The following is a 121,896-nucleotide window of genomic DNA, read 5'->3' on the forward strand; positions in this document are numbered from 1 at the left end:
GTGATTTGTCATTTGCAGGATCTTTGCTGTACTGTCACAGCACACATTTCTTTAAATCTGAATTTCTGGTGCTAGACTAACAATCCCACTATATAAGTTGCACTGCAGGATGTGTACAGTTTAATACATACATTCTGATGACTCTGGCCAATGCTGATAAGTTGATTAGTTAAAATATTCACTAATACAGCTGCCACACCAGTAATGAGGCCAGCATCCTGAAGCCATGCAGAATCATTCTGATTATGATGGTACTCCAGCTACAGCATTGTGGTAATTAGGAGATCTGCATGCATCAACAAACCTTCACTGGAGTTCATCGTCTAAGTAAATCTTAATAATAAATTACTGTGAGCTAATAACTACTCCATGCCACTAAATTATTCAAGGTGTTTTATACCTACCATTGTTGGTAATTCTGTTTCCCACAATACTAACCCTAAAATAATAAAACAATCATCTCATTTAAGGTTTTTAATGAGGTTGAAAAGAATGCAAGGGCAATCTGTAGCCTTGTGTGGAGGTACAGTACAAATGTAGCAAAACTGATCCTTTTTAGATCTTGAAACAACTACTGAATGTGTCTTAGTCTAGTCTAGTCTTTCTCTCTTTTATTTGTCAACTTCTTTGCTGTTATTTAGTCAGATATTTAGTAAACAAGTCCTTTTTTATAATTAGTAAATTGGTTATCATTATGGAGAGAATCAAGTATGCTTATAGTCTCTTCACAACTAAATGACATGTGCTAAGGGTAATTTTGTATTTTTTTTTTGTAAAGGTAAATGTTTAAACATATTCTGATCGTCAAAATCTTTACAAAACAGAAAATGTTCATCTTAAAACGAGGAGACCTGCAAGGAAATGCCAGACTACATTGATTGGTGTGAAAGCACTGGTGGTATTTCTGCAGATTCCCCTTTTCTTGTTATGGGAAACTGACACAGTGTAATTAGTGCTACAAAAGACATATATTTTTATTGAAATCTGTAAGGTGGAACAAGGGAGCATGATTTTCCCCTGGCTGAATGCCTAATGTTGTTTTAATTCTCCTCACTGTTACTACCAAATTTCACCCGCATCTGCTGCTTCCTCAGTTGATTGGCTGAGCACTGTAATAAAGACTTCCGGTATATCGAACGTGAGAGCCTGTAGATAAGCACAGGACTGTTGAGGATTAAATCCCCCCAGTATTTTCTGTCCCATTTGTTACATGCACCATTCTTTACATGCGCTGCATTTTTAGTGGCCGCTAAAGTCCCACTTTATGGCCGCCAAACATGGTTTGCGATGTCCTTGCATCAGCCCCTTTAGTGAGTGATATTATTCCACTCATCTTCAATTGAAACAGTGCTGGTAGTGAAGCTAATTATTTTCACATGGAAACTGGGAAAGCTGGGGGAATGACTCGGCACAGGCATCACAAAACTACCACCTCTGTTGACGCCAATCAAACCCTTTTTGGCAAGCCTTCAATACATCCAGTGACTTTAATTGAAACAGATTTGAGCTTGTGATGGAGGCTTGTTTCCAAGTACTCTTGGGTCCTCCAGTTATACAAGTGCTTTGGTCTTTCCTTTTTTTCAAGGTCCTGATTTTTGTGGCTTGGTGACAGGTTACTTTGCTATGCTCTGGAAACCTTTGTGACCTCTGTATATCGACATTTGTCCTGTAATATATATTTCTGGATATAGGGAATTTTAATCCTTTTGAAAGTCAATGCAAAAGAATTCCACTTGTACCGTTGGATAAAGGATAGCTAGGCAACTATATTTGAAAATACACAAGGATTAACCCTGACTGCATATAGAATTGTATATCCACTATCCAGATAAGTGAAAATAAGTTAAGTGAAGGTGAAAAAAATGTAAATCAATCCACCCCACACACACCCCTTTCAGGATAATTTAGCCATGTGGGAGAAGTTATGCAACCATGTCATGAAAGCTGGAGAAACCTGATCAATGCAAGCCAGAAGACACTTTTTATTTATTATTTATTTATTTATTTATTTATTCCCCACTTGGTGCTTAAAGACTGTGGTCAATAACATTTTCAGAACACTAGTTTCAGAACAATTCCACACATTTGGCTCAAGTGCATTTGTTCCCAAAATATCACATTAGATTGTATTACACTTCTCTGAAATGGAAGACAGGTGAAATGTAAAGTGTTTTGAAAATCTACATGGTAGTTGCCTATTAGTTACCAGTATGAGAAATGCTGAGTTGTAAACTTTCTTGAGTAATGTCATGTTTGGACTGATGTTAAAAAGTATATTAAGTTATGCTGGTCAAATATTTTTTTCTTGTCTTATTGATTTATTATTTGCAATAGTCAAAAAGGTTGTGACAAATTGTAATAAACCAAAAGGAGGCGCACATCTGTATGATGCCAACACAAGAGTCACCGGGTTTTTATTCTTTCTGTGTTTTTATATTAAAACATATATATACTTGCAACCCTGAAAATATGAATCTTTTAGTTTAAACAATTTAATTTCTGGATTAAATGCAGGGTGACTGAAAGGACACATGTTTTGAATCCTGATTGGCAGGCATTCCATAAGAAAGGCTGAATAGACTGTCCAGAAACTAATTTGCAGCAGCTTTTTATTTTAAACTTTCAAAAGGCCCTGAAGACGATAGTTTGTGTCCCTTTAACTGCCTATACATATTTAAGTTTTCCCTATATAATTGTATTGACAATGTGTGGTGGTGGTTGTTATTGGTTTAATACATGCTTTTATTTTTATTAATTTTCATCAACAGGGAAGTTGATCGGGATTCTGATGGTCATGTCAGCTTCAAGGATTTGGGGTTTGTCATCAGTTATGAACAAGATGATGTATAGCCCCTGGATGCTGCTGTTTAAAAAAACGACTGCATTCAATTGGGTTTACTTCCACAACAAATCTGATTTGTGGATTCACCCTTTCCTTTGTGGAATTGACCATGGTAAAACAACTATGTTTTGATAGAGGATGCCTAAATTCCATGTGTGCTACACTCTATTCAAGTGAGCTTTTTGTACAGAGGCTGTGTAATAGTAATCTAATCTGCTGAGGGTAAGTGATTCTACAGTATTTTAAAACCTCTGGTCATACTAAATATTCATTCAGGACTTATGTTCTTCTGTACTGAATATAGATGATTTCATTATTCGTAATACACACAATTAAGCAATATTCAATAATTTACAAGGTAAAGTTCTTTTTTGTTCTTGGTCAGATTGAAACATTACTGGTCTTTTTTGCTTTCACAAAAGTATTAGTTATATATAAAATAAATTAGATGGCCTATACATACTTTGTGATCTTCCGTGGCTAGTAATCAGAATATAGCTGAAACAATCCATTTGAAAGATGGATGGACTGCATGTCAGGTTTTTTAAATGAAACCTGGTGTCACATTTTATCCAACAACATTCAAAAAGATTGTGTAAGCATTTAGCCAATTTCATATGTGAGTGCTTCAGAACCAGAGTAGCCTAGATTATATCATTTTGAGAAAATGCAAACAAAAGTTTCAAGGCTTTCATTATTGTTTAAAAAAAAAAAAAATCAACCGTCAAAGTTTAGTAGATGGTAGGTGAAGGATGAAATAAAATTGTCTGAACATGGTATTGCAGACAGCCCTTGGCAGCTTGCCTAGATTCGCTATTCTAAATGTAAATGTTCTGAACCACTTATTTTAGGTGCACTGTGGTGTCCTTTTAACTGTAAATGACTACTGACACTGTAAAATCAGAGTGCATTGTCATACTGATATGGTAGAACAGAGTATTCAGGATTTTTTTTTTTTTTTTTTTTTTAAAAGCTGCAGACTTATTTTGTATTTTGTGTAAGCAACATGAATGCCAAAAAGTGCAGTATTAATTTGATGTTTGATTTATCAAACATGTGTGCAGTGACAAATGTATTGTATGTAAGCAGAGATCGGCATAATAAGACGAACAATTATATAAGAACCATTTATGTTTTCTGAAGATTTTTCAATTATACTGTCTGCCATAGGTGTAATTTAGATGGGGGGCATGTCCCCCTCACTCTTTCAATGAAAAATACTAAAACTTTTATTTCACGATAATTTATTGGTATAATCACTAGTCAGTGTAAAACTCAATGGAAAGAAAAATGGGATCGGATCCAGGATCACTGGAGCTGGATATTGAGATGATGTTTTACTACGAGGACCTGGATCAGGCTCCACTGATCTGTAATGTTACACTTTAAATAGGGAAACTGACCAATGAGAAGTGAACATACCTGGCATGTAGTTTAAAGACCACAGCTGACAAATTTGTGTAGAGCCTGAGATCACAGTAATGTTGGGGGAAAATGACAAAAATTGATGAGCAACCATAGAGGAGGATGCACTACAACGATGTATCCAAAGCACAGGGAAATGGTTTAAGTTTGTAATTCACCATAGCTTGTGTTATAATTTACTAATGTTATCACACTGAAGTCTACTTAGTTTAACTTTTTTCATTTTAAATTGAAACAGTAAACTTAAAACAGAAAAATGGGGCTCCCAAGTGGTGCATCCAGTAAAAGCGCTCCACGTGGAGTGCAGGATGTGCCCTATAGTCTGGGGATTGCAGGTTTGAGTCCAGGCTATGTCACAGCCAGCCGTGACCAGGAGTTCCTAGGGGAGTGGCGCACAATTGGCCGAGCGCTGCCCGGGTAGGGAGGTCTTAGGTCGGCGGGGGAATCCACGGCTCACCGCGCATTAGCGACCCCTATGGCCGATAGGGCGTCTGTGGTTCTGCAGTGGAACCGCCAGATCTGTGCTGTCCTCCGGCACTATAGGTCTGGTGGCCTCGCTGTGGATCCGCAGTGCGAAAAATGATGGATTGGCAGGAGCAGGTTTCTGAGGACAGATGTTCCAGCCTCCGTTTCCTGAGTCGGCGTGGGGGTTGCAAGCAGTGAGCCAAGGATACAGATAATAATTGGGCGCACTAAACTGGGGAGAAAACTGTGGTAAAAAATTGGAGACGACTAATTTAAAAAAAAAAAAAAAAAAAACAGAATAATGACCTTTGTGCCTTGTGCAAAGAGATATAGACGTCAATAGAAACAAAGTATTTAAAAATAATTTTTCACACAATTAATATACCGAATTAATCATGATATATTACTGATTCTAAATTATTTTATGTTTTTTAAATACATTGCACAGACTTTATTTAGTTCCAAAAATTCACTCTTGGTCACATTTTACTAAACATGTTTAAACTAATAAACAATTACCATAATGGACATTATCGTATTCATCATAGTAAAGGTTGAGTTCTTACCTGTAAACGGGAACACGTTTAAAGTTTGAAACTTTTTCTCTGGAGCTTGGTGTTATTTACATTATCGTCAATACACTGCAGTTTGAGTTTTAAGCTACATCTCCATATTTTAAGTGGATGGAAGCTGAAAATACTTTTTAAAAACACCCTTTTTTTATACCAATACAGTACAATCATAATTAATAACACAACTGTATATATCCTAAGTAAATCAATTGTGTGGAAACCTCACCGTTTCTAAAAATATATTTCAAAGGCAATTCTCATCTCATTAAATCTGTATTATGCCACACTCGCTCTAGTGCTTGCAGCGCTGAGAAGGGGCCGGGTGTTGCACTAAAGGGATCTGATCTTGGATCCAGGCTCCGATCTGGGTGGAGCTTCAGTGCTCTTTGAAGACTTAAGCCATGGCTTCATAATTCCATGACTCAGAAGCGACAGAATAATATAGCTATTTGCCACACTCATCACTCATGATAACATTGTGCCAATAATTTATTGTTTTGAATGATTGCCGCGGGAATGTCTTTGGATTTTTTAATTAGACATACAAGGGAGGCGATGTTTTGATACTCGTTTGTAACATATTTTATTATTTCAGATAGAATAATCTTCATGCATGCACCAGCTCCAGAAACTGTCCTGTCCCGTCCCGTCCCGTCCTGTCCCGTCCCCCACTTGTGAAACCAAAGTTACGCCACTGCTGTCTGCACCACACTCAAGTTAAGTGACGTTTGCAGTACTCAGCTGTGCCGACTGAAACTCCCTGACCCTTTATGGAAATTAGCAAGAAAACTTCTAAGCATGAAATATCATTAATCAAGGATGACAGATACAAATGAGGAGCCTTGCTCTCTGCTCTACCTACTTGCAGATACAAAGTACAGAGTTACACAGGAAAGAAGGGAAACCTAGTGTTCTGTGGGTGCAGAAAGCCTTCTGCAAATACACTAGATTCAATTTATGTCTCCCTATAAAATAAAGTACAAAGTGCTCCAATAGAATATCAATTCTAATGTGTGGCACTTAAATTAACCTTATACTGACGCTGTAGATACAGTGACTGAATCCTGGTGTGATTAATATAACACCATCAGATTTGCATTTTTCAACTCATTTTGACCAGTCAATTTAGTATACCAAAACTGCACAGGTGTCATAATCTCAGAAAAGTACAGTAGTGTCATTTTTTGCATTGTTTTGAATATCAGTACTGCCCTGAGATAAGATGGAGATGTAGTGAGATTCAAGACACTTAACAGCTGGAGGAGAGCAGAAAGAGCTAATGAGAAGGCATGGGGCATAGAACACCGTAAGGTCATTCAAGCCCTTGCTTCCAATATGTTTTGTGGAACATGGTGATTAACCTAAACAAAATATGTAAACAGCACTATGTGTTATTTACACTAGTCAAAAGGTTCCATTATTATTAATATACAGCACAGGTTGTATTAAACTAATTCTCCGGGAAGGTGAAGTAACTTTAATATCTATAACTTTATGCTTAATCTAATACTAATTTTGTATAAACTAATTTGTTACTTTAAAGCCTTACTCCTATCATCCATTTTACTCTTCAATCGCACTTCACAGATTTCAATCTTTTTTTTAATTGTATTCCATGACCAATATATTTTCTGGCACTGAACATAAGTAAAGAGGTAGTGGGGCTTAGTTAAACGCACATTAATGAGGCAGAGAGGTGATGTACAAAATGTTGGCTAGTATTGTTTATATTGGGGGGGAAAAAAGAAAGAAAGAAAGAAACTAAGGACAGGAGGCCTACTTGGGAAAATGTAGCAAATAAATAAATAGATTATTGGGGCTTTGATTAAATTTCATGCATAGAGTAGCTTATGGGAAAGAATAAATACCGATATGCACTTCAGGGTCCTATGGCATGCATTTTTTTTTGTATTGTATACCTATGGTGGGGGTCTGGAGTGGCGTCTACTATGGAATAAATAATACATTGCAATTTTCCCATCACCTACTATAAAAGCCTCACATTAGATTCGACTAAGTCCTGGAAACTCAGGATACTCTTTATGTTACCTGACATCACTGACCAGTACTGAACTGAGGAATTATGAAAGGCAATTGTACATTGAAGAATTTGTAAGAAATCTTGCTGTGCAATTCATGCCTGTTATTCCCTGTAGTAAGTTTGTGTAGTTTGTAGGTTTTGAAAATACACCAGTTGACACGTGCCTTATTCACAAGCCTGCTGTCATTGAAGAATTCAGACGGTTATAAAATGTAAGGCAGTGTAAGAAATATACCGATTTTGGGAGGCTGAGCCTATTACACATGATTTATAGATATTTTTCTCATCCGCTTTCTCTTAAGCCAAGTTTAGCCACACAAGATCCCTAACGTTATTGAAAAGAACGCGGCTGCACAGTTTCTGATTTACTAAGATATGAGCCCTGGCACAAAGCAAGTAGAATTCAGAGCTCCAGCTATTTTCCGTGCTTTGACATCCTAGGTGTGGATCTGACAGTTATCTTTCCAATAATGTTTTGTTCTAAAATGTGAAAAACAAAACACATGTATTTCAAATTGATACCTATTAAAATACTGAAAGTAAAGCATTTGGTTTTACTCTCAGCTTTCTGGTTCCTGTTGGTTAATCAGGCCTACAGAGTTGTTTTATTTCCCCAAAAACCACCAGAATCCTTCAGTTAACCATGGCACATCTGGTCTGGTCCTCTTATTAAATTGAAACTAAACCTGCTCTGAAAGTATATAAACATATAATTATACGTATTAAATTAATTTAAAAAATGTTCCCCGAATTTAAAGGTCATCACCTGGGACTACAGTTATGATTAAAATTCTGTCAGTTAAACATAAAAGTGAGAATATGTTCTGATTTTGGGTGCTAGAAGATCCATTTCAAGGTTGTTAGACCACAACATATGTGCAATTAAAAATAATTGAATCTTCAGATTTTCTTTTGTACTCTGATTAACATTAAAAGTGTTCAAGTTTTGAAAACTGTTTATATGTAAGGTCTATTCTCTGGAATACATGTTTGTGCTTTCTGCTAAATTGTGTCCTTAAAATGATATCTGATCCATTATACTGTAGTTACTACTGCTTTTAATATCTGTGGAGGTACATTACAGTACATTAATGCTTTCACAACATGGAATATCTCGCAGCAGTAAATTAGTTCAACCAAATTCCCATAAGATAGGATTTGCTAATAGATTAAGCTGCCCCTTCTCCTGTTGCTCTGGGTTGCTTTGTAATATTTTTTTTTTATAGCCAAAGGCTCACTCAACAAACATTAATTAAAAGCACATACAGATTAAAAAGTGAGGAAATCCATAGTGCTTAGCTCAATTAGCCACGGTAAATAGTACTATCAACAATTAAAGGTATAGTTATACGCGCTTTCCGTTTGGATCGGTTGCTACAGTATTAAAAGGTCATTTGGCAGAGGGTCTATGTCCTTGAAGTGTCACTCATTAATAGTGAAACAATTTCCCTATTTCTAGCCCAAAGTGAATTTTACCATCCATTAATACTGATTAATGGACAGTTTTTACTTAATTTAACAAAATAGAAATACTAGTGAATACTCCCCTATCCAAACTACCTAAATAGTGCATGCGCCACATGCATTGAAACCATGTGATTGTCATTCACTTCCTGAGTTTCCTTAACACTTTTACAGACATGCATATAAAGAGACCTAGTAGACAGTACATGCCCTGATGAATGTTTGATTTTCACAGCCTTGAGCCCCGTAGTTAGATCTGTTACCGTTAAGATCAATTGTTAAGACTGTATGGTATTTAAAAATGTCTAACACTGCTCAGTAAACTCAAATGTATTAATTCAATATGCTGGTTTGTGGAGCTTGGGAAGGGGAAATGTGTTGCACTTCATTATATTGGAGCCATTACACACTGGTCTTCCTAATAGGATGGTCAATGCTGATGATTGAGCTGAAGCTGGAAAGTACATGAGTGCACATTGAAGCAACCCTCCTTCATTAACTTTGAGGGAATAATGCTGTGTGACAATTGAAGAATAATAGCTAAGCAATAAACTAATTGTAAAATGGTTAAACATACATGTATTATATATTCAAATTAATGCCAACTGGGTTACCATTCCAATAAATATCCACTGGTAATTTTTACTTGTTAGCTGCTTGTAAATCCCAACACCTTCTAAAATCCAGTGTTAGGTATAATCAGAGAAGTTTAAATGGTTTTTAAATTTAAAATTCCTGTGTAGATGTATACTGTCTTATGTGTAGTGTTAGGGTTAAGGTTTGATATTTTCAACCAAAGTCACTGGAACCAAAAATAAATTTAAAAAATCCAGTTTAATAGTCAGCATAATGCAGTGCTTCTACTAGTTACCAAATATTACCTTGTTATTGAAATATGTTTTTGAAATATATATTTCTTGTTTCCAGCATGTAAACTACATCTGTCTCCTCACCACACTGACTATTTTCATTATCATGTTCTCCATGACATACCAAAAACCTTTCTTTCTACCTTCTGGGTCATTTTTTTTTTTTTTCAGTGATAACCTCTTTCTTTTGTTCTTGTTTTACTGACATTGATGTGATGATTCATGTTGTCATATGGAAAGGTGACTGGAACATTATTGCAAAGTGAAGCATTTTATAAATCCTTTGTGAATAACACCAGTCGTGGGTTCTTAATGCTTCAAGTCAAGTCATTGTCAAGTACTTCAGTGCTGTCCTGGAGGAACACTGTGAAATATGTTTAACCCTTGGTTGACTACACTGAGTAGCAAATATCCAGTTTGTCTGATAGAGTTGTAAAGATTATTCTGTTTTCTCCACAGTATCTTTAGGCCTACTGAATTTGATTGCCGGCAACTGAGATTTCTTATGGCCACCAGATGGCATTGTATTCTATGCAGAAATAATAGCAACGTGGCACTTATATAGTCCTGCAGGGGGAAAAAAATACTCAAATCATAATTTAAAAAATCGTAATATTGAAAGCAGCAATGAAGATATGAATAACTGCCAGTGTGCAATGCCTCTGCCTACTGGTTTAAACCGGCAGCAAGTCTGAATAAAGTCAAGAAGGACTTTCAGAAGCTAGGGGAAGATGCCTATTCACCCATCGTACACATTTTCATTTAGAGATGTAGCCAAGGACATTCAAAACTTTATAAATAAAAAGCAAAACCTTACTTACAACTCTAAAACACTGTGAGAGTTTCAAATCATGTGTAATATTCAGATCTTAAAACCTGAATTATACATATCTAAAACATTTTACCCATGGGACTCAGTTAAGACAACAAGGAAGCTTAGTGTACTCGATACCTTCCCCAGAAATGATAGGCAGCTTTGGAATACAACTGTAATATTTTAGAATGCTTCTTGTTGCTTTATAGTTGGTCTCAAAGGAAACAATGAGTCATCCTCCTTGCCTGCAAATGTGTGCAGGCTGTAATGCTGCACCTCCTTGCACTAGCAAATGGAAGTTATCAACATCACAGTATGATGGACCTCTAATTTGTTTAAAGGAATACATCAATGTAATGTCACAAAACAACTCAAAAATAACCATTGTTGGTTAAAAAGCACTTGCTTCAAATTGTCTGCATTGGTAAATCAAGCAGCAGAAAACATCAGTGTAACTGGAAGCCACTGAACTATGGACATTCAGAGCCTCCAAGAATGTCACACATACGTGAGTCCTGCATCCTCTCAACAACACTGTCCGCAACCCATAGTGCCACCATTACTCAAAGCAAATTCTGAAGTTCTGCTGTGGGTGAGCTGATTATACTCCAGGGTGGATAGGATGGATTCCGAAGTAGCAAGCGAGAGGGGAAGATCATTACTGGACAGCCTGCTTGGCCTTTACCTTGAAAGTGGTAGTTGAGAGAGCATTTTGTTTTTATGTATTGCTCCCACAAATATCACATTTGCTGTTTTTTTTTTTTTTTTTTTTTGATGTTTTTGGAAAAATACAGAACGACCACACACAGACATATACTGTTGCTTCTAAAAATGGAAAAGGCTTTAAAAATAAAATCTGTGCAGCTCTAGCAGTTAATACAGGGACTGTTCCTTGAGGTTAGTGACTCCCAACATACTTGCACCATAATTTAGTCTGATACATGACTGAGCAGCTAATTCCCCATTTTATATATTAGAATATAAGATAAAAACACAAATTGTGAAAACAAAAATGCATTGAGTTTTTAATAATTGTACAGGCGTATGACACTGACATGGTGTTCAAGAACACTGAGTACCGATAGTGGTAAAGCTACCATAACTTTGTGTAGGCATGCAGGTAAGCCGCCAAAATGACGACAATGTCAGAGTCGCTCAAGCTCCTCTGTGATTGGACGCTAACTAAAACGTCACAGGGTGCCGTTCGTCTCTTTTGCTGATCATCCCCCCCCACCCTGCAAGATTTTAAAAATACAATGGTTACAGATTACAGAACAGTACTCACAAACGTTATTATTCTTGAACAAGGCTGTCTGAAATCATCACAACTTCTGTGTCAGCAATATAATCCCAAGCGTGCAGTATATTATTTTATGTTTGAATAAATGTTTTCTCTCCTGAAGTGGGACAGAGAGGGTGGGAGGAGTAGAGTGGAGCGAGTATGGTTGCTATAGAGACAGATCCGGTGGCGTTGTTGAACCATTTTTACACAGATCCCAGGGGGTTGAAGCTCCCTGTAAGTTTTCAACATTTTCAGTCTAATTATACCACACTGCCCCACGCGTTATCGCTGTCATGACATGGGCTAAAAGAAGGTGAGTATTTTAAAAGACTGCGATATTTATATAGTTGATTTGTTTATTTTATTTTGTCATTAACCATGCCCTTGAGAAAAAGTATTAATTAGTTTACTTCTGAAACCTCTCTGTATGTAGCAGATATCTGTTGTTAGAACAAGCAAAGGAAGCATGCAAATGTATATATGGTACATTTGGACTGTCGTATATTATCTATACGGTACAGTACTAACACGTTTTATTTTACGATACAACGCCACTTTTATATCATAAAAAATATAAAGAATACTGTTTAGTTGAGCGGCTGTTTTTTTCTCCACATACATTTTACTTTACTTCGTAAAATACAGACATGCTCAGCCCTGTGGCTTTCACCACAAATACAGTTATGTTGCTTTTGTTGTCAATATGTATTGCAAGTTGTATTGGGACAAGTAGTTCTGTCTGTAATGTTTTCGCAAATATTCTTGAGATACAACCCATAAAGTATAATGGGTTTTTATTAGGTTACTATTGCTATTGAACAGCAAAGCACTGCTGTAACTAAGTAAGATTTGATCTTTGCCTAATGCGCTACCTAATAAGTAACATATATCTTGGTAGTGGGGATGCTTTAAATGCTGCAAATTCATTGAAAAAATGTGATATAGCCTAATGTACGATCATATTAATTTAGTTTTTTTTATATTGTTCAACAGCTGAAGTCCATCTTTTCAATGAGAAATATAATCACTGCCACGTCTGCCATGACATAAGGTAACTGGGGGTAAGTATAAAAAAAATATTCTGATGTAAACATTTTCTGCTGCTTTCAACTCTAATCCATGTGCAGCAATGTGCCAAGAACTGGCTTTTGCCAGACTTTCTATTTTGAGTACAAATTTATGAGAGTGAGTGAGAGAGTTTTTTTTTTTTTTTGGTATAAATACATTTAAGATGTCACAGAAAAACTAAAAAATATAATTTTCACTGGGGTATTCTCCTGTGACTTCCATCCTTCAGGGTGTCCACTAATGGATTGGGAGTCTACTCTCAATGGAGAAACCAGATGCATCAAATTTGTTACCTTAATCCCAACAATCTGTGCATTTAAAGAAAAATGATGTGGAAGTGCTACTTTTGATATGCTAGGGTTAGTTAGTAACAACCAAAACCTTTTTCTCCCTAAGGCTTGTAACCAGTCATTTAAAAATTGTTAGGCCAAACACACACACAAAAAAAAATGTAACAGTTGGTCTGTTTGACCTTTATACACACAGTTTTTGTTTCAAAGATAAATAAAAAAAGCATATTAATGATTCTATTTACAATTCCTTGGATTTAATGTCAACAAAAGCATGTGTGAAATAACTTTTGGGTGTAGAAAGTAAATATTTTATGGTAAAGAAAAAGATGACCAGAAAATGTGTATTTATCAGTTTGCTGCAAAGAACCCAGGAGGTACAGCTAGTTCCTAAGAACGAAAATGATATGATATCATATTTACCAAGTGGCGGAATACTAAGGGACCTGTCTTCCTTTGCTACTAGATAGATACTGTGATCTTACAATACAATAATGCAAGGTTACACTTGCTAGACAAACCATTCATCTTAATTTTGTTGCAGAGAGACATGCTGTTGCCAGGTTTGTTAAATATTTACTATTGCAACTGTGTCTTTGACAACAAATTATTTAGTGAATAACTTTTATCGACTAGGCTAGGACTGAACGCCTCCAATAACTGCCCCTATTGGAACACATTCCCTAGCTGTTCGCAGTGCAGTTCGGTCATGTGGGTGTCTACCTGTGTGAGTCTAGTACGCTCCCTGTGGTGAATTCCTCTATAACACTTGTGTTGTCAGGGTTGTCCTGCATGTAGGAAATCACCAGGGTCTCATTGAATAGTGATATCAGATTTGAATGACCTTTACAAACCACCTGTTTTCTCAGAGCTTCAAATGACATAGCCAAGGGCCTCAGTGACGGAAAATAGACAAGGTACTCACAGGTTGGTCACAAAGGGACTTTAGCTTAAGTAGGATCTACCTGTTAAAAAATGTAGTATTTCTTAGATGCTGTTATTTCTTTGATTTATATATTAACTGACAGCTATTTAAATGTAGGTTTTACACCTTGGTATCTCTTTTGTGATTCTGTTTGTAATAATACACTATCTGTTATGGTCCAATACACAGTTTTTTTAAAATTCAATATGAATATGACAAAGTGTGATATTTTAGTGGCCTGAATTGCAAATGGTGTTGAGGTACACAGTTTCAACAATATTTGACAATAATGCTTCTATAATATTTACAGTTGCTACACCATTTGGAATGATTATGCATATCCAAAAAGTTAGAAACTTGTACTGTAATATACTTACGTATACTAAAGTTTACTCAAGATTTGAGAAACCATAAAGTAGCAACAGAAATATAGACAGATCAAAATGATTATTATTTAAAGCTCATTAAAATTGCACAGATTCTTCTTTTTGATACAATGATATCTTTGTAGAAAACATTTGCCTTCACAGTTCCTGCTTCTCAAGTGCAAATCTGTCTCACTAAGATAATACTGCTACATTGAAACACCCACAACATATCCACAGACAAATAATTGTTAAATGGTCTGAGTCAGTTAAACTAGAAAGAGTGGCTCATCTATTAAACAACAATACAAATTAGTTTTTTTTTTAAATGGAACCCAATGATTGACTTGCAGAACGATTGAGAAATGCTGTTCTGTGAGATAATTACTCCTTACCTCCTGTGGGATCGGATTCCTTTTTCTGCTTTTAAGGGCAGATTGTGAAGGTCATGTTTTTAATTCTTTTTTTCAAAGCTACTTATTTCTTAAAGGTTTGCCTGTTGTGTTGGATTTAATTTCATGACTGCTATATGTTGTTTAATTTTAACCATAAACTAAAAAGGGGGTGGAAGGCTTTTTCACAGCCACCCTGTTGACATGGCATCATCAGATCAGTTTCATTTTTCAGAGCCTTGTGGCTTCCCTTTTCCCATTGACCTCAATAATACTTTTATTGTCTGCTGCAGCCAAAAGCAGTAACCATGGTCAGACATTCAATAGGCTAATTATTCTGTGCATACATGAATAGAATGCTGTCATTGCTCATATTTTGTGAACCTGATCACCAGGCTATGGTAATCCATTATAATTGTAATATATACATTTTATTTGTGTATGTGGGTCCACAAATGCCTACAACATGTAGCATTTGGTAAAGGTGAATGTTTTGTCACACCTCTAATGTGGTTGTATTATATAAAAATAAATAAAGTAAACATAAATACAAACAGACAGTTTAATGCTGTATTTAAACATGTATGCTTTTTCTATAGCTTATGTTGTACATTAATTCTAAATCAGAATTAGGGTCCAGAGGAGGTTTTAAGTAAAATGTAAGTACATCTAAGGTAAAAAAATAAAAAAATAAATTAAAGGTAGATGTAGCTGTCCACACATAACACAACTTCAATTTGAAATGCAGTAATGCCTGTTGATATTCTCAGAGGGAAAGAACGGAAGAACTGGAGACATTATTTCAAGTAACATTAGAGAAACTAGGACCCAGCAGAAACTGTCTTTCTGTGTGCCTCCCTCAATTCCAGAGCACAGCAAAAGCTCAGTCAGAGTGGAGACAGAGCTAAATATATGTTGTATCTACTGTGGCCACAGACAAAAATATTGAATAAAACCAGAATGGAAGGATTAACCAGTGGGATTTAAAATTGGAGCTAAAGCTGAAACTCATGCAGAGGAGTCTATCTGAAGATCAGGATTAAAAGGTTACTACTGTATATGATTGTTGATTCCTGGTTTCTAATTTGGCTCTACTAGTCATCACTGCACACGGGGTGGTTATGAATGCTCTTCCAAATAAATTACATGCAGGACATGTATGGCTTTGTATTTTATTTTTAAACAGATTTTACGGAGGGGTGGCTTCTTGATTAGAAAATTGTGAGCAACATTTTCAATTTTTTATAGGTTTATTGTGTTTATATGGATTGTCGTTTTATTTTTTGTAAATCACAAAAAAATAATTTTGGTTTTGCACTTAACTTTTTCCTCAAAAGAAATCCAAAGTGATTTATAATCCAATGTAGATGCTGATCTGTGGCCTTGGTTTTTGCATTGGTAAAAGTTTAAAATGCATTAGTACAGAAGTACATGTGAAAATGCTGTGTGTTGTAAGCAGATCAGAATGTGTTAATGTAGTAGTAGTTCTATTCTTAATTAGCCCTTTGGCCCTTGCTCTAGAGGAACTGGAGCTGTGAAATAAAAATGTTAATGTTTATATTGAAGATAGCCATGTGCTTTTCTACTGGATTACGTGGAGAATGCAGTAAATAGGGTCGTTAGTTTTACCACAAGAAGAAAATAGTACTGTGAACCACTGTTAAAGAAATTGAATAGTTTTTTGTTTGGATAATTCAAGTGGGAATGTAGTAGGCGGTGTGGAATCCTGTGTTGTTAATTAGGAGCTATTATCAGATAATGTACGTTTTAGATCTTTCACAGTAACTGCAGGGTTTGGTATCAGTTGTGTGGAACAATTTAGCTATACATCTAATCCTACAGAAATTAACCCCTGTAGAGACTGTCAGACATGAACTCTCTCTATTGTATTACAAAGCTGTTTTCATTCTAGAATTATTTGAAATGGACTCATAAAAAGCCTGATGAATCTGTTACAAGCTATAAATGATGTTAATGTGATTCTGTTTTCAAAATAAAAATGAAGTGGTAGCACATTTTAAATAATACTTTTCTTTCGATATACAACTGATAGAAAGTTTTATGCCCGTCAAGCAAATAGATATGATATTTTATCAAAAGGTGTTACGGTACAATATTTGGGTAACCTTCCATTCCCCATGTTAATGCCTTTGATTCAATCAGCTCGCATAGCCAGCTGCATGGTTGCAGTTCAAGGCAATTGTTTTGCCATCTCTTTGCATCTTGATTTTATTTCATTAATGGTGACTTGCTTTTTGATCTCAGTTTCTTACATTATTATGTTGAAGGGTTATCTAATACTGTAGTTGTGTGTGTTTGATTCCTCATGCTTTAGGAAGATTATTTCTTGTGTAGTTCATACTTTTTTGTCTGTACAAATGTTTTGACTGCTCTTAAAACAAAATACAGTGCCATAACAAATGCCTTATTTATGGTTGTTACAGTTCCAATGTCTGATGTTGTACTCAAGCAACATTCAAGTGGGATTTTGTATATCCCTCTTTTGTTTTAGTCAGTGTTTCGTTTTCTTTTTCACAGTAAGTTACTTGTGGGCCTCAGTTTTCAAGTGCCCCCTCATGTGGATGAGAAGTGCAGCATGAGTTTTATACGCCTATAAAAATAGGTGCCCTGATTGGTTGCTGTGTAGAAACACAGGAAGTTCAGGGTTTCTAATAACCACACAGAGACACAGTTACCATAGAGACAAAGATAAGCCCCCCTTTCTGAAAAAAACCGTCTGCATGTCATCACAGATGCCTGTAGAAAACGTTAGCTCCTGCCAGTTCTCCCATTAGCATCTGCTGAAACATTAGAATGCAGCTGTCTCATGAAGGTCAGTTTTTTTTTTTTTTTTTTTTTTTTTTTAAATGTATTCCCTACTAGCAGTTAGTTTTGTAATAATTAAAAAAAAATTGAATAAATCATATTCAGAGTTTTTTTTTTTTTTTTTTCAGGGACTGTGCTTAGGGCATAACTTTATGCGCTCTCTGCAAACCTGCAATGCTCCACTAACATAGGATTTTTTATTTTTTTTTTAAACAAGTAGAGTTTGGTTTGTCAGATTACTATTTTTACCTCCCTAGTATATAGTGTTCTATCTTGCACCATTGCTAAGGGTGATCAGAATTTTTCATGAGTGAGGGATTTTACTGTATATCTATCTGTATGCTGATGTCAAGACTGACGAAAGGTTTGGAAATCCAGCCGTGCATGAGTGAAAACTAACCAATAAGGGATTTTTAATTTTTTTTTTTTTAATTGGTTTTAGGAGTATTACAAAGCTTTAAATGCACTGTATACCCAATAACATTTGAAGGTCTTACTCAGTTGTGTTTATCAAAGCAGCTGAAGTATGAATTCAGAACTGCAAGTTCATTAAGTAATCGGTGCAAATAGTTTTCATCGATTACAGTGAGTGATACTGTATTCTTATAGTATTTAATCTGGTTTGTTTGTCCAGTGTATACCAAGTAAAACTGAAGTTTGAGACTGTATTGAGTATAGCAGTGTTATGAGTAAAGGATATCCTGTTGATGGGAGTGTTCTGTTATCTGAGGAAAGGTCCGTTAGCAGGAAATGTGTCAGCCAGCATGTTTTCTGTAAACTAAAAGGAAGTGTAGTGGATTAGTTGGTTTGACTACAGTACGTGAATATCTATGGACAGCAGATTTTGTAACTTTTGCAGACTCTTGAAAAAGTGTTTTCCCCAGTTTATTGTTGTGTGTGTGTGTGTGTGTGTGTGTGTGTGTGTGTGTGTGTGTGTGTGTATGTATATATATATATATATATATATATATATATATATATATATATATATATATTATTTGTTTTTGTATATATCTATTTGTGTTTTCTGTGGTCTTACTCAAAATGATTACTGTAGTCAGTTTAATTCAAACATTGTAAATTACACATTTATGTAGTTTTAACATCATTAAGTAATGAAAAAAGATTTCTTTACCCTGAAGTTACAAAACCAAGAACCTTAAGTACATTTATACATTTTTGTTGACTGTTCTTATTTATAGTTCCATACTGTTTATTTTAGTCAATATTACTGTTAGATATTTGTTTTAACATTGGTATTATACATAGCCCCTTACCTGGCACCCTACTCTTAATCTCTATGCCTGAGAGAACTGCTAACAGTAGCCAGGCTGAGTAATTGCACTCCTCTATATTCTGACTGTTAAATCCATGTAAAATCCTAGCAACCTGTTTTACAATGCAAAGTATTACCATCCTCCCCATAACAGAGGAAACTGAACAAAAGCTACAGAATTTAAGTTATATCTGGAAAGTTTCTGCTCAGCAACATTGTTTCATGACCCAGTGCAACTTGCAGTTTTATTCTTTACTGATAGATTAACCACACTCTTTTATGAACTTGAAGTCATCTTACTTTTTGGAACAAAAAAGTACAGTAAATGCTGCTCTGGTTACTAATGGATATGTGGATTAAAAGGTCATGGGTTGATTCGCCACCAGAGGTCTAATGGGACCTGAGCGGCCCGGAGCGTTGTACTTTTTTTTGGCATTAATGCAGATGAGCCCAGGTTTTTTGTATAGTGCTAAATTATGGCAGTGCCAAGCTGGACATTTGAAAAACGCCTAGCAAGAGCTAGGTTTTGCAAATGCTGTCTAACAGCATAGCAGCTGCATGAGTCCTCTGATGTAGCAAAAATGACTTCTAGGAAGTGAAATATGCTGTAGCTTTTCTTTTATTTTATGCAAGGCTGCACTCTGGCTTCTACAAGTGAATGTAATACTTGAGAAAGTATATATCATGGCAGATGTTGTTATTCTTGTTTTTTCACAAGACGAGGGCATTTAGTTCCCATCAAGCAGACTTGTGAACATTCACAAGCTAAAGGCTTGTGTTGATTTCTCACAGCAATGCTACAATCCTTCTGGCTATTCATGAGTGAGTATAAGGTTTGTAAAACATATATAGTCTGCTTAAGAAACCCCCCTAACAGACATCATCTTTGCTAAAATTAGATTGATTTATAAAGCTGCAATTTTTACCTGAAGTTATTGTTTTAAGGTTGTACTTGTACTTTATTTTCACTGATGGCTGGCTATGTATCATTTCACCTGGTTAAGTCTAAGGGCCCAATTCAGTTAACTTTTCAGCAGCCTGTGAGGAAAAACCCAAAGCAAACAGCAGAGTGAATTTGGAGAAATTTGCTCAAAATGTTGCTCTACATGTAGTTCTTTTTTTTTCTTTCCACAAACCTTTCTCTCAGCTACCCTGGGGTTTTTAAATTACGGTGCAACAATACTTAAAGCTAACAATAAAACAAACCCAAACTGTGAGAAACTAGCATAGGATTTTTTTGGCATTGTATGCAGTGATAGCATAAAATATTTACATGCAGTTATGGTACTTCTGTTATTTTGTAGTTTTCTAAAGCTGCTACTTTATAAAATGGGACTATTTTTGGGGATATTGTAATGTTGAGGTCAAAATAAAAAGTTCTCCACATATATATTTTACCAAAAATGGTAATTTGATTGAGCCTTGGAATAGTGAAAATTGCATCACTCGAACTCCTTCAGAACATACATCTTTTTACATAAGCGCCAGACACCATTTCGTCACCGACCTCTCTAATGTGGTTTTACAAACTGTTGTTTCATTCTCTCCTCCCCTTTCAGTGCCACACATAATAGTTTTTCTTCAGTGTTCATTTTGCCAAGTGCCCTTGGTCCACTTGACCTGTATTCAGTCAATAACTATTCATTTACCCCTGCAGAGAGACCATTTTCAAAAGTGACAGCACCAAATTTTGTTCCATGAATGAACTAATCAGAACTGGAGACAGCAGTTACTGGTGGAGCGCTCAGTGTTCAGCCAAAATTATGATAAGCTCCAGAAGGAAAAGGATTGCTTTCATAAGTGTAGCATAACAAAATGCTCATTTGTTATGATTTAAGTGCAAAAATATATTTATTCAAAACAACTTAATGAAGAGTATTATAACATAATATGAGAGGTTGTTGGTTTGGGCTGTCAGTGCCAGTTTTCCATTTTTATTGTGACAAATTAATAATTGTCAAATTTTCATTCCAGATATACATGTGGATCTGTCATTAAAAAAAAAAGCTATATAATTTAATTAAAATGTTTCAGTCAGAATTTCAGGACTTTGGAATGTTGTGAATATCTGTGAAAATTTTGAAATTTAGGTTTTACAGAGATGCAATTCAGTTTTTGCTTCTCTTTTGAAGTTCTTTCCACCAACATGTTTTCTTAAAGAAACTACCGGTAAACTTCACTGTAAACCAAAACCATGTTTCACGGTGATTCATGGTGGCTATGATGGTTTGTCGGTATAGAAGCAGATTTTGCTGTTTTGCATAGCTGTCAGCCAGGAGTTTACTCATACGAAAATGAGATTATGAGAGCATCATTAATTGACCTAGCTGTTACTTTTTTTGTGCAAACTATGTTATACAGAATGACAGTTTAGCCCAAACTTCTGGAGAATATATGAGCACACAGACAATGCTTGTTCACAGCTTTCAGCTCCCTAGCTTCTTTTTTGAGGAATATCTCTGTATCAGCACCAAAATCAAATCATGCCAGTATCATTTCTCACTTGTTTTTTCTTTTTTTGGCAGATTATGTCAAACAAAATTTATCATAAGGCAACGTGACTTTCAAATGCCGCTGAGGACCCAAACCATTCCCTCTCTTTGAAAATGAATGCATTTGCATGGCTTCAGAGTTTAGGTCCAATCAGTAAATCCAGTAATACTATTGCTTATCTGCTCTGTAGACTGGATACTACGCCTAAGAAACACATAACTGGCACCACAAACGCAAATATTTTATTTGTGCTACATTTGCAACGAGAATTTGTTTACACAATGCTTATTCAGTTGTGCATTCTGAATTACAGGGTTATATTTCAGATTGATGAAGTACTGTTCAGTACAATTCAGATGTGTTTTACATTAATTTACAATCTGTTTAAATAAAGCAAATGTATTCTGAATAGTTTTCAGCCTCTAATGTTAACAATGTAGGACACAGAAAATAAATAGAAACTTGGTAAGACAAAGGAGTGAAATGATAAATGTGGCACAGAACTTCTCAACAAGCTGCTGTCAGCTAGTCCAGTAACAAACCACAGTAATGAGTAGATTCATAACTTATAACAAGTATATTAGTGTAATGTGGTCTATTAGTGATTTTGATTAGGGCATATTACATTTATTACGGTTTCATGAAAATGACTTAATGAACATATTGAAAAAACAAATGTGCAGTGAAGTTTCTCTTTAATATAGGATATTGATATTTTCATAGCATGACTGCAACCCCAGACTTTTATCAAAGGTAATTTGAGAACCCTGGCTCATATGTGATCGCCTGTAATTATTTTTTTTCTGTAAACTGAGCCATTGTAAGGGGACATCGCAAAGGATACACAAATATAAAGACCAGTAAAGTTTTAACAAAATGCAGCAGATTCTATTACAGTTCTGCATTTTACCATGATTGTTGCAAAGCAAGTGACATTCAACTCTTGAACTGTGTTGCCTGAATTACAGTAAGTACTAAACAGGGCTTGTGCTGGTCACCATGCTTGTAAAAAATAAGACTCTTCTGTTAACCCTGTTGCTATGGTGTTATCAACAAGAGCAAACTTTGGGTTTGTGAAAATCAGCCACAATGCTGTTTGCAGAAGATAAGTTATAAGGAATGAGGCTTTAGGGACTCCAGAGTGAAGCCCCCTACAGCATGCGCTGAATTGTTTTCACATTAGCTAAGTGAGAGGTGGAAAACCTGCTTTGAAATGCTTGAGTAGATTTTTAGTAATGCTTTTTATTTTTATTTGTATTTTACTTAAAGGGACTAGATACTATTTAAGATGGTTCTAATTTCTATTGCACCTAGCCATATGTTGGAAAGTGTATTGACAGTTCTAATGTTTAATGATTGAACAAAGCCAGATTAAGTGTTTGAGAAACCTAGCAGGAGGGGCCCACATCCTGCCCTCCTATGACTAAAACATTGCAGTGTTAATACTGGAAATAAACACATAAATAAATATTGTTAAATATAACACATTGACTTTGCAATGCTCTTGGTAGCCTTCAGCCAGATTGGCAGCATATTTACTTTCAGCCAGTGTGGTAGGCATATGGGTTTTGTCTTGTTCTGTAGTTACTATACTTTAACTTAATTGTACAGTACGTAGCATCTGTAGTGCAAGTGGGGTGAAGGAATGTGCCCTTTTTTTAGTTGATACTGTTGACTGCAGTATTAACCTCAACCTTAGCTGCCACTGTCAGCTATGGGAAAGTTCAAGCCGTGATAACTCAATGCAGAGGTCTTGCTAACACAGGCAACGCCTGCAGGTTTTTGTCTCTTAAAAAAAAAAAAAAAAAAAAAAGTAATATTTTATGGTATTCTTTGTTATTGAGAATTCATTTATCATCTTCTATTTAAAAGCAAAGAGAGGGACTATCGCAAGGATGTATTTTATTTCATTTTAAACTGTTAATATGTTGAGAATAAATGGCTCTTCCCCAAAACAATAGAAAATTGTATTTCAGAAGTCATATCACTAAGAGCTCATAGTTCATAGTGTGTAATGCTTATCAGATCAAATCAAACTTTCCATAAGCTTGCCATTCCCAAAATACCCTAATTGCTTTGCATGTTTTATTAATGGCTATTTGATTCTTACTTACTAATTTGTGAAATAAGATCTTATAAAGAGGCTTTACAGAAACTGCCAAATTTGGGGAATAAACAAATACCCACCATGCTATCTTTTGAGCGTGCATTTTTCTTGTGGTGTTTTGAATGTTATTCTACAACAGCTGTGTTTTGATTAGTTACAGAACCTAGAGCATGTATCATTGCACTGTTTGCAGACAGTATTGCCATTGCGTTCTCCCCCCCTAACCTCACATACAATTGCAGATTAGAGAGCACAGTTAGACAGAGAATTAAGCAAGGACTTGTCTTTTCATCTCAGTGAGCTATTTAATCCCATAGGTAGGTTGTATCCCAACCAACATTGTGATTAAAAAATACATTAAAAAAAAAAAAAAAAAAAAAAAAAAAAAAACATTATTGACCGAGCCAAATATTGGTGTAAATTACAGTTTGAATTAAGAAGCCTTTGGACCTCTGATGTATATTAAGACTTTGAATCTCCAACCAAGTCTTGTTTTATAGGGGGTTGGAACAAAAACTGGATATTTACATGGCATGTTAATCTATCTAGATCAAGTAAAAGTTGTAAGTAATGATAAATCCTGCTTTTGCACTTTGAAGGCATCAGCTGCAGACCAGAAGCTTGAGCGTTGCTGAGCAACTCTGTCAGAGGAGGATTGTCTGATTTTTCTGCCACTGGTTATTCCTAAAGCTGCAGTAGAAGGTATAAGCACTGCTAACACATAAACAACCCAAGAGGTGTCATCTTTGATTTTAAGATTATATGTCTTTGAACTAAGTATATTTCAACAGTACAACTGACACTGTACCTTCTGAGTGTTATAATCATATGTACATCTTTTTCTTTAAAGCTTCAGATTAGGACCAGCTGCACATTTCTCTGTTCACAAGTCATTCTTGCATGATGTTATTTGTTGAAGTCAGTTAAGGAAAAGAAAGCACCTGTACCCATACATATTTAAAAATGGCTCTTACTGAACATACCAGTACTTAATATTTCAAATTCAGGCTTTGCAGTAGGACTCTATAATATTTTATCTTCTAACAAAAATGTTCCCTGTTTAAATTGCTGTTTTGCTTCAGAAACTAACAGAGATTGAGGAAGACTTGTATGACCACCTACTGCTGCAAGTAGCATCCGGAGCATGTCTGTTGGGTTAGGAGTGACATAGTAACTGTTCAGTCTCTGGAAGATCCTGTTTCCAGATGATCTGGAAAATAGTATGCATAGCATTCTAAAATACTGTATGCAGTATGAATTACAAATAAAAGACTATTGACAGACATTTTTCTGTGTTGTATTAACCATTCATGAATGAGAACACAATGATGGTGATTTGCTTGTGTTTTGAATGCATTTTCAAATTGCAGGTTTTTAAACTAGGCTAGTAAACCTCTTAACTTCAGCAAACATTTTTAATAATGCATGGTGCTTTAGTCAGCCCGGTATGACACTTGAAATGGGTATTCTCATTAAAAATAATGTGAACAAACAACAGATTATAAGTCTGTTGTTCACTGTTCTTCCTGGCTTTGAAGTTTTACTCAATACATGTTTTAGATTTTTAAGGTTGTATGATTAATAAAGGGGATTATTCTAGTATAGTATTTCTAACTCCTGTGAAAGGATGGTCTTTATGTAAAAAAGGGAGCTAATATTGGTTTAACACTATGTGTATATAGTGTTCACTTTTCAAGAATGTATTTAATGTAGCTATCACTAACTCAAAGATTCAATCCTGGCTTCAAATGAAGCAGTAAAAAAAGTTGAGTTACCCTTACTTCTAGTAAACCCTAATTAAAAACACTGCCACCTAACAAGCTTTGGTACACTCTGCACTACTAAAGGGTTCTCCCCAGAAATCTGTATAGCTGGGTGGCAGAGCATTATAACCAGGAGCACTTTAATGGACAAATACAATTGCCTTACTTTAAATATATAATAAGACAAATAATTTGAATAATAAAAAAAAATTGAGTAATGGATAATAATCTAATTCATACACAGGCTACACTACTCCATTTACCCCCTGATCCTTTATGATCTTATGTGTGTTTCTGGCACCTTACACATCATACCACTTAATCCCTTGTGTAAAAAAGCCATTTCTGTTTTATTCCCACTTAACATCACACTGACTATCACAATGTTTCTTTTTGTTTTTGTGGTTTTTTTTTTTGTTTGTTTGTTTTTTACGCACTGGCCCCTCTTGCAGTTCTTCCAATTTGCTTTCTGCAAGTTGCTGTTCATTGTCTAAATCAGGTTGCTCTTTTTCATTTTCTACATGTTGTTTTTTCTTTTTCATCATCCATTTCGGTTTGCTCACTTCCACATACATCGTCACTATTTTTGCTTCCAAAATAATTGGTTATTTTTTTTAGCAGTCATTTTAACATTTCAGCCTCACAAAGTGCTTTACCTACCCCATCTAGTCTGATTGAGTCAAATGTAGTGTCAAGACATAACACAGCTGTCATTTGGTTGCAAGGTATTTTATGTTCACCCAGAGCGCGCAAGTGATGTAGTCTGCTAGCAGACAATTCGTCCTTATCGTTAAAGGCACAGTAGCATCAGCAAGATGAGCGGATCTGGGTCTTTCAGCTGGGTAGCGACAGCCACTTAGCCAAGCAGCCCGCCTGGCTGAAAAGGTCTGGGGAGAACCCTGTTATACCATTGCTACTCCAATGGGAATACACTACACTCCTGGGTAGTGCATGATCTCACAAGATGTGGAAACAGAAAGCCATTTCTTGCAATGTTCCATGTAGCACTCAATTAAGACTGTTAGTCAATTTCAAGACCATTTGCAGATCACTATTATCAGCTCCTTATTTAGACAATTTTACTCTGTACTTGAGAGATTGTAATAGAAAGATTTCACTGTATGGTATGCCGATACTGACATGTATCTTATTGCAATGGGATCATGCAATACACCTCTGGCATAGCAATATGAATAGACTATCAATACCTAAGAAGAACATTTATACATTATCAGTGGTGAAACTGTGGTATAATAAAACAGAAAATAGATTTAAAACTACAAAACTCACCAGAGGGTGGACATGTATTTACCAAGCGTGTTTTTTTTTTTTTTTTTTGCTGCTGCTTTTTACTATACAATGGAATGTCAGTGACAGTGTCAATAGCTAGTTGTGTGAACTGTGTTAAGTAGTATAATCCAACTATTAGGTTGTGCACTTCTGTCATGTAAGTACAATACATTAAACCGTGCTTGATTAAACATTGATTGTTAAATTATTGTTATGTTTTTTATATTAGAACATTGGGTTTGTGCATCAGTAATTGGTGCTCAACCTTCAGTTCCTGTCTCTTTTATATACTGATATTCATAACATAAAAGATACTGTCCATCCAGGTGTGAAATTGAACATCACTTATAATTTAGAGTAATTATAGTAACTGTAACAGTAAAAATTAAGTGTGTTCAATTTTTTTTGATTGTATACAGTTATTTATGTATGTGTTTGGAAGGTAGAAGTTAGATTAAATACCAGTAAATAGAACAATTGTCTATTATTAATCCTCTTGTGGTATGTGCTGGTTAACCACTGGCAACAGGGAAATTCCCTACAGTCCCTGTGTATATATTGTGGACCCAGGGACCAAAGGGGTTATGCTGAAGGCATGTCTGCACATAAGTATATGTTAGGTGTGCATTTTTAAGATCTTGGTAATCACCAATTGTGGTGATAAGACTCTGACATTCCCTACTATCATTCTTGAGAGCTATCCTCAAACAGCACTTGGTGAAACTTATTGCAAGACTTTTCCGCAAACGGTACTGTACACAAGTGTATCTGCATTGATGCAATTTTATTATAAATTATTATTCATATTGTTGACTGAATATGCAGCAAACCAATGCAGTTTACATAAAATGTGTAATTTTGTAATAGTGAAATGTTGCAGATTTGTAATAAGTTTAGCACTTGTAAAAGACACCAGATATACAGAAACGGGACCCTGAAATAATCTGTTTATCCACATAACACGTATGTGCGAGCATTCAGTCATTGACCTTTCTGAGTGACTGCCAAATAAGGTGCCAATTGGTGCTAATTATAATATCCATTTTTAATATCCATGTTTTGAGCTTAACTTGGTTAAAAGACATCTGGAAGAAGCCAACCAAATCCCTAAATAATGATTTTACTTCATAGTGGGATTTGTACAAGTGTAAGAGCCAAGACTTCAATTAAAAAAAAAAATAATAATTGTTATCAAAAAGCCTTTATACCAGTAGCAAAATATGTAATTGATGTTTAATAAATAGTCACAACACAATGCCGACATAACTGTGTTAGCACTGCCTCAGCCCTGTATCGCCTCATTCCTGACTGAGTTAATGGGTAAAGTAACACAGTGATGGACTCCCTTCGGAATCTTACCAACCATGCATTCCAGTGGTACAGGATTTTATTATCATTGGTGCGTGAAGGAGCATTTCTGATCCAGCTGAACTGATTAAAGCTTAGGACTTTACTTGACAGCATCAATTTTGCCCTCTCAACAGAATTGGGAATTGAGCTACATATAGTGTGGTGGTACAGTAACTCTTTCTGTGCACTGAAGATGCTTCTGCCATACCCTATTTTAGCATTATGCATCACAATGTTAAACAGCAAGACTTGCTTACCATTCTATATTGTATTTTGAAGGGTTAATTTAGCAAAATAATTTGTATTTGTTTAACGTGTGTCGTACTCTTCAAATGAGTTTCCTTTCCTATTGCTGTTTTTGTATAACAGTTGTTTTTCAGGAGTGAGAAGGTGACTGCTTATGTATTTGTGATCATCATGAAACTCATGATTTCAGACACAGCTGTTGTCATTGTAATACAGCATTGATTCAAGCACTGGCTCAAGTAATGAGCTAACCTACTCAAGAGTCCTAGTGGCAATCAAGCTGTAATAATTATAACCCTTTTAAATGTTCTTGAGATACCTGTAGTGCTATGATGTAACATCTTTAATTGCATTGTTGGACATTATTGTACAGATTTTGTAATCTATGAATGAAAGGTAACTCATAAAAACTGTTTAAGAGTTTTATGTAGTATATGTATTTCAGGTGACTTGGGGCCTGTTTCTCAAAGCTTTCACTTTTGATCAGTCAAATACATTTTATACTGTATTTGTCATGGGGATGATAGAGTAACCGTCAACAGAATAGAACTTTAAAAACACTTCTAAGCTGTGGGAAGGGGGTGTCCTTGATTATGATTACAATTCTATAAGTGAAGTTAACAGGAGCATTGGGAAATGTCTCAACACATATTTTTATAAATCATGTTAGTTATGTTTTTTTTTTTTTTTAAGAATCTGTAAAGTATGAAATGAAAATGTAGTTTAAAGCTTGATTCAGACAGATGCAAGACATTGCGATACTGTATGTACAGTACTAAAGATAGTACTTCCATGCATTTCAGTTTTTTTAAATGCGATTTTATATGCTTTAAAATAGATTTGTTTTTAAGGGTGATTTCTACACTATCTGTTAGGCTACCATGGAGACTTGTTTTCATGTTTTTTTCATTAATTTGATATAATTATATCTATATAAATATATATAGATATATATATCTAATATATATATATTAATTAATATAAATAATATTAATATATAAATTTACTCGATATTAATTAAAAACGTATATATATATATATATAGATTATAAAAATATAAAATTAATTAATTTTTTCAATTACTTTTAAAAGTTTGTGAGTTTGGCTACAAACTTGTTCTTGCATGCTCCGTATCCATAGTATCCATAACTTTAAAGCTACGAAGCCTTTACTTTAGACCAGTGACTGAACAATATTTATTGTTCCATAGATTATGTTTTACATTTATCTCCCCAGATACTCAAATATGAGTATTTCATTGACAGTCCTTTACTCACAGGAGATGGTTTCTTTAATCAGGACTTGCACTTTCACATTGAATAAATACAAAGAGTAACACTGACTTTGCGAAGAGAAACTATAAACGACTATACAGCAGACCACCTGCAATCCCTTTCATGTGACGCCCATAATAAAAGCTCCCTCTTACCAGTAAGTAATAAAGCAATTTAAAATATTTTGATAACATTATTGTTTAAAGAGTTTGGCAGTTTTTGTTTCATTCTACAGTGTAGCTTATACTGTACATTTGTACCAGGTCTTGCGTAAAACAAATCTGTACTTTGCATCTGAGAACATAATACCATTGAACTGATTAATAGTTATGGTTGCCAGGACAGAAACGTTTGAAGTCTGGTTTTTACTGATACAGACCCTTCAAATGGCTACTATGTACTTTTATTTTCCTTTACAGAGCTTGGTTACATTATATACAATGTACTTCTTTTAGTGATGTTGAATAATTGTATCTCTTGTATGATTGGGTAGTATTTCTTATTAATGCAAAGGTAAATATCTAATTTCATGCCCATATCTTTATCCTCAGTTTTTTTTAAAATTTCCACAAAGTATTATATGCAAGCAGGTTATTTATTTTATTATAGTTGTGCAGTAGGTGTAGTTAGAATTATTGGATCAGTAGGTGTGCTGTTCAAAAATAGTTGTGCTTGATTGAATTTTGGAATCAACTACACAGCCCGGTCAATATTATTCATGGTGGTTGTGTGTCATTATTAATTGGGCTATAATATTGCAGATTTAATACACGATTTATGATGAACGATAGCTTCAAAGTGACCAGTAGTGATTCATGTTTTTTAATGACCTTGACTCCACATTAGTTTAAATATTTAGTCTAATACTAAAAATAAGAACACAAGCTAGGTTTATATGAACTGTTTTACAGTTATTTGTGCTTTTGAACAAAATATTGGAGTTTAAAAGAAGAATGGACTCATGAGGTGGAGAGAACTAAAACTTTTAATGACTCAACCTGACTCGCTGCAACATGGCTCAAATAACTGGTTCTTTTATCCTGGTGGAAGCCCTGTTTTCAAAATGGGAAATGCTTCACAGATTACCTGGTAGGGTAACAACTTCAACCCAAAGCATGTAACTCATTTGTATACAACACTGGCCTGCAGGGCAGAATTTAGAAGGTTGAACTTGAAGATTCATTAATCTAACCTGCTAACTAACTGTTGTCACCAGCCTTAAGCGCTACAGATCCTTTATTTTTATAAAGCAGAAACCCTTCTGAGACTAACTGGGACTCAGCAGTAAGGGCTTTATATTTTCACACTTGTTGTTATTGTAAAATGTGATTTTATTTAGCACCATGGATTTTTTTTTTTTGTGTGCTGTGAGAAAGACATTAAATATAACCCTAACCCTAATCTCTGGACCATAATGAGAAGGAAATTTATACAAAAAATAGTATTTAGGAATGTATATGATATTTCAAAAAAAAAAAAAAAAAAAAAACTATTATCACAGTTTTAGTATTCTGTTTAATTGATCCTCTTAGCCACATCATACTTTGTATTGCAGGTACATACATTTCACAAACATGGAGGCATTTAGCAAAGATGTTGTGGAAAAATAATCATTTTAATGCAGTGTTGGACACAAATGGAAATGAAGATGAATGTTACTGTTCCCCTGTGGTTCATGGGTGAAGGAATTAACACAGCTTGTCACTCTACCCTAGCTGTGCTGGTTTCCAAGGCAACTAGTATGTACGTGTTTCAGGCTAGCCATAGTGACACACTTGCAAAAAGCAGCAGCCTTCTCTGTTCTAATATCATGCAAGTGTTCTAGCAACACAGTGTTAAACAATGGGTGGGATTGGGTTAGGCTGACCTTACGATAAAAGGTGAAAAATATAGTTGTGTTGAAAATTTAATGAAGGTTACAGAAATTCAAATGTATGCGGTGGATTTAAAATATTTTTTATTGATGTTAGTAGGTAGCTGTACACAACTTAAAGACATGGCATATTAAGCACGCCAACTAGCAATTTTGAACTGGAGTCTGCTGTGCTAACTTGACTACTCGTGATTGTTGCTTGTACCACTTGTTATCGTATAGCCTAATAATAGTTTTTGGGGTTTTTTTTGGAGGGAGGCAAGTGAGAAGACATTGCTCTTCAGAACTGTGAGCTTGATTGTATACTCCTCAGTGCCTGTGTTGCGTTACAGTATAGCATTGAGGGAAATATACTGATTGGATAATCCTTAACTGCATCACAGTAATTTTATGTCACAGAGCTGCTGCTATAGATTACTATTGTATCAGTCGAGCGCCCTGCTTCTCCTGTGTCAAGGGAAATAATTACATTTAATAACATAAGGCTAGGAGGAGTTTAGTGTCTTGTGAATGAGGTGCAGGCTCATAAAGTACCACTGTTTTTAAGCAGGCCTGCTTGTAAAATTCTCTTTGAACTAACCTTGCACAGATACAGGCTATACCAGAGCCTCATAAAACTCAATCTTTAGTAAAAACAAATATTACAGCTTTAAGCTACGATACTGCACTTTTAGTGTTGAATTCCATCTATACCTTTTCTCATCTGAAATGCACAACATGTATTAGTCGGCATTACTTTTTCTTGTTTTTTCACCATGGTTACAGTCCTGTTATACAGGTTCTCAAAAGACCCAGGAATGATAGTATTTTGATGACACCTTGCAGATAACTGATTAATACCTGTGCCGTTATGACTTGCTGAATGCAACTAAGGGCTGATGCAACTACATTGCTGAACACTGAAACTGCACCCCTTGAGCAGCTTTTGAGTGTGGTTAGCAGACTAAAACCAATACAGTATCCTGAAAGCCAGACCATAGGGAATGATTAGAAAGCCTCTTCAAGTTTTAGGAAGTACAACTGTGGAAGGAAATTCAATCTGGAAATTATACTTTTTTATACTCAGCAAGTGTTGAATTCTGTCCTGTAAAGCCCACATAAATGTGCTAACTCGTCTTCCTAACAGGGCTATCACTATAATTATGTACAGGCAAGGTGTCTGTATCTTAATCTCCACAACCTGGATCCACAGTTTTCTCTATTACTGAGATTAATTATATGCACAGAGAGCATTTGATTTAAAATGTAATTGCTTCATGTACTGCAGTCCTTGTGTAGATAGTAATATGCTACAGTCCAAGGATTATTGCGAAGAACAACATATTATTCATAACAGTGATAAACACATTACCAAATTGGTGTTTCAAGCTGATGAAGTAATCCAAGAGGTAATTGATGAAAGAGATGAAAACTGCCCAAGGAAATTTGTTCTATTATCCATAAGTTTAAAATAAATAAATAATATAATATAAAAGTTATACTAGATGGTAACAATGCTTGTCATGCCTAGTAAACTGTTACTCAATACTTTGCTTCAGGCATGAATTTATTATATGCTTCAGAAATCATACAAACACATACAGTGTTTCAGCTGTGATTTTAAGTCCATAATGTTTTATAACTAGTAATGTAGTTGTTTTTTGCCTGGCAAGATGTTTTTGAATAGTAATTGAAGCTCCGTTTCTCATCAAAAAACCAAAATCAAAACCAATTACATTTCTAGTGCTATAAAAATGTAAGAAAGTGGTAAGAAATTGGGAAAGACTCCCAATATTATACTTCAGATCTTTACTTGGTAGTAATTAGAAGAGGTACTTTGACCTGCTCTTTTATTTGCTTTTTGCCTAGGCATTATCAGTGGATTTCATTGCAGGGAAAAAGTTTTATTGAAGTGCTTTTGTTTTTAAATGGCAGTTTCCTGAAATAATCCAAGTTGTGTATTCTAATCTTGCTCTGTCCAGTGTATATGTGTTGCATTGTGATCTGGTGCTATAATAAAGGTAGGAATCCCTTTTCAGCTGCTGTTGTACTGGATTTAATTTTATTTTTGACAATACTGTGCCTTTTTATTAGAATGCACTGACATTTACCCATCAGTTAAACGTACCTTTTTTTTCCAATTTGTATATTAAACAGAAATCAATATATTTGTATCCTTCAGGCAAAACATAGCTGTTGTTGTATCATAACATTGCACCTTCCCCACAAGCCACCCTGAATTAGATGCTCTTTTCTTCTTAAAGGCATTAAAAAATGTAACATATTTCAAGCAGAATAGCTTTACTCGGTAGGTGGTATTCCATACGCTAGTGCACATACAAGTTTTATTAGCTTTTGTATAGATGCAAACTTATAAGGTAACATGTTATAAAAATCAGATTAGAAACCAGTGGTTAAAGAAGGGGACTTGTTACCAGGTTCCAGGTTCAATCCCAGCCACTGACGCTGTGTGTGACCCTGAGCAAGTCACTTAACCTCCCTGTGCTCCATCCTATGGATGAGATGTAAAACAAACAAGGTCCCATTGTAAGGGACTCTCAAGCAGCATTTGGATGCATAGTTCACCCCATAGTCTCTGTAAGTCGCTTTGGGTAAAAGTGTCTGCTAAAAGATTAATTCATACCTTTCTGCATGTTTAGTGTTTCTACAAAATATCACAATAGCATGACACTCAATTGTCTTTAAATCCAGAGAATACTGACATGAAGGATATTATTATGTAAATAAGCATTAGGGTGTGGAAAACCTGTTGCAGGAAGCTAGTTTCCACCAATGGGATATAAGATGATCCCACTTGTCAGACAGGTTACTGAGGCAAGACATGTGACACCTATTCAAAGAAGGATTATTGGCAACACCCTTCACAAACTAGAGGCGCTGGAATTTTGTCAAGTAAACAGTGGAAGATAAGTCAGGACTTGCCATGTTTTATGTAGATACTGCCTTTTCTCTGTCTTCTTGCATCCACATTGCCATTTTAAGAATCTGGGTTTCTCTAGAACAATTAGTTACAAGGACAGAACTTTGGATCTGAAGAGGATTGATTTGTAGATGAAAGTAAAACAGGTGACTGCACATCAGGTAGGAATGTCTAAGGTGTTGGTTTCTCGCTTTCTGAACGAGGGTTAGTTTGTAGATCTCTTCCTGTCTTAGAATATTCTAGTAGGTCATCTAAATGAAGGTGAAATCTTTGAAGTGACGTAGTAGATGTATTGCTCTATCCAATTAAAGAAAACAAGTTTTTAGAAGACACTGGTTGAACTGTTGTTTAATTACTACTGATAGAGTAAAAACACTATAAACATGTTTTATGTTGCCCACTTTATCATATTGTTGGTATATTTTAACTGTGTTGAAGGTGGTTTGCTATAAGTGACCCTGTTTGTCTTAAGTGATCAATCTGTGCAAACAAAAGATCAGGTAATGAGAATGAAGAAATGTACTCTAAAGTAGCTTCCACTGGGACATGTTTTTTTTTGTTTGCTGTTTTCATGTTTATACTGTTTATTCATGCTTCCTTGATTTGAAGTATTTTAAAGTGTTCTTATTCACAAGACTGCTGGGAACTTTTAAAGAGCTTTTAATCTTTCCTATGTGGATAAATGGCCCTCAGCAAGCTTTATTTATGGGAAACAGGATGTTGCATGCTATTGTATAAAGGAGTCTTTGGGTTTAATAAATCAAACTTTGCCATTCAAAATGTTTGTATTTTTTTCCCAAACATTTGGAAAAGGACACAAATCTTAAAAACTGTAAATTATAATCAAAGAGTAAGAGCAATGCAAAACAAATTAGACATGCTGTTTCATCAACTGTTTATTTAACCATAATAATAATAATATAAAAAACCCCACTGAGTACAATTCCTCATTCAAGAACAGAACAAACTAATGTACTGTGCTGCTACCGGATTGTATCAGGTTTTAACCAAGCCTCCCTGAGCCTTCCAGCATGGTGTTTAAAGTTTACTTTATCGTGTCTCTTGAGTGGGATCAGTGCTTTAGTGAATAATTTATTGTCAGCATGAAGGGGCTCATTAGTCGCCTTTTCAAAGTTTTTAAATGAGTTTTGTGGTTGTCATTACACAAGTCTCCTGTTTGGCTGAACAGCAAAATGACAGTTTGGCAGTTGGCTGGCTTGTAACAGAGGCAGGCTGCTTCTTTTCAACTCTGGATTTGCCTTTTGTGTTTTTATAAAGGCCTTCTATTAATGCAAAGTGCAGGGCCAGTAACCCTGGGATTAAACATCTATATGGTGGAGTAGGAGGGAGGGTTTTTTTCCTGCCTTGTTTGTTTTTGTTTCTTCTTATTTGTTACGTGCACATTTGTGGCAGTTGTATTCCCTTTTCTTAAATACCCGCATTTGCATGAAGGCTTTTGTTGCTCCCAAAATCCACATGGAAGCAAGCTGAAACAAATACTGGTGCTACTACACTGACACTAGTAATATTCATCGGAGCGTTAGTCCCTTTGGTTAACAGGTAATGGGAGATCATGCTGGCCCCCTGGCTGTTTATGTATAACATTGTTGGACAATGTTCTGTAGCTATATTAGCTGAAATAGTCATTTCCATCTAAAGATGTAGCCAGGGTTTTATTGAAAGGTCTCTAACTGATCATATACTATACAATATTATACTATATTGTTTAATATAATATCTAGACTAATATATGCTGTGCCTGGTGCTTTTCTTTTCTAACTGTATTTCTAACCTCTGTCTCAGTGATTTTAAGAATGGTGATGAATAGGGATGTCACAGTTGTGGAATAAATTAACCCCCTGCTGATGTTCCTAGATGGGTTTTAATAATTCTGTATCACAACAACAAAAGCAGACCTGTAATGCTTTCCCCAGCGATGAAAGAATACATACATAGAATATCACGTTTTGTTTTTAAGTGACTGCAGTGGTATCTTCTTTCTGTTACTGTATAATAAACCCTGTGAAGGACACACTCATTTAACTCGTCATATTAGTGTTTTTTAATTGTCGGTATGTTATAAGGATACTTGCCCAGTTCTGCAAACGTGACAAAAGTGTGTTAGTTGAGGATAATGCTGATTTAGCTTGGACACCTGGTATTTTGTCTTTTAAACAGACAGGAGTGCTTAATTATCCTTAGCCCATTTCCATTAATGTTGTTGCTGCTTCTGATGACGCCCAGTCGTCCGTCTGTCCGTCCCCCTTCCCTCCCCTCTGGTCATGTGTGCCTTTTTTGTTTGCAGTGGAATAATTTATCACTTCTCAACTAGTGCTGCAGACCAAACACACAAACACAGGCAATCTGAGAAAATGAAAAGTGCTGATGTTTGAAGATGGCTGGCTAGCTCTTTGTCATACTTTTGGTGTTAGTATTTGGCTTGGGCTAAACAATGCAATGGATTGTTTCACCAGGATCTACATTGGAACTTTTATTCCAACAAGACTGTTTTCACTTTAACCCCTAGGTGCCCAGGTAAGAGAATAGTTTTCTGAAACTTACATGATACTTTTTAAATGGCACTGCTGGAATTGCAAATAGCTCCAGACCTCAGTTTTGTTTAAGAGAGAGAGAAATGCATTAACTAAAATCTACATGATTGGTATCTGACAGTATTTATTTAGTTGTAGTCAGCTACCACAACTTACTTCATTTAAATAATTTTATAATGCTGTTATTTTGTAGGTAAACATATGTTGCTACTAGTAAAAACGAATATTATTAAGCAACCGTTCTCTATTAATAGACATGTGTTTTCAAGTTATTTTGCTTATGCTGAAAAATGCATTCTGAATCAAAACACGTTTTAAGAAAACTGATTTATTGGTGGAGAAACTATTTGGTTGGCTCAAATCTGATACATGGTCTGGTGGAAAAGTCTCCTATTACTAATACTTTATTTGGTCTGGTATTTAGTGTTTTTATTCCCTCTAAGGAAATACTAAAAATGAACTAATTAAGTATGTAATTAAATATTGCAGTTTCTAAAAACCTGCTTTCCCTTCAGACTCTTTTGGTAGGCTATTGCATCTACTAATTTGAATTAATTATGTTTCTGCTGGGTGTTATTACAATGTAGTTAGGTTAAGTAACATTGTCCAGAATCTTTAATCATTGGAACAAACATTGGAACAATTTTCTTTTTTTTTTTTTTTTTTTTTTTTTAAGTGCAATAAAGATTATTAAACTGAATCAAATATTTAAGGAATAAAGCTGTAGCTCGCTTACCTGAACTGCATGGTTTAATTTGGTAAATGTCTTTTAGGGGTTTGTTTAAAAAGTTTGTTTAGAATACAAAAGAATTGGAAAGAATGGTGTATTCGATCCCTTGGGATGCAACTGGCAGTGAAGCAAATTAGGCACCAACAGAGCAGTGTGTTGCTATAGCAACAGTGCAATTAAATTACTTTACTGTCAGCCATAATATAATTTTCCTGTTCAGAGGCTCATGGGACTTGAACTTCCATTTGGTTCAGTTGAATTGTATCCAGTAATGGACTGTACGGTGGCAACGTTTTATCTTTCACATGCTAATCAATAAACTTTGGCCAATTGCATTGTTCAAAATTAATAAAGTGTGAACAAGATTTTATTGACAATTTATTTTCTGAAAACCAGTAGTTAATAATGTAATTGTACTGGAATTATCTAGGTCTGTACACTGTTTGCTTTGAATAGGTGTAAATGGCAACTTGTACACAACACATTTTTCACTATTTTATCAAGGTTGTATTAGTAATTTTAATTTTGGGATGCTCAGAAGTCATGAAGATAAGAAGAATGTCTTTGCAGTTTAAATAAAAATAAACTAAACCTTATACAAAGCACATTTATTAAGAGATCATGTGAAATCTAAGAATTTAACCATGGAAACATTGACTGTTTCTGTAATGAAATGTTTATGAATGCCAAGTAAGTAAATTGATCAAAATAGAAATGGATTACAATATAATAACTTGTTTTTAAGCCAAGTTAAAAGTTCAAACAATAAACTTAATTTTGCTAAAGATAAAAAAAAAAATGCATCAGAAAACGAAAAAGGTGCTTAGTATTGTTCATTCTTTTTTCCTGACTGTGCCATGTTTTTGCTTTTCCACAGGAGTCTTGGTCTAAATGGGTCCAGTCATGCCTCCCAGCAAGAAGCCGGAAGGTTCAGGAATCAGTGTTTCCAATGGACTGAGCCAGTGTTACCCAGGAAGCGCTTTAACCAAGGACCTCCAGGAAGCTGAGGAGCTAGACTTAGCACTGCCCACCATCAAATTGGAAAAAGGGGCCATGGAAGATGAAGAGTTGACAAACTTGAACTGGCTTCACGAGAGCAAGAACTTGCTCAACACTTTTGGGGACACTGTTCTGCGGAGTGTGAGCCCTGTTCAGGAGATTGATGACGATACCCCTCCTTCCCCCGCACATTCAGACCTGCCCTATGATGCCAAGCAGAATCCAAACTGCAAGCCTCCATATTCCTTCAGCTGCCTCATATTCATGGCCATCGAAGATTCTCCCTCCAAGAGACTGCCAGTAAAGGATATTTACAATTGGATCCTTGAACATTTCCCTTACTTTGCTAACGCCCCCACCGGGTGGAAAAACTCTGTCAGACACAACCTGTCGTTGAATAAGTGTTTTAAGAAGGTAGACAAAGACAGAAGTCAGGTACGTTTTTAAATCTTTTTTTTTTACATTTTCAAGCCTGCATAGGCTTTATTTACACCAGGGTACTGAAAAAAAAGAACTGAATCATAAACAAAATACAATTTTTGCCTCAAAACCCACTGCTGGATATATCTTGAACAATGAAGACAAATTTTGTGCAGTGTTTCAGCACCAGATATGCTATACTGTGATAGTTCAAGCTTACAGGCAAACTAAGAAAATTAGTTTGTTTAAAATGGATATAGACTCATCTTAATATATCCAAGTGTTACATTATGCAGTTGTTGCTTTAAATGTAAGTTTCACTCTGCTTCTGTTCCCTGATTCACAGTTTCAGTTCCTAGAGATGTTATAGTATTGCTATTTTAAGAGACATGGAGAAGACCAGCTGATTTTGTTTTGATACCACTTTTCCATAATTTCAAAACAAGGACAGTGGTAGAATTTCTTTTTTCAATGTGTCCATTGGTTTTTGTTTGTTCCTGTTGACCTTCCATTAAAGTTTTTGGGATCTGTTTGTCAAGTCAAGAAAAAGGGAGCTTCCTTAAAGGGTTCTCCTGTCTGTTAGTTGTACTGTAACCTGTTTGTGTTTGCACAGTACTGTATCTTGACGCAAGAACACCAGGAGTTATTATAGTTACATTTTTTTTTTTGATTGAACATGCTGTATTCATTCAGGGTTTCACATTTTAGTATCCTTGTTTGTTTAATTTGCAAAGGATCATTAGCTTGCATGAAACTGAATTACTCAACTATTGCTGAGAAAAGGCCATCTTTGACATTCTACTTGTATGGATTGTTTCCCTTCTCTTACAGTAAAATTATGCAGGTGATTGATCTTTCCAAGCAAAAATTGTGTTATATACACTACCAGTCAAAAGTTTTAGAACACCCCAATTTTTCCAGTTTTTATTGAAATTTAAGCAGTTCAAGTCCAGTGAGTAACCTGAAATGGTACAAAGGTAAGCGGTAAACTGCCAGAGGTTAAAAAAAAAAAGTTTAGGTTATCAAAAACTGAAAAATAATGTACATTTCAGAGTTATACAAAAAGGCCTTTTTCAGGGAACAAGTAATGGGTTACCGACTTACAGCTGTTCTGCAGCAATGGAAGTAAACTAAGCCTTGAAAGTTGATGCTAACAATTCCTACAGGTGTCCAAATTTTTGTTGATTACTTACAAGCCCCCTGTCTGTATAAAAGCAGTGTTGGAACAGACTGTGTTACTACACCCTCTTAAGCATTATTTGGACAGTATTGTACTGCAGGAAGTAGTATATTGCTATCATAATGGCGAGAAAAAGACAATTAACAAAGGAAGACAGACCATTATAACCCTTAAGTATAGGTCTCTCTTTTAGAGAAATTGCAAAGAAAGCCAAGGTGTCAATGAGTACAGTTTCCAACACCATCAGAAGGCACTTGGAAACTGGAGGAAACTCTGACAGGAAGAGGTCTGGTAGACCCAAAGCCACAACAGAATCAGAAGACAAGTTTCTGAGAGTCAACAGCTTGTTGATAGGTGGCTCACAAGACAACAGCTTCAAGCACAGCTTAACACTGGTCGAAGTAAGCTAGTCTCAGTTTCAACTGTGAAGAGAAGACTTCGAGCTGCAGGTTTGACAGGTCGAGTGGCAGTAAGAAAGCCATTGCTAATATGGCAAAATAAGAAAAAAAGGCTTGCCTGGGCCATGAAGCACCGCCAGTGGACTTCTGAAGACTGGAAGAAGGTCTTATGGACCGATGAATCAAAATTTGAAATCTTTGGTTCATCACGCAGGGTTTTTGTACGCCGTAGAGTAGGCGAAAGGATGGTTCCTTGGTGTGTGACACCAACTGTCAAACATGGAGGAGGAAGCGTGATGGTCTGGAGCTCTTTTGCTGGATCCAGAGTCGGCGACTTGCACAGAGTGAGTGGCACCCTGAACCAAAACGGCTACCACAGCATTTTGCAGTGCCATGCAGTACCCTCTGGTATACGCCTAGTTGGTCAGGGGTTCATCCTACAGCAAGATAATGACCCAAAACATACCTCCAGGCTATGTCAGGACTACCTTAGAAGAAAAGAACAAGACGGTAAGCTTAAAATCATGGAATGGCCAGCACAGTCTCCAGACTTAAACCCCATCGAGCTGGTTTGGGATGAACTGGACAGAAGGGTGAAAGCAAAGCAACCTACAAGTGCAACACATTTGTGGGAACATCTGCAACAGTGTTGGGAAGAACTTTCCGAACAATATTTGATTTCCATTGTAGAAAGAATGCCACGAGTGTGTTTGGCTGTTATATCTGCAAAAGGTGTCTACTTTGAGTAAAAAAAGTTAGATAACATTTTGTTAAACAAAACGATTTTATGATTTCTTTTTTTATTTGTTCTATGCTTTAATTTCAGAGTACATTGAGATTTTAAACTGCGTAAATTTCAATAAAAACTGGAAAAATGGAGGTGTTCTAAAACTTTTGACCGGTAGTGTATATTTTAAAGATCAATGACACGGACAGTATTTTTTGTAGTGTAATTATTATGCGCATTAAAATTGATTACAAGTGTGGATTAAATGGGTTTACAAATGTATATTCTTAATTTTAAAATACCTTTTATTCACTAAGATAATGGTCTTATGTTGAGCTAACAAGATGCATTCTACAGACAGGCATGCATTATATACCTAGTTTTCCCAGTACTTACTGTATCCAATTGTATAAAATTCCCAAACTGTAAAGAGTACAGAAATACAAGTCTGTGTCTGTTTGGTTGACGTGAAATTAAACTATATGTTTAGAAATACACCTCCCTTCAGTACCAGCCTGAATGTTAAAAAGCCTTTCCTTGTGACTTTCAGAGTTCATTGCCACCTGGTCCTTGGCTGCATGGAAGAATGTATACGTGTATTTGTATACGTGTCCCCATGGCAACTGGGTAGCAATTGACATGGAAAGTAAGCAGTTGCTGTAGCAACAGAGAAACTGATGTGGCAGCCTCTCTATTTTGCTGGGAAAGGATAATCTACCAGCGCAACAGTAGTTAAGGCACACAGTGCTCTAGGTGTCAGCAGTGATCCCTTAAACTAGTCATAGCCTGTTTAGGTGGATAGTGTAATTTAATTAACCTATTAAATGCCTTTTTCCAGTTCAGCTGTTCAGGCAGTTCAACTTCACAACATAATGTATGCTTGACAACTGGCAAAAGTAGCTGTGTTGCAGCATTTTTACATGTATGTAATTGCAAACGGTCGCAAACTCTTTTTTTAATTTCCAGGAAAATTGTGTTTCTATATTTTTCAATATTCTTTTAAGAAAACAATATTGAAATAGATTCTGCCAGTCTACTACAGTAACAGTAATACTTTTTGAAAGGATACGCCTTTCATTTTAACACTCCAACCATAGTTGAAATGTACAGGAATGTATAGCTTCCTGTGAGACAGAACTCCCTCATGGATCCTTGCAGTGTGAGTGAGAGAATTATTCTGTGATGGCAAAAAAAAAAAAAAAAAGATCCACAACTGTGCTTCTGGGGCGATTAAAAAAAAAAAAAAAAAAAAAAAAAAAAAAAAAAAGGTTATTCATTTTATTATTTTAACCATTCATTTACCAAGGGTAGTATAATTTAATACAATATTCATGTTATGAATTTAGTAAATTAAAATCATAAGTGTAGTTTTTCAAAAGTAAGATTTGACGTTTAAATTGATGACGACAAATATATATATATTTTATATATATTTATATATATATATATATATATATATATTATATATATATCTATATATATTATATATATATATATATATATAAAATAATATGATCAATTCATCAGTTACTGTGTAATGATTTTTACCGGCAGTGTATGTAACAACAAACAACTTGTTCCATGCATTGTTGAGACTTAAAGTACATGTTTATACGTTGAATAGAGCGTCTTCTTTAAATATAGGGTCTATCTTAAGCTTGTTTTCGGCTTTGGAGTAACCTATATATTATTATTATTGGAAGAAAATGAGTCGTGGTGTGTTCATTTCTATCCAGAATACATCTCCCAAACATTTGGTCAGAAGCAGTGTGATTGCTCATGTTGTGTTGGGAATGAGGTCAGCTATGTTTACCGCAACTTCACTAGTGTACATTATGGTTCAACGCCTGTTTGTTACCATAGCAAAAGACCAGTTATAAAGTCCTGGAAAGAACAGTAAAACTACAGCAGATAAGATATTGCATCTATGAGGAGGCTGCGTGGTCCGCTGGTTAAAGTAAAGGGCTTGTAACCAGGAAGTCCCCGGTTCAAATCCCAGCTCACTCACTGTGTTACCCTGAGCAAGTCACTTAACCTCCTTGTCAGGTGAGACGTTGTTGTAAGTGACTCTGCAGCTGATGCACAGTTCACACACCTTAGTCTCTGTAAGTCACCTTGGATAAAGGTGTCTGCTAAATAAACAAATAATACTACTTGCAAAAACATTTCTGTGACTTAAATACTGTACAAAAAGATTTAAAGTCTAAAAAAACTGACAGAATTCTTTTTTTATTGTATGTACTGTTTTTCCTATCTTAGGGATGTATACTGTACATCTCATTTAAATAACTGAAGACGAATGTTAAGTTTTCAATTCTAGCTTTTTCATTTCAGGCCTCCCTTTGCAATGCTGTGACCTTTCGTTGGAGTTTTGAAATTTAAAACTTTCAGATATTTGCTCCAGTGCTAAATATGTTTTGTTACAGTTCTTGTTTAAATTCCATTTGTATTTATTTTATTTTTATTTTTTATGTTTTTGCAGTAAATGCTTAGAAAATCAGGCTTATTTTATCATGAAATTAATTGAAATGTACACATTTTGAAATGTTTATTGGATGTACATATTGATAATTTTTTAAACCACTTTAAACCATTTCAAAGGCAAAATGATCAACACTTTTTATAGTTTACTATTTAAATAATTTTTATGTGATGTATGACTCTAGTCTTAATTGTGTTGAGTGAATTTTGTTCAGCTCTCCTATACTGTAGGTGGCACAGTAGGCTAATTGACTATACTTTCATTTTGTCAGCATTGAAGTGCTTGGTTTATTCTGGCACATGTCACAGGCATAGTTAGTTTAATTGTCTTGCACTACTGTAGCTTTGTTATATTGATCCATCACATCACAAGCAACTACACACAGTTGGTACATTTGTCAGTCTCTGCTTGTGAAAGAAATGAATAAGGAATAAGGGAATGTTAAGGTTTGAGGTGGAGTTGCAGATTTGAATACAAATGCCACAGGACTTCCAGTATGTTTACAGTAGATGAAACCTGTGCTGTAGCAAGGCTGTCGCTCATTATGTTAACTCCGGTTTGTACTGATCATTATCGGAGTTACCAAGAGCTCATACATTTTGTGTATTCCAAGGTTCATGGTAATAGTGCTTACTGTGCAGTTGTGATCAATAAGAACAGAAGCACAGTGCAGAGGAAAAAAAAAAAACATGTCAGCAGATTTCAGTGTGTGGACTAGGAAATGAAGAAGCTTAACCTACTGTACAGTTCTTGTATTTTTGAGGTCATCTCCATACTTGTGGGCAAGAAGGTATGCTACAGGTCAAGCACATGCTACAGTACTGTATGTTGACCTTAACAGTTTTTAGCTATACAATCTAAGTACTTTCCCACTTGTGGATTTTGGCAAACCTTAACATCTTGGATATGTTAAACTAACCTTTGCTGCTAAATAACTTTCCACTGCATCATACATGGAACATTGTGTAGCCTACATTGCTTTTCTGTCATGAAAATGTATGGCTTTGCAGTTAGTCTGCCCAGATGAAAATTCTTAAAATGGAGTGTTGACAAATGGATTTAATAGAGTGCACTGAAGATAAAATAGCAATATTTGAATCATTGCTGCAATTAATGCCTTTCACCCTTTTCCGGTACTTCTGCAATGTGTAATAAAGGGGTCATTTTCACTACAAAGTAGATAGATTTTGTTTAGTGCTAATTCCCTTCATTGTTTTTTTTTCCGTAATTATTTTAACTGGATTGATAGAAATCTATGTTGCCCAAAAGTACCTTAAAGTAAATGGAGCTACAAAATAGTTCTAGTAAATATTACCTAATGTGTATTGCCATTATTTCATAGATCTCACATTTTATTGTATGACAAATGCACACATTATGGGAAAGTAGAATTACATTTATTTATTTTTTGATAGTAATGTATTTGAATCTGTTGGTTCAGATAATGTCTTATCGATCTCTGCAGAAACTTCAATGCAACGCTTCTGGTCAACTTTAAGAGGTTGCGTGAAAGAACAAGCTTAACATTTAACACGTCAATCTTCCCAAACCCCCAGAAGCAACTTGCAGGTGTTTGCTTTGCTCCTTCAACGTGAAGTGCAGTGTGGAAAGAATGCAAAAGAAATGCTATGAGAAAAAATAATATGAAATACACATTTAACCTAATGTATGCATATTTCAAATAGGACATTCTGAGATCTACAAAGTGATGGTAATACACATTAGATAAGATTTAGTGGAATTATTTTGTTAGCTCAGAATACTTCAAGAAACAAAACAGTACAGTAAATGTTTTTCTCAGTTCTCTCAGTTTAGAGCTAAAAGGGTCAGAAGTCACTTGGTTTAGTTGTGCAGTTGATAATCTACCTAGACTGCTGGGAATACTAGTTCACAATACGATGTGATATAACAAGATATCAGTTACAAGATCACAGCTGCATTAGTCAATGACCTTGAAAGTTACTATAAAATTTCTCTATGTATATCTATATGTATACATACTCTGTGTGTGTGTGTGTGTGTGTGTGTGTGTGTGTGTGTGTGTGTATGTATATATATATATATATATATATATATATATATATATATATATATATATATATATATATATATATATAAAATAAAAATTTGTATCAAAGAGCATACAATACTGTAGATATTTTCATAGTGTGTATAGTGTCTATACAGTAGTCACCAGTATGGGTTTATTGTATGGTATGGGGAAGTGTCAATCGTTACAATGAAAAAGTCAGTCATGCAGACTTCACTAGTTATCCCAGCCTTACCAACACTACAGGGTAACGGATATTGCTCATTAGTCATTTGGCTCCTCAAGAACTTTAATATCTTACCAAGTTACAAAAAACCTTCAATAATTCAAGTCTAAAATAATTAGATAGTTCTGTTAGCCTGTCTTTGAGAGATGGGGTAGAAAACCTGTAAAAAAGTCTTAATGCAAAGGTTTCCCCTGTGTTGCATTTGGCACTCAAAAAAAGCACTTCCTGTAGAGATGGGCAGACATTACAGATCACTCTTGGGAAAATCAAGCTTTGCAATCAAGACATTTTGGTACAATTCCTGTAAATGTGGAGTGCATTTTCACTGTAGCCAGTACTTTCCTGTTTGGAGGCTCTGAATTGCCAGCAAAGTTTCTAACTCTAGAGGACCATATTCTCTTTCCACAGAGGAAACGTGTGGCAAAATAGTTTTCTTAACGTATTAACATGATCTTTTAGAAAACTTTTTTTTTTGCTGCATTGGCAGTTAACAAAAAGTAGGTAGTACGACATGAAGACGGGAGGGAAAAGTCCTTTATTATTTAAATGAATTGTAAACAGACGGTCATTCAATCAGTGTTGTTCTCTGCACATGTTTCCTTAGTGTTATAAAAACGCAGAAGCCCCTGGTGACCTGTGGGTGCTGTTGTGCTGATTCAACAAGACATAAATGGACAGTGCAGGCCTGAGATTGTTGTGGCTGAGTGCCTCTGGGACTCCAGCTCCCTGCCGTTTCTGTTACTGCTCACAGAAATACTAGTAATGGAATCAGGACTCTAGAGGTTGGAAAGTGTGCCCTTCATCAGTGGCAACTAAGCACATTAGATATTCCTACCATTCATTGACAAATGAAATACTGTACTTGCCATTTAAAAAAAAAAAAAAAAAAAAGCATTTTTTGCTGTATGTTACTTTCAACTCCAGACTGAATAAAAACAGTCAGTTTTTAAAAATCAATATTAACATCAGTTTTCTTTTTATATCATAATCACCCTTTTAAAATAAACTTGTTGGGTGCCAACTGCTGTAAAAAATGATTGTTACGGAGCAAACAGAAAAGTAATTTTCTGTAATATGATGATAAATCTACAGTATGTTTTTAAACTGACATCTTGTGTCTATATTGCTTACAAATATGTTTATTCTCTAACATTCATACTTCGCAGCATTGCAAATGCCAGTCAACTGCTGTGCATGTCATTGGAAATTCTCTATTCACGTTGATGAAAGTAAATATGGATTTAGGGTCAGCAGAATTGGATTGCTCAATATTTAAATAATGTAATTCAGTAATTTAATATGCAAGAAATAAATGGTATAATGTCTTCCAAATCTCCTTCATGCTCTAAAACTAAGAACATGTAATTACTGTAAGGAATGTAAATGTAGCTTTTTTTGTCATTTTTTTAACTGCTGTAGCTTTAGTGTTTATTTAGAGAAAAATTCTTCAATTTCAGATTCCGTACAGATTTTAGGGGAAAAGATGAGACTATTTTGCATAGAAGTTGATAGGATTAACTGCATTGGTTGTGATGAAGCATTGAGACTTTTGGGAGACCAGGGTTCTTAGTCAGTATGAAAAATTCCACTACCAGACTATCAAACAGCTTTTATACACTTCACGGCTGCTTGTTGCCTAGGCAACCAGTGTAATCCAAGATTTTTTCTTTTGATTGGAGACACTATTGACTCCTGCCATTGAACATGCATTTGGAGCAGCACGCCAACTGTCGCATGAGGAAATAAATCACTAAGAAAGTGGCCAAAACGATTGATTTTTCCTGATTTAGAGTACATTTGGAAATGTAGACCAGCAGGGTCACTTTGCAGGGAAGGGAATATGAATAATCTGATACTATAGACATTAGGAGCAATATAGTCTCGGGAATTTTGTTTCAGGTAATCAGTTTGCGATCAAAGTGTAGGGTCAAAAATACATAGATTTACATTTTCTTTTTTCATTATAATAAATTCCTAAAACAAATTATTAAAAAATGTGTACGTCCTTGTAACAGCCACTTTACAGTATTCTTGAAGCTACACTATATCATTTAATGGATTACACTGAGTATAGCTTAACTTAATTTTATACTGTATATATTTTAGTATGTAGCAGGGGGAGATCTGTGCTGACTCTGCTGGCATGTTCATAGTGCTGAGGAAGAGGGCAGCAGTTGTCCAATGCCCGCCTGTGAGTCATGTCAGTGACACGGGGAGGTGGGAAAGGGTGTGTGTGGACTTTCCCTCTCTCTGAGTGGCTGGGAGGCACGTCTTGGGGAGATTGTTAGCCCTATAAGATAACACTCTACTGTTTCCTCAGGGCTGCCCTTTTAAAACATACCGAGCGTGTGCACGGGCTGGTCCCGACGGGAGAAAGAACCCGGGAAATCAGAAACCTGAAAGAAAAGAAAAACCAAAAGAACGATCGTGGTAGCAGGGAAATCTTGGGCAGACCCCCAAAGTATTGTTATAGCAGGCTGAGGGAGCCGTTAGTGTAGGTCGGTGACCCGGATCGTGCGGGTAGCGACGACCAGAGTAACGCTGCCAAGTGCAGCACTTTTTTATTTGTAGTTTTATTTTCCTTTTTCCTTTCACCTTCTGTTTTTGATTATTCTTTGGAGCACCTGTATGTGCGCCTGCACTCTGAACTGTGAACCGCCTTTTGGTATGACCGTGGTTCTGTTTACCATAGTTGGTAAGCAGACCATGGACAACAGCGCCCTCTGCGGGCTAAAAAGTAAAACATCCCCTGGAAATAAAACTGGGCACCTGTGTGGTGTTGTCAAGTATACCTGTCTGTCTCCTGTGTCAGTGAATTACCCACCAACCCTTCCACATAGTACTATAATTGACAAATTAACAATATTCTCAGGATACAGGATTTGTGTGATATACTTGGAGTTGTGTACAAAGATAACTGGTCTATTTCACATCACATGAAATTAACTCAATGTCTCTGTGTGTTTTTTTTTTTGTTTTTTTTGCATTAAACTCTGAACTTTCTTTAAATACTTAATTGAGTCAAAGTGAAGGTAAATGGTTAATTTTAGATACAAGTTTTTAGTTAGAAGTTTTCTTTTCTGTTACATTAGTTCACATTACTGAAAGCAAGGTTTTAAGAGTTCTTACGAATATTTACAAAAACGTTATCAGTGGTGACTTCTGAACATTAGGCCATAAGGGGGAGTGCATCCCATGTTTCAATTGCCAACTCAAGTATCTGGTACTTTCTGTTCATTTAATTAAGCACCTTCAGATATAGTACTGCAACAAAACAAAGAATGATTATTGTCCAACTAAATGAGTCATTAGTGGGGACACTGACACAGAAAAAAAGCAAAGACAGTTGGAATTGTAAAGGAACCTATTGATGCAACAGTTAGTCCTCCTGTTTGCTTGCAGATGGCAGAAGTCAAAGTGCTTAGACACAAGACTCTGGACAGGAAAGTAAATGTTGAATGTGGTGTAGGCCCCTTTTTACAGACTTTAACAACGTGGCTTTTGGTGTTTGACTACAAAGATTAAAAAGAGTAGTGTTGTGGACAGTCAGCATTCTCATAGCCACGTACTGTATTAGTTTAAATGTACAATTATGTAAGCATGAACACAGAAAGCAAAACAGTATATACATACTGTACAGTAGGTCTCTTTTTAATAACCCTGACTATACCGTGTGTCAAAATGTATCCACTAGAACTTGAATGACCCCAAAGTGCAAAGCTGCCTGTTGTAAGATAATAAAACTTGCATATATTTTATTTCCATTTAGAGCTAGAATTTTGAAAGTAGCTTCATGGAACAAAATGCTGCATTAATTTCCTTTTTTATTAAAATGCTAACTCTCTTGGTTTTTAGACCTTGCAGTATAAAAAGTTGCTTGCATTCTCATCATGTTTTGCACCATAAATTGTACTGTAGAAACTGAATTAGACCATATTAGAAATGAATTGTCCACACTTGCATGTAAAACTAACATTGTCTGAGGTTGGGGGTTGCTTGGCCAATGAATCGAGGGATGATTTCTGTTATACACAGGCTCCTAATGCTCATCAAGACACGAGGGGCATAATATTGTTTGCTGCAGCAGCAAAATTGAAATGGGTTTAAAATATGACAGTTTTGTACAATATAGTCTTCATTTTTTCTCTCTCTCTCTCTCCACAGAGTATTGGGAAAGGTTCATTGTGGTGCATAGATCCGGAATACAGACAAAATCTAATTCAGGCATTGAAAAAGACACCTTATCATCCATACTCCCAGGTGTTTAATACACCTCCCACATCTCCTCAGGCATATCAAAGGTAAGCACATGTTATAGCGGAAGTATGTATGGAAAACCTGTTCCCATTGGTGTTGATACTCGAGAATGCAAGCCTTAGAGAAGGCAAGATACTCATCTCAACTTGTTTGTCAAAAAGAACAGAGATGCATGCATTTTGAGGTACAGTACACTTGTGTTCAATTAATTCAGGTAGAGCAAGCGGGTCCTTGTACAGAGTCAGCGAGCATGACAAATGCCTGTAGAACCTGACCTGCCCACCCCATTCCTTTACTATGAAATGTAATTCAGGAAACCAGAGAGACACAAACTTACATAAACCACTCAAACATGGCAAAGATGCATTGATGGCTTTCTGATACCCCAGCACACTCAGACACATGCACCTTTGTTGTTGTTGTAACAATCACATTTTAGTGTAGAACTATATTTCAATGAGAATTACCTGCTCACACACAGGCCAGGGTATAGCGTTTTACCTGAATTTACGGTTCTATATTGATTTGTCAGATTGGCTGGATTTCATTTATAAAAGCACAGTTTAATTTTTGTGAAAAACATTTAAGCCGGGTACATATCTTGAAACATCTGAGTATTTATTTTTTAAATATTTATGTTCTGATGTCTGCCAGAAAGCCGAAGCCTGTATAATGATAAATGTGCCATTAAAGAACATTTAGGCTTTGGGATCATTAGAAAACCAGAATCATTAGTGTAACCAGGTTTAGGCATCCCTTTACATGCCCACAGTATATCTTCTGTGAGAGATCAAATAGAACAGCTGGGTTTAGCAGTCAACTGCTGTATGTCTGCCCTTGCTAGTCGATTAGGGTGATGGTAACCATAGTAACAGGAACGCCTCCATGATAACACATAGCTGAGACAGGTGCAGTTGCATCACAAGGCTATTTGTTGCCTGGCAAAAGGACAGGCCATTAGCGCAGAGAAATACGCTATTGCCCTGGCAACACACAAATCTCCATGGCAACAGCAGATGGCTTGCAGCCTATTTTAGGGTTGTACCTGCTTTTGTCCCTCTTCATAAAAATCCATGGGTGCGTGAATTTGGGTCCAGTAGCTTTAGGAGATTCATTTAAAATGGATTTCCTTGAAGTGAAACAAACAAAAAAATAAATAAATTGTTTAGCGTGCACAGTTAGACCTCTGTTCTTGTTACGTGTGCCATTTTTAATTTTTTTTTTTTTTTGTGCACACAAAGTGCCGTAGATTTGTTTTAACAAGCAAGATTAATGCTTTTGTTTCTTTTACATTTAAACATTCTCATTCCTCTGCCCTGTCTATTTTCCTGTACAAGTTTCTCACATTACTTTCCACCTTAATGGAAAATTATAGGATCATTCAGAAAGTTAGACAGCAATTGTAATGGAAATAGGAATTTAAAAATTATGAGGTTTCCAGATCTAACATGCTAAATGCATTTATTTTATTCACTGTGAGCTCCAGCTGTGGCTGTATAATGTAATTCTAAAATGCTTTGGCAGGCTGTTCAATTTACATAGAGCTCTTTTGAACATATTCAAAAGAAACTGGCTTTCAATCAGAAGTGTACAAAATTGTTAAAATATACAAATAGTTAAGCCACAGGCAATGGCCATATATTTATACTTTGTAAAGTAGAGGAGACAATCTAAAAATGTAGGCTACAGTAGTCTGTTGTTTTTACATCTGTGAATAGTTAAGTCAGCTGTTAAGTTATTTTTCCTAAACGCTATTCAGTTTACTGGTTAGTTTACACAAAATATATAGATATGGCAACATTAAATGTAGCTTATTCATAAATTGAACCAATACATTTGCAACTTGCATTTCACATATTTTTCTTTACTGAAAGTGTAATTTTGAAGAAGTTCGTTGCAGACTTGTTTCTCATAGGTCTCTAGTTTCACCTGCAAAACTTATTTTTGTTGCATTATTACCACAAACTATACAATGATAATGCCGTTCTACTAATTGCTGGAGGAATGAGTGATTTGTTATTTATTTTCTCAGGAATGTATGAATTTCACAGAATGTATTGAATCTTGCTGTTCCAGCTGTGAGATTTAGACCCTAAATTCTTTCCAGTAATGTTAGCTGTGTGTTCATCACTTTTTCATAAGAATAGATTCATTGTGAACTGCCTGGTTCACTGGAAGGCAGCCTTATACTGTGCCAGAATAAAGTAAATGTAGGGAAAAAAAAACATGGCACTAGTGATTTCAGTGCTGGCACCAATTAGTCTTGAGATTAGTGAAAGAGGATTGTAATTTCAAGGGTAAAAAGAGAAGGGAGTGGGCAAGGGGATTTGAAATGAGATTATAGAATCAAAAAGGAGCCTAGCTTTTGTTAGGAAATTAATTCAACAGTTACACTCAAGTTGGTGAGACAATCCGGTTTGAGAAGTAGAGTGTTAGCATTACAAACCCCCAGGACATGGAGCTAAGAATGAAATCAAAGATTTGTATGGATAAGGTTTCTACTAGTGGCACATGTGTTTCAAATAAAAGCAAACAGGAATGCTTTGAGTTAAAATGTCCCTGTGGTTTAGACAAATGTTAACATTTTCAGAAATAGTCTGTTTGCGCTGAAGTTTACAAAGAGCAAAGGTCTGTTTGGCACAAGAACTAAATAAATCAAGTTTATTTTCTGTTGCACAACAATCTCATTAAGGAAATGTGTTTTATTAATATATGTATGTTTAAAATATTTGCAGATGTACAGCACAATTAATTTTTATCACCTCACAAAATTTATGAAGTCTGCCTAATAACAATGGGATATTTGTTGAACCCCCATATATTTTCATCAGAAAAAACACTTGTACTGCCCACCAGTTGTAGTAATTTATGGTTTTGCACAACAGCACTTGCTATTACTTTAAAATGCAATGAAAAACCCTCCATCATAGTTTTGCCAGTACATATGCTGACGTCTAAGCCTACAAATGTAAAGTGTACTTGTATATACAATTTTTTTTTTTTTTTTTTTTGAAAGATGTGTATTGCTGATTTTGTCATTGTGGCTGGATAGATTTTTCTTACATCCTAAGTGAAGGGTTTAGTTACTGCAATGCACAGTTTTTTTTCCTCGCACTGCAAAAGTTTGGTATGTTTGTTTTGCTGACCTAACAGTTGATTGAAAAGAACTTTCTATCACAAGCATGTGGTGTCCATAGCAACGCATACCCTCACTGTAACATGATGCAAAACATGTGTGCCTGTCTAATATAAACAGATGTTCCCCCACCAATCAGCTACCGAGGAACCCTGTGGTGTAATGATAAAATCAACACCTCTGGGAGCAGAGAGCAATGGCAGAGGCCTGCTTTGACATACTTTTAAGCTGTAAAACACTTTCTATTTCCATCTTGCAAGGCACAGAATATCCAGACACACTTTATGAATGCAGTTTTTATATCTGCAAAAAAATATATGATTTTTAAAACCATTTTTTTGGTTACAATTGGTGCTTGGGCCTTTAACAAACACTATCAGAATACCTTTACATAAAAGGGTTACTGTAGTGCTGTTGGTAGGGGGTGAGAGTTGCTAGGCAACAGCTATGCTAATGGAGATGTTACCCTACTCTCCAGCTGCTGGCAAGAAACAGTAAAATGTATTTTAATCACTTCCAACAAACATCAGGATAGGGTTCAGACAAGAAATGATACAGCTGGAAAAACTTAACATTTGAATGTGTTGTTTATATGACCAAGTGTGTGGAAGAATGTGCTGAATAGTTTGTCTGTTCACTTTTTTTAGTTTTTTCATGCTACCTTCCAAGTATTCTATAGGATGTTCCTTTACCGATCAAACCAACTCTGAAGTCAGCATACTGTTTATTATTTTGAGACTATTTTAACATACTGCCATGCATAGTATTATATTCCACAGAAAAGTTTGTATTAAAGTATATATTATGCAGCTCCCAAAATGTACAATATGCCCTCCTGAGTCAAGTGAACATTGGGGTTTTCATTTATAAATCCCACACTAGTTTTTTTTGTTTTGTTTTTTTTTGTTTTTAATTCTGGGACCCAGAGTGAGTGTTTAGTGCATACTTGTGTCGAGCATCAAAAATTATTCTTAATATAAAAACTAATACAGGGGTTAAGGGACTGATGAAGATACGTACACAATTAATTTGTAACATCTATGAACAAAGCATCATGACAAATTTCTTGATGTGTTTGGCTGTTTATTTGCAAAGAATAAAGACTAGATCACCGGTTTTGTATGATTGCGTTTGTAGATTTCTCATTAGAGCTGAAGCTGACTTGTCAAAAACACATGTGTCTTATTTAATGAGACAGATACCTTATTCGGAGCTAGTTACATGGCTTGATATGGAAAACATGAATCATGACTGCATTTGTTCAGACCAGGTCTTCTGTCTACTTTTAGATGTTAAAGACATTAAATGTCCTTTTTATAAGTTAGATATTCTTTGCCTGCTGGGATAGCAAGTATAATTTCAGTGTTAGGGAAGCTGTGCCAGGCAGTCATCCTTTGAACCAGATGAGAAAAAAAGGTTCCACTAGATACATAGATAAATTGCCTGCAAAGCTGTAACATTAGCAAACAAACACTGTAGAAGACAGAGAAAAAAATACCTTGCAGATATATAAAATGTAATAACAGTAGAATAATCAGCGACTAAATGAGTTTGGGCCTATGTTGAACTATGTTGACTGGTAGAGCAATAAGTCCTTATTGAATTTATTTACTTATTAAAAAAACATATGTATGTACTTTTGTGCTGCATTTACATTGGAACAATTGTGTAGCACACTGTGACGGATTGTGACCTCATTGTGGCTCATGCACATGCTTGTGGAAATGAGCAGAGAATAAGAAGCCTGGTTGGAGTGTGCATGGGTGATGGCACACAATCAGCCTCAGCCCATGTTACAGGCAGAACGGTTACAAATTGAATAAAAGGTTACTATGAACAAAACCTCTGCTGGGCATCCAGTTCCTTCAGACCAACCTATTGACATGGCTTCAGTAACATTATATTGTTTGTTAGGAGGACAATGAAAATGCACTAAATATTACTACTAGAAATAGTTTGCAATAAAATCATATTTGCCACTGGTACACACTGTTAAGCTAAATGCAGTACTTTCTGTTTTGTTTTAATTACAGTGTGTGCCAATACTGCAGAATATATATTTGACACCATCAAATCTATATTCCAAATGATCAACTGAGTCTATACTGGTAATCTGTGCCAAGAACAGTGTATTCCTTTTCATTCATAATTATGCACCATAACTCACAATTATTTAATTATGGTTCATCTGCTGCCTGAAGTGTAAAGTAGTAATTTGCGGTTGTTGTACTGTGGGGGCGTAGAAGCATAGATAAACTGGAACCGATGCACAGTGACTGAAGTTAAAGATGGTTGTTTACATTTATATCTAAAAGGAACAGATGATCCTAGTCAGAAAGACTAGCAGAACAGCTGATCTTTGTGTTGTGATATAGGGTGCAGTGTCTTAGGGTGAAACTGTATTTATTTCCATAGCTACACTGTTGTTTATCTAACTTGTTAGACTTGCAGTGTATGTGCTGGGAACCTACTTTAAAGGATAACAATAAAGGACAGATGTTTTTGTTAATATTGGAAAATAAAGATGTCCTTACGTTATGGAGGTTTTTTTTTCATGTTATTTGTAAAATGTAGTGCTCATATTGAGAAACAGTGTGCCGGGAAGCATCATCAGCGCTTTCCCTCATTGCTAGGCAAGCACACCTCAAGCTGAGACTCCTTATTCTGCTGGCTTGTGATGCTTTTGTAATTGTCGCTGGTGTTTAGTTTGAGACCACCTAACTCAATACGTGTGACGAGATCAGTTTAATGGGGTTTGAATTTAAAATGTGATCCTCTAAGAAATTCTAGTTGTTATTTTGGCATATGAAATTTGTTTTTAGTATATGGTGTCCTGTAGTAGTCATTCTCCAAGGTTTATTTCATGTGAAACATCTCTAACCAACTCCTTCTGTTTCTTTTCAGCATGTCAAGCCCACCTATTTGGCCAGGGAGTCCATTCTTCAGAAAAAATGGAGTTCTTTTACAAGGTAGTGCACTCATGTAATGTTCTCATTATTTGGCAAATAATACCGGTATTCTACAAAAAGTTGATAGACCTGTTTTGGGTTTATTGGATATTGGATTTCATTGAACAAGTCTTTTGATTCACTTCAAAGTTGCACAAGAGGACCTCTTGGTTATTTGCATATACTCGGTAAACCAGCCTTTTCGAACAATGGCACTAGTGTTCAGCACCTGGATAGATTAAAAAAAAAGAATTAGTGAGTGCAATTTATATTTTCCCTGGTTAGAAACAGATTTTGAAGAATTTCTTAAACACATTTTTGGCTTCTGGCAACAATTCAATTCACTCCCCTTCTTTTAATGTATATGTGTCTGGATGGAGTACTGTGAAGAGTTCACAGTTAATTACAGGGCATTTCGCCCCAAATTTTCAGTTTTGTGCCAGCGCACCTTGTTTACTGCTGTACTGTAAAGGGTTACAACAGGGGGACGGACTGTCGATTACCTGGAGTTGGAAAGTAGGAAACTGGTCGATTTATATCTTTTAATGAAATTAAATGATGGTTATAATGCTCAGTCATTGCCTAGGTCATTCATTAAAACAGTCCTTCAATATTTGTGAATAGGGCCCTATACAACATAAATAATGTAAGTGCTATCAAATTGGTACTTCAGTACTTTCTCTTCGTAAGCTTGTCTGGAGGATGGTCAAGCAAACACAATGGTAATCACTGTAGATAGCAAACAAGTAATTATCACCAATACAAATGAAATTTCTATATATAGACGCTGAAAAAAAAAAAGGGAGGAGGTCACTCCGGCTGTGAAGTTATGGCTGGATATCTAACAGATTGAAAAAAAATAAAACTTGTTTGCTTTATTAGTGGGCCTGGTCCATCCTTTGATTGTATCAGGTTTTTTTTTTTGTTTTGTTTTCATTGTAGGGTGCTTACTGATAAATGGACTGACTTTCATTCGCAATAATGATGCCTTTTGAGCCAGTCAATGTAATAAAGTGGTAAGTGGAAGTAAATAGGCACATAAAAGATATGAAGTGTGTCCTCTTTGTTCTGCTTCTTCGCTAATGGGTTGGTTACAGCATTGAAGAGCTTAAGCTATAAGTGACTCTAGTATTCCGAATTTTCCTGACAAGAGTTGCAGTACTACTGTACTTGAGTCTGGTGTTACGGGAACTAAATCTTTTTAAATACTGATGGTGGCTTCAAGTTAATTGCTAAATATGTTACAGAAAGATCCATCATGATTAAGTGATTCCTAAAGAATTGTAAAACTGCATAAAATCATGTGTTCGAAGCTGCCGTATTATGAAATGTAGATGAATTAAAAAAGGTAAACCTTTTTTTTTTGGTTGCCATGGTTATTAAAGAGTACAAGTAGCTGGGTTCTGTAAAATACAGCATTATAAGTATAGCATTATAAGTCCATACGTGTTGTTACAACTGTTTAAATAATGTACCTGTAATTTTTCTTTTCATTGTTAACATCTTGACAACTTTATAACTTTAATGTCTGTTTTAAAGCTCTTCAAAACAAAATAACTGCTCTAGTGCACAGGGGTTTGAGATCTGTCCTCTAAATCACTGCAGGAAAAGCGATTAAAAAAAACCAAAAAAAACCCCCAAAAAAACAACACAGTAATAGTTATTTAATAAACAGTAATAAACACAGTAATATGTTTTTTAAACAGTTGTAGCAACACATGGGGACGTGTAACGCTATGTTTTTCGGAACCCCGGTACTTGCGCTTTAAATAATGTATATGTGTATATTTCAGAAATGCATTGCATAGTCTGAACATACAGAGGGTTTTAAAAGATAAAAAGATATTTTAGGATATGCCACAATATATATGGCTTATTTTAATTTTAAATATACCACAAAGGAATCTGTTATTGATTTATCTTCTGTATACCGGTACTTGAGGGTCAATAAAGTAGAAAGACGAACTGTTGTAATTGTATCACAGAGGAATATATTAATGTAGCAATGACAGCTTTGACTTTTGCAAGCAAATTAAAAGGACAGTTGTTCATATTAGCAAACAGAAATATTGATTTAAAGTGGTTTTTTTTAATAATTTTTATGATTTGCTGCCACTGAGACTGCACATCAGCATTGTGCCCTAAATCTTTTGCGATAAAAATGTAGCTGCTAGTGCTGCCACTTGGGTGTTCGACAAAGTTCTTATACAGTAGCTTAGTGCAGTCAAAATAAAATAAACATGTAATATGATGGTTTTATAATGGTCACTGTAATTTAGATTTGAAGTAATACATTATAAAGTAAATAGAAAATAAGATCAGCAGTAAGTAGAATCTGCTTTTAGTAGTAATACTGTACTAAAAGAAACTTTTGTAAAAATAGTCTTTCTCACTATCTTCAATAAAGAGACATTTATGTCTATTCTGTATTAATTTGTATACTGCCATTGAGTGTTTTATCCAGATATAAAAAATAACCATTGTAATCTGCATCCACCTCTGATTGTATCACATTAGACAACTTGCTTTCGTATCTCTTACCCTTCTTCTGTTAGAATAACAGTAGCCCCACACAGTATATTCTTAAGTTATTTCACCATGTTTCAAAACAAAAACAATTAAATTAACAATGTCCATATGCTGCATTTTAAACAGACTTTTATGATTAGTGTACTGTTGTAGGATGGTTATAGGTTGCTACTGTTAATGTGCCAAGAAACTGTATTTAAAGATGCTGTGTACCAGTCATGTACAGATGTATACTAAAATCTGATTTATTGATGTCAGTGAAATAGCTTAGACTTGAGTTCACTCCCTCAGAAGGTAGTTCTTCCTAGTTTGTTTACATTTCTTAAATTTAGTTTTTAGCTGTTGATACACAAGCTTGCTAGCTGTTAAAACCTGCTTGACACGTTGTCATTCAAGCCAAACAGTTAGACTCCTACTGACGCTGCAGCAGTGAAGGGTTGTGAATGTTATCTATAAGCTTTGTTACAGCTCAAGAAACAATATTATATTATATATATATATATATATATATATATAATATATATATTATATATATATATATATATATATATAATCACCACATGTGTGTGTGTGTGTGTGTGTGTGTGTGTGTGTGTGTGTATATGTGCCAGGGATCACCTTTTATGAAGTTTCTGGTATGTTATTGGGTTAATTAAAAAAAATAGTTTAAACCATCAAATAGCAAAACTGTACCTTTAATCATAAGCAAACAAAGTAACCATGTAACATTACAACTATACAGTATATTGTGTGCTATGATATAATAGTAACAAATAAAATGTGCGGTTTTTTGTTTTTTGTTTTTGAACTATGTTTTCACCCACATATCCCAAGCAAGCACAGACTGGTAGGTGATACACTGAAGGTGCTCGGTTGAAATACCTGTATAATTGGCAGGCTGTGGCAAATGTTTTTTCTTCTTTGGGGTTAGCTGAGTTGTTATCAACATGAAACAGACGTCACCACATTGAGGCTGTGAAGAACACCTGTGTTGTGTAACTGAAGTTAGTGTGGGAGAGACATCTGGAGTGACTGAGAAACAAACGCAGGGAAAAAGCTTGTGATTCTAACATCATTAACATCTAAATAAGGGTTATGTCTACACATTGCCTAGTTTGTCTTCCTAACTTTTAATAGTTCATGTTTATGACAGATGATCTTTTTCATGTTAATCTCTTCTAGGTAAAACAGCTATTACTAATATAACATGTTTTCAAATCTCCATTTTTATTGTTTGGTAGTTCTTAGAAAGCCAAACTAATTCTTTATAAATGTCAGCATCTTAAAATGAACATAGAACAGCACATGCTGCATACAGTAGAGTTCCAGTTGTGCTCTGACTGCTTGTTTTAGATAAGGACAGAGTAGCAGTCATGTATAAGCAGCACAAGCACCATACATACTACAATGATGAAAAGCAAACGTGTTTTTCAATGCCTGCTTAGAAAGTATGACCCATGACAAATGCGCTCTATCAAAAGCATATGCTTAATTGTTTTTTCACTATTGTGTGGTTCTGAAAGACATTTTTATGACGAATCATTTTTGAAGTCACTATGTGGCATATTGATTATTGTAAACTGTGCCTATATGGCTTACTTTTCGTTTGCCTCATTTATGAATACTTTTTTTGTGATTTGCCAACCTTTTTCGAATATTAAATAAACAGACCTTGGCTCAGAGGGGCAACAGCACTTACAAATTCAGCTGATGTTAACAAAGACAACTTACTCAGGGTTTGAGTGCCCTTAATTATAACACACTGGCAGTTTCTGTTCTGAGCTCTGTTAGGCCACACTTACACACTAGATATTGTGCCACAAACCTCTGTCTTTTTGTTTAATGCAGTAGTTAGACCTGCTTCAAACCAGAATCATTCTTGGCAGGAGTTACAGTTTTGTATTACTTGATGAGCGTTGCTCTTGAGCGAAGTACTTAATGCATTGTTGAAGTAACAAGAGGATGTACCCTGCAAACTCTTCAATAGCTCTGAGTTGCCTCTCAAGTTGACAAGCAAATTACACTAGCTATTTCTAACTTTGTATGTCTTAAATAATGTATTGCATTAGAAGTGAGCAAATACTGTAGAGGTCACTGTAAATTCTCATTTACATCAAATTATATACTGTATGTGTGTGTTTATCTTCATTATAGGAAGGTACCTGTCATTATAGCTGTGTTGATAATTTTATTGGAACTAATTACTTAGTATTCTTACTTATTACTTATGTCCTGGACCTTTTGCAAGGGCTTGGCTTAGTTATCAGGAAATCAACCTCACATTATATTCTACTGGCCTGTAGTCAGCACCGAAGGGAAAAAAAACCTTTGCAAAATAGGTGGAAAAGTAGATACGATTTCAACTGAACAGAATGTCTTATGGAAGCACTAATGATGATACAATAACCTCTACCCTATGTGATCTGCTATCAAATAGGGCATACGCAGCACTTTTCACACTAGTTAAGGGGAATTGATTTTTGGAATCTTAATGTTTTCATGAAAAGCGATGCGGCTTCTTTTGGAGAATCGGAACAACCTTTTCCAGATTTCATCTATTTGCTGAATGACTGAAAAGTGGAGATTTGGTACAAAGTCAGTGAAAGTGCTCAAGGCATTTAATCAGACAAAGGTATTGAAACAGCCCACATTTATTAGAGCCCAGTGCTTTTAGCTGTGAAATAGTGGGGTGGATGACACCAGTTAATTAGTTGATGGTTTCTGAGTCTAGATTATAAAATAACCTGGTCATAGGCCAGTGGGGCTGATTGTCATGTTGTATTTAATTGTTGAGAGATCTTCAGAAGGGAGAATTGTGCACATGTACCACAACTGGGCTCTGTAGAGCACTTTGAACTTTGGGACAGAAAGCTGTTTGACATAAGTGTTCCCAGTTAGCATTTGGAACAGTTAAATCAGATGAAAAGTGTGCAGACCATTCTCTTTGTCAGTGAAGAAATACACCATTATGATGTAGTGGAAGTAAAAAGAGCCATATGTTCTCTTACTGATTTCAGTATGGTGATAAAGGTTGAGTGCTTTTTACTGTGCTGCTTCGTTGACTTCTCCATACATCAGGGTGTCCCCTGACAAGGTCAGAACTAGCATATTTAAAACTAGAGATGCACAGGTTAATTGATTGTTAACAGACCCAATTCATCACTAGGACCCTAGTTTAAAATGTTCATTCCAAGTATGTAATAAATAATTGTGAATGTTGTATAGAAATACTTTTATAATGATTCAGCATGATGAATATGTATGCTTTAATTTTGGAAAAAGAGGTGTATGTCAATAAACGGCAAGGGGATTGTTATTGTACATTTTAGCAGAACAAGTGCAAAACACATTTTTATCTACATTTTCAAAAGCAGTAATTTAAAGAGGTATTATGGAGCAAAACAAAAAATTTGGAAAACATTGGAGTGACTGAATACATGCTTAACCTCAAGCAGTAGGAAAAGAAGCTGTGAAGGCTTTTTCCTGACTGATGCTAGTAAGTACTATTTTATTGCTAATAATTTTGTCTTGCTGTTGCAAATTTCATATGCACTACTGGATATATAAAAATAATAACACCTGATTGATTGATTTTTTAAATTATTATTATTATTATTATTATTATTATTATTATTATTATTATTATTGGCACAGATGCAGTTTAAGTCATTAAACATCCATTTTATACAGCTGTTTGAGATTATACAGCTATTGTGTATTCAACTGGTTACAAGTAGCCTAATGCAACAATTATACATTTGGAGATTAGTCACTTCTAAGAGCCTCATGTTGCACAAATCTGGTAATGTCTCAGTAATGCTTTTCATTCTCTCTGCATTCGTCCTCTGATACAGTGAGTGCACCGTGAGCTGTCTGCTCTACTGCAGTCCTGGCATTACAGCTGTATTTCATTTCTGACTGTACCCAGGTTTTTTTTTAAAGCCCATTCGTTTATTTTTAGCCGCTGATTTGTCTTGATGATAATTTGTATTATTCCTGGTTTGGTATACATAGGTTAACACAGTCTTTTAATATTCTTGAGAGTATCAGACTATAGAGGAACCTGCTTGCCTGTCTGGCTGTACGTACGGACGTACATATGTATGTATGTCACACTTACATTATTACATGTACACATACAGTACAGCTAACCGCCCCTAATAATGTATTTACTGTATAAAAATTGTTCCATCTGATTCTATGTGGACTCAGTAAGCCACCTTAAAAGCAACTGTCATGTAAAACTGTATCAGGTTATTGACATTTTTAGTGTGTGTGTGAAAATGAAAATGGGTTATTATAAAATAGTAGTTGTCAAATGGCCTACACATAATTGACCTCCATATTAGAATGTTTTCATTTATAACACGGCTTGGAAAAATAACCACCTCTGATTGGTTAAACAGCATCACATGACTGTGCATATATATATAGCGTATGTCATGGCTTGCATACTAATGAGCTGCTTCACTCTGAATAAATCACAATGCACCACTACATTCTAAATTCCATGACAAACTGCCATTTTATTTGTTAAGTTACAAAACCACAGCCGAAAAGGAGTGGCATTTCACCTATTTCCTTTAATATTTAGGGATGAAACGCCACATAACTGGTACAACACCAACTTTCTGAGTGAAGATAGCAATCCATCTGGAAAAAATAAATAAATAAAATAAGTTCACCAGCAAGAGTAGACACATCGAAGTAGATGAGGAACAGCTAAATGAAATATTAAGAAAACAAAGATTGAAAAAAACCAATAAAGCATGGGCTGGTTAGTGTACTTAATGAACAAAAATATGAACATTCATTTTATGGAAAGAAGTCCAAAAAATCTCAACAACATTAATGGAATTTTATGCCAGTTCAAGTAGTTCCTGGGGACCAGTATTCAGTCTCCAGTTTTATAACACTGAGCTGGACTAAATACATATTTTAACAGTAGCGGTTTTAACATCTCTGCTGACAGCGAGTTTAAAACCAGCAATAATGTATTCCTGTTAGTCAAGAAAACTCTTAGAAAAGCAGGTAAAGGCCAGACACCACCCCCTGAATCACCAGCCTGGATTTGAAGTGTCTGCTGGAAATTGAGGTACTGTCCCCTGACACCACGGTCGGATTGGTGCGTAAAGACCGATTGGATCATCGACTAGGACGCAAGGGTTTCAGACAACTAACAAAAACATCTTTTGCGGTCCAAAAGAATGAAAACGTACTAGAATATGTGCGCCTCACATATGAGTTTACAAACTCTCCTCAAAATCCGGCTTCAGTCTCCATCGCAGCTGCTCTCATTACTTCCTTAGTGTCATTTGAAACTCCGCCCATCATCCAGCTTGTTCTCAGTCCTCTAGTTTTTAGTGAGATGGCACTTTTAATGAAGAAATTCACAATAAATGAACAAGTGCAATTTATTTTTAATAAGCGAACAATGAATTTAATTAGATTAAGTTTGGGGTGGTATTACACAAATGTTTCTGGTTTTGTCTTAATTTAAATGTGCTGTAATTATTTTTCTTCCCACAAATTACAGGTAGCCGTGTTATAAGCGGCATAAACCACTTCGGGCAGTGCGGTTCTGATGATATATACCACTTCTGGGTTGGTTAAAGATCGTCAGCTCACGCCTCAGGCCTTATCACCACCCCAGGCATGGTATATATCATGGGAACCGTACGGCCCGTCATGGTTTATACCTTACATATGCTGTAGGTACAGTCCTATTTGAAGTGTGACATGTCATATTTCATCAGTTCAGCACAATATATAATGTATGGATGCAGTTTTCAGAAATGTCATTTTAAATATTACGTTTCTGTGATTACTGATATTTTTGGCAGGTCTGTTGTGTATATTTAAATTTGATCATGTTAATGGAGCATTATGAAGCTGTGCTGTTGTTTAATATGAAAAACATACTGTATATTTTAAGTAAATTTCAAATGTATGACAGAAGTTGTTATAAAATGAAAAAGTAATGCATTTTTTTTATTTTGGGGCTTTTTATTTCTGGTCAATTCTTTTAATGTTTTATTTTTTTATAGTAATGAAACTCATTCTGAAGACAGACATGGAAGGCATTACTGTAAAGTGTTTAATTGCAATGTTCATAGAAAAAAGATGCATCCTACTGTAAGTGTGGATTCACAAAATGTAAAACATGATGTGAACAATATATGACTCTAATTAATAGCTGATTAGAGATTTCCATCAGTAAGTGAATAGAGAAAGCTACTTGGGATCGCTTTGCATAGTGGGATAAAATAACATTTTTTATTTCTCATCCCCATCAGCACACAAAGGGATACTGTTCTGGTTGCAGATGTCGGCAGTCCCAGTTGATCAGTGTTTCTTAGAAAACATTTTTTTAGAATCTAAACCCATGGGTGCCTTGTACGGCGAACTAGAGTCACTGGGTGCCAGTTAAATATCTCACATTCCAAGGTTGGCATTTTAATGGTTAGATATAACTTTTGACTTTAAAATGAGGTCTCTTGTATTTTTTTTGCTGATGTTGTAGACCTACACACTCAAAACCAATGGGTCACTCATCCCCTGATTAACAAAGCAGTGAACTGTTTTTTATACTGTACTTCAGGTGAATGTTTCCATATTAGTAATTAATATTGGGTTAAAATTGAGCACACTAACATTTATTTTTAATCTCACCAATGTCTATTGTAATTAGAAACACTGTATGGCCATATGGGTTCTATCATACCCTTTTATTTAAACATGTTTTACTCATCCTTAACTGTAAAACATACTTTACAGAGCAACCCAAAGGGGAGGGCTTGGTTGTGATTTTAGCTTTCAAGTGTGTCATTCATCGCAGCAGCCCGCAGCAGTCAAACCTCCCATAATAGAGTTTAATTTTTGTTGTTGCAAATGGTGTAATGTGATATTTCATGACTGATCTAGTACAATTGGTTTGTTTTTCTCATATTCTCCATCAGCAGTTCTATCAAAGCACTGTTGGATGTAATTGTGTGAACTGCTTTATGCAAAAAACATGTTTTCATTTGCTTTCAACTAGTTTGGAAGATTGAATCAAATAATCCTAGTTTACTTCTCTGGTACTTTTTGTGTTCTTTTCTGTTCTCCAGCTGCTTCTTAAAATAGCTCTTGAAGTCAGGGTTATGTGCTGTAGTGTGCTGTATCTGTGTTAACACAACTATCCTTCTAACTAAGTTAATGTAATACAAGTGTATAGACTGTATAGAAATTACTTATATCAGCATACATCTGGTTACCATTGCTGACCGTAAACACACCAGTAAGTGTATGTAGCTTTTTTTCTGAAAGGCAGCATTAAGCACAGAATGGTATTTCCTGTTTTACCCTGGTGATCTATGATATACTGCTTTGAGGTATGTGAAATGTGAGTGGTTGCTATGGAAACAGAAAGCCTGGCTGAACTGCGGAAGGAAACTGCAGTCAAGATGCCTTCAGAGGGGAATGAGAAGTAACAATAGAGAAGTCTATAAAGCTTGTTAAAGACCTGTTAAACAATATACTATATGTATTGCAGAATGGTGATGCTATTTAGAGATATAATCATGTCTCAAGTGAACTGAATGTAGGAGTTACTATAAAGAATGTGTCTTATCCCATTGATCCGAGTTCAGACAGTGTCTACAGGAGAACTTGGAGGCTAATGGCGCCCATGTGACTGCAGCACCATTTGTAAACAAGTGTTATTGATTCCAAACACACCCTTTGCCTGCTCAGCAAAGCTCCACAGTCTCTGGCATTAGTTCCTTTTTCGCAGAATTCCACTGACATGCCACCAGAAGCTAAACATAGTACACTCATTTATGTTTGAAACAAAAACCTTTTTTTTTTGTTGTTTTGCATTTAACCAAACTGATTTTACTTAAACGTAAGGGACAATAATAATGTCTAATTTGCATGTCCCTAAGTGTTCATAGAAAAGGAAAGATCAATTAATCTTGGTACAATACGCTTTTTGTTTCCTGTTATTGCGCAGTGTTCATTACATTTTGAATCTCAAAACAAAAGACCTCATCTCCTCTATTGTTTGTGAATGTAGGTTAGCGCTGTACATAATAAGGACCTTCACTGTGGAGGCAGAGAACAGTACTGCGTCTAGGATGACATTGTTCGTCTTTTCAAACAGAGGGCAATCAGCTCTGCATATCAATGCTAACCAATAAAGCATTGTGGAGAGAACCTGATTTACATTTCCAAGCAAGTTGATTTATGTATTTATTTTTATGTAACCATAAACAGTATTTTCATTTGACTATCATAATTGGTGTACTCTACATTTTAAAACTACTTCTTACCTGGTGTTTCAGATTTTCAAGGTGTGTCTGGTTAGTTTATTCAAAGTGAGTCTGATTTAGCCCATTCACTGCTGCTCTGTACGTGGACAGTGATGCTAGAAGACAGCGAGTGGAGTAGTTTTCTAGGACTCTAAGTCAAGGTACAGCCATGAAAACAAATGAAGAAGTAACAGGTTTAAAGTATAGGCCTACTATGTTTTGCATGTTTGACTTTTGTTTTAAATATTTATAGCCTAAATCATAGTGTCCATTGGCAAGATTCTGAATTTGCATTTGATGTAATGGCTAGTTGAGTTTAATGAAGCCAATTTATCAACGAGCTATAGTAGGGATGCTAGATTTTGTCATGTCAGATTTCATTTTTGAAGCTTTTAGCACAGTACCAACTTCTGCAATTAAAGTGTTGTTCTGAACAGCTTAATCCCTATCCACATCATTATATAAATGGTAATTGACCATTAGCTGGTTTATTACGGCTGTTCTCTTTGGTTTTGCCTGATTGCTTAACTAAACTACATCTGGGAACCAAAGATTAAAATAATAATAACACCTACCATGTTGTTGTTGTTGTTATTATTATTAAAATGTAGTCTGCTAGAATATACCACTTCTGTTTCTTACAGTTGCAATTTTAGCAAAGAGTATGATAACAGGCCACTGTTTACCTTTAATTAACCTTTAAACAACAAAAACCCTATTGTGGAAAAAAACAAACAGCAAGCTCCAGGCAGTTCTCCCAGTCCTGTTGAAAGCTATGCAGTTAATTCAGCTTTGCTGTTCCCATGGTAACAATGTAAATAGAGCTCAGAGTATTAGGAGACAACCTCTCAAGAGTTCCCATGTTCACTCATAAAGACTGGCCAGCCTCGTTATCGTTTCTAAATACTGGCACAGTCTGGACTTTTGAGTGAACAAAATGCAAGCAGGCTGTGTTTATGGTGGAGTATAAAGTTATGATTGTACGCACAGCTCAGGTCATCCAGTGAAGGGGAAAAATACTGTTTCTTAAATGAAATAGTTAGATGTGGGCTGCATTTTACATTAAGCTTGAATGTAAACTGTTTATATTACTGTACACGAAGCCTCAAAATGTGGTATACATTTAGGCATTCACTATTTTTATACATGACAGTTTTCAAGTTAACAAAGCCATTTTGGAATATGCACTGGAGCTGCCTACTGTATATGATTTACCCCTCTTATTAACACAAACATTTAAAATGTATTTTTCTTTTTCTGCAACCTCCTTCTCTTTATATAATGCCTTTCTGGAGGCACACCATAAACAAGTTACTGGAATGTAATTCCTTTGCATGTGAGTGGATCATAGATATCTATCAGTTTTAGGGGCGATGGCCCCAGGGGAAAAGTAACGTCAGGTTGCACAGTTACATCATTCATTATTAAATTGTTAAATATTGATTACCCCTAGTAAAGCATTTTGTTTTGTGTTCTATCCAATGGATACTTTTATTTTCTGTGTTTCTTCATCTGCAAAGCACGTCCCCAGTGAGACATGTACACGTTCTGACAGCAGCTCTGAATTGATCACTGTAGTAAAGTAATCCCATTGCAATAGTGTCTAAAAGATGCCTGTTTATAAATATTATAGAGCACTAAATTAAGGTTCTCGTATACAAGATATTGATATCGGTTGGCTAGGCTGGTTTTAATTCTATCCAATGTAGGTATTCATCATATAGTAATATTTGTTCTGAGATTGATTTCCAAATCCAATCTATGTATTATAGTACTTCAGGTAATAACATTAAGCTAAATGCAGGGGATATATTTGTAGAACAGCAGGTGCCAGAATTATTAAGTGGTAGGAATTTGTCAACCTTGCATCCTTTTCTTGCATGTGATGAAATTCAAAACTGGCTGACTAAAGAGATAAACAGTCCCTGCTTGCATTAACCAAGCAAACAAGCAACATTCCCTTTGAAACTCTGAATATGAATTATTTTGCATTTTTATAAAGATGTATATTGAGATTATGTAGGGAGATGCACTTCTCAAAACTGAACTGAAATGCTGCCTTCACACCAAATACACTTGTAATCCAGAGGTTGTCAATTCAGTATTCATTCCTGTAGCAGTTAATCGTTCTTCTCAATCCTCTTCAAGGCACAAGTCATTTTATTTTCTGTTCACACATATTCAGAATAATTGTACTGTGCAGTGGAAACTGTTAAAAGTAAGAGGTGCTTTGAGGAACTTTCTCGTTCTCAACAATGAGGAATGCTGGTACACTGAACCACCTGCACCCCGATTCAATTAAAGCAAATGCAAACATAGGGACTTGCTTAATAATAATGTGGGGCCAGGAGATTCCCCCTCTTGTATTAATTAAAGTAATGGCCACAAAACTGGTCACCAGAGGGTCAAGACAAATAAAATTAACCCCTTGATTTATTTATTTTTAAGTAATTAAATGCAGGCCCTCTTAAATCCATTTTTTTTCTATTTACTGTTCATGATAAGCAATGTGTGTGTGTGTGTATATATATATATATATATATATATATATATATATATATATATATATATATATATATAATATATATATAAAAAAAAAAATTGCACAACAGGTAGAGATTCCTAATTGTCATCACATGAGTTACATTCACTGATTTAGTACTCATGTAATTCCATTAAACCAACTTCAAACTTCTACTATGTGTGTGTGTGCCATTCATTTGAGCTTATTTCACTGTCAAACTAGTCACCAACTTAAATGGCTTTTAATTGGATTTGCAAGAAGCTTTTTTGAGGGTAAATATAAAAAATAAAAATAAATCTTGCTGGGTGTAGCAAAACAAGATATAGAGATTTAAAAACAAAACAAAAACTGTTTAACCAGTTTAGTTTTGTAACTAAGCTTTCTTCCCCTTTCATAAACAACAGCTACACGTTTATGTAATGAAGCAAAATATTTGGCCCAATGAAACCTATTTAATCGTATTAAAAGGTGTGAAATAACAAAATGCCTAGTGCATTAAAATGCCTAAAATGTTAAGACTTGTGGCTTTTGATAGTACTGTGGCATGATTTTTATTGCAGCCGGCATGAAAGCAGCATCACCAATTACTGCACTCCAATAATCTTGAATTCCATTGTTAATTCCATAGTGTGATTCTACTGTACCAGTAGCAACGCGCACACTAACATGCACAGAAAGGAAAAAAAAAAAAAAAAACAGAAAGCTGACCTACTTTATTCTTTTTGTAAAATGGTGTTATTGAAATATTAGAAATGTTAACAGAAATTTCAAGATTTCAGCCTGAAGTCAGATTTGAATAGAGCATGCCAAACAAGCCTATATAGAAGTAATACCATGTCTTCACAGTGTAACAAACAGTGTAGAAATAAGCCAGCACTTAAGAAGTTAAGTATATGCTTTATGGCTTCATCTACACAAAAGGTGTATTGAACAGAAATGGTAAAGCAAATGTTACCGATGGAAGATGGCTTTTGGTAAATAATTGCTGCTGCTTTACTATTGTAAATAAACAACTCTTCACTCAGTAGAGTCAACCATCCGTGTTATAGACTTGAATGTAAAAATTGCACATCCTGAAGGTTTGTGTTTTATTGTGTTTTATTGTACTCAGAAAGTACCACTGTTAAAATACATTTGCTTTCAAGGATCCCCTTTTTAATATGAGCACTGATCTTTACTCTGTGCCAATAAATAGATGTTCCAAAGATATAATATTTCTGTATTCAACCCACTACTACTTCATCCTTTTCTAGCAGCATTTCCACTATGAACTTTAATGCCCGGTTCGAAGGCTTGGTGTACTTCTGTTGTTAACGTGTTATCTATCTGGAACATGAGAAGTTTGATTGTATATCATGGATATATCCATTCATGTTCCAATAAGTACCGTACCTGCACTTATGTTATACACCTAAAATATTGCAATAGTTCAATTGCAGATATTTCTAATGAAGTATTAGTGTGTTCAGGAATTGTTATTCCTTTTAGTTCTTGTTAAAGATAACCTTCTGACCTGTAACCTACTGAGCATGTTGTTTTGTTTTTGTAATACACACCAGTAGACGTGATGTTGCAAAAACGGGCAAGACTTAAAAACAAAAAACAAAAAAAAAGTGTATTATATACAGAGAATTATTCTAATCTGGTCATTTTTGTTTCATTAACCATGAAAGATTTATGATAATTACATTGATGATGTTCTTCTGGAAGTAAAACTATTCTTCTGTGATTTACACATTTATTTTCATAATGCTTATGCTATGTTATTGACTTTCCCAGAAAGAAAATTGAAATGAATTTCGGCTAGAAAAGGAAGAAAAAAGTAATATTACATACAGATTCTTTTAAAAAAAACTGTGCGATTGCTTACAGAACAAGCCTTCCATTAATACAGCAGAGTGCTGTTGTATGTCATACCCCCTACAGTCACAAACTTACTGTTGACTTGGTTACTTGTCCTATATTACATCTTATACTGAGAGGTTACTGTATTTAACAATTAAGTGCGTACGTTTGATTGTGTGTGAGAGAGAGGACACACACATGGCAAGGCATCATGTTTCTGTTTGAAAAAGAATACATTTTCCATGTAAGCAATACATCTGCTACCTTAGTCTTGTATGATCTCCACATAGTGTTCGTAAAAAGTGTGTTTGTTTGATTAAAAGTTTGCTGTTATATTTAATTCAGTTTCATAGTGAATAATAGTGCTGCAGTAATTTTTTATGAATTTTGTTACATTCTCAAGTAAAAAAAGTTATTTAAATTGATTGTATAGGCCACATCTTTTGAAGCAAAATATTCACCAGAGCATGTTCCAGATTATATCCCACTGAAGTAATGAAATCTCAGGCAGTTAGTCTGTTGTGAATTACTAATACTAAAAACGTGTGGGCGTTTGATTTTAAACTCTTATAGTTAGGTTTACATTTTTAAAAACTTTAGTTTCAGCAATCAAACAGGCTGTAACAAGACTATACGACACGAATTTAGTGTGAAGCTCAAAAAAAAAAAAAAAAGTGAAGCCTTGCCAATATGCCCTTGTACAGTAAGTCTGTAAAATCAATGTTTTAGCTGCTGTAACGCACATAATCGATACGTTTCCTTGGCAGACCAATACAAATCTTTGTCTAAAGTCTGTTATTTTTTTAACCCTCATTAGAGGGGAAGAGATTAGTCCAGAGAGAGTGAAAAGTTAAGTATTAAAAGCTGGTCCTGGGCAGAGTCCTGTTGTAAAGACTGTTGCTAGGACCATCTGCCCTGATCTATTAATTCTCTTCAGAGGACTAGAAAAGCAGCCCATCCCAAGCTGCATAGAACATTACTCCCCGTGGAGATTATACAAGAGTCCTCCCATGGGCAATCCGAGGCCTTTGGCCAGCGTGTGTACAGATTGGAGGCAGTCTGCAACAAACACATAATGAAGATTATAGAGCTGTCTAGTGGGAGATGGGTTTTGGTGTTTGTCTCTTAAGGTGTCTCTTGTCAGGAGTCTGTAGCTTGCTCTCCTGAGAGCAAAGTGTTCTTTTAGTGTTTGACGCACAGAAAACATTACGATCAGACAAACCTGTAGTTACAAAAAAAACAAAAAAACAAAAACAAATGCATCAAGTCAGATTGTTTAAGCAAATACAAATTTCCTCTATTGCTGGCCATCATACATAGAATGAAAATACATGTACAATCTTGTATTTGTTACTGCTTGTGGTGAGGGCTGCTCAGACCATGGGATTTAAAGCCCCACAACTGAAATACTATATATTTTTTATGCACAATAACCAAATCAAGTTGCAGTTATTTCCTTTTCTTTGACAGGATGGGTCGAGCCCCCATTCAGTAGTTACTTGAAAGTAATGTTTTTCATGTGGGAAGGTATATGAATTTCAATGTATGAATCTTAAACTTCATTGTCATTTACGGTTTTTGTATATATATATATATATATATATATATATATATATATATATATATATATATATATATATATATACACACACTATAGGATGTCTATCATATATATATGTGTGTGATATCTTCTAACTGTCAAAAACATGACTATTTTGTTTTCTATTCCTGACTTCTTGGCAGAGATCCATAAAATTGTACACACCAACATGCAACCCACCTAAATGCATTAGACCACATATGCAAGAACAATAGTCTTTTGTAAAACACCAAGAATTATATTTAATTTAGTTATGCAGCATTATATTTGTAGGTCTAAAGGTGCTCATTAGTGTTCCAGTAAGTGTGACATAAATATTTTGTGCATTTCCTTTAGCAGCTTAATGTCAGTATTGGCAGAGTATTCGTCGAAGAAGTGCCGAAAGCATAACAAAGAAGGTTCCATTTGTAATTTGCATTAAATTGATTCATTTCAAATGCTGACAAGAAAAGAAGCACATCATTAGTCATTCAGTTTACCAGACCAGCAACGATAATCTACCAAAATGTGCGTCTCTGTGTCAGTTCAGATTGTACATTTCATCTGCTCGGTCATGGCACAGGCGGCTTCCTCTGTCATGCAGCGTCAGTTCACCTTTACAGAGTTTTGCCCTTGGGGTAGCTGGGACACTCTGCCAGGACAGATGTTCTTTTCAGCTCATTTAGCGGCTGTCACTGACTTGTGTACAGTCACCATGGAAGCAGAGGGTTTCCATGGCAACGATGCTGCTGCCTAATGGGCAAAAGTGAATATAAGTGCAAATGGATAATAGTTTCCTTTTTGTAACCTACCATCTGTTTTAGATTAGTTGGCATCCTATGGCACACTGTTATATTAAGTCAATAAAGTGTCTTGAATGGGGTACAATAACAGGTGTTGGCACAATGTGTTGTCTATATCCGTGGAACACTGAGTTTTTTCTTTTGTTTGCAGTTTAGCCTGCACTGTCAGCAGCGATTCTGTTTTGTATGCCCTCATTAACAAAAGGAGATCAATGCACATGTCATGTTGTATTCCTGTATTCTGTTGGTGTTTACTAGCTTGTAATTATCTAGTACAACTTAATTCAGTTATACACAATTTATCAAACAATTCCAGATTCTATATAAAAATATATATTTGTCTTTGAATTTAATTGAGTTTATTTGGTATAAGTCCACATACAATGCCATTAAAAATTAAATAAATAAAACATTGATTACACAGACAAAATGCAGTTCATGCATAAAATAAATGAATAGTATGTTGCCCTAATACCAAGGATAACCCAGAAAGTCAACCATATGGACTTATTTCCATTGTGGTCCTGTTAAGAATGAAGAGAAACAGCATAGTAGTATGATTTAGTATTATTACAAATGAACAAAAAATGTACCGTTGTAAAAATAGGTCATCATAGGCATTCAGAAAGACAATGTTGCTAATGATAAACTATTTTAAAATCATTATTGCCACTAACTATAACCATTAGAAAATAATTACATAATTCAATTAAAATAACACATGTATATTTATGGGATGTATATTTATATACATGTTTAATGATTCTTTTATACATTTCAGATTACTTTATACATTTAATTGGCATTTTAGAATTTTTTTTTTCTCCCCCACACTGGCCCAATTAAATCTGAGGAAATGTCAAGAAAAACGATTATCAACAAAAATTAAATCCAGAATCCAGAAGAGAAACTTTTTTTTTTTTTTTAAGTGGAATTTTCCTTTCAATTTCTTAGATCCTGACATTGATGCTGCCACTACCATGATGCTTTTGAATACTCCAGACCTATCAGCTACTTGTGAGTATCATAGTAAGTTCTCAGACTGGAGCTTGGAGGACGATCCTGTAGTTACCTGGTATCCTCACAGGTATCATTTTAAGTCGAGAAAGACACCAAAACTCAGTATGTGGAAAAAAGAATCTTAATTCTCGGGTTAACATTTTTCAATTAGTATCGTTCCACAGCGATCTGAATTGAAGTATAAAATGTTGTGAATTGCTGCTTCACAGTTATTTTATTCAACACTAATATAATTAACAATATTTTACGACAGCTTTCAAAAGGCAAAAATAACTTGGTAATCATCCATAGTAGCGTAAACGTCTTCGTATTTTTATTTTAATTTTTTACCGTGGAAACGAAATGAGGTACCTTGGAAACTAAACGAAAAGAAGGTGACATCGAATTATTTGATAACTTTTACCCTGGTTGGTTACTGGTTTGTAAAATAAAACTTCAATTTGGTTTGCTTGTATCATAAGGATGACAGAAATAAAAAGGTGTGTGTGTACCTCTGTTGCAACTTTGAAGTGAATTAAGGCCACCCTGGTTATGTGCTTGGTCTACATGTGAGGGCTATTTGAATGTACAGATTTTACACATGGGTCATTCCAACTCAAGTGGACCAGATTCCACATAGCTGCTAGGCTGTTGTTGTAATTTGTTGAGAACACTATTGGGAGCAGTTTTTGTTTTATTCATTTATTTATTTCCATTGAAGAGCAACTGTGTGTGTGTGTGTACTGGTTTTCGGCAAAAATATGGTTTGGGATTTAAAGAATCATAATTTTATAATTCAGATATTTATGCCACTCACCATGGGTTTCCATGTTGTTTTGTCAGTCCCTCAGGGAGTAATCCAGAATGGAGCTCGTATTCTGAGCCGAGGAATGTTTACGGGCATCAGACCACTGCCAATCAATCCTATAGGAAGCAGGGCAGCTGCAGTAAGGTAAGTGTAAAGACTTAAGTATAAAGACTCAGTCATGTATACTGAGATTTGCATCTGCTGTACTGCATCACTGTGTGTAGTACTGAATTTAAACTGTAGAAATACAAATGCTTTTCTTTAGACTAATGTTAGCATGATTGTTGAGGTTATATTGTATGTTTTACAATACAGAATCTTAAGTTACGTGACAAGCATAGACATTAACTTGGCGCTGAGGTCTTCTATGCACACAATGCGCAGGTAGTAAACACAGTGGTATGTCGTAGGGAACAAAAGAAATCCAACATACAAATCTGGATGCTCCCGTGAGATGCTAGCTTGCTCTTATGGGTGAGTTGATACCCATGGTTTTCCATCAGCTGCACACCTAAATTTTACCAAATTATTCTAGATTCAGTTGCTAGTGGAAGTGGCTTTGTAATGTGTATACTGGCAACGTAGGGGTGGGAATCACCAGCACCTGTAATTGCAAATCCACATTCTCATAATAAGAGATGGCTGACATTTTGAATTTTCTTTGATAATAAAATAAATAGCTGATTCGATTGAAGTCAAACTCGGAACGGAAGTGAGACTCAAAGGGAATAGTTATAGGTCTGAAAGTTTAAAAAAAAAAGTATTTTGTAGTTTTCCATTACTCCGATGCATTGCATTGCTTTTTTTTTCTGTAGCTTGAACATGAAACAGTTTTGCATCCTCCTGCTCTTGCAGTGCAACAGATTCTCAATTTCAGAACATTGGAAGACTGGGAGGGAAGAGCAAAAATGACCTCTTATATATTACCCCCAGCATAGAGTAAACAAAATCAAGCTCTGAGGCAATTGTTGCTTAAGGGTTGATAACAACCAGAAATCGGTACTGAAAGAAGCATGGATGTAATGCCTGTTCATGCCCGTCATAAAAAAAGGGCTTGGTTTTAATCTCATTCTTAGTTAATATTATGTTGTTTTATAATGAATACATCAATGAATTGGAGGTCATGACTGCACTTCCTGTAACCTACAGAATTACAAACGTTTTCATAAAGCTTTTTTAAAAAGCTTGTTCCAGGACTTACAAGCAAACACGCATACCCGTATAACAGACAGCTATTGCTATTAAATGGCAGGCATAACATTGTGTTTCTATTGTTGTACATCTAATGCTGCTGCACTGAGTTACCATTATACATTTCATTTATATTTACGTCCGTGAGAACACTAACAACACCAGTACTATAATAAAAGTTTCTATTCACAAGCACGCAGTATAGTTTATTACACTTTACAGTTCAAACTGTTTACTTAAAAGGTTTTTTTATCCTTCAAGGCCTTTCAATGCTTTTCAAGCCATAAACTACACACTGTCTGGTTTCCGCCATCAGAAACTTGAACTTCAGTTTGCTGTTCTTCATAGAGATGAAAGTTGTCAGACACTTTTGTGTTTGAATGCTAAGGGGTTATACCATTATTTTAATGTTCAAAAGACCAAAAAGAGACTAAATAATACATCTGAGTAAACAAAAGCAAACAAAGCATTAGTACAGTATCAACATTTACTGTAACTGACTTTTTAATTTTTTTATTAAAAACTAGAAGCTTAAAACAAGGAAATAACTGAAACTAGCATGTCATATACTAGCTGTTACAGAGCACTTAGTGTGCTGGGTCACAACAGTCTCCCTTGCTAGTTTGTCAGTGTCTGTTATCTGCTTGTACACTCAAGGCTAGTTCTTGCATGTATATAGCCATGCTGTTCAAACTTGCAAAGATAGCCCAAGGGACTTTAGAACTACCCGGCTTTTGTGTATATTATTCAGTTTCTGCCCCAGTGCAGTGTGGTACAGCTACTGAATGCTGCTATGTGAACAAATGTGAGCCAAGAAATAACAGCTTTATGCTATTAAATGCACATTCAAACTCATGTGTATCCCTTTCATTTCGTCTAAATTTTGATTAAAACAGTTTTGAATGAATTCTTACTAATAAAGTTTCTGTTTAAATTTGGAGGGGGGGGGGGGGGGGGGGGGGGGGGGGGTCCTACATTTTGTCATTTCTCTGTATAGTGTAACACAAGATCTTCCATTTTGTTCTGGCCCAACGCTCTAACATATTGAGGTTTGCAATAATTTATAACTAGTTCAAGCCAATTGGCTTCTGCTGCTAAGCATTTATTTAGCATACTTAATGACAGCCCCTGTAGTGGTAATGCAGCTCAAAGTACATGTGCCTTCTTCACGCAGAAGTGAATGACACTGCCTTTAGACATCAGTAATTAAATCAGATTGTCTTTGCATGCTGTGCTTTGAGTATAGTTTGAGTCATACATGCAGAAATTAGACAGACTGGGAAAGGCTTCAGTAATTTATTTCATTTTAGCCCAAGCATAGTAGTCATTTACACATTTACAAAAAATAATCTTAACTTTTCATCTTAATAAAGGTGCTATTGATTAGCAAAACCTGTTTTAGATTTTTATGACTCTTGTTGATGTCAAATTTTCAATATATAGTTCTAGACTGCACCTGTCAGCGTGGCATAAAATGTATTTTTTTATTAAAATACTCAAAATAATGCATTATTTATAATAGCTATTTCTAGCTCTACAGTGTTCCATTCCAGTGTGAGTAAAGTCTTCGGCAGTAGACCTGTTACGTTTTGCTTATTCTACAGTTAAGCAGGTACAGTGGTGTTGGTTGATGTACAGTACATAAGAAATGTAGATTTCTGAAAAATGGCACACGTTTGTATGAATGTGAAAATGCTGTTGAGATTTTAAATGGATTATGCTTGTTTTTGTTCTTTTTCTTTCTAAAGGAATGTACTTGCTAACTGCCGGATGCGAAGCGACAGTGAGCCGTCCTGTGGTTCTCCTGTCGTAAGCAGCGACCCTAAAGAGGATCATAACTACAGCAGCGCCAATTCTTCCAATCACAGAAGCACCTCTCCCACCAGCAACTCAACCTCATCTACAGACGACCATTACGACTTCGCTGCGAAGGGCAGCCGCGATGGCAGCGAAGTGAGCGAGGGTAGTTTCCAAAGCAATGAAAGCCACAGCGAAACTGAGGAAGAGGACAAAAAAATGATTAAAAAGGAGACCAAGGATTCTCTTGCTGACAGCAGCTGTTTGGTGCAGCACAAGAAAAGGCAACATTTGACAAAAGCTAAACAAAAAGTTTCCAGTGATACTCTGCCTTTAAAAAAGAGGCGCACGGAGAAACCACCCGAGAGCGATGACGAGGAGATGAAAGAAGCAGCCGGCTCCCTCCTTCATCTGGCAGGGATTCGCGCCTGTTTAAATAATATCACCAACAGGACGGCAAAGGGGCAAAAAGAGCAAAAAGAGTCTATGAAAAGTTAGGACTGAAACATCAGTTTTAATGGAATTTACTATTTTTTTTTTCAGGACATCAGGTGAATTCTAATGATTTGTGGCAATATCAACAATCACTTTGTTTTCCTATATTTTTAAAGCCTTTTTTTTTGTTTTGTTTTTTGTTTTTGTTTATTTCTTTGTTTTGTTTAAAGGAGCTTAAAGCCATAGCAAAACTTTTACTGATGCTCACATCATTTAGAAACAGACTTTTGTCGACCTGAAAATGAAAAAAATTAATTGGCCATATTCTTGGGACACAAATCATTCTATGTGGGACACAAAACAAATTTACGATCTTGATTAAAGTAAAAAACTAAAGTGATAGCAATCCCTCTAATTCAGCAAAGTAAAGTTTTTGCACAGTTGTGTGGACGTTTAGCTGTATCAATGTGTACGTGTTGGAAGGAGACAGTGATACATGATTTGTCGTGTTGTGGATATTTCTATTATGAAATGCATGCAAAAATAAGCAGCACTATGCCCAGTGTCTTTATTTGTGGCATATGGTCAAGAAACAGTAGTTCCAATTTTTTTTTTTTTTTTTTTTTTTTTTTTTTTTTTAAGTTCTTGGTTAGTCAACAATGACAACTGCACTTAATTTACTACTGTGTTGTCACTGTAGCTGTTCTTGTAAAGTCTGCTTGTATGGCCAACAAAACTGTGTCACATCAGAAAGATATCGAAATGGAAAGAAAGAATTGGATACGGGTGATTGGTATTGTTTTCATCCACAGAATTTAGTCTTCTATAAATATATAGAACATTACTTAAAAGCCATAACCCTGAGGTTTCAGAGCAGTGTGCAAAATTATAACATGTCTTCTAATGAAAAAGAAAAGAAAAAAGCAATTAAGGACAAAGCTGTAATCTAGTGATTTATAAGAGAATAGTGATACTTTAATAGGGGATCAGTAAGAGTAATATGAGATTGATAGAAGCTACAAGCCCTGCCATTAGTATTATACCGGCAAAAATATTTCAACTGACTGTGGATTTTTTTTTTTTTTTTTTTTTTTTTTTTTTTTTTTTTTTTTTTTAACTGCCTCACAATGGTCTAAGCAATGTCATCCAGTCAGGATACTGTATAAAGGTTACAATATTTTTTATTTCTGAATTTAGCCAATGTAGCCAACAGGATTTTGCAAACCGTGTTGCATGGGTTCTATAAACAAAAAGAAACCGTTTTTTATTCAAAGTTCATGTAAGGTAAATAATGTATTTAGCATGGAGCATGAATTATTTTCATATATAGAACATAGAGAAAAAGGTGATGCCTCTACTTTTTAAGCCCTTAGGCCTAGTTTTTATTTTATTTTTTTGAAGCAGGATTTTAAAGTTAAACCTTCAGGGACATACACTTGCTCTGCAATATGAAGACTTCAGATTTCGGGTAGGGCTAGGACGGTTGAATACACTGCCTTGTCTGCACATTCAGCCTATTTTGCTTTTAAAATGAATACTGTTAACATGTGTAGGGTTTATGATCTGTATGTGTTTTTGCTCACATATTTAAGGAGAAGTTAGTAGTGAGTGTAAATCCCTAGTAATACGTGTGTCTGCGTTTTTTATTTTTTGAAAGTCCACAAATGTTTCAGAAAATCACTTTGACCACTGCCACCTAGAATCTGTGTTTTACATGATGTTCTGTTTCCTTTATTGTACTTTTATTGCTTCATTCGTCATGAAATCTCATTCTAGAGCTGTTCCCGGGTTCAACGTCAGTATTACTTCCTGTTGACCAGTCACAAAAACTGTTCCTGAACACACACATTGGTTAATACCACCAGTTATTGGACTGCATTACACTAACAATCCAGTACTTTGAAGATTTCAGTGCCAAAACCTGTTGGTTTGATCAGTCACATTCATATCCCAGCTGTACTTTTTTTTTTTTTTTATTGTTGAATGTCCTTATATTAAGTGATACAAACCTAGCTGCCACACATTAGGATGTCTCTACAAGTTTTAGAACTGGCCAAAATAGTCATGTTGAAAATTGTACACATAAATGTAATCCTTTTCTATTTCAGTAATCATGGCAATAATAGTTATACTCCAACTAGCTTGGATCTATTAAATTCTTGCACTTTGGACAATTGCAACGAACTGGAGAATGTAGTTCTTCGTTCTGTACTAAGTAGCTAGTATGGTCCTATCTGCAGATCATCTCCAGCTTTATACTATCTTAGTACCATTTGCAAATACAGGGAACAAAGTTTGGGATCAGCTGATCCTCAACTTTTAGTACAGAACACAAGGATAAACTTGTACTGCAAATTCCAATTATAATTCTAAAGCTCTATTGTATTCAGTGTTTTCTTACATTTGTATTAATTCTGTATTTGTGTATAATTATAATACACACATGAAAAGACATAGGCACAGTTTAAAGAATGTTTGAAAACGAAGACATGTTTAAAAGATGAAAGCAGGCAGGTGTTTTGCTGAACTAATTTTATTACGCATACCCTTTTATTCAAGTAGCATATTTTTAAAGTACCAGCAGTTCAAAGGACACAGTTTAAATTAATGTCAATGTACTTTATTTTATTTACATTTAGAGAACTTTGTTTAACTCAATGCTTTATTAAAATAAAAAAAAAAATAAGCAATTCGTTTCAATTGTTGAAAATACACATCAAGGCGTTCTATTCATATAAATACGGTAACAAATTAGCAAAGCTCTTAGTCCAAAGAATCACTGGCAATTGAGAACATTAAAACGTACCTGCAGACCTGTCTGGAAGCGCTCGATTGTATTGCAATTGAAACTGTCCTGCAGTCTATCATTAGTACTGTCCATCCAAACTAACCACAAGATCATCTGCAGTTAGTACACTACTTTTAGTTCATTGCAATTAACCACTTGTGTCTGGCATGAGTAAATAAAGTACAGATTCCCCAACATATGCACAGTAATTTAACATTGGTAAATTCATGGATTACCTCTTTCTTGAAAGCTCATGTTCAAAAATAGTGTTGTGCACTGTGTTCACTGAGAGAACTGTTCTTAACTGGGAAATCTTTTCAAATTCTAGGAGTGTATACATGTAAAATAAAATCAACTGTTTAGTCACTGTTGAATAAATAAGGCTGTGTGATTAATGAAAATAATGACTGTGCAAACAAATCTGTGGCAAAACAGACTTGGCTGCCCCATAAGAATCTGGTCAAAAATGACTGCCTTTCTGTTAAACTTGTATTATGTTACTCACACTCACTACATAACTTGCCCTTTAGCTTCATGCTGTAGTAATGATTTGAAATGGGAAAGAAATACAATGTTTATACTAGCCAAGCAAATAATAGTGATAAAATGCACTTTTTTTTTTTCTTTTTGTAAACTGCCATTTTGTTTAATGTATGAAAGGAACTTTGAGAAAAAAAAAGTTGTAGTTATTTTTGTTTTGTTCTGCAGGCATGTGCACTCGGCCAATCTGTATGAAATAAGGAAATGCTAATATGGAGGCATAGTTGCGTTCTATATTTCTTTTGATGTGTAATCATATTGCCAAAGACAAACTATTTCATCAATTATTGTAAATATCACTTTGTCCATTACTATGACAAAACTTTTTTTTTTTTTCTGAAACCTATCATAAAGTTTCTGTGATGTATTGTCTTCCAGTTGCAATAAAAAATAAGAGTTGCATCAGTTGAAACACACTTTATTTATTTATTTAACTTCCACTGCCTGAATAAAGTGGTGATTTTAAAGACAAAAATCGGTGCATGGAGTCTATTCAACTAATCTAAACAATGACAGATCTTTATACCATTAGCATTCAAATGAATAAAAAATAATAAAATACTCCCAGAATCCATGTATGGTGTCACAGAAAGAAATGCCTTGAAGAAGCACAGGGACACTGAGGTGTTGGTTAACACTGAACAATCCTTTTTGATGGTGGTATTATTAATGGTTTAGATCAATTGAATACACCCTCGTGTCTCTTAAAAGCACATATGGTAAGTTTCACACCTTATGTACTTAATGAACATATTCATAGTATATTTGAAGTACTGTAATGTAGTGCACATTAGAGTCCATCCAATAATCAGGAAAATCTACATGGTAGATATTACAAAACATTGATAGAATGTCATATATATAATTAATGTATATAATGAATATATAATGAATATGTTATGGGACAAAGGTTGTCAGTGTAGATTGGGTAATCAACCAGTAAGCTTTTCAATACACCTTGTTTGCTTCACTTTCATAATTCATAGTTGCCATTTGAAAGCTGCATGCAGAAAGACCTTTTTAATCATAGGCCATTGCCATTTGGAATTATTTTACCACACCCATGGCCAACTTTGTTGCCATGCAACCAGTGCCAAAGGAAAACTGGTGTGTAACTAAATACTTGCAAATGCTTGTTTCTACTTGTTAGCTGACAAACGTTTAAAATATGAAGGATTGCACTGATCTGTTGCCATGGGTCTTTTTTTTTTTTTAAATAGATATCAGAGTTTCTAACTTGATGGCCTGAAACAGTCTGTCATTGACTCCTTGGTTTCTGTCAATCATGTTGAGAAAAGAAAATACCTGAGGAGACTGAAACATGATTTATTCTAAAATTCCAATTAGCTGTCTGTCATGAATACAAGATACATTCTGGCTGCCAAAATGATGACATATCAAACTCAACTGTAAAGGTAGTTTTATATCCAAAAGTTAAGTGTTGGAATCAGTTCATTACTTCTGTCTGTTAGATTACTGCTCTGTGTTTCATCATTTGCAATAGTATTACAGAGCTTGCTTGTAGTAGCAGTCTGATGTTGGTCTTGTGGCAACATCTCAAGACGGTATACCAGTTATTTTATACAATGCTGAGAGATCGGTTTTATAGACTTTATAATGTGCATTATTAAATTATTTTAATTTGACTTTCGTCCAAATTTGCAAAAATGACTCGTGACTATAGGATATTGATTTGCCCAACAGGCACCTATATAGTAATATGCCAAATTAATACTGAAATATATATCCTGAAAACCACTAAAAGTGTAAATATACAATATCACCTAGTTTCGCAGAAGGTTTCTACCATGTTCCACATCAGTGCCATTCATCATGTAAATCAAGCCGTTATCAGGGCTGCATCATGGGGTGCAGATTTTAATGTCTTCAGATCCTGCTGGCAGTGTCTTTAAAACTATGATAACTATATCGTCAATGTGTAACCATCATTGGCCAGACCACTAAATCATCTACTGGGCAATCATTGGTAGTATTAAACTATTAATATGCATGTATAGATTGGTAAGGCTAGCTTTATTATTTATGTTTGTGAAAATCAAGAATGGGTTGTTTCTCTCTTAATTAGTATGTTGTATAGACATATTATTATGTAGCATTTCTGTTTAGAATCTTAATATTCTTCAGATTATTTGTACAATGTCTAGTAAAAGGGAGAGTAAGCCACATACATGACAGGGTTTAAATTATCAGAGCTCCTCCACATCCCTGTCGTTACTGGGCCCCTTCCGCAGAGGAGAAGATAATGGTTTTATTCCCTAGTTATAGTTATGTGATGGGAGATGTCATTGTGTGAGGGCTGTGGATGACTTTGATCAATTAGTCATATGTCTCTTGCCCAGCAGGGTTATACGAATTAGCCCAGCAGCAGCATAATGCGATGATGTCATGATGATTCTTAGATTGAAGTAAGGTTTCTGTTTTGCTCTGATGTCATATTGATTTCTGCCTGCAATGTCAGGGGATGTTAGTGACATGTGGGCAGAAATGTAGCAGTAGGGTTACTGAGGAAACAAAAAGGTGGTGGCAAAATGTATTTGAGAATAAATACACTTCTTGGTCAGGAAGGTTTTTATATATAAAGATAAAACAATGATTTATACAGACTTGTATATTTCTACATTAGAGAATACTATAGTTTTCTGAGTGCTCATTCAAAAGGTAAAACTGTAAACCACAGAAAAGTAACAAAGCTACATGATATACATATGTTTGTAATGAGTTGTTAATGAAGTAGTCATGTATGCTCAAAGTATTTATATTTAAATCATTAGAATAATTTCCAGTAGTGTTTTTTTTAACGACCTTTGTTGATTAGAAACCAGTGCATATTGTGTGACTTGACCGTGAAAGCTTAAGGACACAAAACATTAAAGATGTCCTGCATCTCATCCTGTAAGAGAAATAAATGATAATTGCAAAGACCTTTGCAATCCCTACAGTAAATGTGTTAGTTGATTGAGCAGAACTCAGTGTCCTGTGTTTGAATCTGCGTAGCCTTACTGGACAATACCTGCATGTGCAATAATGCTGGAAGATCTTTTATAGTCTGCAGGGATTTTGCTTCTAATTTGAAGAAGAAAAAACAATTTTGTGCATTTTGCTTCTGAAACACATTTTTGGCTCTAATTGTTTCCAATTCCCAAAATGAATTTAATCTTAAAAATAAATGGCATTGCCAAACATTTGAGAAATCATCCAACATTTTTCCTGTCCACTGAAATGATTGTGCATGGTTCGTGGGAAACTTCATTTGATGCCAAAACTATTTCACAATAGTGGCTTTATTAATAAATTAATAAATTAACAAACAGAGGTGTCTGCTTTGTTAATAACATTGTTTTACATCTGATAAAAACCTATCCTTTGGGCAGTGAATTACTTTTGTTTGTCTTTGTGTTGTGCTTATAGATGGAGTTTAAAAATCCATATGGTTACCATGGAGCTAAACAGTACAAACTGAGATTAAAAAACTCAGTTGCCTGGTTCAAGTCCAGGCTATTCCACTGCCAACCATGGACGGGAGCTCCCCGGAGGCGGCGCACATTTGGCAGAGCACCGACCCGGGGCGGGGAGAGGGCATAGGTCGGCCAGGGTGTCATCGGCTCACTGCACATCAGCGACCCCTGTAGTCCAGTCGGGTGTCCACAGGCTTGCCTGTAAGCTGTCCAGAGCTGCATCATGGGTCTGCAGTGTGAAAATAAGCAGTCGGCTGACTGCACATGCTTTGGAGGACAGCGTGTGTGCTTCTTTGCCACTCCTGAGTCAGCGAGGTGGTTGTAGCGGTGAGCTGAGCCTAAAAATAATTGGCTTTTCTAAATTGAGAGAAAATGAAAAAAACAATTGGCAACTACTAAATATCTATCTCTCTCTCTCTCTCTCTCTCTCTCTCTCTCTCTCTCTCTCTCTCTCTCTCTCTCTCTCTCTCTATATATATATATATATACTGTTTTAAAAGTGATTGCATGGCTGCCCTTAACTTCAGCAAGACATTATCATGTCTAAGTGTAAATAGTTGCTATACATTTTAAATAAGTTTTCAAGGGAACAAGTATATTTTGTCAACCATCGCCTAAGAACTATGATCCTGAGTGGAGTATTTGGATAAACCTATAAGTCTGCACATTTCCATAGCAATTACAGAATGCATTTAACAGCATGGGTTTACATACATTGTTTGACAGATGCAGATCTGGAGCACACAAAGCATTTGTCAGTTTCAAATCCCAACCAAGTTAATGCATCTCCATTTTGCTGTTCTGATTAAATCATGTCTTAACTATTCCTTTATGATCTTAACTGTTGCTGATCTAAATACAGGCACTCTTTAACTCTCTGCTAACATAAACCTATTTCCGCTGCTTTTCTGTTGTATTGCGAGATGTTAGTATGGGAACAAACACTTTAATATAGGGCTAAAGGGTCTTAGTATTTTAACCCCTTTGTCTCTTGAGAGAGGAAGGGAGAGAAGACATTCTTTTCAATTGTAATTTACACCACACTTGACATCTTTAAAAGCCATTACTAATTGTGTGCTAAGTGTTCTTATTCCACTAGGTGTCACTGTGCACATTACAAAATAGAGGGTGTCTATGCAACCCCTCAATATACCCCCTGATGATCAAGTCTGCAGACGTGCTACCTAGACAAGACACATCTGTTTCTACTGAACAATGAGTGGAGCTACTTGGTCTTGCCTCTACTATTTAATCTATTCTCTATTTTATTGAACAGTTCATGTATATATTTCATTTTCATTTGTCAACATAATTACTGAGCTCCTTTTGGTTAATTAATTTGTTTTTATTGTCTTAAGAAAATACACATTTGTATTATTATGCTCTGACCATAATTGATTTAAAAATGACAACCTTTCACACGGATTAACCTTTCAGACGAGGGCCCGGTGTCCTGAACTCAATGATTGTGCTGACATGAGATACTGGATTTTTATCATTGCGTCTCCTTTTCTCAGGAATGAAAGTGGAGTTATCTCTGCAACCATTGCCGTTTACAGCTCCCATGCCTCGGATATTCTCTTTTCACTACAAATGAGGCTGCAGAAAAAATGAATGTCCTGCAAGCGCACTGTGAACTGCAGTTACGTCATTTGCTTTTCAGAACGCTCTCGTGCCCTTCATCTGAAAACATGCCTACAGAACCCATTACCCAACAGAAAATTAGGGTTTATGTTTTATATACAATCACTCAATGGAAAAAGGGGAAGCTGTCTTTAAGAAAATGAAAGGCTGCACTCTGTTCTCAAAGTTTTGTCTGTCCCACAGAACACAATGACTGGAATCTCCAGGCACCCTGCCATTTCTAATTCTATGTGCCAATTTTGAATTAAGACAACTTACATAAGCCAGTGTTTGTTGAAGATACATGTCTGTGGCTCACATTCAATAACCTTTGTGTGCGTTAAATACCAGTTTGCACAGAACAAGGCAGAAAGTAAACTTGCTAAATTAGCTATTGATCCCTTTCAAAGCTTAATAGCAATCAAGCTGCAATGTATAGTCAAATTTATTAGGCTCACCTATATGAAAGAAGGTCAATTGATTTGCAATTAATAATCAAGACCTTATTTGGAGCAGTAATCTAACTAGGCAGACAGCTGGAATTACACTTGTCAAGGATGGATTACAATAACTGGATGTTGTAATTTCACACCGTTTGTATGGTAATGTTTTGACACCTAAATGGCATAAAATAAGGAAACAGTTTCATTATAGCTTTCTGCTCATTTCATTGCAAGGATGCAAGGATTCTGAATAAATCAGGCATATGCTCTTTTCTAAAGGAGACAATGCATATTGGATCAGCTAAGGCAGCATAACCAATATAATCAAGCTTGAGTTTGATTATATCAGGTTTTGCATATGAATTATTTATTTTTATTTGCATATATACATGTATGTGTGCAGTATAACGCACATTCCAAACACTGAGATAAAAAAGGGAATGTGATTGATCTTTAGGGTGGCATTTAGCCAGGGTAAGTTGGAACGTGCTGCACAATGTAACATTTCTATTCTCGGCTTCCACAGAACCTGACACACAAAGCTAGTCTTCAGGGTTTTAGATGTAGTGGACTTTATGATCTTGAATTAGCCATTTGTGCTCCATACATTCTGTGCCTGAAAGCTTCTCAGAAGTCAATCTGACAAACAATGCCAGACAAAGCATTGCTGTCCTTGTCTATTAGAGATTGCCCAATGCTGGTCAGTGTACAATGTTTTTTTTTTGTTTGTTTTGTTTTGTTATTGGTAGACATGTTGAATGGATTTTATTTTGCATGTTTTTTTTTTTATTTTTTTTTAATTGCATTGGATTTGAAAACCAGTCGCAATTCATTATAAGACTTCACTGGGGAAATTAAATTTTTCAATAATTAGCCTCTCTTTTTGGCAATATAAACACATAAGTAAAGAAATGACTTTTGTATTGACTCACAGTTATATCTTTCTCTCCCCCCGCTTCCACTCTTCCGATTCCCAATTACATCATTGTGTTACAATTATAGAATAGGGCAGATGTCAGTCAGCACATTCATTTGGGACTGGTCCAGGAAATCCCCTTCTGCTAAACACAGATTGACCCGACGTTTAGACAGAGAACCCAAGCCCCTAATAAATAAAAACCAGGTTCGTTGCTAGTCAAACTGTTGTTTAATTTGTTTTTATATTTTAAAGAAATGCATTGTACACTGATCATCTTCAACCAGAAATCTTTATTTCTATAATAACACTTTATGTTGTATTTAAACGAATGGTTATCCTTTTTTTTTCTTTTTTTTTCTGTATTATTTAACATATTAAATAATTTGAAACACAACTGAATATACAAGTTTAAGGCATTTCAGAAACTGTTCAATATAGCCTCTTGCATACTCAGTAAGGTACAAGGTACAAACAAGTTCAAAACCTTCCAGGAACATGAACAGGTGACCTTGCTGTGATAGGAGACCAGAGAGTAAACAACAGTAAGAAATGTCCAGTGACACGTTACCCTGTTAAACAACGTTTCTGCAGTCCTGCATGCTGTGAACATTGCTGTGTTTTATCTGAAAATCGCCAGGTTTATGGCATTTTCTTTTGGGTACACTGTGTCTGTGTAAGCTAAAGCCATTTAAGGTCAGCAGTGTCAACCAGTCAGACCTGGAAAGATAATATCTCGATTACCTTATAAAACGACGTGACTACTGGTATTAAAACAGGTCTGACAGTACCACACACAGCTGGCTGGACAATGAGGTTACTGCATAAAAAGACAAAAAGAAAGCATTCAGAATAAACAAGATGGCGATGATTTCATAATATACAGACTCCAAACATACACAAAGGAGCATGCAAGCGTCAAAGAAACTTGTTAAAATAAATACAAATGTATCCCACCCTGTTATTGAAAGAGTTGATGAATCGATTAATAATAACTGGTACAATATTTTCAGTAATTGTTGTATTCTTCATGATCTCTTAATTCTGGGTGAGAAAAAACAGCTCATTGTTCTTATTCTGAAATGGGCTGAACTAAACCTTGTCCTGTTCCCAGAGGCCTTGTATAATAGAATGATGAAAGTGGAGAGGTTGTTTTTTACAGAGACAACTCTCTATTCACTGGTGAATCCGTTTGTCTTTCAAAGAACACTTACTCCCTGTGCTGTGCATATAACAACCGAACAATGGCTTTTTATGCTGCATGGTTCAAATTCAGTAAAAAAAACTCTAGAATTATATGAACCAGCCAAAACCAAGCTTAATGTTTGATTAAGCCTGAGCATTATTAATGACTTACTTTTATTTCCCACTAAATTATGAAAGATGACACAAGAAAGTGGCACAAATCATTAAACCTATTTGCTGCTTTAACAAAAATACACTGCTAGACCTTCCTCAAATGTTTGACCTAAAACAATGTAATCAGAGTGATGTTGAAAAGAGAACTATATTACTGTATACCTTCACAGTGCTATCTGGCTTAAGAAGCTCAGTAAATGTCCAATCAAACCCTTAGGGCTTTTAATTAAGGTCCTACAAGTAAATATTACTGTAATGTTACAGGCTGTCACAAACCCAGCAAATCCAAGTCTCTGTGCCTTTTCAGTTTAATGCGAAGGATTCTGCCGCCACCTACTGGTGGAAACACTACAGTACAGGACTTACTTTACCCGCAAACAAAAACTTGTTTTTGTAACGATTGGGATGGGGCATTTGCTGCATATTTCCCTTAATAAGAATTGCTCACTAATTATATGATATCCCTGAACACATTTTTTAAATGAATTAACTCTCTTACAAAAGCAATAGCTACCCAAAATATTATTTTTGCAAACAGAAGAATGACTAGGTGTGTGGGCAATCTCTTGGTCATTTTACCCTGGCCAGACCTTTGCTAAATATATTGGTATTCTTGAATAGAGAATGATCCCATCTTTAAATGCATGCATACGATTTTAACCTGTAACTAAATAAATAATACAACATTAACAAGACTGCCGATTAACATTAACATGAAAAAAAAAGATGAATTCTTACTTGTACTGTGCATTAGACCAAGAGTTACATTGCCTACCCAGAAGGTGTTGGTCTCAGTTACTCTGTACACACACAATTGCTGGTTTCGTGTTAGTTTCTAGTGTGTTAGATTTGCAATGACATGGCAATACAATACACTTATAATATACACATAAGTGCAAACTGGTTCTGGAAAGTTGCCATGGTACAGCTGATTACAAGAGTCTATTGGTTCATACTGATGTGAAAAATACAATGTTACTGCATAGGTACAGTTGTACAGATGGCTCAAACGGCTGCAGCTTCCCTTGTGTTAACACTGCCGTGTGCTTAGTGTTACTGGTGGCTGAACCACGTCTTTGAGCTGCAGAAACTAGCTCTGGCTTTAATGTGAGGGTCTTTATGCAGATCACATTAACACTTGGAATACAGGCACCAGATGGCGCTATAGAACCAGATGTTATCTTCAGTGCTTAATGACTTAATATACAGAGACAAAAAAAGTGGGAAGATGACAGTTGCCAACTCTAGAGGTATAACAAGGAACCTTTAGCTGATAAATCATATCACGTGTTCATGAATCTAATCTACATATTGTTGTGTCACAGGTTGCTATATGATAAACAGCACAGACAACACATATAAATATTGGCAGTAGAATTTTAGCACATTTCTATTCAGAAAATTAAAATAGATCTATTTTAGTATTTCCCTGTGTTGTATATATATATATATATATATATATATATATATATATATATATATATATATATATATATATATATATATATATATATACATTGTGATTTATTAAATTATCATTACATTCTTCTTGGAAATTCCAGCAATCACCCAAGTCGTGGTTTTGAAATACCGTATGTAAGAACTAAGTAGATAACGGAGACATTGCACCTTTAATTTTACACAACACATATATTTTGCTGTTAATAAGTCAAAGCTGTTTATTAAGCAAAAGCTTCATTATTTTGTCAATATTTCTGTACGCCAATCATAAATAACGGTTTCAAAACCTTGTTTGTTGTTTTGTTTTCGTTGCTGTTTTACGACAAATCGAATCTTTCCCCGTTCTACAGTCTTTGCTCTTCAGCGCAGCCAATCACTTACTGATTAGGTTCCTTTGCTTCAGCGTGAAATCCTACACTAGTACAAACAAACGGAACTGTAGCACAGTCAGAGTAGTTCTGGTGAGTGTCGTGGGCATAAATGTTTTAAAAACTTTTTTTTGGTTGTCTTTTGCATGAAGTTTCAGTTCTCGTGGCGTACACGCTGACAGATATGTAACTGCATAATGCATTTTAGATTTGTATTAGTGTTCTCACCATTTCGTTTGTTATACAATTGTGGTATAGTATTTTACCAGGTTGAAATCCACAATTTTAGCAGCGGGTTAGTGGCTGGGGTGGTTTTATTGCGTATAGTTTGAGTATAAATGGTTTCGCAACACGTTTAATTAAAGCGTGTAGATTCGAGAAGAAACTGTTCCAGGTCTTCACCACAGACTAGTTTTAGAAATGCCGTAGTGTAATTAACGACCAGTTTTTAATCCTGAAAAAGGACCACTTCACAGTACAGTAGCGTTACATGCAGTGTAATCATTTGAAACACCGGGAACTATCCGCAAGTTTTTAGAAATGAAACACAGCGCTTCTTTGTGAATTGCTCGCGAGTGTATATCAGAGTTGTTTCCACCTGACTGAGTTGTTTACACAACCGTGATAGTTTAGTGCGAGGCTTCGGAATCCCTTCACGCATAGTCAACATAATTGTGCAGTTTGGTGAAATAAGTTAGTCGTACAGTATGTAATGCTTTGGAAACATGACCGGTTTAATGTAAATGACAGCTATGCACTATTTGAATAAAAACACTGGCAAAAATGGCACAGCGCTGTGTTTCCTTGTATTTTCAGTTAAACGTCATCATCTCTATCGATACTGTGTTTTCTGAACTTTGAAACATGTCAGAAAAAAATATATATTGAAGGGTATATATTGAAAGAGTTTAACCGGATTGTTGTTGTTTTTTTAAGGAGCTTATTAAGTACATCAATGTTAAAATGAATAATTTTAGCTGACGGTTACACCCACAGCACCGATGCTTATCAATCAATACAACAATGTGGTTATAATATAATTTGGCATAATGCAGTCCAACCACATTGTCAACAGTGGGTGTAGCTGTTGGCACAGTAGTCCTGTTGTGCTGCCTCCACCTGCAGGATTTTTACTGTATGTCCTCTCACCCTCCCAGAATAACACTACCCCTGACACTGAGATGTATCACCCTTATTGTTACAAGGTTCTCGATAGTTTTGACTGTTTTACTGTATTCCTTTACATTTTGCAAATATACTCTTCAGCTGTTATTATTACTATACATTGAAAAAAAAAAAAAACTGTAAAGCCAAGTTTTATGGTAGTAATGTTGACCAACTATTGCACATGACAATGTCTGGAGCTACAAATCCAATGAATTTTCTAGCCTTTACTTTCAGTAGCCAGGTCCATTGTTTTGAGTGTTAAATTAGCTCTGTACCTTAGCTTTACTTTGGAGATTTGAAGCCATATATATACATTTGCAGACAGTGTTTGAAGTTCTTACAGAAACAGGTTCAGGTGATTTGTAATAACTTCAGGTTTTCATTTCAGTAAAACTGGCTTTTAAATCAAAATAGGAATGTATTATGGGTATAGTTACAGATCTGTTTGGGTCTGGGTGGACTGCCTTTGTATTTGTCCAGGATGCTGGAGTACTTCCCAGAGGTCATCAGAATGACTGTTCAGATGGGCTGCTGGGGTGATGCTGACATCATTCACTGACACAGTTAATGATGTTTCTGCACCTGTATAAAACTAATCAGCATGCATATGAGTGGGAATCCTCAAGGGGATAGGGCTAGGCCTAATTACATCACAAAACAAGATGGATATATGTTCCTCATATTTGTTTTATCCAATGCACTCCTGAATTCTAATGGACTAGGAAGGTAAGACTTGTATTAGCGTTGAAGCCTGCTTAATCATCCCTAGTACCATCTTCATTTATATTTTTCCTTTTCTAAGTTGATTATTACAATTAATGAAGTGACTCAGGAAAGAATTGCCTTTGGATTCTCTGGGGTTGTGTGGTGAAGTATTTTAAGGGCAGCTAGCTTCCTGTCTTGCTGTTAAACATGTCACGTTTGTGTGCACTATACAGAGACTGGAGATTGTCTATAGTGAAGTATGTTGCTTAGATGATTTCTTATTAACTCTGTCTTGAATGTAGGGCTGTACGATAGATAACTCTTGAGTCATAGACAGTATAGCTCTGCAATGTGGAACTTTGGATTTGGGGGCGAAGCTGCATTCGGTAAGTCAAAATGCAAAAAGAAAGTGCTGTTATGAAGTGTTTTTTAGTGGTTCTTGGGAATTCCATAGTCAAAGGTATGCTTCTTTTAAAAGATGTGCAGCTTTAGTTTATTTATGTGTTTAATTGGACATTGGAAAAGACATACTGTGGAGTGACTGGCATACATAAGGTAGGCTATGTGACCCCAAAACAGTTCTGCATGCTGTACAATTCTAACTGACAGGTATTGCGTGAGTGCCTTTTGTTTAGTCACACATTATGGAACAGAGAGAGAAAGGAGGGTCTAGTAAGTCAACATATATTGAGTGACTCAGTTTATGCAAACATTTATATATTTAATGCATACCAAATCAAACCCTGTTTTACTCTGTTAGTTTATTTGACTGTCTTGAAGAATTACACCAGTGGACAGGTTGAGTTGTGCACTGTTGAAGAGGGAGAGAGGTGAGTGTGAATGATGTCAGAACAGATGGGGGGGCAATAACAGTATTTGAAGTGAGCTTTGAGAAGATGTAAACATTTAAGTGTTTGTTGCAAAAAAAAAGTGTATTCTTAGAAAAGTACTGAAAAGTTAAAAAAAAAAAAATAAAAAAGTAAACCTTATTTTTTTTAAAACAGTTGTATTAAAAACCTAAATTGTACCAGTCCCAGTGATATTGCAATATTTTTTTATGTGAGAAACTTCAGTTTTTTTTAATTTTTAATATTTATTTTAAGACGTGACCTTCACTGGCCTGATTGCTATGATAATTACTATATGTAGCCAGTAGTCTGGTCTAGTAAGATAATATTGCAAGGCTGTTCTGCTTCTGTTTAGTCATCCAGTACTCCAGGATCATCATTCACTACTTGCTCAGAATAAATTACCATGAAGTTCAACTCTTAGAACAAGGGATCTTACAGACTACCCTGTGCTCGTCAGTAAGCAGTTTGTTTGTGGCAGGTTTCCACCAGGAGCTAAATATTCAGGAATGTTTATATTCTGTGAAGAGTGTATTGAAAACAGCAATTGAGGTCTTGTGTTAAATGTATTGGGTTTAAAAAGCCAAGTCTTGGCAGTAGCAATGGGAATTCTTTAAATAAACAGCGTGGATTGAGCAGAACTTTGTAGGTGATTGAGCACATGTCCAGTGAGAGGAGAGGAACATGTATCTGCAATTGCTGGTGAGTGTCTTTTCAAAGACAAGAGAAGAGAATAAAGCAATGCTAGTTTAGCTTGAAAACAGGATAGAAAATGAAGTTGATAAAAATGTGGGCTGTGATGTAATACAGAGAAAACTGGAGCAGCAGCTTCTGCTGGCTCTGGGAACGCAAGGGACTGGGAATGGGAATTTCACTGGTGAGCTACAAAGGGTGTGTTGACCAATTACTGTAGTGGGCTGCCGATTGAAACACATTGTGGATGGTGTCAGAGGAGAGCCTTTAAAACAAAGGATACAGGACAGAAGAACAGAAATGTTTAAGGTAGGGTATACAGAATATTGTATGAAACTTAAAGCACATCTGGACTATTACTGTAAATACAGTATTTGTTTCTGTGTCTACAGCACTTGTGTGTAGATCTTTTATTATTGTTTTTTGTTGATTTTATGTCAGAGAACTCTAGTTCAAATATAACAGTAACACAGGGTAACATGAAATAAGTAAATCTCTATCTATCTATCTATGTATCTATCTATCTATCTATCTGTTCATTCATTCATACAGTATACTAATCCAAAGTCTGGTAGTCCAAATTGAAACGTAATCCGAGCTGTGCTCTCACAATGATAGCAGCTACAAATACCAAACTTTAATATAAAAAATATGAGTTGAATGTGTAAAACACACACAGCCTCTCCGTATATTAAATTATATGGGTTATTACCACGCTTTGATGAAAAGTCAGTGTAAAAACCAAGGCATTTTTAGTATTGACTGTACTGTGAAAAATGAATTACCCCAACAGGGTCCGGTCTCAATATTCCGTTTCCTTCATGCTTAGTGGGAAACACTTTCATGCTAATAACATTGGGCTAGAATACGCAGCTGGTTGTATCCACCCCTATGAGAATGGGAGGGATGAAGTTTGTGACTTTGTTCCAAAGGATGGGATAGGATAGCATACAACAGCATTGTTTCATACTGTGAGATTATAAACATCAAATTGTGATGTGTAATTCCTTTACTGTCACTGAAATAAAAAAATAAAAAATACATCTATTGTTTACAAATCCAGTACAGTAAGTCAAACACTGCTTCCTGCAGGGACCTATGAGTTTCCTATGTTTTTCTGAAGAATCCTAAATCCTAAATGTGAAACACTAACAGTTTCCTGGCCTTAAAAAAGTGTGGTTGTTTTCCAAAAGCAATACTGATTACAGGGTCTGTCATTGACGCTCTATTTCCTACAACAATCTCTGGAGATCCAGACACTGTTTCTTTCTATTGATTTCACCAGGGAATGTGTTTCATTTTGAACCTTGCATTGTTTTTATGCACATATGACTTCACTACGGTATATCAGGCAGGAGATAATATTCTTACATAGCTACAGTAAAGTTCAAGTTATTAATGGATTCTCATTTTTATTATCATGTAAATCCATTTTGCATTGTACACCATGCCACTGCTGCGTACTTGGGAATTCTTGTCATGAAAAGTGGTGTATCACACAAACAGCACGCTCCATAGTGTTTCAAATGTCAGTTGTGTAACATAAAATGTATCTGAATTTGCCAGTGCAATATATGTAGATAGATGTGGATTTTAAATGTCTCTATTATAATAACACAATGCTTCCTTGAAGATTATATCATTGTTTTCAAATGTCAAGTTACTGTAACATCGTACTGTGTGTTTCCCCAGGTCCACATGCCCGTGATTGAAATTCTCCTGCGAGGATGCAGTGATGGCCAGTAATTGCCAGGCTAGTTTGTAGGCGGGTTGCTTAGTGACAAGTGCTTGTTTCATAGTGCTGCAGTATGGTCTTTCTAAGTGGAGGGCTCAATTCAACATTACAAAACAATCCTTCATTTTTTAATATTATGTTGATGAGTTTAGTTTTTATGAAAGCTGACGGATTGGCAGGGCGACTGATGTGTGTGGGAGCAGGGGTCAGGATTCCCCTCACCTGACTGGAAAGGAGTTCCCTCTGCTGAAGTGACTGCTGTTGGGAGGAAAAAATGGGAAAAATGAAAGTGGTTAAATTCACATGTTGAGCCCTTTGAATGTATGTTGATGCAAATTCTGCATGTAAAATGAGACAAGAGGAAACGTTTGGAGCACCAGGAACTGGAATAAAGTTGTTAGGATTTGACTGAATTACATTACAAAAAAGCTACAAAACAGCAAAAATCGAATATATGCTGTTTAAGGTACAAAACAAGGTCAAAGGCAAATACATTTTAAAATGCCTACCTAATTATACTGGTTTCTTGAGGTTACAAGAAAGTACCATGTATTTTAAAATATAATCCAGGGTAAAGAATTGTGAATTTTTTAATTTATTTATTTTTTTGCAAAACGGAGTGTTTTGGGAGTGGGCTGCATTCTGTGCTTATTGGGTGCATGTCAGAACTAAATGACATGTATTGCTACAATTTGTGTCTCTTCTTACTGTAGGAATGGACTGACTGCTGCTGAGGAGTGAGAAGACTAAACAGTCAGTTTTTAAAACAATGAGCAGCTAAACCCACAATGACATCAGTGGATACAATGCAAACCACTACACAGAGGACAGGCTGGGTTACTTTTAATGACGACTCACCCCTTACATCAGTAGGATACAAGAAAGGTACTGTGATAGATCTTTTATTAACCTATTGTCAATTTCCATCTAAAAAAACAAAACAAAAAACAGATATACTAAGCTGTTCCTCATTAAAGTTGTGTTTCTTAATTACAGGTACAGGTCTTAATTGAAATCTGTTAGTGTAAATTATTTTACAGAGTGTTCCTGTGTTCATTCAGTTTGTCAGCTGTAGAGCAGCTGCTGCAGTTTGTCGTTTTTGTGGTCGTTATCCTCCTGCATTTAGGGAAATTACAACAGTATATATTTCTGTTTCCTGTTTATAATGAAAGAACCAGTAGAACGCAGTTGTAAAGCGTTTGTGATACTGTACTGTATCTTCATTTCATAGCCTCATTGGCACACTGTGTTTAGGTTTCTTTGAGGTTTTAATGGGAAGGGTTATTGAGATGGCAGCAGTCTGGGGGGCCTAGTTGAATATAATTGAACCTATCACACCAAGTGTGAAATCCAAGGGACCGGTGCTTGGAGATACATTAATAGTATTGTATTAAAAGCACTAGACTCTCATTTAGCCTTGTTTGGGACCTGATAGTTCTAAATTGATCTTCTACAGCAGGTTTTATTATAGCAGAGAATATGAGATTTTTTAAATGTGTTGCATTAGTACTGATATAATGTGCCTTCTGAATTGTTTATGTTTGTCTCCTTAGACACACTATTTATTAACAGCAGTTTGTCCTTGTCATGATAGTATCCATGAATTGAAGCCATATTTATGTATAGAACGTTATACAGTATTATTTCAGACTTGCAATACTAAACATTTTCCAAAATTATTAATCTCAGAGTCATGCATATTTACTGTATTTTTTACACTGTCAAGACAAATCAGCCTAACATTATAGCCAAGATTATAGTGAACCTTTAACAAACTAGGGTAAGTTTCTGCTGGCATGGCAACTAGGGGTATCTTACCAGAAAACCCTTAAAGATTTGTATGTCTTTTAGAGAGAATTATTGATGTGGATGTTGTGTGCCTATAGAAAGTAACGAGAGATGCCTCTCTGCACATTTCTCCCTCAGATGAGAACCACAGTGTGGCTCAGGCAGACCCTCACCCTACCCAGCAGACCTGTCCTCTGACCACAGCCCCCAAGAGCACAGTGTTTAATCCACAGTCCTCTCATGAACACAGAAGCTGGATCCAGTTTGATGACAAGCCATGGAGCAATGTGCAGCCACAAGCAACGTGTAAGCACTGAGTGGGTCTAGACAGTTCAAGTTAAGGGGTAGAACAATATTACTAGCTTCCTATTTCTGTCTTTCCCCTTCCCACCACCAATGAAAAAGCGAAATTTGGCCCTCGCCACTTTAAAATGCATTATAGCCTTTCCATCCACCAATTTATAAGCCACATTAAGACACAACAATATGGTAAAAGTGCAGTGTTTTGTTAGAATATTGAAACAAACTACTGGACTATACAATCCCAATGCCTTTTTTTAAAGTTCATAATGCTATTTACTCTTGATGTAGTAAATACTGCTTGTCGGATCACACAGAAAACGCACACAGAAAATGTGGATGTGAAAGCACAGGCAACCCCAAATCTGTTCAGTCTGTAGTAACCATCTAGCTGTCATGCAGACTAGCAGATCTGCCATTCTTGTATGGCACCAACTCCAAACATATAACTGGGTAAAAGATGACCAAGTTTGGAAGTTTTTTAATAGCAGTAAAACCCAATCTTTTCAACTACCTAATGTACACAAAACATGGTTATGTTACTTAATTACTGTATACCATTAATTGACGCAGTTTGCACACATACTGTGATTAAGACAGTTTGGTGAAGTCAGTTTTCAGGATATCAGAATAGTGTGATGGTAGCTGGGAAGAAAATAGCTAATTGAGTAGGTATAGTGTTACACTACTTTGACCCTTATCTTCAAAGTTAGATGTTTTCCAGAGATCAGTTCTTTGCAAACCGGCTATACTCTCCATTGGAGAGCTGCTCAAAAGAGTGTACATCTCTGTTTAGCCCTGTAGGATTTAATAGCAGGTAGCAACAATAACTGTGTGGTTTCCATGGTAACCCACTCTGCTATTCTCCGCTACTGCATTGTGCATGTGCAGTGAGGCTATTTTGATGTAAATGGGTGCAGCCCAAAGAGGCTTTTCTAATGATAAAAAAAGTACTGTTGTTCAACATGAGAGAAGCAAGATCCTGACAACTTGCCTCACTTTTACAATTTGAAATGCAGCTGGCAGAAGACTTTTAATGTATTTATTTTAAACTAATTACACTACATTCCCATCTCATCTCCAACACGAAAGACAACAGTTTCTTGTTCAATTATTTGTCTCATTTTATAACTTTTGCTTAGTAATGCAGAAGACGTGGCGAATACTTTTTTTTTCTATTTTTGTGTTTTTTTTTTTTTCCTGCCTGCTTTGATTTTCAAAGAAAAAAGTATTGATGGGGTTATTTAACAATGTATGTACTGATGTAGTGTTAGCCACTACATTTCATTTTGAATTGTAGATTTCAAAGAAGTATATGCAAGTATAATATTTTACAGTTTTTCATTTTATTTTGTGAAGACAGTTACTTTCAGATACTGAAGCACTGCAGCCCAGTCAGCCTAATCTTTGAAGAATATGAATATGTTTTAAACTAAAATTCACCCATTAGATCAGAGAAGCTAGGGTTGTTATGGAAGTTATTAACTTCCCATACAATTGTGTTTGTGATAGCTATTCCACTGCTGCCTTTCCCTGCTATGAAACCAATCTTCAGTTTTCTACAGATTTGTATTCATATGCCATATCTAGTTCTTGCCAGAGTTACCAGTCAGTCTAAAATGTCACAGAACATGGCAGTGTGCAGAGAAATTGAATGCAGGCAAATAATGGCAGAGTGCAGTGTTGGCAAGGAGACCAGATGTTTCCATGGTGATTTTAATACATTACCTGGGTTATTTAATTTGCTGAATAGCGCCAAACTGTTTCTTTCATTCCAGCATGTTTAAACAGTGATTGGATTATTCGCTTCTCTTACACAGTCAATAGCAAGAGATGAACACATGTTTTAAGCTTTATTTAAATATAGTAATTAATAATGAATACTTTTAAAAAGATTCTTAAAATAAATGAATTGGACATGGAATTTATATTTACATATTAACAGTAATACCAGAAAAAAAAAAAAAAGCTTTGCCAACAAATAAAGTAAATTACGATGGCCCATTTATATTCCTGTGGAATATTTTTGACCAGTATCTTGAGGAGGTCTTGAAGGAGATTTATTTTCTCTTTAAATGGTTACATTTATAATGCTGCAGAAGGCCCGGCTCAGCCTTTGAAGTTGCTTCCACATTAAGAACTGCTGGTTGAGTTTTGTGGTGTTGCTTCTGCCTCTGTGTAGGAAGCCTCTTCTGAAATTATCGCTTCAAGAGCCACCTGCGGATTGTTTGTGATCCAGTGAAAATTGGGCTGGCACATCTTAGTCTCTTCCTTAATGTTCTTCACCCATTTTTTGGCATGTCTGCTCCTCCTGTCCTTTATCCACTGGAGAAATGAACAGGACAGCATTACAATAAGAAGACTGACTCCCTAAACTTTGAAGTAGATAACAGGCCAACCTAAACCAGAAAAGCCAACAAATACACGTTTATAAATAAAAAAAAAAACAACAACTCCAGATGTAATAGACGGTAGTCAGCATGCGGTTTTCAATTCCATTATTTACAATGACCTCTTAATGTGTTATATCTAGCATGATAATTACATGTAATTATGCAGCTTATATTGGATTTTCAAAAGTACCAAATAACACAAACTATGATAAATGTGTGCAATTATATATAAAAAAAACAAACATCAGTTGTCTTTACCACTGTTGTTGTTTGTGTATTGGGACTTTAAAAGCTGCTACAATGAGAGCAAGGCCATAATTAAAATGAAATCCGAGGGTAAATTAAAATAGTCGCTGGTAGCTCATGTCTTTGATTTGTTGTATATCATGTATCTCATATGATGCTGATATTGAGTATATTTTGTATTTTAAAAGCTGGCGAAATTTAAAACCCAGTATGTTTTGTTTTTTTACATATAGCTTATATATATGTTTGTGTTGCACTGTTAATATGCTTACTTTTAAATAGATACAGGAATGTAATATGTTTTGTAGATAAATAACCACTAGAGATAAAACAAAGCACTAAAAACTAAGGAAGCAAATTGTTTATTTTTAAGCATTTCAAGCTTAAGCATAAAAGTACTGTAAACTTTAAAAACTTACTGATCTGAAGACTAATTTTAAGAAATCAGAGTGACTGTTGATGGTAATCTTTGTTGGAATTTCAAACAGATTTCCACCTCTTCTGTTATAAAGAGAGTGATTGGATACTGTGGAATGCCAAGAGATGTAAACATTCTCCCTACATTTGCATAGTTTGAATCACTCTGATGACATGGAATATTGATTCTAGAATCAGAGTCTTTTACAGATGAAAGAAAGGGTTTATTATTTATTTTTATATACAGTGCACCCCCTTTATAAGGCAGCCCTTTATACTGTGGAACATGTTATAAAGCGGTACGGTCATAGCTCCCATTTGCCCCATAATGCCATTACACTAACACTAGTATTCTCATTATAAGGTGGAACACAAATAGCACAGTCTCTTAACTATAGCTCCCAACTACAGTTTTATAAAGGGGAGGCACTGTATATTTAAAATGTCATTTCAACAAGATATGTAGTCTGTGCTTTACACCCCCTCCCTAAAATTACAGACATCCTGTGAAAAAACGATATCCATTAAGGATCAACAAATCTGTTTTTTTGTTTTAAACTACAGCACTGCTATGCTGGCAAGCATAAACAAGGGTAGTTGGCATTGTTAGATGAAGACATTTATGCACAACTAACAATCAGTGTCAACAACAAACAACCCTTATGTCTGGAGCAAAAACAGGTGGAAAAAATTGATGAGTTCACAAAAAAGGCTGTTACAAAGAAGATCCATTTGTGCTAATTACATTTTGGAGTAACATCGCAAAGTATATTGTTTTTCGTTCTTTTCTATTTGGCAGGCGTTTGGTGGCTTATGGGAAATGATTGTTGCTCGTTCACATGTTGACAGTTGTTAATGTTTATACTAGATTAAGTGGTGCAAATAACTATACAGATCTATACACAACAAACTGACATATTGGAAACTTGTGTGCCTCAGTTATCTGACTTTTGTATTGTTTTCAGGCTCATCTGTAGGAGCCCCGAATCAGGACCTTTGCTCCTCGGTCAGCTTTTGGAGCCCAACGCCACCCTCTGAGAGCAGCTGGACAACACACTCCGAGGACCCCAGCTTTCTCAGCATCACCCCATCCTACACTGACCTGCAGTCAAATAACAGTGAGGACCAGCAGAGCAGTGGCATGTCAAGAGCTGAGTCACCAAGTAAGTGTTAATACTGTGATGTGAAACAAATTGAGAAATTTACTTTTCACCATACAATATGTGCTTAGGCCATAGACACATTTTTAAAAATTATTTTTAGGAGAGACGTAAGGTGTCTTAACTAAACCTTAATCACCTGCTTGACAATTGAAAGTAGTGACAATTACTGTAAGCGTCCGTAGCTGAAAGCCATTTGCTGTGGAGGGCATCAGTGCTAATATAAAGTTGTTGTGTAGGAAGACATGTAGGTTATATTTTGATATTACTTGGAACCTGGTAGACTGGGGTTTATAGTACTAGCAGCAAGATGTCAGGAGCAGTATGTCTTTTAATATTTATTTTTAATTTAGGCTGATTTGACCTTACAGAACATGAACAGACCCACGCTTCCTACATAGAGATGTTAATGTTTGTCAGCTGGCTTGCAAGGCCACAAGGAGTTTACAGGAATTGGCAGTTCCAGAAAGGTTGTCATTTGACCTAATTATGCTTCAGCCGATTTAAAGCTTTGTCTGGTAACTGTAAATGTCTGGAGTTTGGAGCCTTGTAGAAATATCACTAGTTGGAGCCTAAAACACGTGTTTTTAAAAATCCATTATATTTATATTGATTCTACTTGCCTGCCAATTTAATATTAAAAAGGGGTTCTGCCTTCTGTTTTGAACCTCTTTACTTTTTTCTAAACTTGACATTTGCTCCCTCATCTTTCTCACTGTGCTAAGTTTGAAATAGTTGCTTGAGTTAACTTTACCCATACTAGTTAAGATTTTGTAAACCGCAATGATATCCTCTTACTCGGCTGAACCATAACATTTCCATAAATATAGTCATAGTAATCATCAATCCTGGCTAGTGGAGCTCCAAGGCTGAAGGAATAAGGCTTGGGATATAACTGGAGACAGGCTTACGATAAAGCGCTTTGGATTCTGACAAAGGAATTTCAGTGAGTTGTGTGAATAGACCATTTTGCAGGGTAGTTGTGGGAGGGTGTGGTAATGGGTTTTGTGTACAATTGTGTACCATTTCCCTGCCTGCTTTGGACACATTTGATAATTAGGAAAGTGAAACACCTTTTTTAATCATTCATATCGTAGTAGGTAATAGCACACGTCATCCACATTTTCCCAGTAGTTACTGTAGAATACAGTTAGTGTTGTAGTATCAGTGAGTATCACCAAGTGTATGGAATGGAACTAGTTTAAACGGAAGAAAAAAAGAAAGCCATCCCTATGTCAACCATGGAGACTACCACAGAAGAGAGCAAAGTAAAAAGCAAAAATGTCTGGTTTTATTCAAGTGTCCAAGAAGAAAAGGGAAAAGAATAGAACTTAAAAAAAATAATTATTGCTTAATTATACACCAGCCCAAATTTACAGCTAATCAGATTTCTCCGTTGCGGTAGAGTATGTCATGATAAATTATAAGGCTGTGACATGATAAATTATAAGGTTATGTCACGATAAATTATAACAATTTTGAATGTTTACCTCTTCGTATACTACACTTTAAAGCAAATTATTGCTTAACCACTCCTTACATTCCTGGTGATTAATTATTTGTGTACAGGTTATATTTGTTTGTGTGTTTATTTAGCTTACATAATGTAGTATACTAAATTGTATGTGCCTAGTGAGGTTAACATATCTTTAAAACATTATATAAGCAATCAGACATGAAGCGTTTTCTAGTTATTTTTTGTAAATACCGTCTGAACTTTCTTCACTAAAAAGGCTGTGTTTCTATATTGTGAAATACATTTATCACTCAGTGACAGCTTGACCCTTCAAGCAATAGCAAACACAGGCTTTATAAAATGCTTGTGAATTAAAATGAAATTGTGTTATGGGTAAAAAAAACTGATACGTGTTCAAAGGCATGGTAATGAAAAAATCATTTGACATAATTTCTTTGTCAGCAGTGACTTGAGGAGTTAGAGGCCATTGTTGATTGAGTGCAGAAAAGCTGTCTGCTGAATGCATTTTGACATTTTTTCCCTATTTTAAAATATCTAGTTGCAAATATTTCTTAACCAATAAATCCAAGATTGAGGCTTCAGGTCGTGTTTAGGTTCTTCATGTGTTTTTTTTACTCTTACAGCAGCTCCAGTTGACTAATACCTTTTTAACTTCATTACATGGGTAGAGTGCCCACTTTTATTAAAGCAGATGATCTTGGAAATACTAAAAATAAATACTAAATAAATAAAATTGAATGAACACATTTTTACCACTTGCTCAGTGCAATCGGATTTGAGTTTCACCAAGAAGCATTTCCCTGTATGTTTTCTGTTATATAACTCAAACCCACACACTCTTCTGAACCCTGCAGAGCTGTGACAGTTTAGGAAAGATACTGCCACTCAAAACTGCTGACTGCTCCTGCAGAATAAGAAAAATAGACCAGTAAAGTGATCTCATGCACTGCTATTTAATTAATTAGTGCTAGGGTAGTATTCTAGCGATGAAAGCGTTAAAACAATGGTACTGTATACATTGTCATGTACAAAGGGCTCAGTCCTATGGAGGGTTGACGATGTGCTCATCCAGCTGACAAAAGTACTTTTACAGTACACTTAAGGCTGTGATAAACTAAACCTCAGTTTATTCTAATTAACTGTTTTATATATAAAGGTTCTAAGACTTTCAATTTGAAAACATTTCAGATTAAATACTGAAAAAATACAGCCTGTGTACTGCTACCTGCTTTGTTTATAAGAGTTGATCAAAACAACACTGACTAAAACCCTAACCTTGTGACTAATGATACACTGGATAACTGTATCTGGTAGACTTACCCTCGGAGGTCTCTCTTCATACTTTAATAATTTTGTGTCTGAAAAGCTTTCCATGGAGACTAGCTTAAAGGTAAAGGAATTTGACAGGTCACACATATTCTGTTTATATCACCCTGTGCTTATTACTGTCTGAAATGGAAACAAGTCAAGTCTAGATGTTATCAATTTTGTTTTTGGTTTTAGTCTCACGCAGTGGTCCCATTTCACAGAACTGACTTCACTGTACCTGGCTGTGCTCTGCATTTGGCTGAGGGCAGCACTGACAGTGAAGTGTATTAATTTCCCTCCTAAAACCTGACATCTGCAGTGTCTAGCTATATGAACCAAGATGCAACGTACTTCTTAAGAAAGCTCTCCCTCCACTAATAAACTTTGATTGCTCCTCTTTGTGCGTTTCAAATGACTTCAGATGGACTCACCAGCTGTTTGCATATTCATTTAGCCACTGTTCTCACATTTGCTATATCAAACTGTGCAAGTGTGTAAAGAGTAACAGTGTGTCTTGTTTGTTAGCTTCCATTACAGGTGCAATCTTGCAATACAACTTTTTTTTCCATTCTTTAAGAGGGATCTTCTCAAGAACATACAATGTTGGTTGCAATTCTGAAAAGAATAACCTTTTCAATTTGTGTCTGACGGGAATAAGAATATGTCATTCTGTTTTTGTTTCTGAACCTTATCTGCCTCAAAACTGATTACAATTAAGTAAGCCATTTAATAAGTATTTTAAGCTTGATTGAGCCATGAGCTAATTCCCTCATACCTTAGTGGGCAGCAAACGTTAATCAGTGATGACTCCATATCTGATAAGTTATAAAATAGGGCTGTTCTGCTTCTTTTGGATTGGCTTTTGTGAAGGTGGTTAAAGCCAGGTTCCAAGTGCTAGGTCCTCCTTGAAGCTCCTGCCTGTCTGCCTGGCGAGTCCAGTCTCCTCTAACCTTTTTGATTTGGGACCTTTTAGCTGGTCATTCCGACATGCCAATCTTCCATAATCCTTTTCTATCCTGGCTTGTTTCTCTGTAACCGTGAGTCCTTTTCAGTTTTCCTTTGAGCTATTAGAATGCCAGTTTGAAAAAGTATAGTTTCACAGCACATATTTTAGAACTGTACAGTATGTGTTTAAGATCTATATCATAAAGATTGCTTAACAAGATCATAGTTTCCCCTTGAGCACATTGTTTTTTTTTTTTTTTTTTTTTTTTTACATGCATTAGTATTATTACTTTTACTTGTATTATAAATAAATAAGGTAAGCCAGTTGTGTCTTCCTACACAAAACAGAACTGTTTCCAATATTTAGTAATCTATACACCTTCTGAAAGGTGTGTATTTTATTTATAATTGTATCTGTTGGCTGTTAATCAGACAGCCTGGCTGTAACAGGGTCAGTAACTTTAATGGTGAGATATTTATGTTACTGACATATCCAAAAACGGGAGATGAGTGGGTGAAAGTATTGTGAAATATTGAATTCTTTAAAGTTTAATTTATTTGTGGGCATAAGGCATGAACAAAACAATACTAACAAATCTACTGGGGAAAACTAATGCTGTATTAGAACAATAACACAAAACAAACACAGTTCATGGTTCAATTGTGTCCAGTACAAACCTGAATTGTCACGTGCCTCTCTATCTATAAATGCAGGAACATCTTCTCCCTATATTTCATTGTGCTCTACGCCCCCCCCCCAATTGAAATCTAGAGGAAATGGCTCTATTTTACATTTCCCATTGTGCAATGTGCTGAATTATAACTGTGGCATGGTGTTTGTTGAACCCATTTGACCTTTTAGTGAAAATTGATTCCGGGATCAATACAACCGTTTGATCTTGAGCATCCGATTCTTCTAACTCTGTTGGTTCCCAATAACGTCTGCTTTCTCTGGTACAGCTGCTGCTGCCAGTTGCCAAGAGGTCGGCAGTTCAGGTAAGGGGCCGTGATTCAGTGATGCTTTAAACAAACAAACAATTAAATAAATGACATCCTCCTAGGATGTTATGCCTTTTTAGCAGTTCTTAACTAATAAAAACAATTAGCACCTGTTTGTGTCCATTAATTAACTGAAGCCACAGATATTCTGTTATTCATGGAGCCGTGTTCTTTTCTGAATGCGTGACAGTTTGTTTGTGATTAACTGCAGCTCAGAACTTGTGGACTTTTCTATCTGTCTGCACTTGGCTCAGATATAATCAGCTTGGAGCCAAGAATCCTGAATAACTGGAAAAATCACCTAAACCCCACTCTCTGTATACAACACAACACCATGCTAGTGTGTAACAAGGGTTTTTGGATGAAGGTTTTCAGTCTTCACTACACCTGAGGTGAACATTTCTCCCTTGAGAGCAGTCAGTGGTGTGGCTTTGTTTAGTTGTTAAGGGTCAAGGGTTGTTGTTGCTGTGTTGTTAAAAGAAATTCAGGCTGCATGTGAACAAACTGGAAACCACTGTTGTACAAAACAGTTACCAGTATGTATTTTCTGTTTCACACAGAAATTAACAGTAAGTCACCTTCAGATATATCTTCCTGTCTTATGTGCTATTTGCTGAATGTAAAAACATCAGCAACAATAATAACAAACAGCTGGTGAAAAAGAGTACCACACTGACCATTATATCAGCACCTTTCAGGCCACTCCAGCAGCATTATAGAAAAATAATCTGTTTAATCTGCAACTGAGGTGAACAGAAGACTAAGGTCAAGGAAGTGATTGTGTAATGAGAGTGGAATCTGTTCCTCTGAATGTTAAAGTCTGGTTCAGATAGAGCTCAGTGTGCAGAATGTCTGGCGAGCTGAATGGATTCCTTAAAGCTTTGCTTTTTGAGTTGAGAGAGCCAGGCTGTTTACTCCATGACATTGTAGTGTGAGTGACAGTACAGCTGTGTGGTGGGAACAAGATCAGTCTGTGCAGTTTGGAAACAGAAAGCAGAACTAATGAAACAAACAGGTGGGGGTGAATCTCGCCAGCAGGGTTCGGTTTTATTGACTTTTGTTGGATGAGAGGGACTGTCTCTGAAAACCGTGGTTCCTAACAAATGTGGTTCTGGCAAGAGTATTGCACAGAAACAGTATGCTGATGACAATGGTATAGAATACTTTGTCAGCAGTTTCAGTTTTCACCACAGACTGGGTGTTTCTGGCGTGAGTGCATATGCTCTATTTTACATACCACAATAACCAATGATGACGCTATCAGAGTTTATTTAAATATACAGTGGATATACGGTGGCGTAACTGTATGTGAAATCTGTTATTGCCAGTGTTCTGTGGGATAATGTCCTTGATACCCTTGCTGTTCAATTCACCCTGTGTTGTGATACACTACTAAATGCATTTATAAACTCCACTAAACAAAATCAGCCCTGCAATTATGCCTCTGAGATTCTACAGGCTTTAAAACCAGAAAGTCTGTATTGTGTGAATCTCTTTGTTTGCAGCCCCCTTTAAATATTTACATTATGTGACATTCTTCTGTTTCCATCCTTTTAGTGTACAATGGAGTCACAATCTAATTAGAATTTCCTTTCCAGCATTTTTTTTTTCTTATTTGCACACAGACTGTCAGGAAGTTGGTCTCTAGGATCCACTTTGACACTGTTTAAGTTGTTTGTGTGCAGTGTTTGCATTGTAATGCCACTTGCATAGAGCTCTATGATCATTAATTTAAAGCACCTGTTGCAGTATGCTTTACAACAAAATATGAAGGTTAGAGGGTGCCTTTTGAATCTTCACTAGGTCTGTGCTTCTTCTAGTTCTGGGTTAACTAATTCAATTGCTTCAGTGTCTTGTACTGAAAAATATAAAAGAAAAACTGGGCATAGAATACATATATCAGATAGTTTACAGGTCTGGAGGGAAGCGTTCATTCATGTACCTGTCCTATACAGGTCAACAGTAAAAAAAAAAAAAAAAATAATAATGGATGGAACATTTCAGGTTATTATTACAATAACCATTTTCTGTGACTTGCTTTACATTCAAATGAACATCGAAAGGGCTGTAAATAAAACTGGATAACTCCATGACGACTGCAGTGACTTTACCGGGTCTATAAGGTGTGTACCAGGAAGTTAAAACTCCCACGCATGCAGTATCTCTCTCTCTCTCTCTCTCTCTCTCTCTGGGTGTGCCACATCTGTAAAGTCTATTAACCTGCATAGTTAGGGATCAGCCTTTCACCAGACAAGCAGCCACAAGTTCTGCTCAAGCATGCATAGTGCCTACTTCATCACGTGACACCATCAAAAACCATGGTACTGGGATCTTTCACACAGGAAAATCAGCTCTAAAATCACCAGGCTTCAAACTGTACTTCTCCTTTTTCTTCTTGGTAGGTTTTTTTTTTAAACTACATGAATGAATGCCTGAAGAAAATGCTGTTCTCTTGATGTTGCACAGCTCCAATAGTAGTAGGTAGTTCTCAAGTTTTTGTGAACTTGTAACATGATATATTGGCATCTTGAGTGCTAGCTTGTTTTCCATATTAAAGAAAGGAACTAGCTTTTGCACTTCAATCTTGAGGCTAAAGTAGTGTGCGAATCTTTCGTTTGTGTGAAATGCAAAAAGAAAACGGGAAGCAAGAATAAATCATGTTGTCTTGCTATAATTTCTTCTCTGATTAATGCTGTCCGTATTATTGTCTTTTTTAGTTGAGTGATCTTATCCTTTGTGTTGTATGTTAATAAAGGCTTCCATTTACAGAACTGTAGTTTGAACACAAGTATGTATTATTTGCTATTGAAATGCTCTATTCAAGCTCCAAGGAAATATATACACCAATTCAGTTTTTCTTAAGATTTACATCTTGGAGTTCTGCTGTTTATAAAATAGTTTCAGTACAATGCTATTGAGTTTTGAGTATTGAACCTAATTGTAATTCAAATCTGTGAGCCTGATTTTTTTGTATAAACTGTGATTTATAATACTGTTTAAAAAGGAACAGGTCTCGTTCTGGTCTGACCAGCTCTTCAGTTTGTAAATAGAGGGATTGTGGGAATCTGTAGGATTGGAATGAATGTAGAAATGTGTACATATTAACTCTACAGTTCCTGGTAGAAAGAGCCTCACTGAAGTAGCAGGTGGATACAAATTATTAGGATTTAGAGTAGGAAAGCCTTCCTTTAAAAACTACTACATTTTAAACAGACAGCAGAAGGCATCTTAATTCAGAACGGTGATTGTTATATTCAAAGCTGTCAGCTTCATCCGTTAGAATGAAATGGCATTCACATAGCAGAAGTATACACTGGGTGAAGCTGTGCTGAATAAAGCCCATTCTGTGCATTTAATTTAGTGCTAAGGATATACAGCATAGCATTAATGTAATACTGTGTGGCCTTTGGCAAAGAAATGTAAAGTTGAACTGGATAATACTGGCACTGAGCAACAGGTTAAGCTGTCTTTATGGTGTTTTTGCCATTAATTGGAATGAACATGTTTGAGGCAAAGCACTCGCCTACTCCTGGCTGTAAAAGTGAGATTAGACACTCAGTAGACATGTATGTACAGAACTACTCCTGGTCAGTTGACTATATATTGCTGAAAATCTCCAGTTGTTGCTATATGGTTAACTGACATAGTAAAATACATTAACATGTGTTAAGTGTAGACAACAGCATCGCATGTGTTACTGCTTTATACACATCCAAAAGGAAATGAATAGTTACACTTGAAATCTCTGTATGAACAAACCAGTATATTTACTGTAAATTTATTTCACAGAGGTGGAAGCACAACTGGTATTTACATTGAGTTACCAAACTTGAATCTCAATAGTCAAGCATAGGTAAGGATTGTACAACCCAAAGAGGTATGGTAAAGCATATTCAAAATATAGCAAATCAATTCACAGCAAACAATGGTAAATGCAAAGTACAACCAGAGGAAAAGCCTATGAAAACTTTTAGAATGGTTAGGCTTTTTATTAAGCACTTGGGTGCTGCCTTGTTTTCCACCGTGGCTGAGTATAAAAGTGATTGTCAAGTCGTTGTCACGACGAGACCTCACTGCAACACGTTAGTAGCAGCCATCAGGTACTTATAAAAGTTTGCTCTTCCTGAGTGTCAGCGTGTGATGCTAGAAGCGTTACATGTTAAACTGAAAACTTTACATGTTAGACTGAAATTAAATATTGTATTTTACAAAGTGTCAGAGAAGGAGTATCTTCTGAAAAGTTAAAAGGATTGTAGGATAGTATTGGTTAGAAAAAGGCATACTTACTACCTATGGGGTATCAGGCACCAGGAAGACATTAACATCGAACAGGTGGTGCTTTATACTGTATGTGAGTTCCATAGATTATCTCCTATGATACACACACACCTGGCCATTTTCATGTTTACAGTATACTTTTAGTGTGTGTGTGTGTGTGTCTATATATATATATATATATATATATATATATATATATATATATATTATATATATATATTCCAGAAAACTGTGTCAGTTTAAATTCCAATAAGGATAATTATATTGTAAAAGTAGAATACAAGAAACTTAAATTAAACAGAATAATTTTTCCTTTCAATGTTTGAATTTGGAGCTTTGGTATTAAATTTAGGAAGAGGCAGGAGTGATCATGTTTAAAAATCAAAGAGAATAGCATGGCACCACATGCCAGTAATTTGAGATCAGTTTCTCTTAACCAGAGGGCCTGAAAATAACCAGTTTATTACATGCGATGTGAGTAGTATCCACGTAGTTACTCCATGAGGCTGGATTAAAAACTAATTTTTGATATATATATATATTATATATATATATATATATATATATATATATATATATATATATATGAGAGAGAGAGAGAGAGAGAGAGAGAGAGAGAGAGAGAGAGAGAGGGGTGGCTAAACATTGTATCATGTGATACAAAAATGGGCATTAGAGGGTTAATGCATGCTGCTTTATATTGAATGGCTCCAACTGTTAGTCGATACTGTAATTATTGCTGTCTGTGCTGTGCAGTACAGTAAAGACGTATTGCATGCTGTGGTGTTTCTACAGCAGCTGTATTTTGGTGATAGATCAGTTATCCCGTGTGATCTCACTGCCCCACCCAACAATGCTCCCAAGTAAGAGGAGAGAATCTGCTGTCTTTCTTGTTGGTTTGTCTTTTTCCATTTTTACTCTGTCATTATAAAGTAGCAACTGGTGACAGATTCACAACCACAGTTCATTCAAAAGTTAACATACTGGAAAAATGTTTTAGTTAAAAGTGAAATATAGGTATATTGGATTATTTGTATATGCTGGACTGGTTAACTCAGTTAACTTCTACCCTGTCTATTATTTTATAGATTCTTCTGTCTTTCAAGATGATGAAGATATAAACATGGATGCAGTTAACTGGCTTCAAACCGATAAACAAATGAATGGACAGTCGGACAGAAAAACAACCCGCTTTGCCAGCTGGGTCACCTTCGATGATGATGAGGACTCCTGCTTTGTTTCTTCTCCAAAACCTTTAAAGGTTAACAACTTCAGCCATGCTTTTGCTCAAGACTCCAACAGTAACTTGATTATCTCTGAAGGACATTTGCTAAAGACAGAGGTGACGAGGAACTTGTTCGATTTGGCTCCGGAAAAGACCAATCACGTTTTCACTCCCGACAGTCCTCCAGCTAATACCAGAACACCATGCAGTAAGATAAATCCATTTTTGGACAGCAAGCTTTTGGATGTTCAGCCATCACCCATTAACCCTTTCAGTGCCTACTTTGATAAGCAGGAGCCCTCGCTTGTTGATACGTCAGAGAACAATGGACCAGGGAGTCCTCAGGTGTATTCATTCAGCTCTCCCTTTCTCACTGAAGGAGTCGATGTCAAAAGAGACTCCGACCTGCTTTTCTCTCCTGTTTTTGATACCAGCATCCACGAGGACATGTTCAATAGTGTTCCTCAAAATCAGACCTTAGAGCAATTGAAGCAGATGCAAATTGCAGATCTAGATGAAGCAGATAATCCTACCATGCCTGGTGAACCCATAGATTTAGATGAGCTTGATGAACCACCTTTTGTGCCATCCCACTTGGAGCCTAAAGATGGTTGGCCAATGATGCTAAGGATACCTGAAAAGAAGAGCATGATGTCATCCAGGCACTGGGGAGTAATTCATGTGAAACTGACAGAGGCCGGTTGCTTACAACTTTATTATGAGAAAGGAATGGCAAAACCTTTTAAGACACTTCAGTTGAATGCCAGCCACGGGTTATCAGAGCCCAAGCTACAAACCTTTGATGAAAATGGGAAAATTCACACAATACGGATAGACCATGTAACTTACAAGGAAAAAAAGAAATATCAGCCAAAGGTAGCAGTAGTTCACACACCCATAACGGAACAAATTGTTAAACTTGGAACAAAAAATTATGAAGATTTTTTGAGTTTTATATCAGCGGTTCAAAATATGTTGATGAATCTGCCACTGGATGTGGACACATATTTGCGTCCTTCGAATTACTTGGAGGACGAGATATTCATAGAAATTAGGGATGAGTTTTGTGGTGTGGTGGCCAAAGGGGATAACCGAATCTTGCGCCAGTCAGTGGTGACTCATGTCAGCGTTTTGGCTTTTGTTTCAGGGACACCAATATGCAGGATAGGTTTTAATGATGTCCAAATCAAGGGGAATGAAGTTGTTTCTAGACATGACATTGTTCCAAACAGCACAACAAGATGGATTAAACTCAGAGACTGCCAGTTTAACAAATACGTGGATGAAAAGGAATTTGCAAATACAAGATCTATTGCGTTTGTTCCCCCAAGCGCGCATAGGTTTGAACTGATGCGCTTCAGGACAGCTTTTGCAGAAAAAACCCTGCCCTTTACTCTCAGGACCATAGCTACTGTCAAGGGAGCCGAGGTAGAACTACAGTCTTGGTTAGTGACGTCATCAGGGTTTTCATCCAACCGGGATCCACTGACTTTGATTCCCTGTGAAAACGTGATGATCCGCTACCCTGTCGCACAAACTCTGATAAAGAATTTCCGGCGGGAGAGTGTCACAGGAGAAAAGTCTTTGAAAGCCAAAATGAATAAAGGGGCAAGTTTTGGTTCCACCAGCACCTCTGGATCAGAGCCTGTAATGAGAGTAACTTTGGGAACTGCCAAATACGAGCATGCTTTTAAAGCGGTGGTATGGAGGATAAACAGGCTTCCTGACAAAAACTCAGGTAGGAACCTTTTTTATTTGTGTTTTTTGTACATATTTGTATGTGTTAATGCTTTCTTAATTATTACATGTGCTGTGTTATGGATGTTTAATGCTAATGAAGAGTAACCTCAACATTTGTTTATGGTCTGTACTGTTTCCTGACACTTCTAAAAAATAGTACAGATGGAAGGTTCCCTACTTGAAAATAGTTTAGAATGAAAGTTGATCTCACATAAACAAGTCAATCACCTCCCACGCTTCCAGTTCTTGTTTATCGTATCCTTGCTGTGCAGTGTTTCATGTGAGGTGTAACTTAGAGTGACGGCGTTATTGTTTACACTAGGTTAATCATTTCTGAGCCATGTCCTGTGGGCTGAAAATCTTCACGATAGCTGGCTATTGGTTTCAGTTAATTTAGACATGTTGTATTAACCACAATTTCAGAATGATAGTTTTTTAAATATAGGCAGCTGGCTATGATTACTTGAGGTTTAGGGAGTATTCCCTCACGGGCCTGTTTTGTTGTTTTTTTTTGTTTGCACCAGCGCAAAGCCTCCATGTTTACAAGTTTGCTTTAGCGTTTTGAAGCGACATTTGCCCCCTGATTCTTTAGTATAATCAGATAAAACCAAAGTCCAAAGAACTGTGGCTTGATGAGTGGGTGATATGTGGGTCCACATTACAGCTGTGAAATATTTCCCTTCAGGAGATGCTCAAATGCTTCTTTACAGGGCCATTTACAGAAATGATGCTTTATATAAACATATTTTCTAGACATATATTTCAAAGGAATGATTTCCTTTCACTTTATAATTAAACCATTAGTAACATTGACAGATCCTGTAATTTGGTTTCTGTAAAATATATGTTGATGTGATTCTAGGCAGGTATTGAAAAAGTTTAAACCATACTCTGGCCTCCTATAGATATAGCATATCCTTCATTTTAAATTTGTTTTCTATTCAAGCTAGCATTGTATTCTTCTATTTTCCTAGAGGTAAAATGACTATAATATTGGTTATTGGCTGGGCTATATTGAGGATGGCTTTTGTAATATATGTCAGATATTTATAGAGAACTAGAAAAACTACAGATTAGTTGCCAATGGATACAAATCTCTTCCAGTAACTGAAACACCTATCAATAGAACTGCATCTTTTATATTTGAATTTGCTAAGGCCCTCTGTATTTGGTAACTTGTTTCAAGTGTTTCTGGTGTGTTTCAGTTAATAGTTAGCCCTTAAGGGCTTTAAATAATGCAGCAGCAGGGTTTCCTCTCTCCCTATTAATTCATCACACAAAGCTTTGCTGTCATCATGCATTAGCTCACAAAAATCACAGGTTTGTAAGTCCTTTCTGACCTAATCATTTCCACCTCTCTTAACAGAGAGTGACAAGAATCTTTTTCTTTTTTCTCTAAATAGCGAACTCTCTTTCTAAGCATCTCGTGAATCATCGAACCACCTAAGACCACTGTCATCCAACTCGTTGAACAACTACATCAAATAGGATTTTTGATCATTTATCAGTCATTGAAAGTTTTGTTTACTGTGCATTTTTGCTTCAGAAGGGCTGCTTGGAACCAGTTCCAATGCCTCCCATGCTTATTTTGGTATCCTAGGCTTTGTCTGTTTTCCTGAGAGAGTTTGACTGTTTTCGGCAAGTCTGACATAATAAAGCTTAGTTCTCTGTCTATAAAATTAAGCCTGCATTCATTTTCCCACCTATAAAATGAAAACTTTATTCAACTTGATTCAAACTGAAAATAGTGTGAAAAAATTCTACTTGGAAGAAAGTTGTTAATGAGAGGTAATAGTGTTTTTTTTTTTTTTAAAGCCTTGGTCAGTACCTTAACCAGTAGGCTCTTATTACATTATAATATTCGTTTGATTAAGCAAGCTGAAATTGCTTTCCAATGGGTATTCTTCAGAACACACTGTATTAAAATAACCCTTAGGTCTTACCTGAATTCCCTTGCCTAACCCTGTTCTGACTGTAGGCTGTGTTTGCTCTTCGTAGCTTCAGGCCACCCTCACAGTTTCTTCTTTCATCTGGAGCTGGGCTCGGACCGGGAGGTGCACTCAATGTTTGCACGACACGTGGACGTGGAGTTCGACATGCCAGCAGCCTCAGCCTCCAGAGCCACTGTGCGCTCCCTGTCCGTCGGAGATAAAAGCGACGTGAAGAAATGGGTCAGCTACAAAGCACATTACTGCTACCAGGTACTGTACAACATTTATGATTGTTTAAGCTTTACTTGTTTCATAAGTATTGAAACACATGTGTTTAATAATACTAGTAGAAGTGTTAAAAAACAGATCTGAACAGAATAATTGTGTGTATGAAGAAGTTCTACAGTGTTCTTGCAGCATCTTTATTTTTGGGAGTGTGATTGGGATTACAGTCCTGCGTTCATTTAATAACCACATATGATCTAGTATAAACATAGGAGTGTTACAGTTCAAACAGTAATCAGCACTAATAATATATTATACCAAGTAAAAACGCTTGACTGAATGTTTTGATAACATTAGTGCTGTCGGGAATTTTGTGATTGTGAAGTACCGTATTACAATTTAGTTACTTTTTAGGCACAATATCTGAAAACTGAATAATTTAAAATTGATCAAATAATATTTACAGTTTCAATTACTGAGACAACCCCAAAGCAATCCCTAATGGTCATCACTTTCATACTGGGGTGTAATGTGTTGTGCTTTGAAATCTTTTCTAGAAGCTTTGTTCCAAGCATGACAGTGTTAGTACAGCTTGTTCCTGGAGTACGGGTGTATTTCTTCATATGGAAATTTCCACTTGCTTTAAGCAGCAAATACCCTCACTGGTCAACAGACTTAGACTTGCTTACACTGCCTGACGGTTGGTGGGTATATTAAAAACAAACTGAAGCACTCATGTGTGGGACAGCTGACAATAAAAACAGCTAAGACCACAGTTCTCTGGGTCTTAGTGTTTGGGAGCGTGGACAGGCCTGTCATCGTTCATTGGCAGCTGGCTTGTCGCATGGCTTCTTACTCTCAGTGCTCCCTGGTGGCGCAGGAGTTTTCTACAATCATAAATAAATGAAAATATATTTATGTTAGTTGTAGTCTGTTGTGCAGATGGATGTTTATGTCTCAGCATCACTGTGATTCATTTGCCTCTTAGTCACTGCCTATGGAGTATTCAGTTATCTTGGACTTAACTGAGACTTGCTGTATGTGTGTAATGTCATGTTAGTTTCTGGCAAAGAGAATCTGAGGTGTGAACTCTAAATAGTAACAAGTCTTCAGGTCTTTATATAAGCAAAAAAAAATTATATGTACTTATACTTAGTAGTAATGCTGTTTTCATATACTTTCGGGGCAATTTCTGTCCTCCAGTTCTGGTACTTTACAATTTGTTGACACATGAGCCCTCCCTAATGGACACATTGCAATTTGCCTGAAGCTGGTCTTGTAATTCAATGCAGATCTGAGACCCCATAGTTCATGTCACAAAAATAATAAACTAACCATAATAATGATAAAAACAATATATTATTATTATTATTATTATTGTTACAGAAATCCGTCATCTCTCCGCCCTAACCATTTATCTGCCATGGTCAAGCTCTTCATCAACGCTCGTTTATTATTGAACAGAGAAGTTTAGTTCAGAGATTGTACATCCCACCAACGTTTTTGTACACGTTGTTGTATGTGCTCCATGCGCTACCATTGCTGGTAGATACACGTGAGCTGTTCAGTGCATTGTCTTGATATGTAAATACATCCTGTTAGCCTGCGATGCATATCAAGTTCAACCTCCATCTCTCCTGCCTGTCACTCAGCAGCAAATTCGCGCACCCACACGGCAGACGGCTACTCTGTCACAAATATTAATACTGTATCTTTCTAAACAAGGGATTTAGGGGAATATGTTCTGGTATTGTTCCAGGAAGGACACAGTCTGGAACTCAATTTTTCCTGTGTTATTGTGTTATTATGTCCAAAGTACAGCTATGTTGGACAGACACCTTTTGCTAAACTGATGAAGTTGCCCCACCCTTAGGAATGCCGTTCTGTTCCATATTTTATAAGAAATGACAGTACCCTTAGCAACCTTGTCCTGTTTTGATTGGCCCAAGCTCCCTCCCACCCTTCTTTGTTTGTGAAAAGTTGTGTGTGACCCTTCCACTGCATTTCCTAACTTCTTTCTCAAACTCTATCATTATTATTATTATTTCCATTTTACTCTGTTTTAGCTTTTTCATTGTCTGTCTTTCTGTTACTGTGATCATTGCACAACTGGTCATTTACTGTGGTGGTTTGTTTTTTATTGTTAAAAATGTTTCTTTTTCTTTCTAGGTTGAAATTGAACTGAAAACTGATCAAATGCAGGAGATGAATGGAACACAGACAGACCAACCAAATGAATGTGGCCAGCAGTGAGCACAGCAAAGAACATATTGATTCAAGGATAAAGGATAAAAAAAAAAAAACGGTGCACTTTGTAGAGAGTATCACAGGAGAGGATGCATTAATATATCCATTTGTAGTTTGAAAAACAAAGAAACACTATTTTCAGTTGACACTGCCTGACAAGGTCTTGAGCAAAACATCTGACTGCTTCACTATTGGTTTGTCTGATTCAGGTTGCTCAGTATTCAGTTACTAGGATGCCGATTGCAGGGTGCAGTATGATAATAGGATTAAACCTGCTTCACCAGCACTTGAGAAGCATACAATTAAAATACATAACCATGTGTATTTGTATGCTTTGTATTTGCTTTTGTTTTTACTCCAGATGCTTATTAATTCTTAAGTGGATTCTTATTAAATCAAGCTCTCATTATTCCTCTCCTCTTCTTCTAAACAGTTGGATTTGAATAGATGTGACAGCTTTATTTCTTTTGGGTTTGTACTTTGAAAACAGTACTGTACGGTACTCCCTTTTTATTTTGGTTACTGACACATATAAGAGAATTGTGAAGTATTGAAAACAGTAAATTAAAGAAGGGCCCTTACACAGTATAGAATGTGACAGTTTACTGCTGCCATGCCCTAACCGTGAATTAACCCAGAAATAATGTGTTAATGAGTATTGAATTTGATAGCCAAACAGTTTTCAAAAGCTGAAAGATTAATATTATAGCCAAATCCTTGTAGTATTTGATGCAGAAGAATGTCAATATTGTTTAGTTAGACAGCAACATAATTTCAAATACTGGTTTCACAGTGGAGAACAGGTTCCTTTTTGTTGGAGTTGTTGCTTTGTAAACAACTGTTTCTCAGTTGTGCTTTTCACATAGATGATGCTATAAAAAATGTTATATGTATATATATATATATATATATATATATATATATATATATGCAGAAAAATGTATATATGTATTTTGCTTTATTGGCTGTCTTTTGAGGGGGAAAAAGGGTGGCGTTTTTTACAAAAATACAAAAATTCCTTAAAATGTTTAATGCTATTGTGGAGGCACCAGTATTTACATCTTTGTGTACTTACTGTTTGTGACACTTTACATTTGTTTATCCAATTGTAATGTTACTAACATACTTGTTAGTTTAGGTAATTAAACCGATTCAAAGCCCCGCTCCCCTTTTGATGCACCTGTATCTTAATTTGATACAAAAGATTAGGCTTCAGACTGAATGATTTACACTTGTTACAGCATAAAATAGAGAAATTGAACACTGGATTTTTTCTGATAATCAGAATACCGTAAAGCCTTGAAAAATCTTTAAGATTTAATTCTATATATATATATATATATAAATATATATTATATATATATTATATATATATATATATATATATATATATATATATAAAAGCTGTTCATTTAAACTGGCATACTAAATATAGAAAACGAGCAAGTTTATAGTTCTGTTTTAAAATATATTTTTGTTTATGGAGTGTTTTGTGAAGATGTTATAACACAGTTGCACATGTATGTATGTATGTATGTATGTATGTATTGTATACTTTAATTTGTAAACAGTGATAAATAGGAGCCCTTGGTGGGCAGTATTGTGTTGGTTCCTATTTTAACTCCTGTTACCGTGCTAGGATTATAATGATGCAAAAAAATGATAAAAACAAACAGAAAAAAGAGGGGATACACTACTGTAGGTAATAGTTTGATTAAAGGGTGTCTGTAGATTTAGACGTAGAAAACTAGGAGAGAGTATGAAAGCTGGTAAAAGGCAAACGCTAGTGGTAACGATAATGTAAACAAATGAAAAAATAGCTATGGGAAATTGCATATTTTATCCTAGATTTAACCACAAAGTCCAGACTTAGCTTAGTACACAAGCACATCAACATTTAAAATCAGTCTATTATATATATAAATCAAAGACACTAAGGACATTTCTGTAAAGAGCA

The 121,896-nt window shown here is 35.7% G+C and overlaps 2 protein-coding genes across 7 annotated transcripts; both read left to right on the top strand.

Annotated features, from left to right (window-relative positions):
* Window positions 1-11,995: 11,995 nt before the first annotated feature.
* Window positions 11,996-79,755, top strand: foxn3 (forkhead box N3). Of its 4 annotated transcripts, XM_041276129.1 has the most exons (8): window positions 11,996-12,087; window positions 12,768-12,835; window positions 38,392-38,948; window positions 50,161-50,297; window positions 56,294-56,358; window positions 74,863-74,925; window positions 75,751-75,859; window positions 78,655-79,755. In XM_041276129.1, the coding sequence occupies exons 3-8, from the start codon at window positions 38,406-38,408 to the stop codon at window positions 79,199-79,201; spliced, it is 1,464 nt and encodes a 487-aa protein (XP_041132063.1). In that variant the 5' UTR covers window positions 11,996-12,087; window positions 12,768-12,835; window positions 38,392-38,405; the 3' UTR covers window positions 79,202-79,755. The 4 variants fall into 4 exon arrangements, with proteins under 4 accessions (XP_041132063.1, XP_041132061.1, XP_041132064.1 ...); XM_041276127.1 differs by lacking the exons at window positions 11,996-12,087; window positions 12,768-12,835 and adding an exon at window positions 15,720-15,860; XM_041276128.1 differs by lacking the exons at window positions 11,996-12,087; window positions 12,768-12,835 and adding an exon at window positions 34,199-34,393.
* A 12,381-nt stretch (window positions 79,756-92,136) lies between these two features.
* On the top strand, window positions 92,137-121,252 carry LOC121329630 (stonin-2-like). 3 transcript variants are annotated; one of them, XM_041275317.1, is made up of 7 exons: window positions 92,137-92,205; window positions 97,974-98,145; window positions 99,187-99,354; window positions 103,370-103,567; window positions 113,660-115,534; window positions 117,535-117,737; window positions 119,862-121,252. In XM_041275317.1, exons 2-7 carry the CDS (start codon window positions 98,049-98,051, stop codon window positions 119,943-119,945), a joined length of 2,625 nt encoding a protein of 874 aa, XP_041131251.1. In that variant the 5' UTR covers window positions 92,137-92,205; window positions 97,974-98,048; the 3' UTR covers window positions 119,946-121,252. The 3 variants fall into 3 exon arrangements, with proteins under 3 accessions (XP_041131251.1, XP_041131250.1, XP_041131252.1); XM_041275316.1 differs by lacking the exon at window positions 92,137-92,205 and adding an exon at window positions 95,228-95,534; XM_041275318.1 differs by lacking the exon at window positions 92,137-92,205 and adding an exon at window positions 95,563-95,834.
* The last annotated feature ends 644 nt before the right edge of the window (window positions 121,253-121,896 follow it).

The sequence above is a fragment of the Polyodon spathula genome, chromosome 17, assembly GCF_017654505.1.
Source record: "Polyodon spathula isolate WHYD16114869_AA chromosome 17, ASM1765450v1, whole genome shotgun sequence".
NCBI lineage: Eukaryota > Metazoa > Chordata > Actinopteri > Acipenseriformes > Polyodontidae > Polyodon > Polyodon spathula.

Coding starts and splice junctions, on each gene's coding strand:
- foxn3 (XM_041276129.1), top strand. CDS start 38,406: ATGGGTCCAGTCATGCCTCCCAGCAAGAAGCCGGAAGGTTCAGGAATC. Junction 38,949..50,160: donor TAGACAAAGACAGAAGTCAG/GTACGTTTTTAA, acceptor CTCTCTCCACAG/AGTATTGGGAAAGGTTCATT. Junction 75,860..78,654: donor AGCAGGGCAGCTGCAGTAAG/GTAAGTGTAAAG, acceptor TTCTTTCTAAAG/GAATGTACTTGCTAACTGCC.
- LOC121329630 (XM_041275317.1), top strand. CDS start 98,049: ATGACATCAGTGGATACAATGCAAACCACTACACAGAGGACAGGCTGG. Junction 98,146..99,186: donor ATCAGTAGGATACAAGAAAG/GTACTGTGATAG, acceptor TTTCTCCCTCAG/ATGAGAACCACAGTGTGGCT. Junction 115,535..117,534: donor GCTTCCTGACAAAAACTCAG/GTAGGAACCTTT, acceptor TGCTCTTCGTAG/CTTCAGGCCACCCTCACAGT.